This window comes from Vidua chalybeata, chromosome 5, assembly GCF_026979565.1.
Source record: "Vidua chalybeata isolate OUT-0048 chromosome 5, bVidCha1 merged haplotype, whole genome shotgun sequence".
Lineage (NCBI taxonomy): Eukaryota > Metazoa > Chordata > Aves > Passeriformes > Viduidae > Vidua > Vidua chalybeata.
Window position 1 is genome coordinate 11,681,696 of NC_071534.1, and position 144,179 is coordinate 11,825,874.

A 144,179-nucleotide genomic window follows, 5' to 3' on the forward strand; every position below is an offset into this window, starting at 1 on the left:
AAGTACAGAAATGCAATCAATCTTTAAAGCTTTACGGCATGAAATGCTGAATATTCTCAGTTTTATTTGGCTCCTCTCTGGGGCTTTAATGACAGAGAAAACCAGGCAAGATTAAAAAATATAACAGGGAAAGTGTCTGTGATCTGGAAAACAAACTGGTGTTTTTATTATTTTAGAGAATCTTAGTGTCCTTGAAGCTGTGAAAGGGAAATCTTAATTAAGGATTTGATCACACAAAGCACTTGATCCCTTAATGTGCCTCGATTTCTATCAAGAGCAGCTAACACCTCACAGGAACTGCAAATATCTTGTTGAGCCATATATTTAATGTGCAATGCTGAGATATTTTTTGGTATCTGTGAATTCCTGGGTTGAGCAAGTGATGACTAAAAGAACCATATTTGTAATTCCTCTACAGGAAGCTCCAGTGAAAAGAGTATTGAAGCTGTAATTCCACAAAAACTGAGCATCAGTCCAGTATTACCTTCATGGCCACATCCTTTTCTTCCTGCATTTCCTTGTCTTTCCCTTGAGAAGAGCCTGACAGCCCAACCATCTGCTGGGATATTCACATCTTAAGATGCTAGAAAATAACTTCCTTTTGGCTTTGGTTTGTTGGGTTGCTTTGTCAAGGTGGGGAGGTGGGTTAAACTGTATAAGGAGGTGCCTTGTTCTTTCTGACCCCAGTCAGAAAGGTGCTCAGATTCTATAAAAAACCTCTTAAGATCCTGATTTTTTGAGACCACACTAAAAAAGAAAGTGACCCTTCAGATGCTGGGAGCTCCAAGCCAAATGGGTCCTCTGACCACAGCCCAGCACACCCTGCAGATTTCACCCATGGGAAATTTCCCTATTTTGGTCACTGGAACTTTTACAGGATTTTCCCAAAGAAGCCAGCTCTATTCCTCATTTGTACTGTCAAACAGAAAGGACATCCACCTGAGAACTTGCTGCACTGCTAAATAAAGGTGAGGCCCAGCAGAGAGTGTGATCACCAAGCAGGAGCTGCTGATTTTCTCCTGTGGTAAGAAATCTGTGTGGCACAAGTCAGCAGGCAGCACATGCAGCACCGCACAGTCTGCACTTATACATCCATATAGTAACAATATTAACCACTTGCACAAATTGAATATTGAAATCCTTTTAAACGGAATACTAAAATCAGACCAGCATAACAACATTTGCCCACGCCTATTTTTGGTCTTATCCAATTTAATACTCTAAATTGTGGAGACATTGGACAAATAGCAAACATAAGATTTATATTTCTTTTATGTGAAAAAAAAGGGAATTAAAGGCCTTTATCAAGATATTAAAAATAACTTGGTACAACAGCCCTCTGAATTGAGATTTTAAATTGCCATGGGCAGACATGTGAAATGTTGCTTGAAGGCATCATGTGCTACAATTTGAAACACCAATGGCTAATTAGAGGTGGAGGGAACATTTCCAACACACCCAGCGTTTGATTTTAAAAAGATGCTTCTTGTTTTGTACATTATTACTTAGCTAAAGCAAATCCTCTAGTTTTTTTTATTCTTCTCTCAGTTAAGAACAGTGATGCGTAACTGCATACATGCCAATAATCAGTATAGCATGTTCTAACTTAAATGATTAAAAATTAAATTTCAAAATAAAATAAAAATTACATCACTATTGAGATAATCAAGTAGGGCAGAGAAACATATGACTATATTTCTCATAGAACAATAGAATTATTTCACCTAGAAGTACCCTGGAAGGTGTCTGATCCAGCCTCATGTTATAAGCAGTCACAGAAGAAAAGGCTCCAAGGTGGCTTTCATTCTCACAGTTACAGGTACCAAGATAATTACTGGATCCTAGTGTTACAGAAAGAAGTTTGAAGGGCTCTCTACAAAAACTGATTATGTTCTAAGAATGACCAAAGGTCAAGTAAATGCAAAAAAACTGAAAAAACATCTGAGAAAAAGACATGAAGTCATGTATACCTCAGTAAGAGGTTTGTTTCCCCAGAAAGCAATATTAAAGTATCCTTATCAGTCATTCTCTCAGTCTTTACACAACTCTTCATATTTTAGTTTGAAACACATTTAAATACATATCTCAGTTAATTCTGAGTTTTCTTGTGAATTTCATTTAGTTCATAACACAGCTGTGAACTGCTGCTCTGCTAAAATTGCAAAATCTCAAGATCAAACTCAGAGTCCCCAAACATCTGGCAAAACAGCTAAACCATGTAGGAATCTGGCTTTTGTACCAACAAACCACATTCTAGAATGCATTACACTATTGCTGTTTACATTAAAAGTCCTCTGAAACTGCTAAGTATAACTAATAGCATTTATTCATATTAGGAATTATGCCTTAAAACATCTATCAAATAGAATAGGAGAAGACTCTGCTTAGGGATTTTTTTTTTCTCTATGAACTATCAGTCTATGGTGTGGAGCCGTAGTCTGTAAAAATAACTTCAACTGCCAAAATTTTATAGTAGATTAAACATAGTGGATATAGATCTTTATATGTCACCATGCAGAGCATACTTTTAAGAATTTTTAACCAGTTTTGAAACACTATAGTGTGCTTCCTTCCTGCACCTTCTTTTTGGAATTTGCAGTTTCTTCATCTTTGGATATTCCAGTTGATAATTGCCTTATTTCCTTTTAGATGTTTCTTTTTCTCCTTTTTTATTCATTTCCATGTCTTCTTTACTCTGCTGTCAAAACAGATATACACAAAATTCTGTGCATAATTTCTTAGAGTAAAACTACGTGCTCCATCAGAAACATTTCTAAGAAGTAAAATTTCAACATGAAACACGAGATAGAGGTTCTAATCTCAGCTTTCAAGGCAGCTGTAAAATGTATGAATGGTCTTTAGGGTATCTTGTAAACATTTTGTAGCCTGAGTCCTTTCATGGCTTCAGACCTCAGCTGGTTATTGTTCAGCCATTGCTGAAGCTTCATGAACAATCCAGCAAAGAAACAGATCAAATTTATATGGTCTCTACTGTGTTTGTCTGGTGCTAGAATCCAAAGCTTGCCTTTTGTAGCACTTTACTTTAGAGTACACACTTTTCTTTCATGTAAGCACTATCGTTAAAAAAAAACCAGAAATCACAGGCTAGTTATTCAGGCAAAGGTACATGACTGAAAACAAATAAAACCATTAACTACTCTTTCAGCATTGATCAGCATTTCAACATTGATCAGAATCTTGCAGGTTTTGAATGAGGAAGTTTTACAAGCACTTTTACATTTTCTAGGTGGGCAGAGACATGCCAGTTCTCCTAAAAAGGCTAAATTGTAACCATTTCTATCAGTTACCTGAGTGGTTGTTTTAAATTTAGAGAATGGTTTTGCTTGTGGATTTCTTTTCCTCCAAGCTGGTGAATTAGAAGATCCTGAAGTATATTTGCCTGTAGGAAAAACATACACATTGTTTCCTAACTTCAGCCACAATTTTAGGAAAGAGTCTCTTAGTCTGATATGTGAATTAAACACTGCATTAGCTGAAGTTTCAATGAATGTATCAGATGAGTCAGACATCACCTCTGAAATACAAGCTAGTTTTAAAGGCAGACTCTCTCTGGAACTTTAAAGATAGTTTGCAATATTGTAGCATTTCCATGAGGCTCATATGATATTCGAAAAGAGGAGATTCTGCTACGAACATCCTTGGTATTAATGAAGGGAATATTCCTGGGCAGAAGACCTTCCTAAAGACATCAATAGCTTCTGTTTTATCCCTCCTTGTGAAAGCCCTATATGTAAGGCTATATTATGGTTTTTTTGCTAGACAGTTGATTGTGCCTCAGAATATGTTGCCTAACCACAAACTATTTTCTTAAAAAATTGATTAAAAATTAATATTATTAATATTCTTCTTTTAATTCCATCTTAATGTTATTAATTAAAATTACTAATTTTGTAATAATCTTGCAATTTTCAGTTTATACACAATGTGTAAATGTTACCATAGTTTTCTGTTTGTGTCCAAAATCGATTGGTGTCAGGCTGATTCTTTTGTTTGGAGCCTTTCTGACCGTAGGACTCAGGTACTGCTGGAAAGAAAGGCAGCAAAGATGTTAATGATTGTTCTTACAACATAAATGCTGATTCACACTTTTTCAAAAATATTCTATCCTTTATTAACCTGAAAATTTAATAAAATTCATTCTTCACATAAAGAATGTTCTCTCTATAATCTCTATACCACCTTGTCCACATTTAATGAAAGCAAACATTCAAAGAAAAAAGAAAAAAGACATAACTATTTGTCCTCAAGACAAAGCACCAATGTTGGAATTTGTTTCTCTTTACTTTATTCACCTTAAAATAGGCATTACTCTGTCTGAAGGAGGTCCCTCTTGTTAGAAATTAAGACAGGAAGGCATCTCAAAAGGGAGAATGAACCCAGCTTGAGAGAGATGACTGAAACTGGCAAGATGAAATCACTTTTTTGATTTCTGATTATTTAAATTATTTAACACTAAATCTGTTGACAAAATGACAAATGAAAAAAACAAATTATCCAGAGAAACCATGAACACAGAAACTGAAAATTCAAATAAAGCCCAAATGATGTACTAGATTGGATGAGGCTAAATATATTAGCAGGATAAAAATAAAGCAAATGGTGTAGTAAATCTGAAGCAGATTGCCAGAAAGAAAGATGCAAGACTCAGAATCCCACCTGTAGGTTTCTGGTCAAAGTAATGATATAGCATGTACCATCAAGAAGACAGTAGAGTAAGTTGAAGGAAAGTACCATCCTTTATGAGCAGCAGAAAGAATAGATGTCCAACATAATTAATGTGAAAAAAATAATACTAATGTTAAACACAAAGATTTACACTGCATTTAAATTGATAACAGAAGTGTGAATAAGATACAAACCCTTGTTTATTCAAGACAAAAAAATCCTGAATAATGAAAATAAACACAAATTCATAATCATGAAAACTCCAATGAAATCCCAGTTATGGAAATATATACTGCAAAGCAAGCAGCATATTTTTCGTACTGGGAAAAATAAGGTTGAACAAGAAATATTTCTCAAGACACAACTGAAATTCTACTGCAAAACATACTTGTACTATAAGTAGTTAGAATGAAATAAGAGCTTAAAGGTGGAGTTTTCAAGGTTTATTAAACATTTCAAAAGAATGAGTACATAAGACATGCTGTAAAAAGTGGGGATCACTATATTTGTGCACATAACTACTTCATTGCATCCATGAATTCCTGCTGTAAAGATGGCTCAAACATTGTTAATGATTATTCTGTCTGACAAACTGTAAAGCTTTATAAATTTACTCATGCCTGTATTTAAGCATAAATAACTTATTATTGAGCTGAAGGGACCCAATTGAGTGCAGCTCAATATAGACAGGCATTTTAAGAATTCTGTGCACACAGGAACCCACCTGTAGATCCACTGAATTTCGGTTTTTGAGGGACAGTCCGGTAGACTACATACGCTGACCGTCGAGGTTCCGGAGAATTTAAATGAGTGTATCTTCCAGTGTCTCTCCCATATGGACTGGAAGAAGCAGTTTCATCCTCCTTACTTTGACCCCTTTGTTGATAACTTGATTTTACTTTGGGGTCTGGAGTGTGAATTCCTAAAATGAAAATACAACCAAAAAGGTTGTCCTATTATTCAAAATTTCACATAGTGCATGCAACTGGAGACCAAACAAGATTTAAAAAGTGTTCTTTGTAGATAGACCAATTCAAGTAGGGCTGTCCATATTTGACAGTAAGAACAGAAATTTATTAGATAGTGCTAAATCATCTCACAGTTTAGTAAATAGAAATTAATAAGATGATTATTTTTTCAAAATACCTTTGCCAGTTCCTGCATTAGCTGAATTTCTTCGTTTCTCAGAAATCCTTTTATTTTCCTTTACTTCCTTAAAGTGGTGGTTCTTTACTAGTTCAGTGTAGTTTGTTTCTGAGGGATTAAAATAACATGTATTCACTTTTTAGAAAGCACAAAAAATGTTCACAGCCAAAAATACTGTGGTATTTTTATTTTATAATCTCCTAATTCATAAATAGGTCCCTTTGGGTAGAACATGGTCTCACACGTTAATTATTCTAAAAGTGTCATTCCCCAGAAGGAAAGCAAAAGTGTCTGTATTTCCTCTAGCAGAAGAAATCTTGAAGACCAACTCAAAAATTAACTCTAAATACAAAAATCAGATCATCCTTTCTCTACAACACCCATGGCTGAGCCCATGGAGACCAATCCATGCACTTCAAAGGATGCCTGGCTGTACTGCGAATGACTTCTGCCTGTAGCATCTGGATGCACCCTGAACATGTGCAGTGGAAGAATATAACAAAATACTACAAATGAAGGAGATAAATTTGCAACAGCACTGGTTGCATAGGTAAGCCCACTTCAAACCACAAACTGAACTTCACAGGGAAAGTTGCATTTTAAAGTAACCACAGTACTCTTCTCCTGGCCCTGCTATTTGGGAAGATGGGGATTTGTTCACCCTTTTTTCCTGCTAACATAAATAAACACTTTTCGTTCCTCTCATTTCAGGCCAAAATGCAGTCGAAATGCTCTATTTCTGCTTCAGTTTATGGGATAGTTTAAAGACTAAAATCTGTCCTTTTTCTCCCTTTTATTTTAAAACTGCAAAGAAATAACTGGATAACAGTCTACTCCTGATAACATTTTGTAAATTGACAAATATATTCTGGAACTCTCCTGTGAAAAGGATGAAACTTATCATTAAGGTATTTTAGTGTAGGTATTTTAATTTGCTGCATGTGACTATTTTTTGATAAATATACTCTATCACAAGTGTTATGCTCTTTCCTTAATTATATTTTTACTGTTTTTATGAAGTCGTCTGTTCTGTGAGATACTACCTAGCATCAAATCTGTTTCACTTGTCTGAAGTGGAAAGTGCATAGCATTCCCCATGATGTAATGTGAGCATCAAAGACGTTAGTAACTCAGGGACTCATAATTGAATCTATCAGAAGATGAAAACTGGCTGAAAGAAGCAGAATTAAGTCATAACATACAACAACTGCCATCATCTTGCAGTGAAAGAACGTTAATGGAAATTTCCACTGTTAATGGAAATTTCACTTCGGATTGGTTTTACACAAAATATATAATGTTCAACACACTTGCAGAGGAACAAAAGTAATCTAATCTAAAAATTTGCAAATATGTAATAATGAAGTACCTTTCACATTGGAATACTTTGATGTAATTGGTTCTTTTTCCCGAGGGAGTGCCTCAAATCTGTTCCCATCAACAAATGTGTTCCTCTGCACCACAAAACCACCACCTCCTGTAGGAAAGGAGTCTCACAGTTACCTACCTATACTTGAGAGCACCCTGAGAAAGGTGAACAATGCAAAGAGTCTGTTTTTTAAATCGCATGTTTTTAGCTGAAGTGAGTAGAAACCAAATAGCTGATTTAATAAGGCCCACAAAAATTAGAGAAAACAGTCTGTTAAGCAGAGCTGTTAAATAGTCTGTTAAAAGCTTTAAATACATATTATTTTGAACAGAGATTCAATTATTGAATTGTGGCTCAGTGGTAACTGTTTACACAGACATAAAGAATATCTAAAAAGAAAGATACTTTTGTACATAAAGGTCACAGGAAAAGATGTAGAACGTAAGATTAATTTCTACTGTACAATAGTTCTGGAGCTAGCAGACACACTTTGCTGCAAGCTAGAGCCAGCAGCCCTAGCATGGTATTGCACTATTTTTCATTGACAAACTAAGGGAGAAAAAAAGAGTACTACAGTTATTACTATTTTTATCATTAATAAATCTTTATGAAAAAAAGGGATTGAATACTACAAAGTATTAAGCAAATTCAAGGAGAATGGGGCATTCTTCAACTTTAATGACATGATTCAACACTGAACTCAATTGGTCAAAGCAGTGTGTCTTCATTAAGGTGAACCAAGTTTCTGCAGAGGGATCAGATCCTGTTACAAAAGTTGCAGGATTGCAGCTTTGCAATTTTTCTGTAGGATAACTGAAAAATACAAAGCTCATTCATCTTAAATATGGATAGTCTCACAAAAATAACAGTTTTTGAAAGCATTTTGACTTCAGACTCACAGTCACAGACTCACAATCACAGAATATTCTGAGCTGGAAGGGACTCATGAAGATCATCAAGTCCAGCTCTTAAATGAATGGCCCATACAGGGATCAAACCCATGTCCTTGGTGTGACTAGCGCCAGGCTCTAACCAATTTGTCTGCATCTCTACACCTGCTTTTTCATAACTCCACAGAACCCTTTCTTTCCCAAAATCAATTGTAATCGGCATAAAGTATTTTTTTCAGTGCAATCCTAAAATAAGCATAGAATATAATCATAAACAATGTTAATGATTTATTGTTATAATTAATGGTTCAGCATGAGAAAGAGTGTCTAGAACATAAAGAACATATAACTCAAATGCAAAATAAGGAAGTTTAATGCATGCATATTTAGTTATTTTATTTACCACATGACATTCAGCAATGAGAAGCTGATACTACAGTATATTACCTCCATTGTCAAAAGATTTACGATCTGTTCTGGGAGTACTCTCTATTGATACCCTCCTTTCTGAACTCTCCTTTTCTTTTCTTGTATTATTAAATCTTGTAGGAATTGTGTTACCATCACCTGGAAAGGCAACAGAAAGCATGTTTAGCTGTATGTAAGCACAGGTAATGGCACTGACATTCTCTTCCTCCCACCCCTATGAACCATTGATTAGTTTACTGCAATTTCTCTTAACCTCTCATTTCATAACCTTCTTTCTCTTTTATTAATTATTTGAATACTGTCTAGTGTAACAGATGTCAATCTTTCATGCTATGTAAGAAAATATCGTAATTCATAGACTAAAGAAGACTATGGCTCCACAGTAAAGACCCAGCTATAAATTACCTGCTTGTTCATGAGCTTCTCACTACTATAATTCCCATTAATTATATTAATTAATCCTATCTAATTGAATTTATGGCATTTTCAGGATACATGTCATCATAGTACCTGAAGCCTCAGAGAACTCAACTGAAAAACTGTTTTAGAGAAACATATCAATCTTTTTCTCTTAATGTATTTAATGATAAATAAAGATACTTCTTAAAAGGTATGTTCATGCATTTGTCACTGAGTCTCTCATCTATAGCCTAATATATCTATGTATTTGTTAGAAAGAATTTATCAAAATTATTTTAATAACAAACATTTCAAATTTAGAAATTAGAATAGAATAGTAAATGAAAAACCAAAAGAACTGGGGTAAATGTTTATAAATTTGTATTCCTTCAACATTAATTATGTTGGATAGTCCAGAATTAAAAAAAAAGTAGTGGTTTTGTTCTTCTCTTTTACAAGACAGTTGAAGGAGGTATTTAATCTAAATTTAGTTATAGAAAAGTTTGATTTAACACTACATTTTGACATCAAGACACCCAAGATAGCCAGCAGAGATCATGGAGCACCTCTGAAAAAGTGGTTCATCTCACCCTTTGGCACTGCCTGGTGATTCAATAAAAAGGAGATTCATTGGAGTTCCTGTCTCGCATTTTCACCAGAGAGCCTAGATGAGAAATTTAAACTACATTCCTAACCTTAGGATGGTTAAAATGTATATCACAAAATTACATGAAATACCTATGTTGTGTATATCAGAAAAGATTGGGTTAATAGCCCATTTCTACCTTTTCCATACACAATTGATGCAGGTCATCAGTACAAGTGTGACTATATATATGGCAAAAAAGAATGAAGTTTTTTTGTAATTTGCTGACAAATACAAATATGTTTCTGCAATATTTTATTTTCACTAAATTCAAAAAGCAGGAAGGAAGTAAGAACTATGTAATACTTTCTCCCTGTTACAGCCGTTTTAGAGAAGTTGTAAATACAATCCAAAGAAATCAAAATACTTGCCTTTCTGCAAGTTTTGTTCAGTAGTTTCCAAGGGTAATAACTCATCTTGCCATGGTGAAGACACAGTTTTTGTTGATTGGTGTTTGTAAGGGTTCTGAATCCCATAATACTCTCCTACACTTTCCCCAAGAGGGAAAAAAAAAAAAAAGCCCTGAAGTTTACTGTATTGGAAGCATTGCTTTTAAGGAAAGAATGATTGATTTCATATTTACCAGATTTATAGCATATATCCCTTATTGCTCTTTCCTCTTCAATATCTATAACAGTCTTAGACATCCAGTTAGAAACATCTGCAGGAAATATTTGTAAAAGATTAGAAGATAACTACACAAAGACCTTCAATAATTCTTAATAATAAAATATGATAGTGACTTTAATTTTTGTCATTGGTTATTTTTGGTTTTGAATGCAACTGTGCTTCTGGACTGAAAAATTATTACTTAATATTAGGTATTTTCAAGTGCAATGGGATTGCAGTTAAAACACAGTTTAAGAAGCAAATGTTTGTTAATTCAAAAGGATTCAAAAATATCTCCAATATTCATTTTCAAAATAATCTTTCATTTATATCCACAAGGAAATTGGAATCAAGGTGTCACCAGAGAGTGCTTGTCTCAAAACCTCTGCCCAAAGTTACTACCCTGTAATGCCTGTTGGTAGAGCTGGTGAAGTGGGTGCTCAGATCACTCAGTTAAAGCTATGAAGATTAGCAAAGCCCTACTTTCTATACTGGTTAAGTGGCATACTTAGGCTGAAACCAAGTTAGGAAGCACTAACAGGCTGGTCTACCAGCCAAGCTGATGGGCAGTGGGAAAGTGAAAAGTGGGTTGGGGTGGCACAGTAATTTGCTGAATGCACGCCTGAAAGTAGTCATTCTTTCACTTTTCACTCTCCAGGAATGTGTCATTTGTTCCATCCCTATGAGTCTCTTATCTTTAAGTGAGATACAGTCAATGGTTTAACTGTATTAACATATGTATATATATGTAAGAACATTCAGTTCAACTAGCGGAGAGTTTTGCATCAATTCTCTTTGCTAGATTTAAGAGTAACTGCCTCTAAAAAATGACTGCCTACAGAGTTTGGTAAATCAGCTGAAAAAAATTACTTATGTTAAAGTCACACAACTATCTTTTGTAAAAAATTTGTGACTTCACCTTCACTGATGAGTGCATATAGCTCTTGTTCAAAAATGTGCTTCCCAGAAACAAAGTATCTCCGAAACTTGTAATTTCATCCCAAAATTTTGAAGAGTTTTTGATGGCCATTTGAATTGGATTGCAGGCATTAGAAAATACTTCATTGTTCACAACTAGTGACTACCAGTTCCAACATTTTAAATATTAGCTGAAAACTATTTCAAAAAAACTTTTCAACAACTCTTTTCTAAAAATGTCATGGTTATAACAAATCAGTTGTGAGGTACATTGCAAGAGCTGACAAAACCCATTCAACTTGCTTATAAAAGAAAAAAAAAAACTGTTTACAGTTGTCTTCCTCATCATCATCCTCTTCATCTTCCTCTTCATCATCCTCTTCATCACTGAGGCTTATAATCAGTGGAGGATGAATTGGTACTAAAACATTGTCTTGATTTCTGAGTGAATCCTGGCGATGGGCTGGATGCAGAATGCCTCCTTGGACATCCTGTTTCAATAGGACATCTGTAGACAAGAACATTGAATTTCTTTTAGAAATTCTTAGAAAGAAACTAAAGTATCACATCCAGGTTGACAGTAGCAGGGACACTTCTGAAAACATTATCAAGATTAGATATTATCTTGTGCAGAGGTTGGCAAGAGAGCACCTTCCTACTCCAGAAAGTACGAAAAACACAGGTGCCAGCTCCTCTGAATGGACACAGGCACTGCTGAATACAGACTTTTGAAAAGAGGAACATTATCATCACTGCACTATTTTAAAAAGTTGCAAACATGCTGTATCAATCCAGCAACCACTTTGAACAATTTAGCAATGCTAAGCACAGGATTGCTCATTTTAAATTTGAAAACATTTTTCTATTCAACTAAATCTCAACTCTCATTACTAGGTACAAAATGTAGATTTTGTGAAGGAATGTGAAGATGAAAATAATTTACACTTAATCAGAAAAAAAATCAGAAAATAGATTATTTTCCTAAGGAATTTATCTCCACACATAATATTTTCAGGAAAATGGCTTTAGTACTGGGATAACACATTCCAGGAGCCAGGAAATACAATGGACTAAAAAGAAAAAATATGAAAGATGGTGAGTTTATAAGTATTGTTCAAGCTGACTGATTTTAGACCACAGTATTCTGCACATTATATTAAAAATACTGAAGTAAGATATATTTTCCAGTCTAAAAGAACATGTGTGCATTTTTCTATTATTCCAGTTGTTTTTATTCTTGTGCATTTCTTGCTTGCCTATGAGCAGCATGTATATCATGTTAAACCTCTTCTCATAACATGATTGCAAATTAGATTTGTTGTATCTCATGTAAGAGATGTGTAAGATACAACACTAACTTGATGGAGCCTTTTTCAGTGTATTTTTAGCTACAGGTAGAATAAACCAAATTAAACTTAAATTAGTTTAACAAGATTTTTAAGTATAAGAACAAAAAAAAAATTGCAGCCTTAGTATCTGCAATGCTATTGTGGCACACACAGGCTTTGAACTTGTACATATTTCAGTAAAAAGTAATTGGTCTGTTTTCTAGCTGTGATTGTTGGACATTGCTCTTGCACAGGATACCCTTGCCCAGAGTGTCTTTTAGGTACAGTCTCTGACTTGCACCACAGCCAAAAGCATGCTGTGTAAGTGGGAGCTGTGCTGAAGGCAGTATGAGCACTTGGAAAAACAGCACTCCAGGTCTTGCCTTGATCCTGTGCACTTAGTTAGGCTCCACATGCCCAGATATGACAGCCTACATTTTCCTGGGGTAATTTCAGGAACATCAGGTTTCATGGTGACTTGCTCTCCTCACTCCTGCTTCTGACAGTTGTCTTTGTTCTTTGCCCTGGACTTTTACCCTGTTCCAGGTTCCAGCTGTCTACCAGAATTTCTGGTAGTCAAGAGCTCCTCTTAAAAACGGATGAGGGAAAAAACTCAACTTGTTTCCACAAATAGAGTGCTGCCTTACACACTATTACTGTACTTCAGTAATATTTAACCAATGTTCAAGCCCTAAATTTTTATTCAAAACAACAAACTGGAAATATATCTGCACAAACAGCTCTGTAATCTGATGTTATCTCTACAAGGGGCATCTCGTCCATACATGTTGTGCTCTATCAACAGATATTGGTGTCCCTATCAACTTCCTACTCCCACCACACACACTACTTTTGATTTCTCTTACATTATTACCTGTATACTAACCATTTGAACTACTAGAGAGATTTAATCTATTAGAAATTCAAGTTAAGCAACATTTTTATTTCATGGATCTCAGCAACCTAAATTTGACTTCATCTTTTATATCACTAATAGGTTTGAAGATTCATAATATGACAGCTAAAATAATTCATGCGGCAATCTTATTCAAATTCCTTTCTTTCCCTTAAACTTGCTGGGCTAGATCATACCTGATTGATTCATCATGGTGCATTTCTTGACCTTAAGTCAATGCTTTCTTATGCTTTCTTATATAAGCACTAGAAGGACATTTTTGTCTATTTCGTTACTCTAATGAACAAATTGTTGAGAAAATATTTTTACTCACTGTTACTAGGTGGCAAATAAAGTCCATTTATATTACGGGGTTTTCTGTGAAAGAAGTCACAGCTTATCCTCCTACAGCCTACGGGCTCTGTCTCCCAGAAACAGGAGAACTTGCTGTAGTTTTGCTGCAGGAGAAAACAGTTTTCAGGTGTTGTAAATATAACAATCAAAATGGAATAAATTAATTAGTACATGCTGTGAGAACATAGGATTGAATATATGACAGTTCACACTGCTATAAACATATGACCAAGATTTTGTGGGACTATATTCTTATAGTTTACAACATTTCAAATTATCTTTTATGACTTTTGTCATAAACTGTAAATAGCTCTAAAGTTACTGAGTTAAGTCAATGGTGTTTGGTGATGTAAAATTGTTTCTAGATTAGAATAGGGGTAAGACAGTCTGCTTCATTTACTGCAGACTTTTCATGAGCCGGTGGGAAGGAAAAAAAAAATTTTAAGTCATTTAACTGACATATGGCTGAGTTTACTTTTCTGGACAATGGAAAAATCAGATCAATCTTCAATGAAATGTGCTGTACAATTGCAAATCTTGTGCTTGTACTGCCTTACTATTAAAGGGCATGAATCTATGGGAAAACATGTTGTAAGAAACAAAACCCAGAAAGATTCCCAACAAAAACTAAAAAAATTTGGGATTTGATGTTGGCACTGCTGCTATTACACTGTTCACACCATCTTTCAGCTTCAGCTGTTTTTTTTAAAGATTACAAACAAAAACCTAATGGGACTAACAGACCGTCTACATGGATTTTTTAAATTATTGCTTCTTTACTCATACTCATACTACTGCTGTCCCTCTATTGATCAATGTGGCACCACCTAAAAAGTCTGCACAATATTGCAGAGATCGTACTTTCACAACATGAGTCACTTCTGTCAGTCATGCATAAAATTGTTGTTCTGCATCTCTGTCTTACCAGAGTTCGCAGTTTTTAGCACCATCTCTGATGATACAATTCACTTATCCTTATAACCTGAGGTATCTTTCTCAAACATATGATAAACTTGTAATTCCAAAGAGGCAAATCATGAGATTTACCCTGAATATGTAAAATCAGGCTTATATCCTGGATGTGAATGGCATCCCACCTGAGAACTGTAAATGCCAGGTTGGGGGTTATTTCTGAATGAGTTTCTGAGTAATTTTTTAAATGAAGACAAGGCCATACTTGAAAATATTGGAATATTTGGAAGCAGGTTTCTCCCAGTTCCAGACATTAACAGCTATGTCTAAACATAACATAAACATTAACAGCTATCTCTAAAAACTTTTGGATTGTAGACAGTACAATTGGGCCACCCCCTGAGACACAAAGCCTATCTTCCAGGCATTAACACCTAACTCCCTGACCCTTAGAAATTGATGGAATAACCAAAACCCCTAGAACCATCCCTGGATTTTTACTAGGTGGAATGTAAGTACTTCTTTGAATTAAAGCTATCAGCAGTCAGGCAAATCATCTTATCCTGAAAGCAGTTTTCTTCCAAATGCCAAACCTTCAGATGACATAAAACTCAGTGGATAGTGTAGCTAAAATAAAAAATAGTTGAAGGAAGCATGTGGTACCTTCTCCATGAGGCTGAACTGTTGAACTGAACTGAGAGCAGTTGTTAGCCAGGATGGAATGTTACATTTTAACAGTTGCCAACTGCTCTTCCACCTTGGGACATCCGCAAGATGCTGCTACATGACCTGTCCAGGCTGAACACCTTCCTTTCTCTCTATTGCATCCGAGTAAAATATAGAATATCACATCATTTCAAAGTGTCGCCCATTCTGGTGCTTTTTTAATGTGAAATGGAACAAATCAATTTAGCGAAGCTTAAATAATACCCAATTTCTTGCTGATGCAACTGTGGTCTTAAAAACAAATCTCTGATAACACACAGATACCACAGCTTGCTGGGCAACAACAGTCAGATGGAGGAGTGAGAATATGTGTGAGAGAAAGAACTCTCGGCCACCAAGGTCATGGAAGAAGGGGGAAAAGGTGCTCCAGACGCCAGGGCAGAGAGTGTCTCCTGCAGCCCATGGTGAAGGCCATGGCGAGGCAGCTGTGCCCCTGCAGCCCGTGAAGATCCACGGTGCAGCAGAGATGGACCTGCAGCCTGTGGAGGGCCCCAGGCCAGGGCAGGTTGGTGCACCCAAAGGAGGCTGTGACCCCATGAGAAGCCGGCGCTGGATCAAGTTCCTGGCATAACCTATAGACTCAGGAGTCCATAGGAGTCTGCTATTATAGGGGCCGGCGTTGGAGAAAGCGCAGCTGCCCCGGGTCGGGTCGGGTCGGGTTGGGCCCGGCGAGCGGAGCCACCGCGGCGCTGGGCCTGATGTGAGACGGGAGGCGGCTCCGCCCCGCGCAGCAGCAGCGCCCCCGGCGGCGGCCGCGGCGGACTCCATTTCCCGTGGCGCAGCGCGGGCGGGCGGGCGCAGGCACGGCGGCGGCGGCGGCGGCGGCGGCGGCGGCCGAGGCCGAGGCCGAGGCGGCGGCGGGCGGCCGGGACGGACCATGAGGCGACGGGGTGCGGTGCAGCGCAAGGTGCCGTGTCTGTTCGTCACCGAGGTGAAGGACGAGCCCTCGGCCAAGCGGGAGCGACAGGTGGCTGGGGCAGCACCGGGACGGGAGGATGGGGGCCGGGCAGGTGGGGCTGGGCCCGTGCCCGAGCCCAGGGGAAATCGTTGGGCCGCGGCTTGCTACAGCACGGACTGTGTCAGAGCCCCCAGCCACGGCCGAGCGGCGAGAAGGTCGGCTGTAGATTTAAGAGAACCTCACGGGAGAGGCTTGCATAGGGTTCTCCCGCTGAAATGCGGGGAAGAAGGCCCGTCGGAGTGCCGTGTCAGCTCAGCCCCACGCTTTTCCTGGCGTACAGGTGTTCACCCTGATGCTGTGTTTGCTTTTTCTAAGTGAAGGCCACTCCAGCATGACCGCACGGGGAGCCTGCGTGAAACCGTCTCGCCATTGCCGCCTGTGAGCCTCCTAGGAAGAAAAACGAGCTTGTATCCCTTTTGGTTTTGGTTTTTTACTTTGTTGTTGTTTTCTTTTTGGAATATCAGGCTTATGACAGAAGAAGAACGAGGCTGTGAGATGTGGACAGATTGGGGTGGCACACCCACCTGCCTAGCTGCAGACCTCCAGCTTGTGTTCCCTGATTTTAGTAGCAGCTGTGTAGTGAGATTGAATGCAACTGTGGGTGACCTTCTCCCATTGGTGATTGGCTTCAGGTGAAAGAGCTGAAATGGTTGCCAAAACAACAGTAGCATAATTGTTCAACTCAGAGTTAAACCATCTCAATAATGGTAATACAAGGGTACCTCCCTACACTGGTGATTCTTCACACAGAAGAACATAACAGGGTAATAGATCTGGAACTGGCACATGCTATTTTTGTTTGGTTGGTTTTGGTTTAGGTTTTTTGTATTTTTTTGTTGTTGCTTTGATTTGGTTTTTGCTTTGGATTTTAAAGTTCAGGCAAGGATAAAACATGATTATGACTGGTAGGGAAGAAAGGGGGTGGTAAAACCAATGAGAATGTTTTGTCACCACCCTGAAATTTTTAATGTAATCTTCATATATGCTGTTTGTTATGGTTACACATCTTATAATATGAAACAGTCATGTCACGTAGCACACAGGTTCTCATTTTATGAATTCCGCATTCTGTTTCAAGACTTCTGCAAGACAAGGACTTGCTTTGTTTTGCTAGCACAAAGAGTCCAGATTAAAAGACAAAGTTGACTGGGGAGAGATGAGGGAGGTATGATGATTATAGAGAAAAAGATTTCAATCCAATCACAACTGATTGCATGTTTGCAGTGAAACTGTTAGAGAAGCTGTACTGAAGTCCTAGAAGTTTGTACTAGTTGGCTGTTTGTTTGAGATCCACGGATCATGTATTTCTTTGCTTTTTGGAAGCGCAGAAGTGTTTAACTGACATTGGTGATACTAAGCGTTTAATACCAGGATGCTTTTGCTACCTTGCAAAAGCACACCTGCTCTGTATATTGCACTAACATGGTGCTGTTGACTTCCATTTCCAAACTGAAGGCTGGCGAGATCTAGTCAGGAGGAATTTCTATTGCCACCCTAATGCAAGAAGGTGGATCTCAAAATGTTGCTGTGTTTGACTGGAACCATTCTAGTTTATATGCCCTGTTTAAAGTGGAAAGCAAAATGATCTCTAAATAATAATCAAGGATGGGAAAGAGGGAGAAACTTTACAAACAGATTGTCCTAGTTCTTCTGTCTTAGAGTACTTTGCAAACTATCAAGTTTTGAAGAAACTATTAGAAATCAGCCCTATAATGTGTAATACTTAAAGAGCTGGATATATAGAGGCCAGTTGTAAAAGGAGCAAGAATCTCTATGAGAGCAAGGAAGTAACATAGCCACTTGTCTTCTTTTCAGCCATTTAAAGTTTTGGCAACTGACACTATAACTGGAAAGGCGTTGGAGGCAGATGTACACAATGCAGTTCCTACTGAAAAAGTGGATGGAACCTGCTGTTATGTAACAACCTATAAAGGTAATAAAGGAAGATCCATTTGCAAATTTCTCATGCTGACTAGAGCTCGTTTTACTTAGGTTTTCACCTGTTTTTGGTACGATTTATCTACAGCTGTTATGAATTCAAGTGTTATTAAGCATCTTCACCACAAAGTAAGAGTTACCATAGACTTAAAAGGTGTTTCTATAGTTGTTCTAGCACTTACCTTCTAAAACATATGAAATATGATTTAAGTGAATATGAACATCCAGGAACTATTCCAGTTTTTAAACTTCCTATTAGTAAGTCTTCCTTGCAAACTGGGTCATGTATAATAGAGTGTCTAATTTCCTTGGGGTAGATTTATAGAAGTACAGAGGTCGGGAGGAAGTGAGAAGACTGTGCTTCATTGACTCACTGGGGCTCATGCCTTCCCCTTCAGTTGTAAGGAAACTCTGTATTCTGCTAGGCAGGACTGTACATAGAGTCTAAAATAGATTTGGAAATTCACATAGTGTACTTTGAATTTAAATAGTGGATGGCTTTGCTTATAAAATTTCTCTAGTGGCAAATGGGAATTCCTATCTTGCCTGTTATGTAGTTGATTTCAGTACTCTGCAGGGTATGGTCACCTCAGTAAAGTGCTGGTTTTGTCTTTGGAAACTCCTAGGACAACCCTATCTATGGGCCAGGTTGGATCGAAAACCCACCAAACAAGGTGAAAAAAGGTTTAAACAATTCTTGTATTCATTGGGAGATTGCAAAGGTTAGTGAAGATATCTTTCCTTCTTTTTTGCAATGTAAGTTAACCAGTTAGAAAAACAACTAAGCTAACACGGGAAATAATCAGTTATCGTGCTCCAGTTTTTTTAACATCGCCCTTTACATTGAAGAGCTTTGAACTGGAATACGTAGCTAAATTTTTAATGCTAATCTTTGAACCTTTAAACTTCTTAAAGGCTAAATGCATCTTTAACCTATCCTAATGGTAAACCACTTGAGTGTGACAGATGTTGGTGGTTGTACAAAGTAACTGGGACTACTGTCTCTAAAACAAGGTTTAGATCAATTGTATTTTAATAATTGCATTGAAAGACAACTAAAACAAAGTTGGTTAACAGTTTACCAAAACCAAAGTGTTGCATTTATGTCTAGAATTTGTTTGGAATATTGAAGAGGATTTCAAGCCTGTTCCAGATACCTGGATTCCAGCAAAGGACATAGAGTTCTCTAATGGCAATCCTTTGCCCGATGAAAATGGACATATGCCAGGTACCTATGATGCAGCACAGGTAAAACTGGGGAAAGGTGTGTGTGAATTTCTGAATTGAATTACAATTAATTCCAGAGTTAAAAATAGTAGTTAACATATTCAGAAAAAATAAAATTGTAATGTCATTAATTCACTATCCAGAAAGGCTTTGTTCTTCTGACACATGGAAATAATTGCAGTTTGCTGTACAAACTTTGAGGCCTTCAGCTGAAGGCATAATTATCGCATTTGCATTCTTCTGAGATACAACAGTTTTTACTCCTTCTGTTTAGTTAACTGTAGGGTTTTTTTAATGCATGTAACAGCTTCTAGTATGCATTTAATTAACATCAGATATGTACTTTGGTAAAATGTAGTGTTTTCTCATAGGTTGGGTGCCTGTGGAGAAGAATAGTAAGCAGTACTGCTGGCACTCATCTGTTGTAAATTATGAGGCTGGAATAGCACTGGTATTGAAACACCATGCTGAGCCAGGGCTTCTGGAAATCAGTCCCATGCCATTATCAGAAATTTTAGAACAAACATTGGAGCTTATTGGAACTAATATCAATGCAAATCCATATGGTAAGTTTATATAGTCTGTTCTTAAATACTTTTTTTCCTAAGTGGTATTTTTGAGGGAAATCAGTGCATTTTCTTTGTGTAAGTTTTTTAAAAGAGTTTTCCAGTAGCAACCTTCTTAGAAAGGAGAGAAGGGGCTGGCTGAAGAAACTCTCACCCAGAAATACTCACCTTAGAAAGCTGAATTGTCATGGGACTAGTTATGTCTATTAAACCTCAGTTACTATAAAAATGCATTGCTTTTTGTCTTTCAAAAAATATTTTGGCTGGGAAAACTGTTGTAAATATTACTATTAAAATACTGGTAGAATTTTTTTAAGTTTGTTTCTTGGAGCCTTCACTTTTTTTGCATGCTCTTTTGATGAATTGAAGTAGAAAACGTTATTTAGCCATTTTTTGCAGCCCCTAAAGTTAGTCACAAGTTGCAATTTTTAAATTGTGAAATAGGAATTTTTTTAAGAAATGTAATTTAGGCTAAATTTTGGTTGTGGCTTCTTCCTTTAAAGGCCTTATAATGAGAAACCACTTACATATGAGCACAAGTGAGTTCTAACTTCCGTGCTTTGCTGTTAGGATAACTTGCAAGGATGGATAGGAAAAATAGTCCTACCTGGTCCTAAGCATTTCCTCAGTATGTACAAGAATTGCAACAAAAAGTTCTAATAGCTGTGTCCTTAAATGAAGATTTATGTTAACATGAAAAGGCAATGCAATAGTTAACAGCCCGGTTTTAAGTATTTATGAGATGATATACCAGATTTTCAGGAACTAAGGTGTTTGTGCCATTGATTGTGATCTGAAGCATGAAGGATTTAGCTGGTAGCTTTATGGTGACTGGGGAGGTGACCACAACGGGAAAAACAGACAACTGTATAAATCTGTGTTGTTTATTTTATACAAAGGGGGAGGAGGTTTTAAAAAACATAAATTAAAATATGAGGAGAGACAGCTGCATTTGATACTTAAAAATGTAATTACTATTCTGTTAAAGGCAGGGACAATATTGTGGTATCTAATAGAAGTTTACAGAGTGCTTTAAAGATGTGTGCAGTAACAAAAGAGAGAGGACACAGTAACTAGGAGAAAGGTATTTGTTTCTTTAAACGTAGGATTGGGAAGCAAGAAGCACCCTGTACATCTTCTGGTCCCACATGGAGCATTTGAAATAAAGAATCCACCTGCCTTGAAGCAAAATGACATACTGTCTTGGTTTGAAAGCTGTATGGAGGGTAAAGTTGAAGGAATTGTGTGGCACTGCTATGATGGGTGTTTAATCAAGGTAAGTATGTGGATGGACATGTGGAAAGCACTGTAAGAATTCATAAAATGTGAAGTACTGTATTTTTTGTCTTTTTTTTTCCAAATTCTTTAACAGTAAATGTTCTCCAACAGATGAGATGACAGTACAATTAGTAAAGCCACTGAATCACTACAATAACAACATAACATATTGAACTTCTTCATTCCCAATACACTTATAAAGTAATTGAGAACATATTTTTGTGCCCTTCTGTATAGAAATCATTCATTTTAAAGCTTAATTCCTCTATTTAAAAATTAAGTTCTCCTAATGTTGACTAATAGAACAAGTATTATTAATAAGAATGTGATTTCTGGTTAATTAGCAGGTTTGTATTATTTCTGAAACTGTGGAGGACACCTTGGTTCTGGTTTGCCTTTTGTGCTTTGTTGTTGTTCATGTTATAGAGGTAACTAATTAATGGTTTTAAGTGCCCTGATGCAGAGGATCCCAGAATCCACAGACACCCACACACTTCCAAGCTGGGAATTGCTGCGCTACTCTATCAAAATGGCCGAAGTGACCTTCTTTCCTTTTCTTTTAGCTTCATCGCCACCATCTTGGTTTACCCTGGCCACTTGCAGAGACGTACCTGAATTCTCAGCCTGTTGCAATTTCTTTTAATAGAACTAAATATGACTATGACTTTGAACCAAAGAGTTTGTTTCACTATTTTTCAATGTTGGATGGACAAAGATTTGACAGACTCAAAGATATCAAATTTGATATGGATATTCTCAGTTCAGTCAGAGAGAAAAAGAGAGGGTTTTCTAGCCAGGCAAGAGCCTGGGAAACAGTTGGGAAAGAATGTAAATAACTCACTATCTCTCTATTGTTGTTCACATTGTTTACAAGATAGGTTCTGCTACCGTGCGTCATTCACTGCACACCAATGGTGTGAGATGTTTTTACTTTAAGACAAATGAAATTAGTCCGCATGGTGTTCTCTATATACAGAGCAGTGCATTTGAAATAAATCAGTTCATTCCTTGCCTTCTGACTTGGAGTCAATCTGTTCCCATCCTGCCTCAACAGCGACAGTTTGATGCTTGAAATTATTTTTTTCTTTTAAGTTAATTGTTGTATGTCCTGCATTCCTCTTACTTGTGTCTATCACAGAATTCTTTATGATGAATACTCTTCAAGCTTCGGCAACAGTCCAGGTAATACTGTATCATTTTAAGTTTATCCTAAATGACTAATTTTAAATAACAGAGATATGACAGCCAGAGCAGAGATCTAGCTTCCAGCATGTTATTTTATGAAAAATCCTTAACTTTTGAACATATTCCTGGAAACGTTTAGCATTAAGTGTAGGAAGTATGTTTTCTACCACTGGCTGGTCCTAAAAGCTTCACTAATGCGTGCGATCAACTGGAAAAGTTACATAGGTTGTGCTTCTACAGATGTAATTATTATGACACTGTTGTATGTTGGTTTGAGACTTAGCATCAAGCTTCTTAACAGTAAAAAGACATATTTCAGTTGGGACCAGAATTAGTCCTAAAATTTGACAATGTTTTTTAAAGTTGTAACAGTTTCTTACGGGGGAAAACTTCCTGTTATCATTTAACTGTACATCTGCAGCATTATGCTATTATTTAAAAACCCAGTTAACCTGTATCCTACAGGCATTTGCACTGTTTTAGGACAAAAAAGAGTAAATAATAGAAAATCCGCTAGTTTTATTTTGGAGAGCCTAGTAAGTGGAAAGAAACATGACTTGGCTTAGTAATTCCCATTTACAACTGTTCCTCAATTTGGAAACTTCATCACAGGCATATTAAGTAAGATAAGGTATATAAATAATAAAGGTGAGACTGAATGATCATTTGAGTTGGCTTTATTTCATCTCTGCTACAAAAGTATACATCCAGCAATATAAAATAAACAAAATGAAAAATAAGTTACGTACAAAAATACCAGTGGTTTGGCTGAAATATTATAGCCTCATTTTCAGTTTTTTGTTCTTGGATTTTTTAACATTGAGGTAAAAATAACCAGCATACTCATCTACTCATCCTGAGTTCAAAATACCAGTGGTTTGGCTGAAATATTATAGCCTCATTTTCAGTTCTTTGTTCTTGGATTTTTTTAACATTCAGGTAAAAATAACCAGCACACTCATCCTGGTGTTCAGAGTTAAACATTATGGTTGCACAAGGCAACAAGAGCAAATTATGATCTGGGATTTAGCATACTTAGTATGCTGACAGTTTAAAGGTTTATTAACTTTTAAGAGAAGCCCAAAGTTTCAATTTCACCTGACACCTTATTACCCAAATTAACTGTTCTGAATTAAAAGATAGTATTGCACAGGAGCTGGGAGAGGTAAAACTCACCCTTGTTTTGACTGTTGTATATAAATACTGACAATGAACTGTTGAATAATCCAATTCTGCACTCTTAGGTGTGTGCAAATTAATATAACTTTAAGAGACTTGTATAATTCCAAGATAAACACAGACTATTTTATTTTTTGTATCAATGATGAGGAGGATACTGAACACGACCCTAATCAACAGAAATGTTGCTTGGACTATCCTGAATGCCAGACTCTTCACAAAGCTGCTTCAGTCTCTCTTCCAAGATAATATTTTTTTTTACTTCTTCATTGTAGTTATATTTTAGATCCTCAAGTTCTTCAAAAAAGGAAGTATTATAGGTTTCTAGTTCTCTTCTCAGCTCTTTTGTCTCTTCCTGTTGAAAAGAATGAAGGAGTACCACCTTTATCCAGAACTTTGTTAATACCACACAACACCTTTTTTTGCCTTTTTCTTGAGCGATTATATGATAAGAGAATAATGATCTTGTCTAGAAGCAAAAAGGTCTACCTATAAACAGTACCTTCATAAAGACAAAATAGGCTTTGTAAACAGTGTTTAAAAATAGACTTTGTCATTAAATATTAATTCAGCTATTAAACAGCTCTTTTTAGCTAACCATAGTTTTGCTTATTATCTTGCCTAGGATGATCCTTGCAGCTCACCTTTAGTTTCTGTTTTTCGAGCTCTGAAACCTCCAGTTGTGACTGGAGGTCATCTATTTCTGTCAGCAGTTTGTCAGTTTTATCCTCTACAGTTTCATTATGTCCTGCAAAAATAATGATTTTTTTAAATGAAATTTTTAAGTAGTGAAAACCCATGGCACAAATAATCTTGTTTTAATAATTCTGCATCTCCTGAAAGCTGAAACAGTTAAATAAAACCAATTGGGATCACCAAACATTAAAGTCACCTGGGCTTTTCCTTAGTTCTTGTACCAGTTAGGCAGTGGTGTCTAGTTCCTGTGATTGAATGCAGTAGCCCAGTGGCCAGTCTGTTAGCAAACCTTTGAGAAATACAACTTGAGAAATCCTCTGAATTAAATGCAGGAAATTTGTAAATACTGTAAGGATCTTGTTGCATATATTCATAATTTCAATAGGGTCAGTTTTCGTTTTTTTTCCCTCCAGTCATATGACACTGTGCTGCTCCATAGTGCTCTGCTGATGCCTGCTAGGTCTTAAATCCTTCACAGAGCTGGTAACTGGAAATAAACAGTCATTTGGAACCCAAAGTCAGAGGTGTAAGAAAGAGGATTTCAGTGAATGAACGACATCTTACAATCTTTTGAGTTTAATAAAGCAAGTAGAGGCAGGAACTACACACCTTCTTGTGAGGTGAAAAGCATACAAAGTTTATAGCCTGTTGCTCAAAATAATTGATTATTGAGATTTTTACTGAAAATTCTCTTCAAAAAGCTTGTATATGTACTCAAAAATTCAAGACCTTAATCTGCTTCGGTTTACACTCCTTCAGCATTAATCTACTTCAAATAATTCTGTAGATTTATTATCACTTTGCACACAAATATTAAGTAGTTTTGACCCTAAATACAAGAATACCATTATTTTAAGGTATTGAAAATTATTACCAGCTGCAGGACCTTCACTTGTAGAGGTGTGTCTTTCATGCTTACAAGCCTTCATCAGGTGCACTAGTTCTGCTTTTTCTTTCTCTAATTGATCATTAGTTAATCTAGAATATAAAAAAAAAAATTAGATTTTTTTTAACTATTAACATATTTTAAAACATAAAATATTTAACTGAAAATTGCAGTGGCCGTTTCCTGATCTTCTTATTTCATGTATATTTGCTGAGGTGTTTAGTTAGTTTAGAAGTACATTACCTTAAAAGCTGAAGCTCCTTGATGATGTTTTGCTCTGTCCCTGCACCTTCAGGATGATGTTTAAGATGCTCAATCTTAAAAGAAAAATTAAGGAAGTTTTATTCTTGAGAACAATATCCATGGCAATGCAGTTCAGATAGAGTTCTCTTGAACACAAGATTAAAAAAAGAATGAAAATAATACAAAGGATGTAACCAAACATTAAGCTATCAGGAAAAAAAAATATTGTTCCTGTACAGTTTTTACACACAAAGCTCATTCTTGATAGCCTTTCCAAAGTTAGTAAAGATCATTGCTATGTATTTCATGAAGGGTTAAGAAATAAGTATTTAGACAAAGACAGCTGGATACATAGCTACACCAACATAGAGTATACATATGCATAAGGAATTGATATGCCTAAATAATTTAAATGCTTTAAAAATATTATTGATGTGCTTATTTGCATACCTGGTTGTCCCAGTTCATTTTGAAAGACTGCATGAAAACCCTGTGATTTTGCAATGACAACCCCAATGAGGGTACACTGCCTAGAGGTGACCTGCAGTTAAGTTAGAAGAGGTCCCTGACCAGAGAGGGAGGGAGCCTCTGAAAGAGACACCTGGTTAAGATGCAGGAGCACAATAGTGGTTTAAATAAGTGATTATATACAGTTAATAAATGCAGTGACAGTTCATGAACTTGCATGAGGCTACTGGCAATGATATGTTTTTGTTCTGTTACTACCAAACACGGTAAGGATTTGGATTTCTTTGTTTTACACAATCAGGCTCTGTTTTTTGAAATGTAGTTAACTTTGATCTCGTCCCTTCATCAGTACTTGAGACATGAAAAACTGGAAAGTGTATTGCTCCCAGAGAAATATCACAAAATAAAAGACTTCTATCTCTGTGTTAAATTTGCTGCTGGTATATACTTCATGCTACTAACACTGATGTTAGAAAAGGAAAAACAGGGAAAAACTACCAGAGTAATTGTTTTACAGGAATCAATTCCAAGTTCTATTTACTGAACACATCTACTTCCTTACATAATATATATATGACTTCCCAAATTGGAAGTTTTGTATTTGATACCTTTCACTGAAAAGAGTCAGTACAAGGTGCTTGGGGAAGAAAATCATCTGCATATAAATAAATGAGAAGATGAAAGCTGATGTGGGTGCAATGCTAGGACTGCACCTCTGTACTCTAAAAGTGAAAATGTGATACACCTGTTCAAAGGTAACCTGAGTTCAAAATTCATTAACTCTTCCACATGTACAGTAGTACTTGTAGGACTACTGGAGTCTGCATGTAAGAGGCCAGACTGGAAACAGAAATGAGGATCCTGTTCAGGATAGCGAACTGAATACTCTCCTGCCCCCCCCCCCGCAAAAAAAAAAAACAACTGACTGGAGGGAATAGGGAAGTCTCTGCAGCAACCTCACTGCAGTATAAGCTAGAAAGATTGTAAGACCTTTTGAAGTATCTTTCTACAGGGTTTCATGTCATCACTGAAACTATAAGAAAAAAACCCTATAGAAGAACACAGTAGAAAAATAATAGTTTTCCTCAGACTGCAAGTCAAGAATATATATTGATAATGTGTGGTAAACCTCATTAATTGGCTAAAATATGTAATATAGCAACTATGACTGAAATAAAAACCTATAAAATAAAGGTTTGGAGAAAAACCAAGTATTCTGCCACTACAGACATTACAAAGACAAATTAAGCATTCTATTTTCAGAGTTATCTAGCTAAATTTTACTCACTTGTTCTTTTAGATCTTGTAAATTTTTATCAGCATTGTGTTCACGTTCTGTTGCTTCCTGAAGTAGCCTTTTAAGGTTAGAAATGCTTTGGTTTTTTTTAGCAATATCTATTTCCATTTCCTTCAACTTAGTTTCGTGCATTCTGGCAGTATTTTTATTTAGAAAAAATAAGAGCAAAAGTTAACATTTATGCAGAAACAGAGATTAAAATATCTTTAGGAGAATAAATGCTGTAAAATACACCCTAAAATATGTTTGGGGCATTGGCCTTGAAAGAACCAGTGACCTTATTTTGCTGAAAGATACATAATAAGAAACACATCTGTAATCCTAGAATAAATAAATACTTTTCTAGATATTACACTTCTGTGGTTCTCTTTTTGTGTCTACATTTTATTAAAAGGGGACAGGAATGTTTTTATGCTAGTGCACATAAACCCCAAACACCTGCTGCTAAAAGGATCCATATTACTGATGCAATATGTACGCTAGTTGGACCTTACTTCAGTGTTATACCTTTGAAAGTATTTTTTAATGATTTAGTAATTTATGGAAAATGTACTGAGAAAAGGACTAATACAGATGAAGAAGATGAAGACTCCAAGGCCAAAACTATTCTGCAGTAAATTGTTTACCCTGGAGGAAGAGCAGTCTGAGGAAGATTCCATTTTGCTTTGAGGCTACAAAAAGGTTTGTGTAGAATTTGAAATGTTGTAAGGTACCTCCAGAGGTCACGTAGCCCAGTTTCCCATCTGAATCCATCTGGATTTTCTGATAGCAATGCAGTGTCCAACACCTTGCTACCTGACAGAGTCTTCTGAAGGGTCACTGGGATGACACCCCTTTGTCTGCCCTATGAAACGCTTACTGTTGTTACCATGTATATGCATTGGTAGATGTGCTGGTGAGGTGGATTGTATGTTAAAGTTCCCCAAGCAGCTTCTCTAGGTTAGTAAGGTTGTTATGTTATTAACTTACTTTAAATGAATGTTAAAGTAAATGCAAATAGAAGGTTTTATTCACATGAGTTGAAACGGGCAAATACAATTACACATGACCGTGTATTTTGTACCTATACACAACTATGTATCTTTCAACTAAATAGAACCAAGTAGAAATGTTTCTCAAAAGAGATGAACAAAAAGAATAAATGTATGAATACTGCTGAGCTGATATGCCAGCTGTTAAGGGCCTACCATCTTCACTGCACGCTCATATTCTCTCTCTGCTGTGGCCATTAGCTACCTCCGTCCTGTCCTGCAGTCGGTTTTCCCCTCCTTCCTTAGACAAATTATGGCAGCCGTTGGGCCTTGCATAGAGACATTTTACCTCACTGGATAGTCCAGGGGAAGGTTAAAAAAAAACAAATGGCTTTCTGAAGTCTCAATGAAGAAACAGCTCAGCAATATGTCAGAGTAGCACTAGACTCCCCAAGGGGTCCTGTGGGAGTGCAAGACCGGGAAGGGAGTAAAATCTTGGACATCAACAGACTCAAGATGAAATTAAACAAGTCTCTCTTCTGTCCAGCTGATTTTATGCCCTAATAAGTTTACTGCCAGATTTTGTAGATACCTTCCATTTCTGTTTATTAAAGGGTACTTTAAAGTATTTATTTATTTATTCATTTAAATAATATTTATTTAAATTATATATTTATTTGTTTAAAGTATATATTAAAGAGTAAAGATCAGTACATCAACTTATTTCACCCTGAAGTCATCCAGGAGTCCAGACTAAGTATTTCTTAGCAAAAATTTGCTCTCTGCTGTCCTTACGCAGGACACAGGTTGTTTATTTATCTTAATAGCATGAGCATTGTATCATTTTTCTGTCCTCTTATTACATTCTCAATTCCTACCTTGTTACAATGGACTTCCAGTTTCTGCTATCAGCTCCATCAAATTGGCTCTCAGCCAAATTTAGCTTCTTAATGGTTTCCTCCAGCTGTACATTTAACTTCCCATTTAATATCTCCAAATTATTCTTCTCTATCCGTAGCTTCTCTCCATTGCCAGCTTCCTATTATTCATTAAAAGCAAAGCTTTATGGAATACTTAACCTCACATCAAGCATGGTATTATATCAAATGACAGTGAGATAGGGTCAGTGCTAATCTAGAGGAACACTGCATCCAAGACTACTAGCGCTACAACTTCCAGATTTGATCTTGGGCTGGTCCTTGGATATCTCCTCTCCACATACAGTGAAATAAATCTGTCATGGCAATATCAGTGTTATATCAACCATTAAGAAAAATAAAAACCACATACTTACCATAACTAGTGCCTACTGGAAATAAAGGGATGCATTAAAATGATCATACCTTTTTCAGTTCTTTACGTAGTCTCTCATTTTCAGTAATGAGTTTTTCCATTCCTTTGGTTTTAGATTCATAACGCACATTCAGCTGGCCCTCCAGATCAAGTTTTGTTTTTTCCATTTCAGACTAAAGATCAAACAGTTTGTTAAAACACATTTACATTACTTAGAAGAAAATTTCAGATTTCCATTTTTAAAGCACAGCATAGTTACAGCTACTTAGAACAGTGAACATTTTATCACATAATTAAATATATCCTTAAGATACAAAGTACCTTAAACTGTGCAGTATGTTATGCTAAAATGAAGTCTTGCCTTTCTGTTCTACATATTTCATATCTGGCATTTTCAAAACAGGTTTGTGCTAATCATCATCAACAGGCTTACTACTCCATTTTGTTACTAACTTGCATATAAACTGTTACTGAAATATAGTTACTAGAGATAAATCTATACCTTTAGCCTCTCATTTTCCTGCTCAAGACCAAGTAATTTCTCATTAGAAACCACAGCTGGAGCTTTTTTCAGTTCTTCATTTTCTCTTTGGACTCTCTCTACAACCTTTTTCATCAAGCCAATTGTTTTTTCCAGTTCTGAGACTGTCTTTCCACTTCTACCAGCCTTCAGAAGGGGGAATGAAAAAAGTAAAAGTGAGCAAATAGTTCATCTTAACATTCTGAGACACTCCAAATCTTACTTTATTCTTATTTTCCCATTGCAATTCATATTTATAGGAAAAAAGATGCTTTATTTTGATATGACTTGAACCCTAGAATTTCTAGCATACTTACCTCTCCAAAACATCTAATGTTTTAATGTTATTAATTCCCCAAGTCAACAAATCAACTTCTTCATTTTCTACGTTACCCTAAAGAGCTGCAGTTAAGTCTCAAAATCTGCTATACTCGTCAACCAAACTGAAACAGTAGGAAAATAAATCAAAGAACTACTTAATTTATTTAGCTTTTCTTGTAGAAAAATTCCCCAATCCAACAGACCATGCAATTACTGTTGGGGAAAAATGCTGGGCTGGGAGCTTGAGGGAAGAAAAGAGGGCCCTTTTTTAGCAACCCTTCTTCTCCTGAACTTAAAGTGACAGAAGAACTATATATTAAAGCATAAGTAGATCTCCCTTTCCAAAGGAATATATTCTTCTTGCAAAATGATAAATAAATAAATGTGGGGGAAAATCTTGTAATTTCTCTATTTTTCTTCTTTCACTACATTAATTAATGAGTTAGAAAATCTGTTGATTTTCTAATGAAAAGATGCTGCTGATTCTAGTTCTCAGGCCATAAGGTACCTCATAAGGAAAATGGGGAGGATTTTACTCTCTGGACTTCAACATAAATGTATATAGTGACCAAATTTAAGGAGTAAAACTATTTATTTTTCTTCTCTAAAATAACTGGAGGGATTAGGAGGTATGTGTTGGTACACAGTAGAGTTAAAGAAAAACCTGCCACATCTTGCTTCCTGTGAATGGAGAAAGATGCAGAATTTGCTTTCTCCTCAGAACTTTTGCGTGAATCAGTTGTATAAACTGAATTTTCTTGTCCAAGAATACCACTGCATAAGAGAGACAGGTACACAAGCAGTCCATGCAAAGCATGAGTAAAAGAATGAAAAATATCTGATCTTTTCCAGGTATGCAGAAGCAGAACTCAATTCTCCTTGTATACTGAGCTACAAAGAGCTACAAAGTCACTTAGGAGCTTTTTATTAGTTCAGCTTTCTCTAGAAGGTCACACAAATAGTTTGATAAGTGAACAGCAGGAGACACACTGCTGAGTACTTTTTTCCCTTTAACTTTGGAAATATTGTTCTATTCAGCTAGGGTAAAATTTAAATGTGTCCATAGTACAACAAACAAAAACCTTCACTATCAGTACTTAGCCTTTCTACATCTGCATCAAATAATTTACATAAATACATAAATATTATTTTCATTATTATGGCTGTAACTGCAATTTATTGTACAAATATGCTTCTGAAGGTAACTAATCCAAATGACAAAATAAGGCCATGATAGTGCAAATATTTAATAGTTTAGCTCTAGTCATTCTAACGGTCCTGTTAACTTAATGTCATTAATTAATTATAGCATTTTGTCAATAAAATAAACAAGACCAATTCATGTTTGGTTTTGGTTGATTCCAAATTATTTTGCTCCAATAATACTTAGCTTTTTTTTGGTATTTTTTTTCATTTACTTATGATGAAAGTGCTGTTATAATACTCACCCCTCTAATGATGCTCAGCTTTCGTTCAGCTTCTGCTTTCTCTTTTTTGAGAAGTTCACACATTTCTTTTAAGTCATCTACTTGGTCCTACAAACAACAAAAAAAAAAAAAGAGTAATCAGCAACTTACATCTCAAATTGAAATGAAAAACTAGTGAATAAAATTACAATGGTTTTACTTTGAAAAATTTAAGAGAAAGCCATTTCTTATCTCAATGACATTTTCCACTATTTCCACCAGCTATTCCACCTTCTCATTGTCTGTAAAAACATGGAAAATTTACAGTATGTACAGAAAAAATATCCATTTCTTCTTAAGCAATTCCCTGGCCAGTGTGAGAGTAAAAGGGACTAAAGTAAGAAGATGTTACCTTTAGTCTTGGCAAATCTTTATTGGCCTGCTCTAGCTGAAATCTTAGCTCAATGTTTTCAGATGACAATCTTAAATTTTCCTTTTCTTGTTCTCTTCGATACTGATCACTTGATCCTATTCCTGATGTCTTGAGAAAAGAGGGGGAAAAATTATTATTAAGTGGTAATGTACTAATTCAATACAACTATCAGTTGTAGTTGATTAAGAGCAACAGGAAACTAGTATTTTTCACAGAAATTAAAAGAGAAAGTATTATTACCAGTTTTAATCTAATCTGCTTTGATTTTACCACCTTCTCCTCCATTTTTTAAACTTACTTAACCTTTAAGGAAAGTTTACAAATCAGTATAAATCAGTGAAAATTTTGTCAAACCAAAATTACTTCTCAAATTATTCTGTAGAAGTAAATCTCAAAGACTAAAAGATAAAGAAGTTACTGAATGGGTGTGACACTGTACCTGGGAACAGCACCTCATTTTAAGGGCATACTCTGGTAGTTTTTTAAGTAGTACATATGTCATAACAAATTTCAATTATGTCAAACAGATCAGAGAGCAAGCCAGGAATAGTAGTATGTATCTCTCATTGAATCTGTTAGTTCCCAAAATCTTAAGTCTTTATCCATGGAGGATAGTGATTTCAACTACACAAAGACAGCTCTGCATAGTTAATAGTGCCAACTGAAAGCAAAGTGATACAGTAAATTATTATACCTGACTAGTAAAGAGTAAAACCTTTTAATAATTTAATAATCAATGTTTTTTACTTATGTAATTTGAGAATGAACTGTATGATTCATTACTTTATCACTAATTAGAGCAATCAAGTATCTGTTTCATTAAAGCTTTTATTTTTTTTTTTAGTGTAAATAATAATATATCAGTCTCTTAAAGAATGAAGGATATCAATTAGCTCCATGTATCTTTAGGGTTATTTGTAAACTCTCCGGATCAAAATTTTAGAATTGACAGTAGCTTACTTGCAAGCTGACATGCATGCTATTATGAAAGTATAAGGTTTGCTTTATGGACCACTTGGTAAGTACTTCAATACACCTGCAGACCATACATAGAAAGCACTGCTTTATCAAGATAAAACTATTCTATTTCTACATCATTTGTACTAAAGAAATGCTAGAGGGCCACTACAGTATCAAACCTCAGGCATTTCACCAAATTCTGGGGTAGTTTCAACCCCTTCTGCACAGCTCTGGTCATTTTCCTGTTTATTCTCTGCAGTGTGTTGATTCATTTCATTATTCATATTTATTTTCTCTGCTTCACAGTCATTAGCTTGATTAGGAGGTTCCCCTGAATCAGACTGATTGCAGCTCATTTTTTCAGTATCAGGCTCCTCTACACATTCTTCTTCATCCACATTTGATTGCTTGAAGATTTCTTGCTTTCTCTCTTCTTCTTCACATTTCTCATTAACTCTTCCATTTTCAGCCTGTGTTATATTTTCTTCTTTTTCACCACAGTTCTCTTTACCAGCTTCAGCTATAATTTTGGTTTTCAGTCCTTCCCTAGAAATCTCTGTGTCCTTGCATTTCTCACTATCTTCAGGGTGGTCTTCAGGAGACACTTCTCTGCTTACATCTGCAGCAGCCTCCTGGCCTTCATTAGACACAATGCATGTTTGCATGTTTGTGTCCTCATCTACTTCACTGCCATCAGTAACTGCATTATTTGTCTGATGTTTGATTTCAGCCCTATTTGAGATAGATTTCTTGTGAAGGAAATTCAGATACTTTTGTTTACTGACAGTGATAGGAACAGACTTGGTCAGTTCAGTTTGGTCACATGTATTCTGAGTCAAGTTGAAGACAGAGTGAAGCGTGAAAGAAAAGCAGAACACAGTAAAAGAAAACAGGAAATAAAGGAAACAAGAATGTACTGTTAAGTCTATTCTTGAAAGATTAAGAAAACTTAATAATGCAACATTTGCATTGTAAGCAGCCTTGTAAAAATCAAAGTGGGACAAAAACACCTAATGCAACTGAAATGAAACTCAGTATTTCCCCAAACTCTGTGCATCCTTAATTTTTAATCACTATATAATATAAAAGCAGTCTCTCAGTTGCAGACTCATATTTAAAAAGATATTTTCCTTGTTTCTCCAAATATGCTAGGATGCTGAATATTCCAGCTTCTACCTGTAGGACACAGAAACTAAGTTTGGGGATTTGGAGGTTTTTTGTGGTTTTTGGTTTGTTGGGTTTTTTTAAAACCACTAAAAGCTGAGTTTATCATACCCTGCTGTAGGATACTGTCATTTAAATAAAACCAGCTAAATGACATAGAATACCAAATAGAAAACAAATACTTTTCATAAGTAGTATTCTATGTAATATGGTTACATAATTAACTTACCGAGGGTTTCAAAAACGTCTCTCTTGAACATTGTCTCTGCAATGCATGAAGCTTTTCCTGGAGGTATTGATTTTTGAAGTGTAAATCTTCTACAACAGTGTCTCGTGGGATTGCTTGCAGTGTTCTACATCAAAAAATGAGTCAAGCCAAAACAAACAAATGGCTATTAATGCAGACAAACATCCCTTAATGTAAAAGCCCAGTGAAATTCTGGATTTTTCCACTGGATTTTCCAAGTGTTTCTAAGCTAGTTATTCTGAATCAACGTTGGCCATATTTCAACTAGTCCCAATGAATGGAAGATATCTGCTTTGGCAAAAGGAATCTGCTCTTTTCAGATGTATACAGTCTCTATTACTCAGGTACATCATCCACTGTGATAGTGGACACACTGGTTAAGCACTTCTCAACTGCACTTAGCAATTCCAGTAACTTTCACCAACTCTAAACTGTAGTTAAATTTTTTCACAATAGAAGCCATATGTTTTTCATATTATTTAGCTTTTTAGAATAATGAACCAATGCTTTATATTCTCTGAACATGTACAACTGCTCCCAAATACTTTTAAGTTTGCTTATCATGGACTCTAAGAAGAAATTTTAAAATTCCTGTTTCTTTTTTTCCTTCTTGAATTACAGTTTGCTTATTAGAGACTATCTCATTCCACATATTTTTTTACTAGTTTAGGTTTCTCACTTTTTATAATCTTTTAAAAAGTCTCTCACCTCAAGTGTGCAACTTCATTTTCTAACTCTAGATTCCGTTTTCTTAGTTCTTCCACTTCTTTTTCAGTTTCTGTGGCTCTTACTCCAACAACACGGTCAACGGTGACACCAGTAGTTTTCAGTTTCTTCTGCAGAGTAATTTTCTCTTTTTCACTCCTGCAACATCCAGTAAATTTACATTTTAAAGCTTATTTGCTAAGCTGCTTTCTTGAGGAGAAAATATTTTCTGTCTTGAAGAATCACATTTGCATTTTATCTGCTCACTGAACCACACTCCCTTTTCCATTTAATAAGGTTACTCTACAGACACTAAAGCCTTACCAAAATCTCAACTCAAAACCCAAAAAAAACCCAATGGACATTAAGTCAGTATCATGCATGTCATAAGCCACTTGTTGGTCTTGCATTGTTCTATGTGAAATTCAGGCAAGGCTTGCTAAGAATAAGAGCTATTTTGAAGCTGTTTCAAATCACAGTTTAATAACATCTACAATCACCACCACATCTTTTATCAGTAAAATTTTGCCACTGCTTCACTGAAGTAAACATCTGCAGAGCGTATGGACATATGGTTGTGTCCTGAAAAGGCTTCCAACTCATAATCCTAGAACTGTCATTACTGCAGTAACACTACAGTCCTAGCAACCTGGTTAAATAACACCACTGTGAGAAATAGCCTGTCTTCATAAAGGTGTTATTTGTTTTATGGGAATCATAGAATACTAAACCAGGAAGCATAATAAAGAACTTAAATTAATTTTATCTCGAGACATTTTCTTCTAATAAAGGTAGCTGGCTTCCAGAAGGGAAAGGATACTAGAAGAGTTAGTAGCCTGCTGCTTGAAAATTAACTAATCCTTTTAGTCTCAACAGCAATGTCAAATTCTCTCCATCAGTCTTATAAATGTAACAAACTGCAATAATTACTGTATGTCAAACATATCTGGATTTCCCTTATGTCATAATTTTTTAGCTGAAGCAATTAAAACCAACTCACTTTGTATAAATTTCCTTCAATGTATTCAACTGTTTGGATAAAGCATCTGCTTCTTTTTCCTTTTCCCTTAGTTTGTTCCGCAATCCTTCCATTTTGATTTGCCATTTTTTACCTTCATCCCATCTAATTATCTCTTCTCTGGAGGTCTGTGAAGAACATAAATAGATTCTGTATTTCCCTTTGATTTCTTCTCTTACAGAAAAACATGCAAACACATTAGAAAACTAAGAATTATATATTCTTCATTTATCAGTTTAAATCAGGAAGCCAGAGCAGGCATATATTATTTGCCATAGCTAAGTAGCAGGTTCAGCTGGATACATTGCTGTGTGATTGGTGGATAAAGCTAATGCAGTTGATTGGTCCCACCAAATTCTTCCTTAGATTTTAATATTCATTTTACAAAAAAAGGGGTGAAGCATTTCATGAAATTAGAAGTGCTAGTGCAATGTGTCCTTTTACTTCAAATTACACATTAGATTTAAGACAAAGTAGGTTTTTTGCATGGCAATTTACAACAGATCTGTCTTCCACAACTCACCAGGGGCTTGCATGCCCCTGCTGCACAGCTTCTTTTCCTACAAGAAATGGAATCTCTACTTAGAGTTAATAACTCAGTAACTATAAATTATACATTGGTTGAAACCTGTACCTATAGAATCACAAATGGCTACTGAAAAATCACAGTCAGTATTCCTGTAAGAAATGTTTGGCTTGGTTTGGGGTTTTCTTTATTTTTAGTCAGAATGTTTCCCTGTACTTCATTTTCTATTTTTGTTCTAAACAGTTACTGCTATGAAGCAATGGAATGAAAGAAAAATCTTGGAAAACAGGAAAAAATGCATGCCAAGTGTGAGAAAAACACCTCTAGACACAAAGCAATAGGTATTTAAAACATTTCAAATTAATTGAAAGCATTCGTGCAGTTCTAGAATAATATTTCACATCATACATAAATAGTCTGACTCTCATTGCACAAGTATGCTATAACATTCCAGCCTACTTTATAATTAATATAAGAAGCCACTAATTAGTTACTGACATAGTAACAAGCAAGAAAACAGCAAAAATCTTATAAATTAACACAACTCTAAATCACTCAGAACTTCTTGTACGCAGAGATCACAATTGTCAAGAATAATCACTTATAGAGACATCATCCCTTTTTAGATTCATTCTTTTGCTCCTCAGTATTTTATGCTTTTACTATTGCATTGATTTCACAAAAGCACATTTGGCAGATCAATTTCACCACTACCTAAAAAATCTTAGTTTTCTAAGATTTTGTAGAATTAAGCATCCATTAGAAAAAAGCAAGAAATAATTAAGATACTAAGTAACAAGAGCGGTAACGAAGAGCATGGCAAACATGAGAAGTTGCAGCCATGAAACTGCTTTTTTTCTGATCAAGTTTGGCTGGTAGGTTTTAGAAGAAATAGGGAGAGGTGAACAACCTTGACCTCAGCTGATGAGCTCTTTCAAAGCCATGATATAAATATCACATACCTTGTCTTCTCTTAGACCCTTTTTTTCTGTTTCTTCACACTTTTTCTCAAGTTCATTTTCCAACTTTTTAATTTTTTTCTGAAGCATATCTATCAGATTTTGTTCATCAACTTTGCTCTGAAAAATTACAAACTTCACGTTTAGTGACTACTGATTTTTTTTTCTCTAGTCAGAAAATACGGATTTTAATTCCAAATTGGTAAAATTAGTTTAAAACCTAAATGATCTTTTAAAAATTATCTTTAAATTATTAAAATATTGGAATGTAACTTTTCCCTCTGAATAATCAGCAGCAAGTAGCTGAATTTTAAAAAATAGATAGATGATTCTTCTGTAAATCCCTTACTTTTCTTCTAACAGGGGAAATAAGGAGAGCCAGGAAGAAGACAAAATACTATTTTTCCAAGAAGCTATGAAAGTGGTTATTCAACTCCTCAGACTCTTTCAAACTTATTTCAAGAAGTACATAATTCCTTTTTTTTTCAGTTGAGGCAAAGAAACAAGCTAATAGCTTACATGCAACCCAGCTGATGAGGAAAAAATAAATTTTTTAATCAAATGTAATATACTTAAATCTTTCATCCCCCCCAAACCAGCTCATCTCCACAGAAACTTGACCAAGATCAAACATAGTTTGAAAAGTCACTTCTACCTGAATGCTACTGCTTAGCCTCCTAATCCGGTTCTTCAGCTCTTCATTTTCTTTTTCTATTTCATTTTTTTCCCTCAATATTTTAGCGAGTGCTTTTTCTTTCTTCTGAAGCTCTTGGTTTGACTCATCCTTTTCATCAGACAACAAAGCTTCCTTGTTTTTACTTATTTTAAGGTTCTCTTTAAGTTTTGTAATCTGATTATTCAATTCCTCTACCTGTGTCTAGAAAAAAACAAACAAGTTAGCAAAGGCTCCAGTTCAGGCTGAAGTCTTTTTCCCTAACTCCTGTAAAACACAACAAAGCAGTACAATGACATTACCTAGTACTCACCGTAAGCTCCTTGGTTTGTCTGTCAACAATCTCCTGGACATTCATATTTGCCTCTTTTTGTGATGCAGCAGAAATAATTTCCTGTTCAGCATTGGCAGTCATTTCTGCTCGGAGTTCCAGAAGTGCTTTACTCAAAGCCTGAAAATAATTAATTCAATTTTTTTTGTAAGTGAAGATGCTGCTACAGAACAAGAAAAGGCAGTTATATTTTACTTTGGCATGTTATGCAGTTATATTGTATCTCCTGCTCAGCTATACAAAGAATTCTTAAACATTATGAAAGATTTACTCTTTAAGTGACATAGAGATTAATTTCTGTTGACTAACCTTGTGCTGGTTCACTTTTATGGCTAACTGGCTCTTCAGCTGTTTCACTAGGTTTTTCAGAGATGCTGTGGGTGCTCTATTATTTGCTTCTTTTTGGAATTCTAGTTCAACTTTAACATTTGCTAATTCCTTCTCCTTCTGAGATAATATGTTCCTCAGTTCATTTGCTTCTTCTTTCATTTGTTCCACATCATCTGTGTACTTTTCTTGAAGCCTAATAAAAAATAAGCATTAATAGGTACAGTGTAATAATTAGCAAACTCTAAATACATCACAAAGGACACAATATTTTATTTTTATTATTATTAAAGAAAAAGACACTTATATTTGGAAACAGCAAAGAATGACTGACTCAACTAAGGCAACCCTCATTTAATAGAAGAATTACTCATGAAGGTCAGCAAAATGACATTACAGCATTGTTCATTTTCATTCCTGGCCCTTACATGTAAAGAAAGCATCATATTTTTTCCTTTTAAACATGCGTTAAACTTTCATGAGTTTAAACTTGTTCAAACCCAAATGGATGTGCCGTGGGGAGAAAAATGACAGAACACAAGCCAGCAAATAATATAGTAACTTAAAAACAACTTGCATTTTTTCACTAAATGGCACAAAGCTAACAACTAAACAGCATTTTTCCAAGCCACAGTATTAGCCCCAGTGAAGGACTAAAGATTAAAAATAACTTTCAATTGCCAACTATAGTAATGCTTTTGAGATTTTTTTTTTTTAGCTAAATCTTAAAGTCAGCAAAAACATGTTCAATTTGATAGATCAGTCTTGTAGCAGCAATATATAATTGACTTGAACCACTCCAATTGCGACTTATGTTAATAGTTTAAAAACTTACTGGGCTCTGATTGTCTCAAACTCATTGGTTTTCAATATAGTAATTTGTTTTTGTTTCTCCAGATCAGATGATATTTTCTTTAATTTTCCAACAAGTGAAGCAAGAGAATTATCCTGTTCTGCTACAGTTTGCTCTAAGTGATGAAAATATTTACTGTTGGATAGGGACGTAGAAGTCTTTTTCCCTAACTCCTGTAAAACACAACAAATGCAAGTGATAAATATTTTAAGCAAAAAATAAGCATTACTGATGCATTTTTAACTCATTCCTAATCATAATCAAGCATTAATAGCTATCATTTATTTACTGATGCGATTCTTAGTTTACAGAGAAATGGGTCAGCCTCGTTTGAAAAGAGCTTTGTACATCTATTGATCAACAGAATAAAGCAAAATACAGGTTTCACCTTATCATAAAGTGCAGAGATGAATTTTGAATTGAAATGGATTAGCTTAATATAACCATACATTTAATAAGAAAAACAAAAAGCAATACATAACTCTCTCCCCTAGAATTCTCCATAAATTAGGATGATATGCAAAATGCCCATAATCCAGAGGTGGTAACTCTGGCTTTTTACACTTGACTTCTAATGCCTCTCATGTGAAATTTCTCAAAAACAATACAACAATTATAAATCAATCACCCTTTTATTTTTCCTGTCATCAGTTATTACTCACTTTTGACTGCAAAACTGTTCTTTCCAGCAACAAAGTAAAAAATATAGGAACAACTTCACAAATTCTACAAATACATGACTCACCAAAGCAGTCTCTTTGAAGTTATTAAGGGAATTGTCAGTGTACAAATCTAACTTCTGGTGTAGAATTCTTATGTCTTCCTCATGCTTCTTTGCTATTTCCTCTTGTTCCTGTTAGTTCACAATAAAACTCTAGTGATGTACACGATCACAGAAAATCATGAAACTGCAGTGCCTTCAAGTTTTTTGTTCACTCATTGCTCAATAATGCTCCCCAGATTTTCCTCTAATTCTGTAAGTTTCTAAAATTCTTTTCTTCTAGCTATAATCAATGATTTTCTTTTTTCCTTTTTACACTATTGGGGAAAAAATAAATTCTTGCATTTTTAAGCTATGTAACAAGTAGTATGGTGTAACAGCACAGAAGCTGGAGAAAAAACAGTTGGTGTTGGTCTTCAACTGTGACTATCAGTATGGACAGTAATATCCACACCAGGTACATTTCAAGTGTATGCACTTTGAATTACAGTGTGATCCAATGGATGGAATGCTACCACACAGAGCACAACAGGCTCATTTTAAGACTGCATGTTCTGGGTGTTTTCCAAACAAAACCCCTTAATTTCTCCCAAAAGAAATAGCTCCATGTGTTCTTCAAAGTACACTAAGTGAAGATGATAGAAAGTCTGCTTTGGAAATGTGCTTCTGATCCACACTAAAACCAATGCATGTTTGGTCTTGAAGCACCTCTTTGACAAAACATTTATGCTTTAAAATACGCTTTATGGATATAAAGAAAAAACAATATGAATTATGTTTAAATAATATAAAGTATGCTTAGACACACTGTTTATGCTTTAAAAAATGCTTTAGTTTAAAATATGCTTTAAGAGGAATGTTATCCATAAATGTCTTTCTTGTACTTCCCAAATTCACTACCAGATGCAATCCACAGATCTGCTGCAAGAAAATATATCTCCCAAAGGAATATATAAAATAAACTGAGACCACTTCAGCAGAATTTTAATTTTCTTCATGTCACACTACTTTAATTCCTAGACAGACATTATATACATAACCTCTTGACTAAGCAAACCTACTATTCTAAAAAGCTAAAAAATTCTATATGAACTTTCCACATATAAAGTAATTGTCTCTGTTCTGTGTGAGATCAGAATTTTTTATTTTTAGATTTCATTAGCAAGGAGAAAACAAAGAATCAATTAAAACAACTTGAAAATGGAAGAAATTTCAGAAAAAAGGTTTAACTACCTCTCTTGCTTTAGCAAGCATATATTGGTATCTTTTTAACACTTCCTCCTTTTGATTTAATCTTGCTTGCATATTTCCAATGGTTTGATGAGCAATTTTAATGGCATGATGGTACTCTGAGTCATCTTCTTGTTTGCTTAAGTCAGCCATTATTTTCTCTCCTGATGTTGCAGGTAATCGAAGTCTTAATTCATTAATAACTTTGTCTCTTGATATAACATTTTGTTCAGCTTTCCACAGAGCGGTCTCCTTTTCTTCTAATTTCTACAACAAAAGGCAATTTCTGCATTTCCAGAATTCAAACACTGCAAAAAGACCTTACTTTTCAAGAAATGTCCAGAAAGATTTGTCTAAATGTACTTAAAAACACAAAACACTGTATTGGGTTCCATCTGTATGGGGTTACTATTAGATAAAAATGTCCCAGAATATCATTACTATGTCTTTATGTATTAGTTGCTTGGCACATGACACTTAAACAACTCATTTTGTCCTATGAAATGAAGAAGCTGGTGTTTTACAAATAATTTAAGAACCACAAAGTATCTTCTGTAGCAGAGTAGCAATTTAGCAATCCACGATAAAAGTATTTTGTAGTACTTACTGAATTTAACTAGGCATAGTCAACTGAATTTTGTACAGCAAGAGACATCTTAACCTACTAAATGGATGAATAAAAACATTAGAAAATTCTCCTCTATGTTTTTTTCCAATGGAAAAAAATATTTCATTTTATTCATGGTGTGATTGTATTATTTACATTTTCTGAGTGTCAAACATGTCTAAATGACATTTTAAAAAGGATATTTTCATTGGGGGAAAAAAAAAAGGAGAATAGTCACTTTAAATTATAATTTATACATTAAATTACCTCCTCCAGTGATCTGCAGGTTGCCCTAATTTCCACAATTGTTTGAATTTGTTCCTGAATCTTTCTTAAAGCCAACTCAAGTTGTTGTGGGATTGGCAAACTAGGGTCTGGAACTGAGCCTGTAGCCTCTTCAAACTGCACAGAAAGATTGATATTCATGTAATCTGACAGCTCTGAAAAACATGCTTATGTGTCTACTTTTAGTGCATGTACCTTTAAAGCTGTGCAAAGTATTTCAGTTTGTTGATGATCATACTGGTCTAACTGGCGCTGCAGCTCTACTTCTCTCTGGTCCCAAGCCATTTGCCTTTCTTCATGAAACTGTAACAAATGTTTGATAGAAGTAGTTTATTTATTGAAGGCAATGGGAATTTTATAGACAACTTCAACTGAAAAAATAGTTACCAAAAAGTAAAACACACAAACCAGCTCTTAAAAAGGATTATGAAACCAAGATATAAACACCTGCGTTAAAAAGTTATTAGAAAATCACTTAGTAAAATTAGGAATAGTGTATTTTTTTCAATAGCATGCAGGAATACATACCTTGTTCTGCTGTACAATTTCTTCTTCCAGGTTACTGATTGTACATTCATATTCAGAAATTATATTACGTAAATACTTCACCTCTTCCTTCTGCTTGACTAATTCTCGACTAAGTTTAAGTTCCTGCAGATGGAGTTCCTCCATTTTCATGTGCCACACAATTACCTTGCAATGGATAACACACAGTATATTAGAATTTACCACAGGCCAACTAGATGCAGCTTCACTCTGGCTTTGAGGCAGGATGGAACTTCTCAAACTAACTGGAAGACACATCACATGTTCTGCCTTTTTAAGCTTCTTCACTTTTCTTGAGAGAGGAAGCATGACAAGAGTATGAAACTGCAAGGGGAATGACTGGTAAGTGCAGCAGCCAACTGGAGAGTCAACAGGTTTTCCTTACACTGACAAAAGTGCATTGCAAACAATTTTCAAATTATTCAAATTATAGCTTATGTATCTGTTCAGACTGAACAAAAAAAAGTATGCAAGAAATTTGGTTTGTATTTTCTAAAAGAGCAAGAGATTTCAAAACTATTAAAAACTGTATATATTCAAAAAAATACATATGTACTAAGGATAACAGACATACTTATGTCAAAATGCTCTAGAAAAATATTCAAAAACTGACTTAAAACTAAAACATGCCCAGAACATTACAAGCATTGCTTACATGCAGACAACTTTAGTCACAATGGATACAATCATATTATCTAACATAGAGTGATCTAAAAGAGAAGTGAGAAAGCATTCTTAAGATTTCAGGGAGACATTGCTTATGGTTGCAAAATATGCTTAAGCAGAATTACATGAGCATAGTAACATTTCTAACTATGCTGTCTAATTACTGCCCCAGGACTTTTTTTTAAAAAAGACATGAATCTGGAGTGAAGATTTCACTGCAAGCTCATGGAACAAAACTTCAGAATGCTACTCTGTATTTAATTTAATTTATTTCACTATTTAATTAGATTCATAATTTAATTCAATTTAATATAACTGCATTTATAGTTAGCATCTAGTTCCTATGTGCCTTACTGGGAACAAAAGAAGATAATTAGTACACATAACTGCACTGCCTTTTACAGAAAACAAAATATGATAGCTGTCATATTCTAACAGTATATTTTCAAATCAGTAAATTTTATATTAAAACATATATTTAGAAAACAAGCTGAACTGAAACTTAATTTGAATGCAGATCAGATAAGCAAAGCTATTCAAAGCTATAAAATCACAAACCTTTTGAGCTCCTCTTGTATCCTTCAATGCACTTAATAATTCTTCTAAACCTTTCAGTTTCAGCTCCAGCTCTAATGCTCTGTTTTCTGCATTTCTACGCTCCTGCTGGGCATGCTGAACTTCTTCCAAGATCTTCAGTTTGTCATTCTGTAGCTGAATCATTGTTTTAGAGAATTTTTCTTGCTGTGCTAAAGGCAGAGCACCACTAAACTGCCGCCGCAAAGACTGAACCGTCTGTTGTAGATGTTTGGCTCTATTTCTTCCTTCAAGTCTGGCAAAATATAAGGCTTGATCTCTCTCATCAAGCTTCTGCTCCAAACGTTGATTATGGATCTCCATCTTCTGTAGTTTCAACTTAAACTTTTCCAATTTATCTACGGCAACAGATTCACTACCTTGAAGGGCTACGATATCTTGATGCAGTTTTGCAATAATTGCTTTTTCATCTGACTGTGCCTAAGAACCAAATTGATAGAACAAATTTATTTTTCATTTTAACACAGAATATGTTAACACAGTTTATATGTAAATATAAACAAGCTATTTTTAAATATATATGTATTATATATTGCATGTATTTTATTCCACAGAGAAGAGTAAGAATCAGCCTCTAAAAGGCTTTTAATTTTTCCACTGTTGTTTCTACAGCCATGTTGTATTCCTCTGGGAAATGTTTTTTTTCCCCCTCCAGTGTAAGAGCCCGTCTGAAGCCCCTCATTTTCCATTCTGCCTTCCGATTGCCATGAGAAAGAATCCCTTCCCCCACTGCAGTTCCGGCTTAGAACAGGACACAGCGCAGGTGGAACCACTGAACCGTCATGCTGGCTGTTCCGAACAAGGGCTGGCAAGAACTTGGCAAGGAGTTGGCAAGGACTTGGCAAAGACCTGACACGGACCCAACACGGGACAGCCTGATGCACGGCCTGCTTCTAATCTCCGTTCTTAAGCCAAATGAACTTTTGGGGGTGACTCCCGTGGTCCTTCATTGAAGACCCCTCATCTGCCTCGTTACCAATGTGACAAACAAAGAATGAGAACCCTCCTCCCAAGGACTGAGACTGAGACCCCTACTATAGGGAGGAGGGGAAATTGGTGGTCTGACCACTAATGACATGACCTGTTTCCCTTCAGTAATTTCAATGGACTTATTCTTCATTGTATTCGTCTTGCTTTGGTGGTTTCTGTGGACTCACCTGTTCCCTCGTGGCAATTACAATGGACTTTCATTGTTACACTTGTTCCCCCCTCTTTCCTCTGTGGAATATAACTGGACCCCCGAGTTGACCAGAACTTCGAAGACTTCCCCGACACGACAGACGGATCCCCATTGTCCGGACCACTGAGGATCTCGCCTGTGTTGGTAGCTATTCCCATACCCCTCTCTCTCTCTCTCTCTCTCTCTCTCTATCCTTTTATCTCCTTTCCGATCCCCACTATCGCATTTACTGTTTTGGCCCCTAATAAAGGTGCATTTGTTGTGATTAACTGATAGTCCCTTGTTGTTTGCCTTTTTTGCACTTTTGAGATCAGTGAAAAGAACCATCACGACACCCCGCAATAAGCGGATCATGACACCCAGAGACCCCTGTAGCTGTAACCATGTTAGTTAAATTCTTCCTTCCTTTCTTGACCTAATTGGCTGAGAGCCAATCTTTTCCTGAGCAGGAGTCCAGATAAGGCCCTGTTCTTCCTTGTTCGCCCTCTTTCCCTCTTTCTCCCCTGGAATAAACGTCGGGGGTTAGAGCCTCTTTTGGAATCTTTTGCCTTGGCCTTGAAATATTCCCCCCAAAGCCCTCTCAGATCTGGTCTAGTCTAGTAACTCTGCGGGGCTGCGGGGGTAATTATTTCACAGCCACATTATAGAAGTACACCTTTTCAGATACTGATCTTAAAAATAAATGGTTTCTTTCCAAAATGCCAGAAACTGAGGAAGAAATATGTACCTAAACTTAAATAATATGGTAATGTAAAAGCTGACATAAGTGTTAGATTTAAGGTTTCAAACCTTTCTATGATGTGAAACCAAATTCCAATGAATTGTTTTAGCTAATAAGAAAACAAAATAGTAAACCTATCACAAATATTCAATATTTACAAGTAATTTCTCACTTTGTAAAAAACGATCAGACTTTCCTCACCACGAGTCTTTTCCTTGACCATGAACTATTAATGATACAGGAATTAATATAATGTAAACAACATGAAAAAAGGTCAGGATCTTTAACAGTTGCACAGCTAGAAATGGAATAAACGGAGAAGGGAATAATTTATGTAACGCAGAACTTTTGAAAGGGTATGGGCACTATAAGGACTAGCTTGCTAAGATTCTTCTGAAATACTTTTGCAGTTTTCTAATTCATTTCAAAATTACTTCATTTCTTCTCACTCCAGGGAAAAAAGAATCCAAACTGAAGTTTTAATAAAGGCTGAATTTTACCTGATAATCTAAAATTTGCCTTCTAAGATATTCCACTTCTTTATCTCTGTATCGCTGGCGTGCCTCCAGAGCTTCAACTTGTATTTGTGCTACATCAGAGAGTTCTCTTAACCTTGCAGGGAAAACAAGAGTATTGTGTCACTTGAAACCAGTGAATAACCTATTAAGTTTTTCTACATAGAAGATACTAAGAAAAGATACTTAGTATGTTTCCTCATATCAAAACATTTGGATTTCATTCTTCTCAACACACTCTTCTCTACTACTTAGAGTTCTGTTTAAGAAAATTCTTCTGTATTGCCTCTCAACTTTTTCACAGGACATTTTCCTATACATTATACAAAAGTTTGCTAGCAGTAACCTACTCTAGGAAAATAATGCCATGGATGTTTTAACTGACCTAAGCATCTCTGTCCTCTATTTCTCTCTTACTTCAGGATATAAATATTCAACATTTTCTAAATGCTCAAAACATTTCATTCTCAATTCCCTTCTCTGCTTCCCCAAATCTAATAACTTATTTGCAGTGCCAAAAACCTCTGCAAATATCCCTATAGATTTTGCTGGTTTAGGCATATAACAGGATTACATTAATTACTCAAAGACAAATGTTCATACCAACATATCTAAAAAGCTCAGTTTTCCTATTTCTGCAAAGGTAATCTCTTCTAAGTAAATGGAAAAACTCCCTCCTACTGTACCTTAATGTTTGAGATATCAGTCTGTCAAAGAAAGAACTGTTTTCCAATTAGTTCTATGAGATTTTCATACACAGAATGGGGATTGTGACACAGAAACAAAATCAACCTTAATTAGTGTAAAAATACTATTATAAGTATCTAATTACACACTTACCCTATCTATCCCAGCCAGCACTTAATTCTTTGTTCAAATTAAAATGAAACAAATTGCATTCTTTATAGTCAGGAATTGAATGCTTCATTTTCAATGCCAAACTTGGCATGTATATATGCCCAAAAATCAGGCATTGAAAATTGGATGTTAGTGATACACAAGTAGTGCATTATATAAGACTAGCATGCCTGAATTTTTACATATTTCTCAACATACTGAATTCAAAATTTGTAACTTCAAGACTTACTTTGATACTTCAATCTTGAGCTCCATCTCACGCTTCTCTAGGTCCATAATTTGTCGTCTATCTGCATCACTTACTGCCTTACTTACACTCTTTGACAGTTCATCCCTTAATTCCTGTTCCACTTTCTGAGCCTCAAGATTGATTTTGGTGAGCTTAAAAAAAATCAAACCAGAAACAAACAAACAAAATGGTATCCTAAGCACATAACTGCTCAAACTCTGCAATGAAATAGCAGCATCAAAAGTATTTTTTCTTTTTCAGTCATTACAAAACAATTTTTTCTTTTTCAGTCATTACAAAACACAGTTGAGCTGCGATGAGGTTGTGTTCAAAAACCAGTTTCCCTTACTGTCTGCTTAAACATCTTTTTGCTTGCAGGATTCCATGCACATAGGAATGGATACACAGTTTGGCACAGAAAAGGATTCTAAACTAAACACAATTTTTATTAGTGAATTTTCTTAAAACCATTACTGGAATAACTTGCTCCTAAACCAAAATGAAAAATAAAAACAAATTTAAAAAACAGACTTTAAACACTTAGAGAAATGAACATATTTATATACTACCTTTTATATTGGCATTCGTAACATAAATAGAGGTTATAAATTCCAAGACTGCCAATAATATTATTCTTTTATTCCTTCTTAAAAAAAACTTTCTTAATTAAATTATAGTCTTTCAAGCAGCCTGATTTTTCAAGTTGATTATCAAATACTAAGTAACCAATATTTCAAGTCAAACCAAAAAGCATTAAAATAAATAATCTATCTAAATCCTAACACAGAGAAGCCCCAGGACTCCATTAGTACATACAGTCATGGCCCATTATTCTGATACCACTTCTTTTTAATAATATAACTGATTTCCTAAAGAACAAAAAGAAGTGCAGGGTATCCTCATGTATCTAGAAAACTAAAAGTAGAATGCTGAAGTTGATTTATGACTTAAAAAGATGTCTAGTAGACTTGCAGTTATCAGTTCTTAAACTGGTATTACTTACAGCTTTCATTAATTACATCCGCACAATCTTGTCATCTCTTTCTCAAACAAAAAAAGCAAGTGCACCGGATGAGGAGGTACTGACAATAGAAGTATATGAAACAGAAAATGTATGTCCTAGAACTACAGAAATGGGGCAAAAAAGGGATACAGAGGTACTAGTAAGAAAGAATGGCATGAGGAGTTCATCAACTCAGAAGGAAGACCATCAGACCTAAAGTATAAAGGTACCACAAGACAAATAATATATGCAAAAGAATATGAAAAATGTGATCTAGGGTGCACCACCTAAAGCATTTCTTAGAGAATAAAAGAACCCATCCCAATTTCTTATAGAAATAAAAGAACCCATCCCATCAGAAAAGGCTTTCGCAATCCTGTGCTGAAAATCTTTATTCACTCTCAGTTACTCCATCTCCCAGATTAAATCAAATCAAAACTATGTAACAAACATTACTAAAACAACAGAGAAACAGGGAGTCACACAAGAGCAATCTAAAATAGACTACACTCTAGCAAAGGACAAGGAGTGGAAATGAATACAATCATCAGCATTCCTACCAGTTACTCTCTTTCTGCCCTTGTGCTTAAATTATAGACCAGTAATGTCACAAGAACAAATCTGTACAATTCCTATAAATAAATTTATTGTAGAAACTACAACAAAGTCTCCTGCTAGTAAAAAATAAGTATATATAAAAAGTTAAAAAATTAATAGTGCTGCCAAAAAAAAAACCTAACAAGTTTAAGAGTGATAGGACAGGAATATCAAGGTTCATCAGCTTCAATGGCACATGACTTCCATTTCTGTACTATAAACAATGTGTGGCATAGGACATAGCCAGTCCGTAACCGAATCACAACACTATGATTTGCACAAGGGATGTGGAGTCCTAACCTTTTTTTGCATAATTGGTAATTATAAGGAAAAAATTATAATAAAAAGAGATCATATGGATTAGACAAAAGAAATAACAGGTTTGGAACATAATTTTTTTCTTGCAGTCTGCTGACAAAACTAGGAAACTATCTGTAAAGATCCTCATCATGCGTTTTACTAACTTTTAAAATAAACTACTAATAAATTAATTAGTTCTATTTTTACCAATATCTTCCCTATGCAAAATTGCAGCTCTTAAAGGCTGCAAAACTATTTTTTGCATCATAAGCTTATTTATACACTTATTTATTGACACAAATTGATATTATTGATATACATAATTTTTGAAAAGCTCAAAAATATGTTTTTAAGATGTATCAAATTAAGTTGTTAAATCTCAGCACATTTACCTCAGCAAATTTTGTTTCCAATTCAAAATTACGTTCTTCTATTTGCTTTACAGCGCTCCTTAAGTGCTCATACATTTGTTGCGAATGCTCTGCTCTTTGTCTTTCATTTAGCTCCTTCATTTCCAACATTGTGATTTTCTTAGAAATGGACAAAATCTCAGTGTTGGTTATTGCTTTTGTGGCTTTGTCCATGGCATTGTCATCCCCTACATGAAAAAACATTTAAATTAAGGAATACACAAACTGATTCCAGCATGAAAATTATTTCCACCACAAAACCAAACGTGAGTTTTGCTTTATCTGTGTCAAGTAAACTTTATCATAATATCTGTGCATCTGGATGCACGGTTTTCTTGCCTTACTACATGTTTGAAAAGTATGCAACTCGACTAAAATACTACTATCAATTACAAATGCATGTATTTGCAACCATGGTTATTGAGACTGATAGCTATTTTCAATGTAGCCTTTCACCTTATGCTTAATACAAATGGCAAACCTTCAGGAAACTTAACTTAAAATTTGTAAAAGAAACAGGGCTGAATAATGGGAATGAAATCTATACAAAGGAACCCCACCTATTAAGAAATAATACTTTGTTACAATGCATGAAACTGGCAAAATGAAATTACTTTCTTGACAACCTCTGCAACACTATGACTGACAAACAAGTTAAAACATATTAAGAAAAGAAAATTCAGGTGATGTTCCATTAAAAGCTTTTAAACCCTTGACCCAGTAACCCAAGAAAGTCAAAGTGGAAGAGTTCCATGAGAAAAATACTGAACTTGCTTCTAGTCAAATGAAAATTACAAACAAAAAAAAATCAGCACAAAAATGGACATCATTACTGAAAGACATAAAATAGTTATGGGGTTTTTTTTTCATTCTTTTAAGACACATCAATTTTAAAATATTTTAAAGTATTACTTTTATACAGGATATACCATTTGGTAGTTAATGTTGCAATATAACTTTCATACTTGCCCAGTTTAGTCATCTGTTCCCAAGCTTGTTCTACAGTGTGAAGTTTTTCTTTTGTGATCTCCAATTCCTTATTCAATGAAGCTATCTGTTCTTTCAAGGATTCATTCTCACGCTATATGACAGAAAAGTTGCAACATAACAGCAAACTATTTCATTGTAACAGATTTCATGTTTAGAATCTACAAAATCTTTCAGAGTAACAGACTTTACCTGTGTGTGACCCATAACCTACATATATGGCAACAGAAGAGTGTATGTTTGTAAAGTGTAAATGATTGTGAAGTGTAACAGTGTTAGTCTTCCTCCTCTGTATCTTACTGTCACAGCTAGTAATACTGTGAATATTTATTACCAGCAACTGTGATTCCTACAGCAGCTGGAATTAGATGAGAAAATCTTTGCTTGCATACTGAGCAATTCATTAACAGTGGGAAAGAAGAATCTCTGGAGGATTACTTCATCCCACAAAGAATATTTCATCTTGCACATAAATACCTCTTTGAGACAGATCACATTTCTTTTAGTTCTTTTAGGCATCTAATATGATGCCAAATGTTACTTTTGTAAATGTTCTTTCACTCCTCCAAATAGAAATACAAATTTCCACATTAACCAATAAAACTAACTAAATACTTCATAGTAATTTTCAATTTTAGTTTTCTAGACACGTTTTTAGTTGATACATTATTCTCTAGCTCTATGAAGTTGCTGAGATAGGGAATACAAGTTTCCATACACACAAAATTCCATAAAATAGACATAGGAGTCCTTCATTCTTTACCACTCATGAGAAGTGGGAGGTAGCAACATATCTTTGAAGCCAACTTCACAGTTCTTGAGAAGAAACTCCCTTCTACTTCAGAATAAAAGTTTAATGGGAAGAGTTAAATATTTGCAGTACCTACAATATTTTGCAAGCACATTGCGAACAATCTTTGGCTTCTCTTATGGAAGTAAAATTCCAAAGCTTTACTCTTTTTGGAACTAAACATTTCATTCCTGTGAAAGCTGGGAATTAGTAAGACCACATACTTTGAGAGAAAGCTTTGAAAGTGTTTACATTCATTCTACTTTCCTTATGACCTCCAAAACTGAAGATGATAGCAAATATTCCTTCTGCCAGCCTTGTTTTAGTAATCAAAGAACTAAAAATAATTCCTGAGAGAATATGTCCAAAGCTTAGTTTAAAGAGCAAACAAACAAAAAAACAAAGAACCAAAACGAAATGCTTTTCTGTCTGCCCATTTCTTCCCTTAGAGTTAAAATGTATCACAAACATTACCTGCATGTGTTCCATGTTTGTTGTCCGTTGCACAAGCAAATTATCTTTTTGTAACATCTCTCTATATTTAGCAGTTAATGCATTGTACTGCTTATTGGCCACTTCTAGCTCAGACAATGGCACACTACCATCCAGCATTTTTTGCAAAGCTGCAATCTTAAAGCAAGCCATTTCCTATGAAAATAATCAACAAAATAGGTTAATATAGTCACCTAGAATTTTAAATATAAAATTACTCCACTTAAAAAAAAAAATAATACAGTGCTTATATTTTTCTAAATAACTGTTCATCTTTGAAAATCACCTGCAATAAACATTAACAAAACTTCTCTGATATTCCAACTCTCTGGGTAATTTTATCAATAGTTGCCTCTCAAGGCACAGTCAAAACATATCTTATAAAATTAATACAGGGCCTAGCAACCTGCAAGACCAAAACATAAGATTTGGTTTCATATGATGATCACAGAATCACAGAATGGTTTGGTTTGGAAGGGCACCTTGAAGATCATCTAGTTCCAAACCACCTTGCCATGGACAGGGATACCTTCCACAGGACTAGGTTGTTCAGAGTCCCATCCAACCTGGCCCCATCCAACGTGCCCCAGGGATGAGGCATTCACAAATTCTCTGGGCAACCTTGCCAGTGCCTCACCACCCTTGACCTGTCACCATATACCATTGTCAAAAGTCTCTTCTATATATCTCTTGCAGGCTCCCTCCAGATACTGGAAGGCCAGATTTAGGTCACCACAGAGGCTTGCTCATTTCCAGTCTGAATTCTCTCAGCCTTTCCTCATAGTAGTCTCAGTGCTTTGGATGCAGCCCAGGACACGTTTGGCTTTCTGAGCTGTGAGTGCCATGGCTGGGTCATGTCCAGCCTCTCACCCACCTGCAGCCCCAAGTCCTTCTCAGCAGGGCTGCTCTCCATCTGTTCATTCCCCAGCCTGGATTGGTACCAGGGGTTGCCCTGACCCAGGTGCAGCACCTTGCCCTTGGTCTTGTTAAACCATATGAGATTGCCATGGGCCCACTTACTGAGCTTGTCCAGGTCGCAATACTTACATAAATACAAAGAATATTTCTACAAGATTTGTAACAACAATTAGAAAGCTTTTGTAAAATCCATTCAAGAAACTAGTAATAACTCCATTTAAAAACAACGGTATTTCTTTCCCTGTAAAAATAAAAATGTGTGCTATTACTGCTGTAAACTATACCTTGAATCGTTGCAAGTTTCCAATTTTCCCTGTAACTGCAGTCTCCATATGTGTTATTTCACCCTTTAGTTTATCATTTTCTTTTCTGAGATGCTGCCCCATTTCAAGTAGAGTGGTACACTGCCTTGTTAGTGATTTTTCATTAACTCGTAAAACAGTTATTTTTCTATTATTTTCTGCAAGTACTTTCTTTGTTTCATCAGGATCCATCTGAAGCGCATCGAGTAAATTCTGTAAAACATTTTTTTAACAAGACCCTTGTATATAAACATGGTAAAGCACAACTACATACACAAGATTTCTTGTTTATTTTTTAATCTAGGTGGAAAAATTCCATTAATTTGTCTGAAATAATTTCTTTTTGCTAATAAAATATATACACACACTCAACATATGCTCAAACATACAGTATTCTAAGAAAAAGATGAATCTTCAAAACCAGTAGCTAAGTACATATGACCGACTAACTGGAATTTTAATTAATGCTGACACTTCCAAAATTTAGTACAAGAATGGCTCTCTGGAACAAGAATGGTACTCACTGTCATCAGTCTTCCCATTTATACTAGAATAAAAAAAAATGCATTGGAACAATTTTCTAAACAAAATAGAAGTGCTGTGGTTCCAAACAAACTCTAATAACCTCCTACTTTGAAGACCAAACCCATACTTGTAAAGTAACCACAGGATCCCTTGTATATATTCATATACATTAACAGTAATATATAATAAGATGCAACTGAAAGCAATAATTCTTAGTGTAAACTAATGTGTTTTCCAAGGGTTTGTTTGCGTGCTCCTCCTCCCAGTCAAACAGCCTGGGTAACAACTGCTGTTCAGAGAGCAGTGTGAGTGTAAATAGTGTGTGTGAACAGAATACCCAAGACTGCCTTAGAAGGCATTTGCTCAAAACTGATAATGTTGAAGAGAAAGGTCACCATTAACCAGATTGAAGAGTAACCATAAAATTACAGACTTCAAATAAAGAAGTTGTCAGCTTGAAAACTGGCATAAAAAAAGCATAAAAACTTCTAACAGCAGGGGCAGAAAGGGTTATAATGCAGCACTCATAACCTAGTTCAGCTTCAGAAGCCTCTTCACTGTCCCTGAGTCTTCTACACATTTGTGAGCGACTCTTTCCTGCTGGACACCAGACCACAGCACTCCAGATAATGGTCTGAGGGTACTAAGTGCAACAATTAGGGACCCACACCTCATCAGGTGTGTGATGTGACCTCTTGGGGTGGTTTCTCCCCAGATCAGCAGACTGCAGGAAGGCCAACAGGCACACAACACTGAAGCACCTCCACGCATACACAGCACCCTGGGACATACACAAGAGGTGTGTGTACACATTTTCCCTATCTAACAAACTAGAGTAGTCTATTAAAACCTCTGTTCTATGTCCTAAAATCTTTTTGAAAAATGAAAGTAACAAAATTACTTACAGAATATGCCTTTATTTTTGTAGCATCCTCTTCCTTTTGCTCTTCAAGTTTTTTCATTTCCTTTTTAATATTTTCTGATTCTTTTTGCCAGCTTTCCTTTTGACTAAAACAGTAACAAATATTTATTAATTATAATGAAAGACCTGATGATTTTTAAAATTGCAACTTCAACAGCAATTCTGCAATATTGCAAACCAAGGTACTTACTTTTAACAGTAATATAATTTGAAAAGCACATGATAAATTGCAGATGGATTACTGAAAACAATATCCTCTGTTTAGCCTACAGCTGGTTAAATGATGAAAATAATTATTTTGTGTCTTATTTGTTCTTCAAATGTATATTACAGATGCTTAAAGGACATAACTTCCCACCCTTGTTTTGTTATTTCGGTGAAAACCACACCCCAAACATAAAAAGATTCAGCTTATTCAGCTTCACTTTGGCCTGAACTACTCTCCTCTATTGATTTTTGTTTATTTATTTCGAAAAAAAACCTATGATCTTTCATACAGGTCTAATAAGGAAGTTCCTATAGATTATATGGCATAGTTTAGGATAATTTAAAAAATGGTTCATCAAGGGTATTTTAGAAGTGGTATTTTCTCTTCAATGAAGTATCCAAGTTTCTTAAATAATGGAGTAAAATGGAGGAGAATTAAAGAAAATTCTTTGAAAGTGATTTTAATGGGATGCCAAGTCAAAGAATCTCTTCCTGTAACTTCAATCTGTACCAGGTTTAGAGAAGGAATCTGGAATCATCATTTTATCCAAGTCATTGGAGATATCTCACCTAGTAGTAAATGAGGCAGTATATTACAGCCTTCAATAAAAAAGATGTCTCTTTAATGCCTAAAAAAGAGATAACATTGTCTGGGAATCTTAATTGATCTGAAGAACAAACTGAAGTTTCTGAAACGTTAAATCCTTATTCCAGAAGCCATCCAGGTGGCTGTTCATTCCAATCCAGAGAGTATTCAACTAATAATTTGTTAACTGAAAAATCTAAATTACCATATTCATCCCTATCTTCCCAACAGATGAAAACACTTTTAAAATTTTTTGACCATAAGAATAATTTTATGGAATTTAGGTTCACTGAAGCATCTAAAAGAACTAGGAGTCTATAAGAAAACCAACCACAAAATCCCAACCACCTGAAATTTTCAGAGATCTCTGACTGTATTTAGACAGCAGTTTGCTTTTTTCCCCTCCCCTCCTTTCTGCTCCCAAAAACCTATTAGAACCCATACTTGAAAGCAAGAGAAAATGAGGCTAAAGAGTCCACATACCAGGTTCTAGTAAAATGGAAGTTATCAGATGCAGAAAGCACAATAAAATTCTCATGATAAAACATGCAAAATGAGAAGAGTCCAGCAGAAGACAGTTTTGTAGGAGTTTTCTGAATCTTGACAGGACTAAAGAAAATGTATGGAGTCCATATCCAAACATGACAGCACTTATGACATTAACCAAAGAACTACTTCAACAAAACGGCAAATCTTGTTTCAAGACTGTTAAATATTTAGATAATTGAAGTTTCATAATTCAGAAAAGAGTGCAGTACCTTTGATATTCTTTATACAGCAAGCCTTGTTGATGACGAATTACTGCAAATTTTCGCTTGTAGTCCTCCACTGCATCTTCTAATTGTTTAAGTAACTTTTCTTTGTTTTCCAGTTCCTAATTATTATTTTCCAAATAAAAATACAGAATTAATGTAGGTTTTAAACATGAAATTAGCAATTTAATCAAAATGGCAGTCCTTTGTGTTTTCATGATAGATGCTTCTATGTGAACTATGAATATGAAGTATGCATTTTCTTTAGAAGCAACAGATGAAAAAAATCCAATGAGCTTCAGCATTCACATTAATCAGTGTGAAAGAGAGCACAATTGCACTGCAGGTTTCAGCCCTCAAAGTTCAAAACACTATGACCAGTAGCTATCTCACAAAGAATACTAACCGAATGTCTAACTGGCAAGTGGCATTTTCTTCTCATTTTCTCAAACACTCTTCTACTTTATAAGCACACAGAGTTGAATTTTTTTTCATTAGAAAATATCAAAGACAGAAAAAGATAAATTAACAATAATAAAAAGGTAACTTTTTTTTTTACTCTAATTCTGAAATAGTTCTTCCTTACTATATGCCAGTTTGCTATGCTTCCCATGGGAATCATTGGAATTGGTTTCAATGTATTTATGCCTTTATTTACAACTGTTGATGTATTTTTGACAAATAACAGAATGAAAAGTCATATAGTAAATTAATAGAGACCTTGGCTCTATAGGGAAAAACTGTTCAAATAGGATTTGCACATGCAGACTCAGGTGTGGACTCCAGAGAGCAGTAAGAGAGAAGTTCTCATAGAAAAAGTGTAACCGTACAAGTAGAGGGAAGAGTGGGCAAATATTTAGATTAAAATTCAGATTTAAAACAAAAAAATCTGAATTGCTGTCCAAAATTTAGTTAGCTATTACCTTTCAGGCTTACAGCACAGCAAAATACTTAATAGCTTTAAATTACAGACTATCCCAAAGAGTTCAGTAGATATTAGAACACCAAAATAATTTGAGACATCTCTCATGTCCATATATGGCATTCTACTGAACTTGAAAGGAATTAGATACATGCTGCAAATACTCTTGATTTCAAGGAATATGTGAGTTACCTGTGTAAGATGTATTAAATATTCGTTCAGAGAATTAATTGTATTAACACTTGAAGGAGCCATTCCTTCTGGAAGATTCACTGTTTGGAAGACAATATTGGCACCTTCTGACTGATGTAGTAAGCAAATTTCATTTTTCATTTGTTCTATCTAAAGACAGGATACAAAACTCTCATAAAGAAGTAGCTCTTGCTATTAGATTAAAAAAAAGATGAAAAATATATTGCTACATCAGTTGTTATTAACAACCTAATAATTTTCACTTATATTCTAAAATACTCTAATACTCCTTAAAATATCCTTTTAAAAATGCTATGATTTCATAAATCAATAAATGCATAATAAATTCATCTAAATTTATTAAATTACCCCAGCAATCAGAGCAACTGCACGTATCATCCCAGTTTTATTCCCAATTGTTTAAAACAAAGTGCATTCCTACTCCTTTAGTAAGATTAAGTTTTGGTAAGAATTATTGCAGTGGTTATTTGACAGGTTTTTTTAAACAAATCTTTGTCTTTTCATTTAATTTAAATTCTCTCTGGTTCTCTAACAGTACTTAAACCACTATTTTAGAGTATTATGTTTATCACCAAAGCTGTGATAAAAGGCAAATTTAAACTTAGCTTCTTGTAAGATAATATTTCATTCATCATTCCTTCCCTGGAAGAACCATTCTATAGAATAAATTGTACAACCTAAAACAACATAAAGGACTTTAAAGAACGACTCATCATTTCAAACACTTAATTTCTGTTACATATTTATAAATAAAAAATGTAAGACTCCTGGCTTTTTTGAAGACATAGATCTGTAAGCTTTTTTGGACACAATTCTCCCCAGAAAACAGGCATGCTTGGTGTTTAATATGATGGAATATTGCAAGGATAAAGTAACATTAAGAAGAGTAAGATCTGAAGATAAAAAGAACAAATTAGTAGGTCCATTACATACATTTCAGTACGATTTGTACAATGACACTGTTCACATAAGCTGAATTCAGATCATGTGGATTGCTCTAAATGATCAGAACAGCCACTTTTGAAGTAGAAGAAAAATTATATTAAATAAATTATATACCTTTTCATTGGCACTTGCCAGCTGATTAGACAAACTTGTTGCCTCCTTCTGAGTCTCTTTTAGCTCCTGTCTCAGTTCTTCATTTCGTCCTGTAAGCTGGTCAACCTGGGCTTTCAAGTGCACACTAGCATCAAAGATCCCCTCTGAATTCTTTGACTCCATTGCCTAATGCAGTAAACAGTTAATTAACATAACAAAGAAAAAATGTAGAAAAGCTTTAATTTTTTCAGAGTAAACTGGAGCCCTCAAGTTTAGACTACATGAAACTAGCAAAAAGCATGACATTTTATCCCTGTAAATCCTACAAAGATAAATAATAATTTAGAAGGCAAGCTTACATGAACTAAGCGATCCAGACTAGGGATTATTAAGGCTGTTTCTCCTCCCTTGTTACTGGAATCCTTCTGCATTTCCTTGATGGCTTGCAATATTTCTTTCATTCCTTGTTCAAGTTGTTTATTCTCTTCTGATAACTCTTTTACTGTAATAAAAGTTGTAAATCTGTTAAAAAGCACTGAAAAAATGATTTAAGGCTTCCTAGGACATTTCATCATGATACTTGTTGATTTGACAAATTCAAAAAATGTTCATGTTACATATACATAGGCATAAGCAATTACAAAATTAAAATCAAGAGCTGCTAGGAATATCTGGAGATGTATCTTAGTGATTAAATATAAAAAAAAAAAAAAAAAATTAAACACTTCATGGGACAAAACTGACTTCACCGAACCTTCCAGTCTTCAATGTGTACTTCACTTTAAACTTCTTTAGTAGTCTGTCTGACTTTTACCAGCTCAGAAACACGGCTGTGTTGGAAATGTCTGGGTGTAACAATGAGGTATCTAGGAATTGCCTGAATTCCTTCTCCAGAATGAGAAAAAAGGAGCATTTAAATTATGTGGCTGTCAAGGACCCTCAAGACTCCTACCACCTGCAGTTTCTCAATGAAATTCCAATTTCCAGCACAAAATGAGAAGTCTGAAAACTAAAAACAACGCAACAAACCTGTCAGGACATTCTCTGCATTCAAACAATGTGGCTAATCATCCTAAACACCCAGGAGTGAACTGCAAAAACCTGAGTAGTTTCACCAGGTCTATTTAGAAAATTCAAAAAGAATTTTAAGAATTCACATTTTCTGAGGAAAAAAATTAAGCTTCCTATCCAGAGAAATTAGAATTACTTTTATTTCTGAGCTTTCAAACAGTGCACTTCAGCTAAAATAGATATATATGTAAGCAGCAAGTGGCTCTAATTCCCCAATAGTTCCTTTCAGCCAGAAAAGTCCTACAACTACACAAGCTGTATATTGTTACAAGTGGGATTACTCACACACGTAAAGCCCTTACTAGGTCTGAATCAAGAAGGAAAAACATGAGAGATAATATTTTAATCTATTTAGTGTGAATAATGTATGTTTCATGTACTATCACTGGTTTGGTAACAGCATATATGTATATTTACACATAGATACAAGGATATACACTAATATAAACACAAGATTTTTTTTACAAGTCAGATATTTATGATCACAATTATAGAAACAGAACAATTAAATAAGCAAACTATCTACAGGTACTTGATAATGTTCCCTAGTTTTAAAACAGGTTGCAACTTACATTTAGATTGAAATTTGGCCATTACTGTCCTGTTCTTCTCCAAATCTCTCTCTCTCTCACGTAATTCAGTTGCAAGATATTCATTCTGAAGAAAAAAACAAAGTTTCTCCCAGACAAAAAAATACACAGAATCTAATTTTAGCAGTTTAATATTTTAGTCCCAGACTTTTTCAAATTTGAAATAGGCATTCATGACAATTTCCTTGTCCACATACTGATTACTTGCCTGAAGAGGAACAGAAATGGATTCACTGGAATAGTTACATGAGGTGTATCCCACATAACACTGTCTGTAGCAAAATATGTACTCTTGGGTCATGCAGCCGCTGGAATAGTGGTCTGGTACAAACCAGAAGTCTGTGGGGCTTTAGAAGTTGTAGCTCTAGTGATATGAAAACACACTTGTGTTTAACTAGTTGCTGCTCTATCACATAGGCTTACAACCTAAATGAACCAAAAAAGTATTTGTTTTTTTCCAAGTGATCTGAATTCTCATGCATGCCACATGTTTTTCTAAGAAGATTTCCCACAGCCTTTCTGTTTTCAGCTATATTTTTCTTTGTCTTCAGAATTTCAGCTGGTGCTAGTCTATCTGCAAGTGTGTTTCTCCATTCCACATTACATGAGCTGCTAGGATGTACTTACAAAAAATATCGACTATTCACTTGTCAAAATAGGTGCATTTTAATTTCTGAAAGAGAAATACAAGAAATGTTCATAAACTTGCTTTATGAACCTACCTTTGCTTCTACTTCAGCAATGTCATGTCTGTTCAAGAAATCCAACTTCCTCGTATTCTTTTCCTTCTCTTCAGTAAAGCTATCAGTCATCTGCATATTATCAGCATCCAATCCTAAGTGCAAGTAGGTGTAAAATCAATAAATTATTAGGCAATTTTAACTGGTCTTCAATCAAAAGAATACACTCCATTTATCATACCTGAGTTCTGGTTTTCTACCTTTCCATCTGAGCATTATGGTACCATGAGTGGTATGGAATTGAAATTTTAAAAAATTTGAAACACATGAATTAAGTATTTTAACTGGAAATTTTGGGGACATCATCCTACACCTATTGCAAGGCAATGACAGAAGGATCACTGATGCATTACAACTCATCACAATTCAAGAAGATACTGGGCTACAAGATCAGGAAATCCAAAACCACTCACCTCTTCCTACAGATTCGATGCAATGTATTAAGCCTTTTAATTTAAACAAATGAGTAAATATAGCATATCTATATTAACTATAAACAGAATTTTTATGCTTAAGTAAAAACAGAATGTTTTTGAAAGGACAGTTTATATTAAAAACATCCTACCTATCGTTGCAACTCTTCTTCCTTTCTCCTGAGTCAACTTACGAATGTGTTTTTTCAATTCAATTCTTTCTTCTTCTAGTCTTTCAATCTGGATATTATTATTCACAGATCAGTATTCCATTTTGTTCAAATACATTTTTATTATGTAGCTCTTACACAAAAATAGGATTTATCACTTACCTCTTGCAAAAGGATCTGGTTTTCAGCTCTATATTGCTGCTGCTTCAATGCTTTGCTGTTTCTGAATTCATTTAAATCAATCATTGTCTTTGGCTCAAGACCTAAAACAAAATATATCACAGTCATTTATTAAGGAGGAACATTAATGTTAGTTAATGCAGTTAATTTACGTAAGAACATAACTAGAGAAGTAGAGTTTAAAAAATAATTTGTTGATAGTTGATTGTATTTCAAATAACTATAAAAATATGTAACTACCTATATAACATAAACACACATCTTATACTTAAATCTCAGTATACTTCGTATACCTCAGTTACTCAAAACCCAAAATGAAATAAAGTGGCACCTAAAATTAAATTTATTTACATTTGAATTATTTTATTTAAAAATAAGTCTATCTGAAGTTTTCTCTGTGTGTTTCATCTACCATTACAAGTTCAGAATAATATGGTTTCCAAATATCATATTATGAAGTTTCTTAGGCAGTGCATGATTGAAGAGGAATCAAAAACAAAAAAGAGTAGAGAACCTATTCTTCTACTTTCTTCGGTGAAAGGAACCTGTAAGTCAAGTTCATTCATGCAGTTTGTCTAAACTAATTAAAACTACTTGGAAATATTAGCAGAATAAACAAATTATTTCCAGTGATTTGGTGTAGTAAAAAATTTCCATTACAGAATCCTATTTCAATTTTTATACAACACATACTTGAACTTGTACTAGATACAGCATACCTAAGCGTGCTCTGAGTTCTTCATTTTCATCAAGAAAGTCATTTATTTTAAGTTCAAGTTTATTGACTTCTTTAATTAATGACTCAATCTCATGTTCTCGTATTTTGACTTGCTTTCTTAAATCTTTGATTTCAGCAACAGCTTCTTCCAAACCATATATTCCCTGTAAAAACCCCACACAGGAAGTAAGAACAAAACAACCAATAGAAGACTTACTAAAATAGATCATGAATCTATCTTTCATCGTTACACAGACAAGAACAAATGTTTTTCATCCTCTATCACTCTTCTGCACTATGCTTAGCGAAAAAAGTTACTGAATAAAAAGCAGATCCTATAAACCTGTCCTTGACCACAGAGGAGCGTGCATATTTCAAAAGTGAGTCCTCCAACTACACGATCCTTTGAAGAATTGTATCTTGAGCACTCAATTACTGTTCAATAGGGAAGGGAAGAAGGAAGGGGAAGGGCATCAAAGTAATTTATTTAGTTTTTAATCAGAACAATTAAATAAATATGGGAAGACAAAACAAGCTCCTAAAAATATGATTAATACCCTCTCCACTCTGACAAACTGTTTACCAGTTCATAGTCTCTCATTCTTTTCAAAGTCTCAACAAGCTCTTTGTCTTTGTCTCTAGCATGTGCTTCTGCCAATTCTGCTGATTTCTCAGCTTCCATAGTTCTCTCTTCTAGCATTTTTAACTTTTCTTGCATATCCCCAATTTGGTTCTGCTGAGCAAGAGATGAGTGACCTGGAAAGAAAAACCTTGATGTTTACAATTCAACTAGGAATTCTTAGTATCTGCCATCAGTCAAGACAGAAACACCACAGAAAACATTATAAAGGAGATGTTCATTTCATGCTGTTTTTAATTAGGAAATTACAAGTCACTACATATAAGAGGCTGGCTTTTCTTCCCCCTAACATTTCCTTCAAACAATATTTATCATAAGTGAGCGCACAGAAGGAACATCAGAATTTATCTGGAATTGCAAGCTATTACTCCTTTTCAATTCTTCATGGAGCTGAGACCTTATATTTTATGCTCTAACTTTTACAGATCAGGTGTAATTCTATTACCCATAAAACCCACTGAGGTAATCTGGATAAATTTAAACACTTCATGAATGTTTAATAAAAGAAAATTAAGAAAAAATTTTAGAGACTAAAATGACTCAAATACTGCATTTTTTTTCCTGTACTTCTAAAAAATTAAAGAATGCAAAGTAAATTTGTCATTTCTGATTTTCCTGATTTTGACATTAATACAAAACAGTCATGTTACCTTTATCTTTTTGGAGATCATCTTTTAATTTCTCAATAATGAATGCATTTTTCTCCATTTCTTTGGTGCACTGTTCAACTTGCTCAGTGAGCAATCTTATCTGAGCATCTCGCTCTTGCACACCCTATGCATGCAAAAAAAAAAAAGAAATTCCATTAAAGGATCCTTCTTTACTGACAGGCAAACTACCAATACAGAACACCACGTGGGAAATGAAGAAATTACATGTAGCTAATACAAAACAATTTATAGAACATCAAATATACTATACTTACAACAGAGAGTTCAGATATTATCTAGAAGTTTGGTATATAAATGCAAAGCAGGAAAAATAAAAGAGAAAGTAAAAATCAACCACTCAAACACAGAAAAATAAGCAGCATTTCAGAATAATGACTTTAAATGGAAACAGTATTCTCAGAGTTTGCCAGCGTTAGATGAAAAGTTTCGGATAATACAGGTTTCTTGGCAGCTTCCTTATAAACAATTGCCATTGGGAACTGAGAGATACAAGTTCAAGATAGCAAAGACAAACAATCCATCATACATGACACATGAATTGCAGACAGCCTTTCAGCAAGCCATCTAACTTTTCAAAATTTGTGTCGTATCTTGTTTTGGATGCATATACATTCATAGATACACTCAGACTGTGGAGGTGACTTCTGTGTATACTATTATATTTCTGTACTCGTAGATAAACGTCAGAAATAACATAGAAAGCTTAGCATTATTTTTTCTGTGATTTATAAAAAAGTGGTAAAAGACAAAAAGGGACTTAAAAAAAGTTACAGGCATTAATAATAAAACAGAATGTAATAATAAAAATATAAAAATCTCAAGGTCCTTACTTTATACCAATGTTCTGAAAAACAACTTACAGGATTTCTTAAAAATATAACCATATTTGAAACCTAAAAGTACAGAGCTTAAAGTTGCAAAAACCTAGATACAATCCTTTAGAATATAAGCATACATTGAAGGATAGCAAGCTCAGTCCATTTTGAGTGAAAACCTGAGAAGTAACTTGATTAATTTTTAAATGTCTACTTAAAATACATGCTTATTTACACAAAACATTTCAAAATGCCATGTTAATAACGCCCCTTCCTTCGCCCAGCCCCCCCAAAAAAGCAACCTATATAGTCATCTAATCAGCTAAAACCAAACAACTGCTTAAAAAAGTTACTTTCAGCTGCTTTCCTCTTCTGATACCTAAGGCTGATTTGTAATTTCAGGTGCTTTTCTCTTGAGAAGCTATCTATCACTAGGTTTGGAAGACTGCATAAATACATCTCACCATACTGCTCAGTTTATAAGAACCCAAAATTAACATAAACTTCATTACACGTTTGCCTAAAAAACTTGAAGCAAGGTAGGAAATAATCCTGGAATCAGAGAGTATGCTTTCCATAGAGACTACTTCAGGATTCCTAATGGGGCACATTATTTTGGGGGAATGGGGAGGGGGTTATGTCTTTTAAGAAAGTGGAGACATTCAAAATCATGAAGAACTATGTAATTTTGCCTGAATATGAGAGGTACAGAAATTCAGCTAGCTCTATCATACTCATGCGATGAACCACAGAGTTAACAAGATGAGACAGATGAACACAAAAAATATGTACTAGGTAAGACCATTCCTTAACTAACAAATTTAGTGGAAGCTAAAGCCATATTTTAGAAACACTACATAATAGTTAGAAAAGATAAATATGAAAGTAACAGAGCCAGTTACCAAGAGTTCAGGTCATACACACACATACAAAGAAATTTCCTTTGTACATTGTCTATTAAGCTAACTTTGTAGTGGAATGAATTGACCTGTCTCATAATTCTCAAAATTAAGTATTTCATATTTGCAAACTATGAAAAACTAAATATATATTTGGTCAATAGTATATTTAGTTAATGGTGATTTCTATGTGTGCAATGTCTCACATGAACTATACCTGCTGAAGGGACAGTATACTGTTTCTGTCTACATCAAGTTGGACCATTTTCATTTTCTCTTCCAAGTTAAATAACATTTGCTGATATTCTAGGAGTTCATCATCTTTTGAAGCTAAGATTTTCTGAAAAGAAGATAAAACACCATCAGAACACTTGAAGTAATTCCTAAAAAGGATTTTAAAAGCACTAAAAAATACCTTCCATTCTTCAACTTTTGCATTTACAGCTGCCATGAGTGGATCATCTTCCTCATTCTTTGCTTTCAGCTGATCTGAAAGGTCCTGAACCTAGACACACCATTTGGATGAACATCATATTACAAAAAGGTTTGGACCTAACCAGTATATATGAACAAACACACTACATCAAGTACATAATATTTAACAGATTAGAATATATATAGTTCTACAACAGCAAGGAAATGACTTCTGAGAACAATGCATAACTAAATTTTTGTGAACTGCAGTGAAATTTTAAAATCTGTACCACATTCAAAGATCACACTACTTTTAAAGAGCATTACGTTAGAGGAGTATGTGGTTTTAACTGCATAGATAGAAAGTTTTTTAACTTAAGCAAAAATATGAAAACAGTAGAAACCTAAAAAAGAACTATACTAAATAATGAGTCATTTCTTACTTGAAATTTGTACCGATCTTTCTCTTTTCTTAATTCATCCATAATAATATCAGACTGTTGCACAATTAGTTTCATTTTGCTATATTCATCAGTCATCTTCTCCATTTCTTGCACTGATTCCTCAAGGTTTTTCCTCATTTCTTGGTTTTGAATCTCTAACTTCTCATTAGCTTCAGTCAAATTCTGCAAAAATAAAGAAAAAACTGCTTTTAAAAGTGCTCATCTAATACCTCAGTAAGAACTTGTAAGTCTTATACAAAATTAGCACAGAATAGAGTATTTCCCCTCTAAGTTATCAATTTCAACAAATTCACACAGCAAATAAGATGTATCTCTCTCCCTGTCAGTAACTTCATTACCTCTACCAAATTCATAGATGCAGACTGTATGTATGACTGAACCCTTATGAACCCTTAGTATGAATTCCCTTATTCCACATGACTTCATCTGTAAATTGACATAGTGTCATGAAAGACACTATGGTCAGTAAAACTCCAATAGCTGCTCAATAGAATGCATAGATTTTTACCTGAATTTCATCCAAATACTGGACAAGCTCAGAGCTTCTTTTGGACAGCTGTGATGTGTAATCAGATACCTCTCCTCTTCGTAATGGAATTGCTTCTTTTTGAGAATCTATTTGCCTCTGATAGTCAACCACATCCTGACGCAATTGTTCATTCTGCACAAAATGCAACCCAAACTTAAATCCACTTCTAAGAGTTGAAGACAAAGTTGTTGCATTTCTAGAGAGCTAATACAAAGAGCTAAGACACACAAAACCCATCCAAATTCCTACAGTCTGCTTTAGAAGTCTTAGAAGCCTCACCTTTTTCTTTATGCGTTTTTTCTTCACATTATAAAGGAGAAAACAAGACCAAGAGAACAAAGCATGAAAAATATTAGATATTAGCTTTGCTTTTGGAAGACTAAATATTAATCAATATTAATCAATACAGAAACAAAATAAAATAGCTTTTGTTATACCTCTGCATGCATATACATACATACACACACATATATTGAAGGGTATTTTGACAAATGATTATCAAGGTTTTACTCCAGGCCAATAATTAATCAAATTTACTTGGAAATAACATTTAACAAAAATGTTAAAATTTTAAAACCCAAAATCCGTGCCAAGCTAATGCACAGTAGGACTATTCAGACTGAAATGTAGAGACTTCCTGACCTCAATTACCTACATTTCATTGGAGCACATGTACCACATATTTATTTTGCACTACTACACAGGAAATGTTCCAAAATTAAACATTACACCAAAAATTACAAATACAGAAAAATAGTAGCATATTTATAAAAAAAGTTGAAAATACAGTAAATCAGCAATCATTTTTGCTAACCTCTCTCCTGAATCTGATGTTTTCATTTTCAGCATCTTCAATTCGAAGAGCAAGCTACAAGACAGAAAACCTTTATATGCATCACTGACACCACAAAGAACTCCAGAAACAAAAAAAAAAGAAAACAAATGCACAGCAATCCTATTTCATTAATGGTTTCTTTTTTTTTTTTAATTTCAAATGCCTTTTTCAGAACATCAACTTTTCAAAATATTTGACAGAACAGCTTCTAGAGATGTCAAGCTCAAGTCCTTCATACCTGTTCATTCACTTTCTTCTCCTTTTCCAGCTCTTTTTCAGTATCTGTTAACTGTCTCTCTTTTTGTTCCAATTGTTTTTCCAGTTGGCGGATCTCATCACGCAAAAAACGAGTATCACGACCACCAGCAGATTTTTGTGCCATCTTATGAGCATTAAAATAACATTATAAATATAGCAGATAGTCAAAGTAGAAAGAACTAAAAAACCAAAGCAGATACTAAGACTAAAATAAATGGGATTTCTCAAGTGTAAAAAACTCAAGTCATTACTCATCCAAGACTGGTGCATATTCAAAAACCAATAAAAAGCATTTGCTAAAATGTAGGGCTATTTCATTACTTTACAAGACTAAATACTAGTCTAAAATAAAATAATTAGAAGATCCCACCAAAGCACTTTATACACTAACAAAATTTTAAAACATACCTCTAATTCATTTTGAAGTTTCATCAGCTTGGTTTTAAAATTATTTTCTGTTAAAACAGAACAATACAATGAATTACCCAATAAGGTAAAAACCACAAAAAACAGTATATTAAAGCAACTGACTTCAGAGCAGATGGTATTTTGTCCAGCTCTCTAGACCTTAAAAAAAAGCCAAAAAACATCAAGAACAAAAACCTAAAAACACATTTAAAAAAATCTTTTAGGAACAGCATAAAAAAGCTTGCTTACCACATTTGGCTTGCTCCTCCCCAGCTTTTTCAACTTCTTCTACTGCCAGTTCTACCTCTTGAGCTTTCATCTGAGAAAAGAAGCGTAGCAAGCAAAGAAGAAATATTTATTACTACCATAAATTAAAAGATTTTTCCATAAACCTTATGTTTAGAACATATTTATTTTGAGAAATTTATCTGCATTTTGCATCTATATAACTATGTTATTCCAACTCACTTCACTTCCCACTACTAAATTCCAACAGCTACACAAGAAGGTACTCTGGTGCAAGCACATATTTGGCATATAAATTACCTTAGGAGTAAGCAGTATTTTCAGGAACAGGAGAAAAAAAGATGCTTCCATTTAAACAAAAATACAAAAAAAAAAAACCAAACAAAAACCCCCAAACCAAAACAAAACACAAAAAACAAACAAACAAAAATCCAAACAAAAACCCACAAAATAAAACAAATGCATCTACAGAATTGAAGAAAGTAAGCCTTAATAAAAACCTTCAGTAGTGATTGAGTAATTTTAAAAAGGTGTATCATTTTTTCTGGAGTTTCAGTTTTTAAGTCTTTCCCATCAACCTAAAAAAAAAGACAAAAGTGGTTTTACACTAATAGCAATGAAATACATAGGGAAGAAGGTACAATAAAACCCTCAAGTTCCCTTCTTCTCAAGCACCTTGATCATGATATCCAGCAATCTGTCTACTAGCTCCTCTTGATGAGGCAGAGTATCTGGATCAACTTTCATGAGCTTCTTCCAATCTAAAACAGGTGCCATATTGAAGGTATGACTTTTTTTTTCCTGGAACAAAGATTAAAACAACAGTTATCAGGTATTATCAGTGCAAACCAATTTTAGGTCAAATGATTTAATAGAGGCTGGCCACTGAACACACCAGATGACTTCTAATAACTGTAACACTGATCAACATTCTGTTCACATTTTGATCTATTACAAACTAGGAGGCTATAATAAAAACATTTTTTCTTTATGTTAATGAAGATCAGGACACACATGAAACCTGTATTTTAACTTCAATATCCTTGTTTTCTTCCCCATGTCTTAATGTGGTATTTTTATGCCAATGAACAAACACAAAAATCATTATTTTTAATACTTAAAACAACCAACACTTTGATACTGTGAGCACCAACTTCTTGACATTGTATTAAACATCATTTCTTTTTGATTAGACTACTTGAATTGACAAAGAACATTAATCAACCTGGAAACTGAGAAAAATCTCATCAGAAAGTGGTGTAAAGTTTTTTCTACTGCTTACCTACTGGTTGTTGTGGGCCACTGTGATTTCTCACACACCTGAGAGTCGATACAGTATCTGAAAAAGGCCAAAGGGATGGGAAATCTTGGATTATTCTGTTCTTTGGAGCTGTCTCTAGACTTTCTGATCAATATTTCAAAAAATAAATTCTGCCAAGTTTAGAACAGAACATTTTTAATCTACTTATTGCCCTAAATTATGAATATAGCACAAATGGTTAAGAAAAATTAAGAAAGAAATAAAGCTAACTAGAATAGTAAATGCAGTATTATTAAAAAAAACTAATGACACAGCAGGGATACATAATTTATAGGAAAAAAATCAAGCTCTGTATTTCCTATATTTTATAGGAAAAAATCAGTAACTTCAGCAATGCTGTATGCTGAGCACAGCATTTTGAGATCTGACTCATCACGCACCCTGTTCCTCAGTCAGCAGTTTAAAGACTCAACAACTGAAACCTCCTATGTTAACAAAAGGCTGAAACTGGTATTACTTTCCAAAATGAATATGTCTAAGCATTCTGAAAGAAGAGCTGTCAGACTCAGAAATACAACTGTATGCTTAAGGGAGGATAAAAACGACTTCATCCTTTCTAAATATGTGAACTGCTTGAAAGGTCCCCTATATTTACTATATTTCTTCAATGTTTGCTAAGCATATAACATGCATTACATTCAATCCATGACTTCACAAGGACAACACCTTATATACATTATTGCTTTTCTGTTTTATTGTAATGGCAAAGGATAATACAAGGAGAATACTGGCACTTTGACTTATTCAGTTAACTGAATACTACTTGATTTCAGCAACATACTTGTCTAAGGATCAGAGTTCTTAAACACATTTATTTATTTTTTCTTAAGTAATGAGATGTAAAACTTAGGAGTTTTAAATGCTCAACAATCAAAACTATTCTGAAAGCAAATACACAAACTTAGTATTGTCAATCCTTTTCCTACCTTCCATCTCTCATATATCTTTTCCCCTTAGCTTACAAAATAATCTAAGAAAATAACAGTCCTAAAATTTTATCCAGAAGGATAAAATATAATTGGATTGTACATAAACAACTGAATCCAACTTGGTGGGAGAGCAGCTACAGTAACGTAGGGGGGCACAACCTATGCACAGAGTATGTTCCACAGTATATACAAACTGCGATAGAATTTATTTAATTGAAAAGTTTTTCATCATTTTGCTCATCTGTTGTCATCAACTAAAACCCGTGGTTTTAGTAAACAGATGATCCATGTGATGAGATGCTGAGCTCATGGGTCTACAAAATGTGTGAAATAGACGGGGATTTGGTATTAGTTACCACAAGATTTTCTGGACTTACCCAGGGAATTAAGCACACATAAAATGGCCAAATGTTGTAAAGTTCAGCAGACTCAGACGGAAAAGGAAGTCTAGAGGGTATGCTCAAGTACTACCAGAACAACAGTGCCCTGGTCTGACTATAGGAAACCACGAAGAGACAGCTAAGCTCACGTGGTGATACTTTACCATTGCAGTGAGATCAAGCAGCACTGGGAAGAGCTGATCTTTTCCCACCAAGGTGTGTGTAATGGGCAGCAGAGAGTCAGATGCACACGAGGGAAACTGAACATCAAGAAGCACCACAGTGATGTGGGAAATGTGCTCTGCTGATTCCGCATTTGTTTACATGGGGTAATGCAGTTTAAGCTACTTTCGACTTTCAAATTGCATTTACCCGGAGTAGCTCTGCGAAGCACAAGATCTTAATTATAAAACCCCAATCAAGAGAGGATCTTCGCAGGTTCCCATTCTCTCCTGTTTGGCATACCCCAGACACAGGATACAGTGACAGCCCAGGATCCCTCCAGGATGCTGCTAAGACAACTTTGTCCCCGTTTCATTCCAGCTCTACTGAACGAACAATTTGCCTTATTCTGCAGCCGCCTTCCCAACGAGGCGCAGCAGAGGCAGCAGACGCGGCGGGACGCTCCATCCCCGGGCTCAGCCTGCGCCGCCGCCCCCGCCCGGGACCCGCGGCCGGCCCGCAGCAGTAGAACGGCCCCGCCGCCGCCCCCAGCCCGGCTGCTCCCGGGGGAGCGCGGGCCGCTCAGGCTGGGGGCAGCTTTTGGTCTCCTTGCCCGGAGCACCCCCCGCCCCGTGGCCTCACCGCTCCCGGAGGATGACGGTGGCCGCTGCCAGGCGACGCCATCGGACTCTCCCGCAGACCCGGATACTCGTGGGCGCAGGGAAAGTCAGCGCTTCCGTGGCACCCGCAGACAAGCCCCACGGTGCCAAGCGGGCTCTCCCAGTCCCGAGGGGCAGCCAGGCGGGCAGGGCGCGATCCCGCCCGAAAGCGCCGCTTCGCCGGGGCAACGGCCCCGAGCACCACCCCCGCCACCGGGCGGGCTCTACGGGACTACAGCTCCCGGCTTGCGTCGGGGCCGGCCGCACCGCTGTCGGCTTTTTCCCGACAGCCTCTACGGGGCGGAGCGCGGGGCGGCGCGCGTGCGCTGTGCGCGGCGGCGGCGGCGCGCGGGGTGGGTGGCGGCTCCGGTGGCGGGGCCGCGGCCCCAGTCGCAGTCGCAGTCGCAGTGTTTGTGCCGGCCTCAGGTAGGGCGGGCACGGCGCGCTGCGGCCGCGCCCCGCGGCAGGCCTTGCCGGGAGCGGGGGGAAGGGAGGGAGGGAGGAAGGAGGGGGTCCGGTGTAGCTGCTGCCCGCGGTAGTTTCGGTCCGCTGGCCGTGCCTGCCCCGCCGCGTCGGTGAGCACCCGCGCCTGCCGGGCTGCGGTGCGGCCTCGGCCGCTGACTAGGGCGCTTGAGCGGCGTACGGGACCGCACCCTGGCTCCTCCGCCGCCCAGCCTGCCCTTACCTTCCCTGGCTCGCCCCAGGGCTGCGGGCAGCGTGCTGGTTCCTGCCCGGCCGGCGGGAGGGCTGCGGGACTGCCCGGGTACGCGTGTGCTTTGGGGGTAGGTAGGGATTAGTGGGAGCCAGAAGGCACGGGAAAAATCATACCTATAAACTACTTGAATTCATTGGGTGCTGTTAGCCAGCAAGTCTGAGTTTTGGTAGTGGTCTGATAGCCGAGGAAGTTTGGGATCCTGTGTTTTAGTTAAATGGGCCTGAAGACATCTTTTCAAATAAAAAAAGAGAAAACTAGTAACCATTCCAGGCGTGTTTATCTCTTAGTATTTGTTTATGCAACAGCTGTGGACAGCCGAAGTGGATTTGTTTGTTTGTTTTTTTTTTTGCTTGTTTTTAATGGTAAGAGAAATGTGATTATAACATTATGTTTGTACTTTTGTCCTTTTTTTCTGATTAATAATTGTTTTCAGTTTTTTTGCTATCTCTCGATAATTATTGATATTTAATGGAGACTGACAAGATGCAAGATGCCTTGCGCTCCTTATGCAATTGTTCCAGTCACAGCACAACTCCGAAACTTCTATATCTCAGCCGGGGTTTGGTTAATTATAGTTCTGTATTAGGTGCAAAAAGCAAACTCTGTAGTTAGGGAAGGGAAGGAGACTGGGCTATATTTAATGAATGGGTAATGTTACTAAAAATAAATAAATTATGCAATTAATTATGGTTAAGTGTAAAACAATGATTTCTTGGTAGCAGGGACTTTTATAGGTATAGGAAGTGCCACAGAAAATAATGGCACCTTAGCCACAAACACAGCCTTCAGGAGAGGAATCTTTCTGTGACAGAGAAAATAATCTATTGATGCTGGAATGCTTTGTATAGGAGCTTTTTTTTTTAATCATGTTCATCATCTTAGCCAGCTGTTAATGCCAGTATAGCTATTTAATGTGCTTTATTTAATATGCATCAGCATTTTTGAGTGTCCTGTTGCAGAATCAGCAGAGAACACGTTATTACATTTACTGGCAGTGAAACCATATCTGGGTTGTAATTGTGTAGTGCAGCTAGTAAAGACCATTGGTGCAGAAGTAAAAGGTATTTGGATTTGAGGTGGGCGTGGAAGCTCCAAAAGTGAAAAAAGAGTAAAAGGAATTGAAGTATTAACCCCACACAAAATGGGAAAACATTTAAAATACAGTGTGGCTTGGACCAAGTAAATTAGTTTTTCTTATGTTTTGTACCACCTCATGTGATGAACTTTGTGTAAGTGAATCTTTTAGTGGGATTAGATACTTACAGTTCTGGAGCCAAGAAATCAATTCAGGCATACATGTTAAATCACAGCTTTGATAACAGTGTGCCCTTGCAAAGACCTAATAGAAAAACCACACTATGAAAAGCCTAATGGAACGTGATTTAAAGTACACAAGAAATCGTACACAGACCCAACATACTAAATAAGGACAGAGTAGCAGAGTCTAAAGGCTGTGTTTTCACCTTATACCTCACATGTAGCTTCTGTTAATTTATTCTTTGGAGTAAACAAGCATGCAGTTTCTGCTGTTGCATTTCTGGAACACAGAGAGTGGTGATAAGTGTTATTTTAAAGACACTTTTTGCATCAGTAAGGCCACAAAAGATGTTTTATGTAGTTGCTCTAAATAGAATGGGTATTATTTTGCTACTGTTTGAATGTGGCAAAACCCCTAAAGGTTTGACATTGAAAAATGAGATTCTGTTACTGATTTAAGTTTCTAAGTTATAAAGTACAAGCTAGACCTGTGTGGTTTGTATTTAAACTGGCGTGTACCAGTTGCATTGAACAAATTGAAGCTAAACCACCAGCTAAACCAGTATCTTCATCTCACCCATTTTAAATTGTGTTACATTTTGGTCTTTGTTTGTATCAGACTAACCTAAGATCTCACAAGTGTTAGTCCAGCTGCCTGGTTGCCAGCAAGTTCTTTTCCCGTGGGAGATCTTTCACCTGTGTTCTCACTTTGTATCAGAACTGCCAGTGCTCTTCTAGTTAATCCTTTCGAACCACGTGAAGAGAAAGCTGTAGGCCATTACCTTCCTATGTAGTGAAGGGTTATTTCCTAGTAGTCCCACGCCTCTTGATCTGGTAGTGAAAACCTTGCAGAAGGTTTTCACAATAAAACTTTTCTTGTTATATTTATCCTGGTTTAGGATTTCAGCAAGATGAAAGGGAAATTCAGGCTTGTTTTGTATTATTTCTCCTCTCATCTTTCCAAATACTTCTTGCTTTCTAGATCAGATTCAAGCCCAGTCATTTAAATCTCAGCTGTGATTTGATGATTTGAAGGTTTTCTGTGTGAACTGTAGGTAATGTTCTAAACAGTTCAGAACCTTCAGTGATTAATAAAGTTTGTGTCTCTAGTAAATAAATCTCCAGTATTGCTGATTATTGTTTAGTAAATTGACATAACATGTTGTTATTAATGCCTTTAAATCCATCCAAGTGCCATTACTCTGTAGAAAAAAAAAATTAATGTATGTTTAAGTTTCTAAAGTTTGATAGTCAGATGTGTCTAACAGACAAAAACATATTTGTTCCTGCAAGGGTCTTTTAATGTAAGGTGGCAGATAGCTAATTATGGAATGCTAAATAGCTTTTGCATGTTTTCAGGATTACAGCTGTATTCTTGCCAAGATACACACTTGCCAATTTTTTTAAAATTCTGATGGACAGAAAATGGCTTCTGCACTCCCAAATTTCCCAACTGAGGATAGTCTTAGACCATCATCATGCATTATTTGTGCCAGAGGTTTTCTTATGCAGACTACTGCATCTTGGACCATGTAGTGTCATGGATTTAGAAGCAATCATTGAGAAATATTGTGTTTTCTTACCTTCTAAAAGTGCTTTGTCTCTTTTGGTGGTTGTTACTTGGGTTTTTGTCAGTGCATTTTTTCAGTTTTGTGAGACTTTAAGTTTTACTCTTATTATTATTGAAGACTGGATGAACTATTAGAGTGATCTCAAGAAGCTGGAACAGGAAAACTATGTACTTTATGCGCCAAATGGACTTGAGAGTTCTGGTTCTCTTCTGTCCTTTCCATTTAATGTCTCTGTACAAATATGAACACGGTGCAGTGCAAAGTGCAGATTTCTGTGCCAAACAGCCTCAGAAATTTAGTCCAGTGATAGGCTGTTTTGCATTCTTTTTTTTACAGTTGGCTCTGTTGACTACTGTGCATTTTCTGACTCTCAAGGTTTACCTTGCTGTTCATTGTTTTCAGCTGTATATTCTTCATGATGGTCAGATATTATTGTAAATTAAAGTGTTGGAGTCCAGAACATCCCTCTGGCTGCTCTGGCTGTCTCGAGACTCTGGCAGGGGTCTCAGAGACCCTGGCAAGAAGTCAAAAACATCTGTAGCTTCGATTTTAGCCTGTGGAAAACTGCCAACTCTGGATGAGAAATTACAAGCCAAAAGGGTTTGAGTAGTGTAATAGGTGAACTAACACAGGGTGGAAAAGTAGAATTTTGGGGTTTTTAAGATAAGGGGTTCAGGGGACAAGATGGAGGGATTTGGGCATGTCCTGACCTTCTTGTTCTTCTTGTCCTCCATGTCTCGGTGTGATAGTGACACTTTTCTATTGGTTTAGGATAAGGACACACTGTCCAACATAGATCTTAGGTATTGGTACAGGGCCTGTAAACACGGTACACGTAGTTTTGAGTATATAATGTGGGAGCCGCCCAGGCGCGAGGGGAGACTGCTATGGCTTCTGTACTAGGCAGACCTTGGCAGGTCAGAGAGAAACTGTTATAGATAAGAAGAAATAACCTTGAAAACACAGTCAGAAGCATTCCAGACCTCTTCTTCAGCTGTGTTCAGGCTAGGGAAGCAAAGACTCTTTTTGGATCTCTCTTGGGGTCACCCTGACCTATAGGAACCCTGAGAGAGAGAAGAAATCGACATTAAAGTATCCAACAGAAGTCTTTGTAATAAAGTATGTCTGTCCTGATTTCATCCAGGCAAATGGTAGCTCTGTGGCTGTGCACTAGACCACAAGCTGGCAGTCATACCCAAGGGGTGGTTAAGGTATCTGAGGGGCAGTCTTAGAAGCTGTCAAAGTAGCAGGTAGGTGAGATGAAAAAAATAACCTGAGGAATGTTCAGCCTATTTGCATGTTTAGGACTAGGCAGTGATGTTCTTCCTTGCAGCAAGTCTGTTTTAACAAAGAAGTTGTTAGGCAGCATTTTGCAAGTGTTTATCAAATACATCCATCACTGGAAGTAAAGTACTGGCACTTGCAAGACCATACTTGGGTTGATCAACATGTCAGGTGGGTAAGAAGGAGAATATTTCCACTCACATGAGCAGCCCAGTCATATCAAGGCTTCAGCAGCCTCTTGCACGTCTGTGATTTGCAAGGTTCTCAGTCTTATATACTCCTTACATGGCTTCTTACTTTCCAACATCAAACTGATAATAGATTAGTTGGTGTGAAAGTTATTTTGGTTGCCAAGAAGCAGTTGCTGTTTTCCACTGAGTTTAATGGCAGGCATACTTTCGCCTGGCTTACCAAGTACAGATGATCTTTTATAAACCTCTGCTTTAGTTTTCCATTCTCAACATGTTGATGTTCATTGTGGGTTTGGAGCTTGGAGTGTGAGGGTGGACCCAGCTGCAGTAGCAGATAGGAAGTAGTAGTTCTGATGGCAAGACTTGCTCAAAATCTGCATTGTTATGCTAACATAAAGGACTGCATTTTTTTTATTCCATATTTATACTTTAAGTCAGCAAGAACATTAAAAGTGCCCTGTAATCAAAGCAGGTGGAAAAAAAGTAATTTTCCTAACTCTCTGTATCTTTATAGTACATTTCAGGAAAATAAGACCTTAGAATGCCAGAATGCAAGTCAGAAGTAGTAAAGTACCTGTGCTGCAGTTTTGTGCAGTCTACAAGTTCTACGTGGCCTTACATTTCCCATTTTTCTCTTTGTGCTTAGCCTGGAAGCAGAGTGCTTGAATATGGGGACTTTACCAGATTTCCATTATGCCTCTCTCTTTTCAAGACCTAGTGTTTTAGCACACAAAATTTGAGAGGGGTGTGGTGTGATGCTTTAGAGGTTACCAAGTTTGTTACAATTCAAACAGAATGTTGGGTGACTTGCTGCTAAAACCAGAACAGTGCATTTTGTTGCATATATTCATTGCTTACAGTAAATTTAGTAAAACTCTTCAGGATTGCCTGGAGTGTCTGTGACTCAAATACTTGTCTTGAAAGACCAAAGTATAGCCATGTATTTGCATGCAGTTGTAATTGTATCTGAGATTGAAATGTGCATGCAAAGGAGAAGGTGAATTGCAATAAAAACTTACAATGTTAAATGTGGGTATTTTATGGAGTTCTCTAATGGTGGGCTAGCCACTAAAACATGAACTTTGGTTTTATCTAATACCTGAATTTATTTATGCTTAAGAGTTTCCTTTCATTCAAATGACAACAGCATTTTCCTACAGCTGGCATGTAGGTGTGTGGAGCTCTGTCAGGGAGGAGCATGGTCAATTATGGTGTATAGTGTGGAGTTCTGAGTGGAAGGAGTACTAGAAATTCAGAGCAAAATGAAAGGCTTGTGAAAGCATCAGAATCACCTGGGATTAAGGGATAAGTATTGTAGATGTTTTGACATACTTTTTCACATGTGCAAAAGTGAAAACCTACTTGCAAAAGTTGAAAGAGTTAATAAATAAGGCTGGTTAAGCTTTTCATTCTGATAAGACACAATACTTAGGAATCAATTTTGGTCCTTTGCTAGTTGGGTAACAGTAGCTGTTTCTGAATAAGTGTAGTTAAAGAATTAGAAGTCAGCAAAACCCTACTCATCCAACAAAGCCTTTTCTTAAAGGTTGAATTTAAATAAATCTTAGAGTTGGTTCTGTGTAGTAATATTACTATGTCACAGTATTTAAAATAATAAAGGCTTGTAATTTGGAAAATCCTGACATGTTTATTGTAGGTCCTTTTCAGATATCACTGCTTCTCAGTAGTAAACTTCAAGAAGTAGGAAGTGGACTCTTCAGAAGCTGTTGCAAAAAAAGGAATTTCAAATTATGGCAGGGTAGAAGCATATGTTTCATATCCACCTTCTTTGAAGGGGCGACTAAAAAAGTGCTGAGCTCAAGTTCAAAAGTGTATTCCTGTAGCATGCTTTGTTTTCTTTTTTTATAAGATTTCTCTGGCTGCCGAGAAGACCAAAGATATGTTCAGTTGTAAACTTTGTGTTTTAAAGTACTCGGATCAAGCTCATGGCAGGGGGATTGGAACTAGATGATCTTTAAGGTCCCTTTCAACCCAAACCACTGTATGATTCTATGAAAAAGGTGTAGCACCATCCTTCAACATTGTGGTGTTTTTTTTACTTACTTTTGTTAATTACAAAAGTGGTGGCAGCTTTAAAAAACAGGCTTTCTTTGTTGAAGTAATATCAATAGTCAGTGCTCCAAGTACTACAAAAGTCCTTAATTGCCATTATGTGAGGAACACCAAATGGTTTGGTTTGATTTCTTTAAAATGATATGTGTCCTGGTTTTCAGTTTAGCTGCACCTGCATCTTGTTGCACATGTATTCCTTCCTGTACCTACTGCTCCTTTGCCACTAGGTGGTGGTGAATGGTTATGAGCTCTCAGGTCCACACTGCAAACTACAAACAAGATCACCTACCTAGATCTCTGTGGCCTGTGTTAAGAGTTCAAGAAGCATTTGGACAACGCTCTCAGGCACATTGTGTGATTCTTGGGGTTGTCCTGCTCAGGGCCAGAAGTTGGACTCAGTGGTCCTTGTGACTCCCTTCCAGCTCAGCATGTTTTATGAAATCTGAACACAATTTTTAAAACGCCCAGTAGACTAAAGAAAAAAAAAATCACCAGGATTTCAGGGTTTAGGACAATAAAGCAGACTGTAGCTTTCAAATAGCTCATCAGCTTTGATGTTTAAACTGTGATAAACATAAGGCTGCAGTCATTATGTATTCATGGATCCACATTATCTGGCTAATATTAGCTGCTTTGTGTCCCTACAGATGCTCCCCCTCTACAGTCTGGGGGGAAAATACTCTTGTTCAGGCATGTCCATTTTTTCAAAATGAAGTTAGTGTTCAACTGTCTGTAGCCTTTCAGTATCTTCGGTCCCAACAGGTGGCAGTGGTCTATGCAGAGTCAACCAGTGGTCAGAAGAAATGCCTTTGACCTGTAGTTACCTTCTCATTCTTCCAAGGCAGAACAGTATTTTCAAACAACCCAATACACAGTAATTTCACCTTTTGATCAGTTCATATCATATTATGTAATTAATCATAAAACTGCTGATTAATAATTTCTTGGGCTTAGGAAGTTAGCAAGATGAGAGAAAATAATATAAGATAAAGTTAATTTTGGTTTTTTGCATGCTATTTTTTTGACAGTAGTCTCATGAACAGTCAGCGACATCAGAGCAACTGGCAGAGTTGAGGAAAAAATATGACCATTTTGTGAACTTCTACAAAGAATGCAAGTAAGCCTAGTGTGACCTTCAATGGTAAGTTTACCTTTTTATTACTATTATTAATGTCCTTTACCTGTCCTTGAACCTCCTGTATGAAGTTCTACAAGTTTCCTGTTTGTTCATTAGAATGTTTAAAGTTTGTTTTAGTTTTAATTGATTTTGAAATATTTTGAGAAACACCTTTAAACCTAAACCCCACAAATAATTGACACAGTATCTGCCTCTTTGCTAACTTAGAATTTTGTGTATGTTAAATTTCTCAGGATTCCAGAGAACTTATTTTTCATAGTTTATCAGTTTGCAGCACTCTCTTGAACTGCATAGCTGTCTGCTGAAAACTACATCACAATTTATTATCGATGTTTTTTTCCTTTTTCCCCAAATAAAACATGAAAAGTAGCAGTGCATCTACCTTCTTAAGGGTAAGATATTTTAATGTGAGTATTTAATTTAAACACTAAACCATGTTACATGCATGACTTGAAGAAACCTTCCTATCTTACTGACTGTTAGGTATGGAGTGTCATTAACTTCTAAAGTATTTGATGTCTTAATTTGACTTATTAAACTTGATAAAGAAAGTAAAACTTCTCAAGTTTCTCTATGTATATTTCAGTTTTTGTCTATGAAACCTCCTTGAGAAGATGGCTGACGTAAGCCTGAAGGAAGCAGCACTAATAGTTGGTGTGGTGGCAGCCTGCTACTGGAACAGTCTCTTTTGTGGGTTTGTTTTTGATGATGTTTCAGCGATTTTGGACAATAAAGATTTGCATCCTTCTACTCCGTTAAGAAATCTGTTTCAGAATGACTTCTGGGGCACTCCAATGTCTGAGGTAAATGGTTTGTGAAACACATTGAAACTTTTAGGAAATTGAAAAAAAAACTCGCAGAGTGTTTTTACACTTCTTTTTCCTAGTGTGGTTTTAACAGAATAGCTTGGATTTGATGGAATTTGATGGTGTTAGTGTTTTTTACAAGAATAGCAGGAAGACACAGCTTATATTCATTCCCTTTGCTCAATGAAATAACTTCATTTTCATAAATGAAAATGAATAATAAGAAAATGAAGTTATTTCATTGAGCAAAGGGAATGAATAAGAACTTCATAAGAAAATGAAGTTGAATAAGAACTTCATAAGAAAATGAAGTTGTACTGACAGCTGCATGATGTTATTTCCTATGTAATCACAATATCAAAATTGAACAACTCTCACCAATTTATTTTCTCCGGCAAAAGTTAGATATTGACATACAAGGGCATTTATTTCCAAATGCAACCTGGAAGGAAAGATAACAGTTAAACAACAAAGCTTGGAATTAGGATATTGAATCCTTTAAATGTATTTAATTTTTTATATATATATAGGGAGAGAGAGATATATTAATTTCAGAGTTTATGATTTGTAGCCCATATAGAATGGCTATATATTATCTGAAAAGCAGAATTGGCATTGAAGGTCTTTATAAACACTGTTAAATGGCAGTAGCTAAAGGATTTTGATACAGTTTTAAAAGTCACACATGGTGTTTTTGCTGAGGAAGTGAACAAAAATTCACTCCCATTCATACATTTTCTGCTTATCAAGGCATTCCACTTTCTAATCTTATGTTCATAACCTATGGGGTTAGTTCCATGTGACATACTACTTGCTAGCTCTGCAAATAGACACTGATACATAATTTTTACATAACCGTGTAACCAAAGCTTCCAGATGCCATTTATTTCTGTATTCATTGAGGGTTAAGTAGGTTCCTAAATTCCCTCAGTGAAGTTTCAAATAGTACTTTTTAACATTTTTTTACTGAAAAAAAATCCTTAACCATGTCCAGTGGAAAAAAGCCATTATTTTTTTTGTTGTTGTTGGGCTACTGATTTTCATATCTTTGTTTTGAAGGTAGATGCATGACAGTAGAAGGGAATTCAGGTATGGATAGGTGTTTAGAAAGGTATTTTGGAGTGAAAGTCATTTTGTAAGTTAGTGGTGACTGATTTATTTGTTTTCTTTCAGGAGAGGAGTCATAAATCTTATCGTCCCCTTACAGTTCTAACGTTTCGCTTAAACTACTTGTTCAGCGAGTTAAATGCAGTTTCTTACCACTTTCTAAATCTGGTCTTTCATGTGGTGGTTTGCATTGTCTTCCTCAAAGTCTGTAAGCTCTTCCTGGACAACAGGAGCAGTGTCATTGCATCCTTGCTCTTTGCAGTGCACCCAATACATACTGAAGCGGTAGGTACAGCTGTGATGTGCCTAATTTGTTTGAGCTGTGTTAATTAAACTTAAATTTCATGGTGTTTATGTCTGCTTTTATATATATAACTCCAGAAATTATGATTTTATTTATACTTACTCTTCCCTTTGCAGTGAGTGGTGGAAGTGACAAATTTCCATGCTCAAGAGTTGTTTTATATTACATGCAGCTAGTGGAAAATAATTAAAGAAACATGAATTTAGGGACTAAATAATTCAGGCCTCTGCTATATACGTTGGCTTTTATGACTTTGGTTTACGTAGACATTTGTGTTCTGTGATGATTCATACAGTATCCTATTTTGCAAGTGCTATGAATGCCTCCTAATGCATTTCCAGAATCCCTTGTGGCTAATCACCAAGTCTGTTCTGTCTACTTTCTTTTATGTCAATGTGTCTGTCCTAGTGGGATGTTCTCTAGGATTGTCATTGCTGTGCTATAGCCAGCTTAGGCCCAATTCTGTTTGAACCTTCCACTTTTTTAACATATAGCATATGAGGAAGAAAAAATACATTTCTCTCGTCTTTGCTTCTGAAGGAATTCTTCACTGCTATTTAAAAAAAAATCAAGAAGCTTTATTTGTACATATTTTCTGATTATATACTTTTTAATGGCCAACCAGGCTTGCAATGTTGTGGAGGAAATGAAGTCTGGTGATCACCACTCATAAGATTTCTTTTTGCCAGAAAATATGATAAAGCAAATTTGTGGCATTTTCTGCTGTTATGTCTGCTCCCCTTCAATTTGCTTTCCTGGATTTCAATACACAGGTGTTGCAAAGCCCTGTCTCTTTTTTTTTTTTTTTTTTTTTTTTTTAATAGTATTAGCTTTTTTTTAGAAAACTGAAAGTGTTTGAAACTTTACTGCTTTGGAGGTGATACCACTTTATTGAGTGGAGAGAGTTTTTTAGGGTGGAGAAAGGGGGAGTAGAGTGTTTTGATTTTAATAAAATGAGAGGGGTCTGCTCTTAGTTTATGTTGTAATTTTTTTGGTCCTGATATTTTGGGTGAAGAGTTTCCATCTATCTCTTATATACAAATAGTACAGATCCCTTTAAGCAATAATTAAGAAGCCTGCATCCATGTATTTTGAGCAAATTTTACAGGAATTGAGTTGATAAAGTTGGCTTTTATTTAAGCTACAAATACATGGTTGCTAGAAGTTAAGGGAATGTTTAAAATGAAGAAGTTAAGTATCTAAAAATTTCTGCGTACTCCAAAGCAGAAACCCCTATAAAAACTTGGGCAAAATTTTTTACTTCATTTGGTTTTCTGGTTCTGTGAAAAAACATGCTTTAAATTGCAAATTTGGCTTTGCCTCTTGTAGTAAATGTGACAGGATCTTTGCAGCAGTGTTAGCAAGTTGCCAGTGACTTACGTTAGTGGCTCACAGGTTAGATCAACCATTGTAATTGTATCACTTTCATTCCAAATTTCAGTGATTCTTTATTATGCCTGAACGTTGAGATTCTGCCCGAAATAGCGTGTAGCACAGATGCTTTTAGTACTGTGCATCAGAGTTGGCAAAAAGTAGCGTGCAACTCCTAGAGCGCATTGTGTAACAGAAGCTAATTGTGTACGGCAATGTTGCGTAGTTCCGGAGCCATTGGGCAGAGGGTGTGTAAGGCCTGCCTGGTGTGGGCCACGGGAGGGCGCTGTAACACAGGGATCGCTACAGCTTGGTGCTGGCCTGGAAACTGCGAAACTGCGATTCTAGTTGACTCCTCCTGCTGTTGTACTCAGTGAAGAGTCAGATAAGGGCTCGTTTTCTTCTTGCCCTCACCTTTTTCAGTGTGTAAGAAGAAGAACAAGTGGAGGTTTCCTTACACAGAAAAGAGGAGGTAATAATTAGATGCATGTTGGGACTAGGGATTTTTATATCTTTTATAATTATAATTGAAAGGTATCTGGTCTTAATTCCTTACAAGTTAGTCTCCTACTTATTCGTCACTTGCACAAGAGTTTGAAACAGCAGATACAATGCATAAATATTTCAACCCTTTACCTATCTTACAACAAACAGATTTTTCCTGGAAAAGTTATCAAAACAGGATAAGTAGATCATTTTCTGCTGGAGTTCAGAAAGAAGCTAGGCTCTTGCAGTGATGATATCTCTTCTTCTGAGGAAGAAGTTTTTAGGAAATTAGTTGAATTACAGCATCATAGTTTCATTTGTCCTTGTCTTTACAATTTCAGTTCAGTCTTCCTAGTTACTTTGCTACTGTTCTGGCCAGAAGTATGTAAACCACATTTATAACTACAGGATGTCAACTTACCTCGTGAATGCTGAAATTTTCTCTCATAAGTCATGTTTGTATCCAGAAATAGAACCTCTCCTTTGGTGGCAGTCAAATGTGGAGGCACACCAACATGCTTTATTAACATTCTATTTCAACTGATCTACAGATAAAGTTCTCTTTAATGTCTTAATGCTAGACAGCTTTGGAATCCAGACCAGGAATCTTTGAAACATCTTAAGATATTTTGGAAACAAATACTTAGATGCTCTTCAAAATATTAACACAAACTGTGGTGTCTTACCAACTGTGAAACACACTTTGTGCATGATTCAGTGAATCCTTTGGTAAACATACAGTAGTCCCAAGCTAAATACCAGAGTATGATTTCAGATTTAGATTAGAATACTTTTCTTTACACTGTGACCTTGGATACTGAGTTACTTTCTCATTTTATGCTGTGCTGGATCAATCGTGCTTGACCAAGAATGTACTAGCAATAAAACTTTCTAGCTGGGCCCAGATGGCAAAAAGTCAGTTTTCAGCATCGTCATAGTTAAATATGAGCTATGCAGTTTCCTTAGTTAAATACAACCATCTGCCTCAGGACAGCATGCTATTTTTCAGCCATGTTACTTGTAAAAATTTGGAAGCAATCAGAGGCACTAGAGAAGAGGACAAGTAATGAAGAATGGTAGTCCTGGAAGGTACTGTAGGCAACACAGTGGCTACTGCAATAACCATGAGCATAATGACCTGTCTTCCATGTCAGATTGTTAGTTTCACTTTAGCGTTTTTTGAAAACAGTTCTTGAAATGGGAATGAATCTGTATTTCTTTGGGGATTCTGAAACAACCCTCTGCCACATGCGTTTTAACACTTCTCTGAATTTCATAAAATCCACTCCTCTCTGTCTCATCAAAGGAAGAGAGGTTGCCGTTAAACACTGAGGCAGAAATGTTGTTGAGTACCTCAGCCTTCTCCTTGTTACCAGTTTTTTTCAGGTTTTTTTTCTTGTTATTCTTTATGTCCCTTGCCATGTTTTGTTCCAGCTTTGCCTTGGCCTTCCACACCCCATCTCTGTACAACTGAGCTTTGTCCCAGGTTATTCTTCCCAGGTCACCAGTCCTTGTTTCTGCTGCCTGGGCATTTGCTTCTTTCAGTTTAGTTTGACCAACAGTTTTCTACTCAGCAGTGCTGACCTCTTGCTTTCCTTACCCAATTTCTTGCTCCAGGGGATTGGTAACTCCTGTGCTCTATAGAATACTTCCTTAGAGATCTGATATATTTATATAATAATAAATATCTAGTAACATATAAATAGCATACCTAGATTCCTAATAAAAGCTCAGCAAATACTATCTAAAAATATCAAATAATAATAAATACTGAATAATAATTATTTTTTTCTTCTTTTATTTTTCAGGTAACTGGAGTTGTGGGCAGAGCAGAGCTTTTATCATCTATTTTTTTCCTAGCTGCTTTTTTGTCATACACAAAGTCTAAAGGGCCAGATAATACCATAGGTAATTGATTGACAAATAGAGATATGATTTAATTTGTTTATCACTGATAAAATCATTCTTAAAACCATAATAGAGGTGAACTGTTTATTCAGGAAGTGTGTACCAAGACTCCTTCAGAGCCAAGATACCCACTTAATACTACTTTCCATTATAAATTGCATTTTTCCCCGAGACTTAGGCTCATCTTTAATTAGTTTTGTGACACCTACCCTAGGAGATGCTCACACTGACTTTTATTATTGCAATTTAAGTGGAAGTGTGCTGAGGTGCCTCAGATGGTCAGTCACAAGTATATTCCAAAGTTTCAGTGCAGATAAAGGAGGCTTCCATCTTTGCCAGAGTCAGATTGACATAGGGAGAAATCATTATTCCCTATAAAATGTTCCATTTGAGGAAGTGCTCTGGTGATTTAGGAAATACTGAGATACTTCGTTTAACTTACTATAAATTAGTCTTTTACCCTTAATTTATTTCTTTCAATTTAAGAGAGGCAATTTAAAAATAGGTGCATGTGTATTATTTTCTGTAGAGTAAAATTGGTCATCTTTCATAAGACATTACATATACTAAAGAACATTACAGAACATGGCATATTCATAGTGAGAAGCCAAAGCCTTCACTTTTTAAAGTAATTTACTTTATTAAATGTGGTTTTTGTAAGATGGAACATTTTCAATAATGTCTTCTTTACTTGCAGTGTGGACTCCAATTGCAGTGACTGTATTTCTAGTAGCTGTTGCAACACTGTGTAAAGAACAAGGAATAACCGTGGTGGGGATATGCTGTGTGTATGAAGTCTTTATTGCTCAAGGGGTAAGCTGTTGAAAAATAAAGTGGATTTCTGTTACGAGACATTAAGTACTTTGAAGCATCATATTTTGGCACCAATCTTTCTCATTTAAGGTTAACTCAATAGTTCTATTACATTTTTCAGATTTTTTTGAGTCATTTCATGTTTGACAGTTAGGGAATCAAGTAACTTCTGAGTTGTCCTTTATGTGCCATGCAGAGATGTTAGCAAATATACTCAGTAAAGACTTAACAGGTCTTAATGGAAGCCTATGGTTTTAGCTGACTGAGATTTGCAAATCCTAGCATGTAACAGTCTTGATTAAAGTTTGAGGTGCATAAAGGTGGAGGATTATTTGTTTTTAATCCCTGTAGTAAAAATAGAGAACATATTATATACAAATTCGTTTCATAATTTTCTGTTGAGTAGCCAAATGTTTTAGAGTAGTCCTATTTGAATAAGCAATATTCTTAAGAAATTTGTTGTTCTAAGAAGACAGTTATCTGATATATTTCATTTTAAGCGTTGATAAGCCTTTAAATTAATAGTAACTTTTCCATAAAGAAACAAGATTTTCCTGCAATTAAATAATTCTAGACTTTTTAATAACCAAAATAAATTTAAAATTAAAATGTAGTAATTAAAAATGTAGCATTCCATTTTTTAAGAAAATGTTGTGGTTATTATTCCTTTATTGCTTGCAGGAAAATTTTGCAAAAAAATAAAAGCCAAAAGATTGTCTATCCTGGGGACACATAATCAAGGCTGAAATACCAAAATCATATAGATGTCTTTGTAACTATTGCCTTTGCAGGTCTACTGAATTAAAATACAGTTTTCTAGCTGGATTTTTAAGAAAATCACCAGTACGTGACTGGTTTTCAGCCCACTCTTCCTTCCTTTTAGTAACTTTTGATCTGATCTTCAATTTCACTGAAGTTTAAAAAGATTGTGTAAGTCAGTTGAATAGGAAAGAGAAAATGTAAACTGAGGCTTCTTCTGAAAGCACAGGTGTCACATGAACCAGTCCTCAAAAACATTTCAGTTTCTGTAGTTTAGCCAGCCGGTATATGTAAAGTGATAAATCATCACTAGCAGAAGTCATGAAGACAAAAGGAAAGAGGTACAGTAGAAGAAAATAGCTTATGTAATGGGAAACTGCAAGATTATGATGTTCATGAGGCAAGGAGTGATGACCTACTGCAGTAGAGGCATAAAATAGAAAGCCAGGGCTAATCAGGAAGCGAATAGTATTTCTATCATTCGTAAGGAATTTTGTTTATAGGGCAAGTTTTCAGAGGGGCTGAGGATTCTGAAAATAGTAATTTTTCTTCTTGAGAATTCCTTTAATGGTTTTAATTCATTTGTTCAAGCCTCTGAAGATGGTACAATTTTTTGATCCGTAGCACAAAATAGCTACGGGTGTACAGGTTCAGCTGTGATAGTGTTAGCAAGAATCCTTGACTAGTTTATTAGAATGGAGACCTTATTTTGGGGACTTGTCATGAAGGCACTAAGAAGCTGAATTAATTAACTATTGGGTGCAGACGTTTACAGAAAACCAAGGAAAAAAGTATTAGGTAGCTCATATTTATGTAAGGAACTGATGAGTACCCTGTCTGATTATAAACCATTTTTTAATTTACAGTACACCTTGCCAGCATTATTGGACACAGCTGTACAGATTCTTCGAGGGAAGGGCAGTATTCCTTTCTCTATGCTCCAAACACTGTTGAAGCTCATAGTCCTAATGTTCAGTACACTCCTGCTTGTAGTTGTCAGAGTCCAGGTTATCCAGTCTCAGCTTCCAGTGTTTACAAGGTAAGAGTAAAGTGTTTCTTATTTACAGTTGTTTATAAATAAGATGTGACTTAATGAAGTTGGAATGAAATGGTCAAAAATATATGAACATAAGTGTTATTCAACTATTTTAATATTATTATTCAGTGTCTGTACAATATTCCATTTTTTGTTGAGAAGAAAATTTTTGAGAAGAAATTGCTAAATGATATACTTCAACAGTTGTTGAATAAAATGTCCAAAATATTGAGGTATCTGAGCAGGCAGCCATTTTAAAAAGTTTACAGTTGATAGTTCATCTTAGTAATTCAGAAATTAAATGTCTTATTGCTTAAGTATTTTTTATTGTCTCTTTATTTGAACCTTGTCTAAATTCTCCAAACCTCTTAAATTTTTCCTCTTCTACATACAGGTTATATTTTACATTTACTAAGCAGAAAACATGGTTGTCTTCAGATAGACTACTTGAAGACGTATATGAATGTCATTAGAACTGAAAAACTAATTTATCTTAAGTTTGAGCAATGTAGAAATACAAGAATCTAAAACTGTCCCTGAAAAAATGAGACGAACTATTAAAAACATGAACAAGCACCATTGAATTCAACTTGAAGTACAAATCATTCTGTTTCTTCAAACTTATGTTGATTATATCCCAAAACAGTTTCATAAACATGGAGGAGGTTCTGTCCCTCTCTTCAATGAATCACTGTGCATGGTTTCACACCTGACAAATGCAGGAAGATTAGGATATTTTACATGTCTGTAATTAGTAGTTCTAACTATGACTCTAAAGTTTGCCACAAAGTGAATCAAGATCATATCTTTCTTCATTAAAAGCTCCTTTTTCTCCTTTCTTTTGCTTTAGGTTTGATAACCCAGCTGCTGTTAGTCCATCCCCAGCAAGACAGCTGACTTTCAACTACCTCCTCCCCGTAAATGCTTGGCTTCTTCTCAATCCCTCAGAATTATGCTGTGACTGGACAATGGGAACTATTCCTCTTGTGGAGTCTTTGTTAGATATTAGAAATATTGCCACACTTACCTTCTTTTGCTTTCTGGGATCTTTGATGGTCTTCAGTCTCCGATACCCTGGAGATTCCTCCAAGACAGTGTTGATGGTATGAATGATGCACTGTTTTTGTCCTTTTGTCAAAAGTGGCTCAGGTTGTATGGTCACACGTGTAATCTGCTGTGACCCAGAGATATTATGTGCCTCTCCTTTTAGGCTGGAATGAACACATAAGAGGAAAATTGTCTGGCAAGAAAACTGCTAAATTGGAATTAAGTATGTGATTCTGTTAGAGGTGAGAATAAATATGCCCCTTGTTATGTATTTGTAAACTGTTTTGCAGCCTTTCTCAGAAATTCAGAGCTCAACTGGCACATGGGGGCTTTCAATAGAATTTAAATGTGTTTCAAGGACCAGAATGCATTTTAATCCTGCAAGCTGTCTACTTTATTTAAATGTCAGTAGTCGTGATGTGTATTTAGCAAGAGATTTTATTTTCTTTCTTATAGGTGTAAAAGAAAGGACATATTTTTGCATTTAGGAATAAGGTTTCTACTTTCGTTATTGTTGTTTTGTTTTTCTTCTCTAAGTTGTTTTCATGTTATGAAAAACTAATTTTGTCAAGCTGTAAGATGAGTTTCTGTGTCTGTTCATTATTATATATGATCTTAAAACTGAGATGGATTAACAGAAAAGAATATTTTGGAAGCAATGGGAAGGATCAAAGGAGCTGGTATTTTTTGAAAAAAAGACAGTCATCAATTATTGATTCCATTGCAAATTTTTACAAGGTGAATGATAACCTGATACTGTACTCTTTATTAGTTTAGTGGTGAAGTTATGTGTATAACAAAACCTGCATGTATTTATCTTAGTCTCCTTCAGAAATAATGCATTTTCTCGTATGTTAATCAGTGAACAAAAGTTTCAGATGGGTGGAAATATTTATGCATAACCTAAGATTTAATTAGTTCTTTGCTAAGCAGCTGACAAATTTTGATGTACTTCTAAAAGATCTAGCATTATAGTTCTGACTCATATGTTTTTTCTTGTCTTGTCACTGGAGAGAGGCAATATACTTCCCTAGCAGACCAGTGAAAATGATATCTAGTATTGCTGATGAAATTTCTTGTCCTGAATTTGGAAATGGTGTATGAAGAGAAGAAATTATTGATACCATAAATGTGCAAGGTGACATGCTTAGCAAATAAGCTTCACAGCACTTCAAATATGCAGAGTAGTTGCATTTTGCTCCTTATATAAGCTGAGGCACAAGTTTTTCTCCACTGCACTGTTAGGAGGAAAAATGTGTGTGGAGTGTGGTTCACTTTTTTTGTAGGACAGCTCCTGAATTTTAAGGCTGTTTATTACCTACCTGGTGATGTTCACAAGAGGAAAGGGTTAATGTTTTTGTTAGCATATGTTGGCGTAAGTCAGTTTTTGTTTGAGGGTGGTATTTTTACATGTGTTTTTATTATTCCAAGTGCCTTTTATAGGAAGGATTTTCTGAGATCATTCACTCCAGCATGCAAGCCTCAGTGTCACCGGACATAGTATAGTCCTGGTTTAATGCAAGTTGTTTTCCTTTAATCTATACCTATATTGTGTATATAACTTTCAACAGTATGCTGATTTTCTTCAGCATTGAAGTGCCTGGAAGCTAATTTCATAGGAAATGGGAATGCAATATTTTATATTAAATATTGTTATGTGCTACAAAATGAAACAATACAATAGGCCAAAGCCTATTGCTGCATTCCAGTGAGTCATTAATATCCCCAAGTAATCAATGTATTCTGTATGGTGTGAGGCTCAGTTGTGGTTTTGTTTTCATGGAGCTTAATGAAATGCTGTGCATCAGCAGCTGAGCTGTGTCAATGATCCATTTGCATATTCTTGAAATATCCTTGAAATACAAGATAAAATCTTACTTAAAGTTTTAAATCAGTGTTGTATTTCTATATATGTACTCCTGGGTTGATTTTCACACTGGATTATTTAACTGTTTTAGCATGGAAGAGGCAGTTAATGTCATGCTTAACTCTAGGTACCCAGTTGTACTGAAAGTTTCTAGAAAATTTCTCTTTCTTCAAAGAAAAATTCCATTTCTGTAGGTTTGTTTTTGTGGGGTTTTTTCTGTAACTTGGAGGCCAGATATTTTGAAATAATTATTCATGTCTTTTCTGGAACCAGAGATTGGAAATCTGCTACTTAACAGTCATCCTGGACATAAAGCTACTGGTCATGTCCATTTTCTTTGCAACAGATGGATTTCTTTGCCTCTTAATAAACTACAATTTTTGATAAGAAGTCAGTCCCCAACCTAAGAACTACAATTGTGCAGTTCTTTAGTTCATTGTAATTTCAGGTTTTTTGGGGTGCTCTTAGCACTCTGTCCAAAAACTGATGTTTATTTGGCAACTGATTCTGATTTTGTTATTCACATTTCTTACAGAAACACAAAACATACTCTATTGTACTGCAAAAATAGCTGCTTTATGCCTCAAATAGGCGGAAACAAATTTTTAGTTGTCAGATAATGTCCAAAGTTCTTATGCTGTCTTGTTTCTGTATCTGGAACTCTTACTAAAACGTTGTTTTGAATTTAATCTGTTGATCCTATTTATTTGTCCTCTTTTTGTAGTATAGTAAAGCAAATCGACTTCCAAGCCCTTAAGTAAGGAATAGAATAATTTGCAGGTTACTACTTGCCATATTCAAAGTGATCTCAATGTGAAACAGATCTGAATATTAAAAACAAAAAAAAAAACCTGAATATCTACAATTTATTTCTGTAATTTTAATTTGTTTCTTGGGTACAGTTTGTCACTGCCAATTTCTTGATTACTAATGTTATTTGTATTTCCTTTCTAGGCTCTCTGCTTAATAGTGCTACCATTCATTCCTGCATCAAACCTCTTTTTCCCTGTTGGATTCGTAGTAGCAGAGCGAGTGTTATATGTTCCTAGCATGGGATTCTGCATTTTAGTAGCACATGGATGGAAGAAATTATCAAATAAAAGGTAAATAAATTCATACTGATAAAAGCCCTAATGGGAAAGCTTGCATAGCCATCTTTGGTTATCTTCTATGAAAATAATAGATGAATATAAATCAAAACCGGTTTAACTTTATTCAAAGTTGATTACTGACTGAAGTTTGTACAATGCATGTGAGTCAGCCAATTAAAGTTGCTGAAAATATAATCAGTAAAAGATTAAATTTTCAGAAAGAGCATACTAGGAATGGATATTAGAGCCATTCAGTATTTGTTAAGCAAAACAATTCTTTGGTTAACAATTTCTCCTTTAAAATTCTCTCTAAAAGCATGTTTTGCACACACTTTTGTGTTTTCTGATATCTTCTGCATTGATTTGGACATACCTCCCACTGATGTGGATGCTTAGCCCAGTGGTATCCTAATGCCAGTTCAGACAAATGGAAAGGCAGCAATTTGCAGTCTATGTTGGCTACTATTGTTAGAGATGAGGCCTTGCAGTAAAATTTACACTAACTGGTGCTGCTGAAGCTGACAGCACTGGATAATGAGAAATTAGTGATATATTGTGGGAGTGTGGATTTCTCACAAATCCCACTATGAGGCAGTAAAAATAGAAGTGATGTGAAAGAAAGCAAGGAACCAGGAGAAGATAGCTGGGGAGAAAAATTAGGCAACTAGTGTCATTTACTACAAAAATATTGGAAACTAGTTCTCTAAAATGAGAAAGAAAAGGTTCCTTGCTTTAGGAATATGTGGAAAGAAGAAAACTTCCTTGTCAGCCTGATGGGTTTGCAGATTACTGTATATGCCAGTTCTTATTGATCACTTTGGTAGTGTTTTAGAATTACTGTCCTAATTTTACAGTTCCACTTTTTTAGTGTTTTTAAAACCAAACATGGTAGACAAAATATGCATTTTGTATCTCTTAGAAGTGGATGGGGAAAGAACCTTGCAGTTTTTAGTAAACCCTTTTGAAGTAGGTAGCAGAGTGAACAACTGTTCCATAAATTAAATGTGAGAAACAGCGGTTAAGGGTGAACACCTGTATGTCCACTCAAGAATAAGATTTTATTTTAAAACAAATTGTATTCATAATTGTGGAAAGGCTATTGAATGTTGATCTTTTTCATAATTGAATTAGAATCCAGAAACCAAATGATCAGCATGTTAATGTGTATGTTTTATATCTGTCATGTTTAAATTCCAGAAAAATAAACTGCACAAAATGAAGATTATTCCTGACAAACTTGTCACAGAGAGTGACCCTAGCTTGCTTCTTTAAAAATAAAATTGCTAGAAAGACACTAAACCTTTCTCCTACTTAGATTTTACAGTAGCACTAGGATTACATTTGCTTATGGAAGATTGAGTAGTCTCCACAGACCTCTCCATTAAGGTGTGTTCTGCAGTGTGGGAAAGATTGGCAATATGTGCAGTAAAGAATGTGTGGAAGTGTCTGATGTGAAACAAAAGTATGAAATGATTTTTTAGGGATTTTTTTCATTCTTTAACATTTTGTATAGTGTTTTGGAGAACCTCACTTTTTGGCATGATATTTATTGTCCTACATTACAGATAAGTTTTAAGAGACATATAATTTCTGTAAACATTCTACACAAATTCTGTTGTGTTGTGCGAATTGGGCTTGTTCTTATTAAGGGACTTGCATGGGCATAACAACAAAAGCAGGTAAAATTAAATTGAAATTGAGCATTATTTCCTTTCAAACTCTGGAGTGTGCTAATCACAAATGTGGTCCTTTGTTTGCCTTTTAGCATATGAGATACTTATTCTAATAAAAATTAGAATTGTTGGTGTGCTTACAACAAGTCTTTGTTTGTTTTATTTAATAGTGTGCTAAGAAAAATTTCTTGGGTTTGTTTGGCGGCGGTGCTATTCACTCATGCCTTAAAAACACTGCACAGAAACTGGGATTGGGAGTCGGAGTACACTTTGTTTATGTCTGCTTTAAAGGTACTGTATTCTGTTTGGAAAGGATAATGGGAAGTTCTTATTGCTGTTCTTAAGAAGCTGCAGTGGAATGTGCTAAAAACGGACAAAAATTGTTTGTTTCAGCACATTAATTTCTATATTGAAAGTATTGGCATCTAATTAGTTGTTTTTGGGAATGCTTTAAAAACAGTGTGATGCACACATAGAAATTCATATGCAGAAAATAGATGATAATTTTTCTTGTGTCAAAGCAGTTGGATTTATTCTCTCGCCTGGATGAAAGCCAGATATGTTTCAGTGCAAAAATCTACAAAAAGTTTGAGGCATAGAATTATTTCTCCTAATTCCATATGGCATGATAAGGCAGTTAGCAATATATACTATAAGAGTTAAAATAAATTTTAAGATGTTTAGTATTTCTAGGAGCAAATAACTAAAATAAATTGATATTGCACAGCAAGATCAATGTAATCATTCTGTATGTAGTGTTCTGTTATCCTTTGCATATAGAAGCTTGATGAATTCTGTCATTTGCAATACATTTTTATGTCTTGATATTGTTAAGAGAAACTCAATTGTTAAGTAATTTCAACTTAAAACCTTATGCTTTGGTATCTTTTTAGGTAAATAAGAACAATGCAAAACTATGGAACAATGTGGGGCATGCATTAGAAAATGAAAAAAATTTTGAAAGAGCACTGCAGTTTTTCATACAGGCCACACAAGTGCAACCAGGTAAAGCTTTGATTAGTTGCCATCTCTTCACTCCTGATATTTCAGTATATTTAGCTTAACAACTGCTCAGTGGACTGTTTGCTTCAACTGAACATCAAACAAAGTCATATAGTAAGTTAATTATCTGGGGTTTTTTGAAATAAACTAAAAAAGTCCTCCATAAAATGTTTCTATCTCTAAAAAGCTGCAAATACTTTGAAAACTATTATTTGCATGACATTTTTCATGTATTAACTTAGATTGTGATTTCTTATGGAGTATAAATATTGCTTTATTTTTTAATTCAAAACTAAAGATGTAAGAAAATTTTTAAAAATCTAGATAATATGAAAATGCACATTTAATCCATTTTACATATTGTTACAAAAGAAGTACTGGTAGTACTGGATAATCTTTACTTTAAGAAGATTAATAAATAACCTTCAATTTATATGCCTCTATTATAGCAAGAAATTAGTTACAGGGAAGTATGATAGGGCCTTAAACTTTTTACAGTTTCCCACATAATTTTATAATCCCTCTTTAACCAGTTCCTGGTTAAATTATTAGCTTTATAATTAAGAGGAAAAATGATAGAATTGCTTTCTTCTTTTGGTGATGGACATGTTTCATCAGAGAACCTGTACTTCATGCTACCTAAATGTAGAAGTGTTTAATTTCTTGATACTCAGTGCATGGAAATATATTAAATTTCATTATTTTCTTATTAAGATGATATTGGTGCCCACATGAATGTAGGAAGAACTTACAAGAACCTAAACAAAACAAAAGAAGCTGAAGAATCATATATGATTGCTAAATCATTGATGCCACAGGTAATTAGGAACTTTACCACTGCAGCATGGAACCTCTATTCGTGATACAATTTTTGTTTTTTCCTGTTGCTTTGTGTCATGGTATACTTTACCAGTGTTCTTTTAAAAGCTATCTATGAAAAAAATAGGCTATATACTCATGGCTGTTAAAAAATGCTAACTTGGAACTCTGCTACAACTGTTTTAATTTACTTTTTATACTGCTGTATTATGTTTTAAGGGTTTTTTTTGTTGTTTTTTTTTTCCTGAAATTGAGGTTATAAAAGAAAGCAGCAGCCAAAACCTACAGTTTCTAGTCACAATTGATTTATTTTCACTTACAGCTAATACATTGATGGTGACTGAGTTTCTGAGCCCTTCAGAGAAGGCTTAAATACAGCATTGGAGGTTGGAGAAGGTAGCCACAGCAGCAACAAAAAAAATTTGCCTGAACGTGCTTTTATAAATATGTGTTTTGATACCTTTTCTAGTTGTTAAATTATATTTATACCTACGAAATTTTACTTATTCTAGCTTATTTACACTTTCCTTAGGCTGGAGGGTCATAAAAAGGAATTAAAATGTCAGTTTCGGCTTCAGGAAATATTTTTGTCTGACTTGGGAAAGTTTTGCAAGGTCTGTTTGGTTTCAAATGGCTATCTACATGAACCAAATTAAGTAGTAGCAGAGCTTAAATATTGTAAAAGTTTTTTATTCTTTATTTCTGTGAAAACCACAGATCATATTCTATTTATTTTTCAGTATGATTTTTCTGGAAAAGAATTACTGCTCTTTGTCAATATCAAGAGCTTACACAATAATGTCCAGTAGTACTCTAAAACAAATGTGGAAGAGTGAAAAGAAGTTCTATCCTGATCACCTTTCGTATTTTTGCTCATCTGTGTTTGGTGTATATATTGTCTTTGACAGATTATTCCAGGGAAAAAGTATGCAGCAAGAGTTGCTCCTAACCATCTAAATGTTTATATCAATCTTGCAAACTTAATTCGAGCGAATGAATCTCGCCTCGAAGAAGCGGATCAGTTATATCGACAAGCAATTAGTATGAGGCCAGATTTCAAGCAGGCTTACATCAGCAGGTATATTTTCTAATTTTAGAGATACAAAAAAGTTTGTTCAAAAATATGTATTTGTAGTACTATGAACAGTATTTAGTTTGTACAGTTCAATTAGCTGCTGAAATTGTTTCATTTCCAAGTGAGAAGATGAAGATTTGGGACAAAAATCAATTATTCATTACAAGTCCTGTTCTTTTAAATTCCTGCTTCAAATGGCATATTTCCATGTAGGTTCTGTATTCAAACATTGTATAGAAAGACACTTCCATTAGATTTCTTTATGAATCTCTAATTTCTAACCTCATAGTTTAGTTTTGATCTAAAAAGCCTTTGGTTAGTGTGAATCATGGGGCTTTCTTTATACTTTTTTGTTAAAGATGGTCCAGAAAATGCAAGTCTAACTATTTAGTTGACATTATTGCATTTTAGTTAAGAGTAACGTGGATGTGGGTATTGAGGCTTCTGTCCACTACTCTGTTGTGATTCCCACTGGGACTTAGGGATGTTCAAAGATGCCTGACCTATGCTTTGCAGTGTAATTATAGAGCCAAATCAGGCGCCATTGATCACTTCCTTTTTTGTTCTTGTCCTGCTTATGCATTTGTTGTATACAGGTTTTTGACAACTGAAAGCTTTAGGAATAGAATGTGGAAAGGAAGGTGGAAAGGAAAAGTGGATGTTGTATTGTTTTGTGCTTAAAACTAAATAAAAAAATCACTGTTATCTAACATCTACTGTCTGTAGGAAGACAAACTTTAAAAAAAACCTGTCAATTTTCATATGGGTAATGAGTATGGTTCTTCAACAGGGGAGAATTACTTTTAAAAATGAACAAACCTCTGAAAGCTAAGGAAGCTTACCTTAGAGCTCTAGAACTAGACAGAACCAATGCAGACCTGTGGTACAACTTGGCAATTGTTTACATTGAACTGAAAGATCCAACAGAAGCCTTGAATAATTTCAACCGAGCTCTAGAACTCAACCCAACACATAAACTGGCGTTATTCAACTCAGCACTGCTAATGCAGGAATCTGGTACGTTAATTGTCCCTTCTATGCATATTGCATGTTTGCATTTATAGGATCCATACTATTTAATTTTTTTTTAACTCTTTTGTTTTTGGAAAGGAGAAGTACATAGCATTATCAAAAAAGAAATTCTTTATTATAGCTTTGTAATTTGTAGCGTATGGAATTTGTGCAAAGTGTATGTACACCTTAGCTGATCAGCATCTTTTATACAAGTGCTATTTTACAGTATATCTTACACATATAAAGAATAGTGTTACTCAAACATCTTCAAAATAATGCCTGTGTAATCTTTAAAGATAGTATTTAGTAAAATATGTTTAATATGTGGTTCACATTTATAGTACTTGATTTAATTATTGACTCAGAAATCTAGCTTACGTCTCTGGGCTTGAATCCAGCTCAAGAAATACGGATGTTTTCATAGGTTTTTCTGTGATACTGCTAATTAGGATGAATTTGGATGGATGGATGGATTTTCATGCATTTGTTTTTCATATGTATAGCTGTGTGGATAAGGGTGGACCCTTAGTGAATTAAGGCTGTTGCAAAGAGTATTTGGCAGGTGAGCTGCTAAGATTTGTTTCCCTTTTGTTGAGATGGTAAACTGCCCCTAAGAAAGATAAAACAGAGTTGATTGAAGCTGAAGACACTTGATAATTTTCCATCTCTTCTCACATTGTAAATTAGGTAGTTCAAGACATGCCTTGTTCCTTATCTGTAGAAGTACAAGCAGCTTCAAACAAGCAGAAGTATTAACTGTTTAGTACTCACTTATTCATACTAGAAGGTGCAGTATTGTTTCAGGGGGTGAAAGAGGGCAGATGAACGCAGCTCCCCTATCCTTCAATAAGTCTATGTCTGGAATTTATTACTAAAATATGTTCACTGTATTATTCAGTAAAATAGTACAGACCACAAGTGTGTCTAGCTAATCCTGGTATTGTCAGATAAAATTGTTTTACTAAATCTTTTTTAAACTTTCATGCAAATTAAAATATAGGGGTTACAGGTTTTATTGTTTTGGTATTAGAAGATATCTTGGCCTGGCTACATTAGAAGTCATCCTATGTGCTCTCTGTCTAAACTCTTTAAATCTGTCTTTACTAAAATGAGATCTTCCATTCAAAGTTTGCCTCTGTAGGAGCTGGTTTGTCAGAACTGATGTCTGCTCTGCATTCCATTTGCTCAACTGTTCATGAAAACAATTTCTCTTAAGCTTGTAGAGACACCTCTTGTATCTGTAATACCAAACCTAACTATCATTCAACAGCTAATAGAATAATGATGCTGACTTTGGCTAGAAGTCAACTGTATATAGTTTCATTCTATAAAGAAGGTAGATAATATTTGGTTTTGCTGTTACACAGCTATGATGAAAAGTAGCATTTTAAACCCTTTCCCTTTTACAGTTGCATTTTAATTTGTATAAAGATTACAATTTTTCAAAAATACTTCAAATAAATGTTTCAGGAAATATCTTGAGAATTAAATGCATTTTCTGTTACTTAGGTGATGCTCGACTTAGACCTGAAGCTAAACAAAGACTGCTACATTATGTGAAAGAAGAACCGCAGGATTCAAATGGATACTTCAATTTGGGTATGCTAGCAATGGATGACAAAAAAGACACAGAAGCAGAGGCATGGATGAAGAAAGCCATAAGGTTACAACCAAACTTCCGAAGTGCTTTGTTCAATTTGGCCCTGCTTTATTCTCAGACAGGAAAAGAATTGATGGCTTTGCCTGTCTTGGAAGACCTACTGAGATACTACCCTGATCATACCAAAGGTCTGATTTTGAAAGGAGATATCCTTATGAACCAAAAGAAGGATATTGTTGGAGCAAAAATGTGTTTTGAAAAAATTTTGGAACTGGATCCCAACAATGTACAAGGAAAACATAATCTTTGTGTGGTTTATTTTGAAGAAAAAGATTTAATAAAGGCGGAAAAATGTCTGGTTGAAACACTAGCACTGGCACCTCATGAAGAGTATATTCAGCGTCATCTAAACATAGTTAGAAGTAAAATTGCATCACTTGGTGCTATGGAACAGTCATCACTTCCATCAGATGGGACTGCAGCTACAGAAACAAAAAAAAATTCATTTCAGAATTTGAAAGAAGCAAAAAGTGAAAAGAGAACCACCCAATCAACAGCTGATAATAAAGAGCACTCAAAAAATAAGAAACCAACAGAGAAAAGCAGTGTGGACAAAGAGACTCCCAAAAAATCTACAAAAGAAATCAAAGACATTGAGAAAAAGAGAGTTGCTGCACTGAAAAGACTAGAAGAAATTGAACGTATATTAAATGGTGAATAGTCTTTACCATGTCACAAAAGAATAAGGGGAAAATACTATTTTTAATTATTGTTTAATTTGTGAGCCAACTGGAAAGAGTTCTCAGTGCTTTGAAAATAGAAATAATGTTGACTGCATATATCACTTACCAAGCAGCATAAGGCATTACAATGTTCTATGTGAGAAAACCACAACTTTTAAATATGATGGAGGGATGGGTGGGAATTGAAGGATAAAGGGTTGAGAAAAATCTTCAATGCAGAATCCTTAATAATGAGAAAATAGCGCTCATAAAAGTCATTGGGAGTCAGGGATATTAAGTAATGCTACTTTCAAAGATTCAGTGGAAAAATTGAATGGTGAATTAGTGGGATAAGCCAGGCACTCCTTCTTTCCCCTAACAAATCTGTTTGTATTCTCATTATCTACATTTCAGTTTAAACATCAGCTGAAATTTTTCTAGACCTCTGCTGTGCAAGAAAAACAGTTTTTCTTTGCATTGTTTCCAGAACTTAAGGAAGTCATCAAAATGCCACTGGATGTAGTATAGGAAGATGCAACAACACACTAAAATTTTCAGTTGCATTCTAAATATGGAATGATATATTAATTATTAGATGTTCTTTATTTACAATGCTAATGGTTCGTACTCTTTTACCTGGTAAGAAGTCTTATGGTGCTCTTAAAATCTTTAGACTATTTTTTTATTTTAAAGGAAATGTGTGGGGTTTCTTCAACTGTCAATCTGATTGTTTTTAAAAATTATATTATAAAGGGTGGTTTCTTCCCCAGTTCATTGAATGCTGATAAATGCACTTTGGTACAGTAACCAGTATGCTATGCAGTAGTCCATTTTGCTGACTTTGTATCAATGGCTGTGGATTGACTCCTTGGTGTAGTAAATTCTTCCTTGTTTATAGCAATCTGGTTTTACTATTTCTGTCATTGCAACACTATTTCTATTCTCATGACTTTTTGCAACACTAATATAAACAATGTTTGCTCAAGGCAGTGCGATAATAATTAAACCACTGAATTTAGTCATGTTTAACACAAGACAATGTAGGCAGTGTCCTTTCAAACACTAAGTTCTATTGTTTTGATACTTTGTCTTGGGTGTGTGGTTTTTATTAAATATTTATTTTGACTACTAAAATATTCCCATTTACACTTTTTCACTAGTGCATCATTTTAATTTCTTACACTAAATGAAAATCTTTGCAATTTCAGTATTGCTTTTGTCCTTATGCAATGCATATATTTTTGTTTAAATATACTACCGATTACCTAAACCTGATGTTTTCCTTAATTCTCAGAAAGAAAAGAAGTTTAAGAGCTGAGTTCACTCGTAATTTTCACTGATCATTAAATCTCTTACTTTCATGTTTTGTCTTATTTCATGATGTAGAAGTATTCCTTAACAATTCTGCTATTCAAACTTAATTCTTTCCATACCTGCTCAACTTTCTGCCTCAGGCAGTAATCCAGCTGTAAGATGTAATAATTATTTCTGTGGGAGAGATCTTATTTAGGTAAAGGGCTTCCCTGCACAGACCTTTTATTTATTACATATCATTCTTAATGTTAGCACAACAATTGCTTGCATGGTAATAACTGGGGCGGTGGGGCTGGGGGGGGAGTATGTTTTAAAAAACATTATTTACAAGCAGCTGACAGGATGGTATGCAGCTGTTCATCAGACAAAAGAATATTTAAGTGCTGCTTTTAAAGAAGTGCTCACAGGAATCTGTTGACCACACCTTGAAAATCACTTGTCTGTGAATAACTCAGATACTTGCACCTAAAATAGCGAGTATGTTGACTTTTATAGAAACTTTAACTTGCATATTAAGTCTTCCTCCAAATCTTTGTTTTACAAAAGGATTAGCCATTGTTCTGGCCAAGATGAAGGAACATTCATTTGAAAATGGCAGGAACTACATGGTATGAAAAGGTATTCTGATAGAGAAGGTCAGGATTCTCCTCTCTTCTATATCAAGACCTCCTATTATTGCCATTGCCACACCATTTTTATATGATGTGTAAAGTGAAGAGGGGAGTCAAGACACAGTCTCAATCTCTGCATCTGAGCCTCTGTTATGTCTCATCTTGACCATCCAAGTAGCTCCTTAGGTACTAGCAAGAAGTGTTAGATTTATTGATGCTAAGAAGTGCCATCAGGTAATCATCAGACGGATGTAAACTGAATGTCAGTGGATGTTTTTCAGTCTGTTCTCAAGTTCTATTCCCCCTTTGCCTCTCTCAAAGAAATGTTAGTAGAAGCAAGTATTTTGACTAACAAGTTGTATTTATCCTGTTAGGATGGGTCAGCCATTTAAAAATTAGGCTTTCACAAGAAAAGTGGTTCAGTAAATTGAAGTGACATAGCTTGTGAAAAGCTATCAAAATAGCATTTACACATAGGAAAACTATCAAAAAGAGAGTAATTTTGGCTTTTTCTGCTTGCAGGTAGAACAGAATAATCGACAGATATTTTTTCCCCCTTCCAGTTCAACCTATGTTTTCTCTTCCTGCCATCATCATGTACAAAACACCATAAATATCATCCCTTTTCAGAATTCCCTAATTTCACTGAAAATGCAAGAAGTAGGAATTTCTAAGAATGGGACAGGCATACTAAAATCATTTGTATATCTCCATTCATACAATGCAATTACTGTGGTTGCTGAAAAAAATTGAATGGATGTCTTATATCATCTTTGCATCCATATGCAAAATTTTTCCCACTTACACATACAGCTGCCGAGTAAGCATTTTAAGTGTTACACATATTTGTGCATGTGATTTGAGTACAGACGCATGCATTTGTCAGATTATTTTTTTGATCTTTTGCAGGTGAGTATATGCATAGATAGACTCATAAGCATATGGATTAATTGCATATGAACGTATATAGTTGGGACACTCAGATACCTAGAGGTTTTGCAGATGCAGAAGAGCATCAAAAAAGTACTTTTGTTACACAAGAACTTTTTCCTTCACTTCCCTGAATTCCTCCCACGTCAAACTATGACAGCCTTGTAGCTCCCATGCCTTCTTCAGGGGTGTGGACCTTTGAGCTAAGAATGCAGGCATCTGTGCCTTCCTGAAGTTTCTTACGGAACGACTCAGTGAAGATCAAAACAATTCTGGGAAGTTTTCAGCCCATCCCAGTCTTTTGCAAACTTTGCATTGCACAAAAGCTCCAGGAAAGTTCCTTGTTTGGGTGAATGTACATGGCTAGGCTTTTCCTTGCAAGTTCTATAATTCACTTCTGCCTGGCACAATGTCTGGAACTGCAGCAGAACCTGCTGTTCCAGGAAAGTCCTGCTTCACCTGCTGCTATGTAACCAAAACTATGCTTGGACTTTGAGCCTAGGAATCCTGCTTTGCTTAGACAGAAACCTTGAGAACAGAAAGGCTGTAAGACACCTTCCATGCTTTACCTCAATTCCTTTCAATACAAAAATACAACATTCTGTGCAGTGTTTCAACTACAGGAAGAACCTGTCCCCCAAACCTACAACAGAGCTAATAAAAACATAAGACATTCCTTCTTGAAATCAAAATAAAATAGCTTAGTATGTTACAAATATTGCAATACTATATTTTATTTTAAATAATCTTAGATAGATATGACATTTTTATAGCTCTGAGTGGTAGTGCAGTTAATATTCTTAGAAAAACTTTAAAACTGCTTTCTACAATCTAGTGCCTGTCTACAAACTAGTGGTTCAGCATGTGGATTATATGTCCCTTGCAAACAGCAGGGGAAATCACATACAGATATCAGCTAACAAAAAGCAATAATAACAAAATCAAACCAGGAAAAGGGAGAAAAAAAAACAAACAAATCAGAGAACTTTATGCATAATTATCCTGGTTTGGAAACAACATAATAAACTGCATAATTTTCCTGGGCTGGGAAATCATCCCAGAAAAACACATCTAACCTTCTCTGGCATGGTCAAAATTTAAAAGATTTCTGGAAGGAGAATTGGAATTTATGGATACCATCTACTGTCAACTAAGGAATTCTGTTTAGAATAAAATTAATTTCATGTTATTACTCCAGCATAATGCAAACAACTGTTAGCTGCTACATCTTTACCTGTATAAGAAAGACACTACCAAAAAAAAGGGGAGTAAAAAATCCTTGTTCGGCTTGTGTCTTCACCAGTGCTTACAGAATTGTAAATGTCTTTCGCTAAATACTCATACTGAGGCAACAATAACATTACAGCAAATTTAGGGGTTACCTGCTTGCATGGGTGAGTTCAGTCTTTTGTGGTTATGGACAGAAACAAAGAAATTAACAGCTTGGCTTGAGGTGTTGCATACAAGACTACACCTCGGCATTGAGGAAAAATGTATATGTACTTTCCAAAATTTTAGTTACTCATAGATCACTGTAGCAGGCAATTTGGTATATTTGATTCAGTTTTGGAGTGTGATACAATTTAGAAGATTTATATGAGGCTATGAATTCTGTAACTGTAGTGAATGTGAAGCCTTGAAGGACTCCACATAGTACTCTATGCATTGGAATAAAGCATGTTGTTCAGATATCTCACCCCTGTTTAGCATATATGTTTGTTCCTTGCATGTAATCATCAGGGTATTGTCTTTTTAAATAGGCATGGCAAGGTATTTTTAATTGCACGAGTATTCATCTGCTCACAATAAGAGTAGGTGGAGGAGGAAAATACAACAATTACAGGATGTCTTACCAAAAGTAGAAGTCATAAATCTTGGTTTCTAAAATACCATCTAGAACATGCACTCACCTTGATTTCATTTGCAGTTGTTAACCCAGCCCTACACGTTAGTTGTACGTGAGCATCACTGGAGCACGATCTGTAGCACTGACTTCCCAGTACCGAGAGCTGGCAGGAGATTGTGACAACGGGAGCTGACAGGTTGGGGGATTAGTTGTTACCACTCCTCAGCCTCCAGCTGAATAATCAAGGTTTGCTTGTTTGTTTGGGTGCACTGCTCATTTCATCTACAGGAATATCAGACATTTTGGATTATTATCTCAGTTTGCAAGATACAGTAATTTTTATGTTGATAAAAGAGGCTTAAAGGGTGCTTCTGAACCTCCTTTCAACCCCTTTAACAAATTTTAAACAGGTCTGGAATACTGGGTTTTCTTCAACTCTATGCATATGCTTTTATCAATTTTCCAGTATAAATATCTGCAAACAAATAAATAAAAGGAATGGAAAGGAATGTGACAGCTTAAATCTCATGAAATTCAAATATGGGACAAAAGCATAAAAGAAGCTGATTTCTGTACTGCTTCTTTAGATGTATTTCTATGAGAGGGTTTTAATGAAGTTACAGTATGATCTGTAACACTGACTACTATTTGTATAATTCACACTGTATTTCTGCCTCTTGGATGAATATAGTCGAAGTTTAAGTACAAATATTTAGTAGGTTTAAATTTACCATTCCAAGGATAATCCTTCAGATGGTTTAATAGATATTGCAAAGGAGCTAATTTGCATGTTCAGAAAAGCAAAAATAAGTATAATTGAGTTTAGGGAGTTTTTTCCTTCTGATCAGTATGCATGAAAAATTATGTATTTGACCAAAAAATAGATGTATTGCATGAAGATAAAAGCACCACTGAAATTACAAAGATGCATAAAGTTTTTTTTAAAGATTTTCCAATTATCTGCAGTGGTTTATCTTGTACTAAAAAGGATCCTTCTTTCCATTGACTTCCTTTATATTTTGATTATTTTACTGACTGTAAGACCTCTTCCCCTAAGTAACAGCTTTTTTAAAAATTCTGAGTATAAAATTGACTGATGATCCTTCAGCTTACAAACACAAGACATACTGTGACTAGAAAAAAGAAAACCACATAAAACAGAAAGCAACTGAAATGCAAGAAAGCAAATGGGGGAGTTCAGTTTAAAAATTAATAACAAAAAAACAAACACTGTTATCTTAGGCTGTTTTGTGTCTGGTTGTCTTAAGATCCTTCTGGCTTATGAGGAAATAAAGCAAACTTTTAACTCATCAATTACTGACAATCTCAGCTTCGGAGTCTAAAAGCTGTGCCATCTGGCTGTTTTTAGTATTTATGCTACTACTTCTTCAGCTCTAGATGAACCAACACAAAGGGATTGGAGGTGAGATTGAATTTCAGCAGCACGGTCTCTGTATTGTTTTTGATGTCTTTATGTTCTCTTTCCTTTGTTCTCTTGTCTTTTTTTTTTTGTTTCTGTGGCAGTGATACTTTCTCACACTGCCAGTGTTCCAGGACAGAGGGCTGAAAAGAGGAGGTAACTGGAGAATTAAAGTCTTTCTATATAACTAATAAGCGTCTTCAGTGTTCTGTTCTTTGCTTTTGGTTAAATACATATGAATATATTTATTTATATATGTATATAAATTGCATATGTAAGTCTTTGCTAAAAACGTGGAACACAATTATTTCAACATTCACTATGAAAAGTGCTAATTTTGCTTTATTATTCAAAACTTTCATTATTGTCCTTGGAACAGCAATGTAGAAAAATACCTACAGGGACTGATGACCAAGTTAACTGCTTCAGGTTATTGCCCATTGTGAGGCAGCTACAAAAATCACACAAATGATCTAGTTGTATAATACATAGAGCATAACACCGTGTGGCTGATTTTTGCTGTTGTGTATTGTGATTGGATTTCTTTTGCTCATGATCTGGCAGGGTTTTGAGAAGGTGAGAGTTTCTGCTTCCAAGGGCAGCAGCTGTTCAAACTTGTTATCTGCTGTTCATTACCACTTCAGAGGTGAAGGCTGCTATCTCCGTACTTCTTGGCAAGTACCTTGTTAAAATGTGAAACAGAGGGTTCATTCAACAGGCTAAACTAGAACACGATTTGCAGAAGATCGTGATTGTATCACTCTACAGATGAGGACAAAATTAGACACAATTGTTCTGTATTTCTGTCCTGAATTCACCTATTTACTGAATGTTTTCTTCATAGTCCTGGTAGCTGATATATATACCTTAGACAAGTCAGTATAAATCTTAAGCAACAATCCAACCCATGTTCTCCATGTGACAGGATAAATTGCAGTGCTCTAAATAACACCACTGATAACACTGAAATAACACCACTCTCTGACCTGAGAAACTTATCATCATGGAAGAATGTGATGATCTAAACCAGGAAATAAATAAAAATGGCATTTTCATTATATATTTGGGACTAGCAAAAAAACATCTAGAGTCTTACAAAGGTTCTTAATTCTACTGAAATATAACAGTCTTCATGCTATCTTTTGTTAACTTTCCTCCAAGTCTGTGATTTTCTTCTGAAGAATTTATTGCTTTTCTTCAACTGCATAATTAAAGAGAAAATACTAATTTGCTTTTAAATGTTACAGTCAATTTCCATATCAATTTTTTTAGTTGTAATTCAAGATGATTATGCATAGATCCTGAAGCTCATGTACATACAATGGCACCAAATAGTGAGACTGCTGTGAAGACCATGTTTGGAATATTGCAGGTACAACATGACTGGAAAGGCTTAAGTGGAATAATAAAAAATTAATAAGAGTTTTGCACACAAAAGTACCACCAGTGAGTCAAGACATGTATACTCCACAGATTACTGGATGCTTGAGTAAACCCTAGATTAATATCACTTCCAACTCGCTTTACACTTTTTCTAAGCATTTGCTTTCAGATACTGAAAGTGGGTTACATAGACTGGTTTCATTTGGTGTGGCTGTCTGAGAAGGAACGTATCCAAGGGGGCCAGGGGCTGTGGCATGTGATGTGTAAAGAGAGGCTGAAGCAGCTGATTCATTTTTGCCTCGAGACAGAATTTACAGGGGCTTCTTGCTGCCATCGTCCACTCTTGGCAGTATTTGCACAGAAGCAAATAATTTGCAAGGTAATGAACACAAGCTGCAGCAAGGGTAGTTCTAAATAAATGCAAGAAAATAATTGTTCTTAGCATTCCCATTTGCAGATAATCCTGCTATTCAGAGGCTCGTCACCACCATGGCATATTGCCTTCTTCAGGCTCCTCAGCAGTCGTGCCCTGGTGAGGACAGCAATGTGCTGGCCAACCACTTCAGCAGAGCCAGAGTAAGACATTTTGCACGACAAATACCACTAGAGCTAACTCCTGGTATCTGTGTTCGAATTCAAAAATGTACAGAGAAAGATAACAGCAACTCAATTAATGCAGAGGCATTGCGATGTCAAGCATTACTTATGTGAGAATTTTCCAGAGAAGAATCATGCACCATACAAGTGAACAGGAAGTGACTCACTATTTCTCTTAATAGCAAGCTGAATGACTTAAATGGATGAAAATTTTGTTGGTAAAAATAATAACTTTACAGAACACAATTAAATTTTGTTGTTCGTTGCAAGATGTTAGGGTTGGTGAGGTATTAAAGATGACAAGAACCAAATAGCTACATTCATGAAAGTGAAGATCTGTAAAATGCCATGCAACTTTTGATTTAGGAAGGTACCTGTGAACAAACTCACAAAACCTCATAGGACGTACAAAGAGAAGAATCCACCATGCACAGTTACAAGATGTGTTCCTAAATTCTTCCCCTAACCATTTGGCAGTAGAAACAGTCAGGAATTCCATAAAGCTAAATGGACTTTAGGTCTGACTTGTGCCATAAGAACTACTATTCTTCAAAATCATTAGAGAAAAAAAGTAGGAATGTTTCGCTTGGAGTAACATAGAATGAACAATTATCTATTGTAACCCAGCTTTGGCTATATCAATTTGAATGAAGGTCTTGCCTGTAATGTTTTTGACCAGAGAAATGTTTGGGTACTTTGATTTTGCAGGTACAGACTGGGGAAAAATGCTGAGGATAAGATGAGACCTGGATATTTGTATGCATACTGACCAGCCATTTTTTAGTTAGGTTATGAACCTGCAGGAAGCAGCATTATTTAAAATTATTTTTGATAAGGAGTAGAGTATTTACAAGATTATGACTGTAAAAAAATCCCAGCATATCAAAACTGGGCTTTCATGAAAAAAATACAAAACCCAAAAGGATTTATTTAAAATTAAATGGAATTAAATGGCTGTAATCCATGTCTGGATCTGCAAAAGGCAGATTTTATGTACAGATATACTGAAACAATTCAACAGACACAGAAAAAGTGGAAGTAAAATGCTGTAAAGTTCTCAATCTTTGTAAATTGAAATGCTATTTTTTGGTTGATTTAACAGATGAATAAAACATCTGATACAATCTTCCTGAAAATGAGCTCAGGAGAAACTAATAGTTAAGCTACAAATGTCAAGAATTAATGGAATTATTAGAAGATGGATAAAAGCTTTCCAACAGGGAAAGACAGTTCTGCAATATCTGGTAGCACAGTAGTTACTAGAGATGTTCCAAAAATATCTTGTCACTGAACTTCTTTAATAATGTCAGTCATGACTGTGGTGGAAATACAGTAAAAATACTGATTGTGTTTCTTGATGACGCAAACATGTAAGCATTGTCAATATACGGTATGGTATTGTAGAAAAATCGTTTATTTCAACTGGATTATTAGAAATCAGATTAAATTCAGTAATAGATGATATAAAGTGATGCACCCTTCCTCTGAAGCATGGGTCATCACAACCCTGCTACTGGTATCCCATTTTTGTTGAAAGCTAGAATTTAGCAAAGAAATAAAGTGGAAATGTACTTGGCTGTCCTACATAGCAGCAAGGTTAAAACTTAGTGAATTAATTTAGCCCAAGAATAATATGACTGTGTTGGAAAGGCAACTCCAGTAGAAATAAAGACACTGGTGATGCTTATCTGGAATACTTTCTTAGTTTTCATTGTCTCTGTCCAAGATCAATAAATTAAAACTAAAATAATTACACAAAATCTCTGCTGGATGGATAAGTAAAGCAGGAGGAATGTCTTCTGCGAAGAGCCAGAGCTTGTTATCTGAGGCTAAACAAGTCAAAAGGGCAGGTCTTTGTTAAGATATTCAGTAGGAGGGTTAAAACTGAAAGAAATATTGCCATTTAGGCTAAAAGCCAATGTTTGTACAAGAACAAAAAGGGAGAAAACAATTATAAATACACTCAAGCTGGAAATGAGGCAAAAGGCCCAGGCTACTGGAACAATATATTTTGGGACTATCTTTGAAGGAGAATGGTGGGGGGAGGAAAAAAAGTTATTTTAAGCTAAGGCTATGAACAGTTTTGAAAGTGAATTCATCAAATGCTACCTGTAATAATAAAGAAGTAAATTTTGTGATCCAGGAAGTTTATTCTGATTTTGTGCTTCCTTAAAGCACTCTAAGCTAAGAAATGATAGGAATTTGCATCCTACCCTCTGTTTATTTTAAAGCATATGTTTAAATTGGAGGTACTCTTGTGAAAGCAACAATGTCTATTGCAAACTGATGTATTTGACATGTGAAATCATTCTGCACAGAACAATACAAAAATAGATCACATTAAAATATCTTGTTTTCAGTGGCTATAATTTTACTGAAATCTTAATGTAGCAGTGAAAAGTTGTCTAAACTTGCATGTTTATTGTCTTCTGGAATTATTTTGCCATCTTATTCCTTTGTACTGAGATGCTCTCTCTACAGGTTAAATAAATGACCTTTTAAAGAGCCAAGTCAATGATGTTAAGACAAATTGATGTACAAGTTCCACAGCTGTGTCTGCCAAATTACTGGTGCAATTCATGAGGTAGTACATGAGGTTAACTGAATATTTGCAGTAGAATTCATTTTTTTCTGAAGATGCAAATAATTGCCTTTTTATATGTATTGGAGATGGTAGTGAAAGCCTTACAAAATATTAGAGTGAATCAGTATTGTGAAGTTAGAGAAGAACATGCAGTTCTCTGCCTTCCTTTTTTTGCCTCCATGCCCTCTACCTGGCAGGCCAGTTTGCTACAAACATTTATATTATGAAAATTATTTTTTCTAAATAATAATAATAACAATAATAATATAATTATGATTGTGATGAAAAACTGGTTGTAAATTTAAAAAATTGAAAATATATTATTAGTACTGGATGATATTCTTGGTTTCTACTATAATATACAATTCTGACTTTATATGAAAAGTAAATTATAGGCACAGAATTGTTTCCCAGAAACATTTTAACTAGTTAAGGTAAAAAATAATTACAATACATTAGTAGAACTTACTGTATTCTGTTAATCAAGAAATAAGGGAAAAATGGTTGCTGAAGTAATTTGTTAAATTTCAATTCAAAAAAAAAAAACCAAAAACAGAAGAAGAAAAAGAGCAGTGAAAAAATCTAAGTTCAGAAGTCAGGAATGATAATCCCAAAGAACATAGAGAATGTATCCTTAAATATAAAATGTTGTGCCTTATTTAAAATAATCTTTGTGAGCAGCAGAGGTTTAATCCAAAACCTAGGAAGGTGTCCCAGTATTCATCCCTCAGTGTCTTCTTGGTGTATTAAAACCTCTTTTCCAGAGCTTACTTCCCTCCGGGCGCAGGTCCCTCTGTGTCTCTATCTACTGTGCTAGAGTCAAATCTTTGTGTGTCTGTATTCTAAAAAAAAAAAAAAAGGATACAGGCACTTTGCCATCCATCCCTATTCAACAAATTCTAAAAAGTAGATATAGCTTTAGTTCAGATTTTTATTACACAAAACCAGTTAGCTACACAGTTAATTTAACAATCCAAAGAGGCTTTTTTTGTGTTCACTCTCATATTGTAGCTTTTCCCACTTTTTTCCTCCCTTAAGGATCATATTCTACTCTTACCTGCAATCTTTCCAGCAGCTCTTGGCTGCCTTCAAAACTTTTATTTCCTGGAAGATGTATGGTTTCGTCTGTTTCTGAACAATTCTACGCATTCATGTGCTAGACCTGTGAGGTGCTTAAATGGCTGGCATGAGGGATACAAGGCTGACGTGCCAGTCCTCAGTAACCCTGCTCTGCTGCCCTGCAGAGGTTTCCTCATGCACACACCTCAAGAGCACCTTCAGCTCCTACTTGTCGAGATCTTTTGGGGTGACCTTTCTGTCACTACATGCTTGTGCGTTCTCAAGTCATTAAAGGAACCAGGTGCTCAGTTCTCAGCCTTTAGGAGGTGGAAACATGTGAGCTCATGTTCCTATGGACACTTACTCCCTTGGCTGTTCTTAAAATGCATTGGGAAGATTCAGCTTTGCCCAAAACATAAGTCAAGAAAAATACATTTAATTTTTTTACATTTATTTTTTTAAATGTTTGTTTCTTTCTTTCTTTCTTTGGTTGGGTTTGGGGTTTTTTTTGTTGTTTTGTGGGGGGTTGTGGTTGGTCTTTTTGCTTCTAGCAATTGTTAGTACAGGTTTGCTTTGTATGCAAAGACTGAGACTGGCCTCAGTCTGCAGAGGGGCTTCATTCTAAGGCAAGCTTCTCATCCTCTCTGCCTGAGAATACTCCATTGAGAGCAATAGGGATTTAGTTTAGTTCGTCATTAGGACACAAGCTGTTAGGAGTCAGGAATTCCCTGGACACTGGACCTATTCACATTACATCTGAGTTCTTGCATCATCTTTCATACTGCTTTATCTCATCTTTATTGAAAATGACAGTTTTGGGGCTTTTTAAATTTAATTCTCTCCTGTATTCACAGAGAAGATCTTGTTTGTGCAGATTTTTTTTTCTAGCTAGAATGATCTATTTTGTGAAGGAAAAAAAATTTAAATTATCTAATGGAAAACTATAAGGATTTTGCTTTTAAATATCTCTGAGTTCTGACCTACAACAACTAAGTGCTTAATTATTCTGCTTTGAACTCAGACCCCAGATATGTCTCATACATGAAAAGAATCTTGATTAGATTTTTCCCCAGTCTGGGATAAATGAGACTAGTTATGGAAAAAATGTTTCCTCCTCCTCCTGTCACTTCCATTCCAGAGTAGGTTTTTTTGTTTCTTTGTTCTGTACTATGAATCTGGTGAAGAAAAAGTGTTTTGCTTTAATTTTCTTTTTGGGAAAAATGTCTGTTTAAATCAATGCTTGTAAGTTATTTCATAATGTAGAAGACATAATTAATCCAGAAAAAAATTGATTCAGTTTGTGAAGATGATCTTGCATTCTTCTATAATTATAGAAAAACATATGAAGTAGAGAGAGACATAGTTAGCATCAATGGCAAATGTTAAAGGTAATACAAGGATAATGATAATAGGGCAAATAAGCCTCAGGTAAAAGCAACTCTCATTTATCTATTGAGCCAATTTTACTTCCAAAATATACTTGGAGTGTAATTCGAAAGGAATATGTTTAAAAAAAACCCATGGGAGTAAGAAAGGGGAAATTATACCTCTATATTATATATGTATATGCAAGATTTCTATTCACCTACATATACTATTACATATTGGTATATAATATTGTCTACTAAAGATTATATATTATATAATGTATATGTCCTTAAAAGTTTTCTGGCTGTTTTACCACATTGTTATTCATACATTTTAATGAGTTTCTTAGGAGAGTCTTTGCCTGTATGTTATTTTTCATAGCTCTGTATCCTTTTCTGTATCCTTTCCTTTTAAGGCAGAAAGCACATTTGATCAGATCCTGTGGGGGGTTGAAATTTTCAGAAAGATTCGTATTGGCCACATGGATAAGCTATTGTATGACTGAAGCGGGAAATCTACTGTGACCGAATAAATTTTTGCAGTCTACTCACCCCATCCTAATTGATTGTGCCCATGTCTTCATTCCACAATAAATGAAAGGAATGTAACACTAGGCTGAAGGTGGCAGCTTCCAATCAACCAATGCATTATAGATTCATAGCCTGCCTTTTTCTCACAATAAGGGAATGAGAGCCAATAACAATATTGGTTACAATGATGTCTTGAGTTTTGGTTTTCATATTTTCCGGATTCAGTACTGCATATAGTATATAACTCTGAACTTCATATAGACTGTTAGCAAGTTCTCTTTAGACAAAACAATCCTTTTCCAGCCCGAGAACCAAGGACAGCATTGCAGCTTCAGACCCAAAAAGTATAAACAGCAGTGAATTGAGGAGAGCAATCCAGGAGGATGGGACTTCAACAGTATTGTCAGCCTGCCATATCACTCAAATTAATAAGTAAATAAACTACAAAAAATGTTGTCCTAATATTTCAGTAGATGTGTTGTGCAAGATATTACTTTGATTAAGTGGAATTTTGTATAATGAATGTGGAGTTGTCACTGTATTCCCTATTCAAATAGTATTTCCAGAAAGATTTCTTAAGTCATTATCACAGCTATTCTCACAGATGTTTTTTACTATGTAAACACATTAAAAACATTCAAAATGGAAGCTGTGCTTCTACTTACACTTTGGTTGCTCTTTTATTCCTCTTGAGTAATTGCATTTGGAAATAATGCTATCCAAATAGAAGAACTCTTTTAATAATAGAAATTTTTACATACATTTTCAGGTAACCTGTGTAAGTACATCACACAGAGAGATAAGTGAAATTGAATGTGGAAGAAAACTATGTGGGATCTAGAGCAAGAGGACTTGAAAGAAAAGGAGGTCCTGGGGTTAAGTCTCCTCTTTCATAACTCTCACATGCTTACAAACTGTTCTGCTATTAAATCACAGTGTTTGTTTGGATTTTTTAATCTGTAATGAATTCAACACATGAAATGACACATTAACTCCAAAGAAATTCATGTGGGTTTAATACACTCTGACTATGCAGGTACCTGCATAGAGTCAGGAATGAATTCATTTAGCTTTGATGTAAAATCCTGATTAAAGATTAAATTTGTCATGAGATTTTAAAAACATTGGTAATGTGGTGGAGGGAATATAATTTTGATAACACTAATTATAAATTCTGTACTTCAGGATGTGGGATCTTTGATGACAGCAACATTTTAAAAGGAGAATATTTGTAAAGCCTTTTCTGTGTATTAGAATGTACGTATCAGAAATCCAACCTAACAGACTGAGAATCTGAGGAATAATTTTCAAAGCAACCTGAAAGATGAATCCTGAAAATCTGTTGGTTAATAGTTTGTTGCAGTTAGCCTGTTAATAATTAATGCTACTAATAGTAGATATTTAACAGTATGCAAAATATTGAATGCCTCAGAGTATCTCAATAGTCCCGATTTTTATTTGACCTTACTGGAGATTCAGCTTTTCATTTGCATTTGTAGAGGTCAGCATTTCTGATTGCATGCCAGACCAGTTTTCTAGTAGGTCTCTAAGATTTCATGTTGTTAGAATAAACTCTAGGCTTTTTTTTTGAATGATCAGAAGAAAACACTGTATGTGATCTTTGTTTTTCTTTATTTTTGCATTTTTATATGACTAAAGTAAAAATTCTTATCTTTTAAGGTCAAAAATATATTGAAAGATTAGTATGAAACACTGCCCTCCATGAAAATTTTGTTGGAATCTATTCCAGTACACTTCTCCTTGAAATGCTGGCTAGTGAACAGAATGAAGTGCAAATTATCTACATATTCTGAGCAGAAATGAATTCTATGTACATATTGTGTATGTAACTTGCATTGAACATTTCAAAACTTGTACAAAAAATGAAGTTGTTGTGACTTTTGCTTCAATGAATTTTCAGAGATAGAATTTTCGATTCACAATGGAACTAAGAATGAAATAATTAAATTCCAAAGAAATCTTTGTGGTGTCAATAACCACTGGTCTTTCTTTCTTGGTGGTAGTGATGTATGTTTCTATCTCACAAAACAGATACTATGCATGTATTCTAAAGGCAGGTTTTAAAATACTCTGTTTTGAACCCAAGGCACCACCATTATTACTGGAACACTGCCATCATGCAAGAGCTGGCAGATAAACTTAGGAAAGAATAATTTAGGAAAATCAGTAAATAAAAATAAATAATCTCAATTGTAACAAATATTCCCATTTAAAAGAGATATTTGTATATAAATTGTTTAGTAATTACTCCCATGGTTCAGAAAATTTATTATTAAAATGGGAGTTAATTATATCAAGGGTCATAGGAAAATCGTTTATGCTATTCCTAAGAGTCATATTTGAGCGATTCAACAATATATTGGATAATAAATATTCTTAAATAAAGCATTGTTAAAAAATCAAATTTATAGAGCTTTATTGTGTATTGTTCAAATGAACTTTTGAAGATTCAATAAATTCTGGGCAATATCAAGACAGCAGTCTCTTTGGGATAGGGAAAATCTGTCAGGATGTTTGGTGGATGAGCAGCAGGTTGAGAAAAGCTGCATTGCTGGAAGCAGCATGGCCACCAATCTTGTAATGACCTGGTAATTGACCTTGTGAGTAATCTTGTAAATGACCTTGTGAATTAGGTCTTCTTAGGAGATTTGCTAATTCTCTTAGCAGTGAGGTAGCCAAGAACATAGGAGGAGAGTCAGGGCCAAAATCTTCCAATTTACTGGAAAGTACTTTCAAAAAGTAAACAAACTCTGTCAAAGCAGAATCATAGTCTTCAGGGGCGTTGTATGTTTATTAGAGGTACCATGTGTGAATATTTTTTGCCTTCACTGAGAGATAGCCTTTAGTTATAAATCTGAATTCTAAAGGTGCTTTGACTGAAGTGTAGTTTAAAGGCACACATGCTTCTCAGTGCGCACAGGTTCTTGGAGAAGGCACACAGGTTCTCACTGCTGTGCAGTAAAACATTCATGACTGAAGCATTTTACATGGTATCTTGGTAATGTCCAGCCCACCTTCTGATTGCAGATGAAAATACTTACTGTCTTTGCAAAATGTTCATTAGTTTGGGTTACATTCTACCTTCTTCTTCTAAAGCCTGTTAGTCTGAAAAATCCCAAAAGCAGTAAGTTGAGTTACACTGGTAAGGTTTACCTAGTAATCAGTATCAAGTATGCTATGAATATATATGTAAAAGTACAGTAATTCATTGTGACCCAGATCTGGAAAAAATATTAAAAAATAAAAGAAGAAGAAGAAAAAAAAAACATCAATTGTGTAGCTACTAAGGATTAAGAAATATTTGGGAAATATTTCTATTTCAGAAACTAGAGTTAAATGGACAAACAAATTCCTGCCTGTGAATGCAGTTAACAAACTGGTGCATCAGTTCTCTTGCTCTGTTTATGATGTTTTGATTTTAGTAATCACAAGAAATTATGGCCCAGTTTCTTCTGAAATAAACCCATAGTACCCTGCAATACTATTTAAGTACTGAGTCAAAGATCCTGGCATTTACCAGTATTTGATTATCTCTCTCTTCAAATCGATGTTATGATATTTATTTACAAGTATTTAAATGTAAAACTTTGTGTAATGCAAGCCTGATTGCTCTTTTATGTGAAAATTAGTGGTTGATGTGCAAATACAGGAAGATACTTAGGTACTCTAATTAATTATCATTAAGAAAGAGATAAACAAAAGAAGACTTTTACATTTCTTGACATTAAAATATATTTATTTTTTGGTCCAAAGGAAGTTCTCATTAGCATTATCTCCCAACAGAATTACAAGAACACCAATGAAACAAATATAGCTAGAACATTAACATTAAGGATAATTTATTAATTCCCACTGCAAAACAGACAAACAAAAAAGCCCCAAACAAACAAACAACAACAAAAAAGAGCAACGAAGTAGAGGATTTTCTATTAAGAAAACTGAAGTCAAGAATGCACTAAAGCTTATTCTGATTACAGTTTTGAAAACTGAAAAACATTGAAGGCTATTAGCTGTGTACATCTAAGTTGACAAACCTCTTCCATCTTTGGTGAGACCTTGGAGAAAGATGAATAATTAATCTGGTTTTGCTTCCTGATTTCCAGTTTTCTCTGCTGCACAATTTTTTTTCTCGTGCTCTTTCAGTACTGAAATCAGCCTCGTTAGAAAGCTATGAGCAGCAGCAAAGCAATAGAAAGGAAGAAAGAAGCCATGGTACAGTACCAAAAATCAACATTTAGTTTAATGGAGCATCTGGAGGCTTACTTATTAGTGATAAAATGTTCAGCTTAGTGCTGTTACAGAGATACTAATTTTAATTTTTCTGTCAATAATTGTTAAACAAGCCTGAAGTTAGCTTTTTATGCTCCAATCTTTTAATTCCTGCACTTAGGTAAGACCTGCTATAGGTTATGGAGAAATAAACTTTGATCTTCTCTTTTTTGTAGGAGATTAGATTAATTCTTGTTCTAATATTCTGAAACTGTAATGTCTGTTGGAAGATCTCTGTGAATTGGAAAATCAGAAAATATCATAGAAGTGAAAACTAAGAATTTGGGAAATTTTTTTCAATGTTCCAATTTTACTGCATTTATTTCAATTATTTCCTTTTAAAAATTATTTTTATTAGTAATGTAGCTGTTTTTAAGAGGTGTGTGTAGCTTACTTGTCTTTGTGCTGCATCTCTTAAATTGGTGTAGGTGAGGAGTGAAAACTCCCTACCTGCTCCCAGTAGCTCCAACTCCCAAACTATTTTCAGGAAATATTTGGATGGCCTGCCTTTTCTTTTCCTGTAGGCTATGTATTAGTACTAATTTGGGGGACAAAATTAGCCAGTGCTTATCCCAAAATGTCTCTTTCTACAGCACTTTCTGATAAGTGACTGATGAGGCAGACCTGAGAGGAAGCTGTAGCCATGCATAGCACCCAGTGATGATATTTGTAAGAGAGAACCTGGCTCATACTGCACTTTTACAGGAAACACTCAGAGCATGACAGGATTTGTTTTGGTTCATCTCCCAACAGATGTGAAATCACAAGTTTTGCAGATGACGCTCTTTTCTTTTTTTGATAAATGTTTATCTTTTGAGTCCCTTTAGGCCATGTATTTCTATCCTCTTTCAGTAAAAATTCAGAAATTATAGAACTTCAGTTTTATTCTTCAAAATATTTTGTTATATGAATTTGAGAAATATCCATTTCTTTGGCTGTTCTTATCCTGTCTCAGCTTCTGGATGGAGCAACCTTTCTTTTAACTAACTATAATTTAATACTTTTTTTTTTGTGTGTAAGAATTCTATGTCTTAGTTGAGCAAGTACTTGATTTTGTTTCAGTTCTTGCTTTTTCTACCAATTCTGCATGTGGTATATTTAATTTAATTCTGCTTCTGTCTTAAATGTTCTGTTAAATGTCTGTTTTAATTTCCAGAAGTACTTTTCAATATCTTTGAACTTTTACTTATTTTAATGTATTTGGGTTTTGGGCAATGAACAAACTAAGTATACCAAACATCAGAAGTCATCCATCTGGATTTATATTCTGTTCTCTGTGTTCTGTACAGTTTTAATTCCATGCAGTTTTTAAACTTTTGCAACATATATTAAGCCTATTGATTATTATTTACTGAAGCTAATAATTTCTACTTCAAATAGACAGTGAGTCTGATAGACTTTTGAGATAAGGTGACCTTCCTGCACAGCCCATTAAATCAAGCTGTGTAATTTATATTGAAGCTAAACAGAATCAGAATATAGTATTTACATTTATTACATAGCATTTCCCAATGTTCTGTTAACAGTTTGTGCTCTGACTGAAATCTGGATCAGAAGTTGTAATTGAAAACCCTTAAGTTCATACCAATAGCAGTAATTATGCATTTCATCCACTTACTTTTTTGTGGTTTGTATGTATGTCAGATCTGTCTTATTGATCTAAAAAGTGCAGATAGAGTTTAGACAACTTTCTCAATGCCATGTACTATATACCTAGTCTTGTTAGAAATCGAAATTGCCTGATTTTTCTTGGCAGCATTTCATTGTGCTTTTAACCATGACAAGTATTTTTTGCAAGATGATTATTTTTCTAGGGAAACAAAGTACTTTCTCTGTAAAATCTGAATTTATGATGTGAGTCCAGAAGACATAATTTTCTAGTATCAGAAGATAATGTTCAAAATAAAAAAAAAGTAGAAATAAGTTGATGAGTTCAATGTTCCACGCTCATCTGGTATGAAGGACGCAAACAGGAATTCTCAGTCAAGAACCAAACAATATTAAATATTGTGCAGATATTTGTTTAAGATCCTCACTTTGAGGTCGTGTTCCAAGGAGTGTATCTGTGTACAGGGGATAAAGAGGAGCAAATATCTAATTTCCTCCAGTCCTACAGCCAGTACAGAGACAGGTTTTTTGATGGCTTGCTCTGCTCTAGTGCTATGGCCAACATGTGGACATCCTCACTTCAGCTAGACTTTAACCTGTCATGGCCTTTTCCCCTTTCACCAATAAACCTAAATTTCAGCCCTGGCAGATTTAAAACACTAAGGCCTGCAAACTGAGGGAATAGATGGAATAGGAAAAGAATGTCTATATTTCTTGCATTGCATGTCCTGTGTGAAAGTATTAGTTGAATCGTGGTGATTCAGCTGATCAGTACATTCACTTACCATAAACCAGACCAACGCTTCCTTCTAAGGTATGCTTCAGTATTTCATCATAAGCAATCAGTGGAAAAGGGATTAGAAATCACCTTTCACAGTCAACTGTCAATAAGAAGTCCGTTAATGCAGTACATTATTACCAAATTTTGTTAAGACTGTTAACATAAGTTAGTTTCTAGGAAATTGTTAAGAAAGGCAGTATTGCAATACTACCCAATCCCTCTGAATTTTATATTCTAAAGGAATCAGAAATATATCTGATTCTTAGAGAGGCCATTGAAGAGTGTGTATTTTACTGAATTATTAATTAGGCCTGAATTAAAAAAAAAAAAAAAAAAAAAAAAAAAAAAAAAAAAAAGTAATCTGCTATATAGTTCAAATGAAAGCTACTTCCTGAAGGCCACAATCACTAACTAAGCATAAACTGGACCAAAGGCTGGCACTGCAGCTGCATAACGAACAACACTTCAGATTTATCACTTTGTTCACTAAGAAAATGTGGGAACGTCAGTACTTCCAGTTTATTGAGACTAAATTCTTACAGCAGACTGTAGTGGGCTTGCACACAATGACCTTCCAGAGATGAGCAGATTGACAACAGAGCTGAGGCTGCTTTGAATTACATGTTAATTATGCAGTTGATGGTCGTTCCTTGTTTTTAGAAAATGAAAGATAAATTTTGCTTTACCATGCTTTGAAATAAAAATGGGGCTTATATTTCTGGTCTTAAACACTGTACTTTATTAAATACAGTGACACAATTTTTTATTTTAGGGTCCTGCATTTTATTTTTCCTTTTATTTTCTATGTATTTTACCTTATTCTTGCCTGCTGCTCCTCTCTGAAAACATTGATGACTTGATGTGTTGGAAAAAGAAGTAATCACATGAAATAGAATGGATTTAATCAAAATTGTATCTGATGATCTTGTTAAAAAATCTTATGCTGTAAATTAATAATACATTTTAAAACCAGAATATATGTTTTTCTGAACAGTATTCTGAATTAATTTAAAATGCTAGGACTGCTTATCACATAGGCTCCATTCTCCTGAATACAGAGAAGATAAATGACTTTTTCAGAAAAACTGTACTCTGACACACTCATTTGTTGACAAAAGAAAAATCATAGGTAGCTGTGCAGATGAGAGGAAGCACAAGACTTTAAATTACCTTTTTACATTCAAGTGCTGGCTTAATGAATATTATGAGAACAGAATGAATGGGAATAAGATGGAAGAGATGTGAGAAAAAATTATTTTCATGATTTTCACTAATTAGTACCAAAATAATTTGAAAATCCTTTAAAAACCCATACCTGCTTTACTTATTATTGATTAATTTTTTAAGGAAGGACATTAATTACTGTTTCTGACACTGCTAAATTCTTATGTCTTGCACTCAGAGGCGCTTATTAAGCTTTTTAACAAAACATGCACTGTCTTTTATAATAACAAATGTTATTGTTAAATGTTTCTGCATGAAGACACATTACAGTTCTTCTGTTTGTTTGTTTTCCAGGAAAAGAAAAATTAAGACTCTGTTTTAAAAAAACAAGACTTAAGAATTATTGAAGCAATATGATTCTATTAAATGAAGAATTTGTAAACTTAAAGATTCATCACTGTTTTTCATGTAAGTGTTCCTGTGAAAGATTTTAGAGGATTAGATGGATGAAGATGCACTGCCATGACTGAGTCAAAGGCAGAGTACGTTAGCCCTGCTAATGAAAGCTTTATCTTTTCTCCTTCAAAATATTTGATTTTTAAATGACCTTTGCCTAAGAATTACAATTTGATCCTCTTCTTATAAAACCTTAATTAAATTAAATTAATATTTAATGATATAAGTGACAATTTAATACTTGTATTAACCTGTAGTTATTTGCTGTACTGGTTTTTAATTTGGTTACTGCGTCAGTCTTTAAATGAAATTAAGGTTCAGTTTCACTCAGAAAAACACAAACAAATAAAACAAAACTTAATATGACAGCCAGGTTTTTAGAAAAGTGTTAGTAGTAACTAGTAGAACCATTAGTGATCAGTAGGTCAAGGCAGGTAATTCTCCTCTCCTTCTCTGCTCTTGTGAGTCCCTGCCTGGATTAGTGTGTCCAGGTCTCGGGCTTGCAGCATGAGAAGGACATGGACCTGCTTGAGCAGGTGCAGAGGAGGGCCATGAAACTGATCAGAGGGCTGGAGCAAGTCTCCTATGCAGACAGGCTGAGAGTTGGGGTTCTTCAGTCTGGAGAAGCCATGGGTGCCCCATTCTTCACAGTGTTCAAGGCCAGGTTGGATGGAGCTTTGAGTAACCTGGTCTAGTGCCCCATGGTAGAGGGGCTGGAAATAGATTATATTTAAGGTCTTTTTCAATCCAAGCCATTCTAGGATTCTGTGAACCTCTGTGTGTTACTGATGTGTGGGTTTTTTAATGGGAAGCTGGTATGAGAAGTGGATGGTAGATCTGATATGTTTTGAACATAAGAAGCAAATGTGCAGGTGAGATATGTCAAAGCAATTAAATCTTCTATTCTAAAGTATATCAGACAGGTGTAATTTGAGAAGTGATCAAAGCTTGCAGTTCACCTGAATGAGGCAAAATTTGGTGGCTAAACTTTATTGTCCACTATCTCTGTTTGAGTTTTAGAGTCAACAGTTGTCTAAATTTCACTTCAAGAAAAGTAATTTTTCCCTCAGTGTTCTGTGCTAAGAAAGGACATACAACTACAAGCTGCCATGCTTGTAACCTGTCAAGTTATCAAGTCACACAGACCATTCTATGATTCATCATTCTTTGATTACATCAAATATAACACTAATTTTCTTTCACAAATTTGTCTAGAAGCTGTGTTAGCGTGATCCCATTACTGTCAACAGGAAAGGACATCTTTTTAGAGAATGGAGAAGAGACTAATTGCAGAAATTGAAGCATTTCTAATGGTTTCCCCTTTAAAGAACAAATTTCTACTTATGGGACAACTGAAAAGCAAGTATAGCTCTCATGTGAAAATTAATCCAAATAATTGAGATGGTAGGACTTCTGTTTTGAAATTACATGCAGATATTCCATGGCTACATTACTGATGCAGAAGCAGTTACACAGGCAAGTGTATATATGTGAATATATTTGTTAGGTGTAATAGCAGACCAACAAGCAAATTAAAAATATCTGAATTAAATGCAGCTTTTGTTATTTCCAGAAGTTAATTAAAATCTTGGCAAGATTTTTTTCTTTGATGTTCTATATATTATTGTTCTTTAAAAATGGATACTTTTGATAAACTTCCTAGAATTGTCTGGCATCTTTAAAGACGTAGTTAGTGTAGTCAGTACCTTGTCCTCTGTTCTAAAACTTAACATTGTCTTTATTCTTTAAGCACAAAACATGTCCCTATTTTCACCTCCAATTTCAATTTAAGCTGGTCAGAGAATTAAAAGATTTTGAATTCTGGGACAAGTAGGTCTTTCATGTTTAACTGCATTAAAGAGTCATCTTTATATTTCATCCACCTAAATGCAGCTCTGTTCATATATCATCATTAGGTTGCAAAGGGTTGCTCTTAAAATTTAGGAAACACTGGAAATAAATTTGCCTTTGCAATACTGTGTCAGTTCCCCCTTTTGTACCTTGCAGTTTTAATTCTATCTTTAGCCTTTAAGATGTGCTTACAATTAGCTTTACAAATACATCTTTACCTTTTCCATAATCATTCACTCAGGCATAAAAAGATGGAGCTAAAACAGAAGGTGCAATAGAAGATAATTATTAGAGTTAGAATTTGTCTGGGGTGTTTGAGTTAATTCACACACTTATTTCATTCTTTAACCATATACTTAACTCTTATTTTAAAATGTGTTCAATTTCTAAAGAGCTTAAGGCTAAGCAAGAACTAATTCAGCATGTGTATATATATATATATTATAATTCTCTTGAGTAAAAGCTTTTCTCCTAGTGAAGCATAATCTGATTATAGAAAAATATATATGGGTATATATTTGTGTGTGTGTATGAATGTTTGCAAACTGTGAAAATAGATACAGAAACTTTTTTAAGAATAAAGAAGGAGTAATTTATATTAATCATGGCATACTGAGACTTAAACATCAACACTAATTTTATTGGAAGTTGTAAGAGATGTTCAACAAATCATGGCTGGCCAGCTGAAAGAGGCAGCTTTATTTTTGACTGTTATGTAACACTGACTAAGTTCACAAAGTTTTAGTTAACTGAGTTGAAGACACTAATGACTTGAAGTATGATAGATTTGGCAAAACTAAGGAGCACTCACCAAGGCTTATGGAAGACAAAATTATGACTTGGATCTGACCAAGTACAAATACTTTCAAGGTAGGACCCTCTGTTTATGAATTAACAGGACATACCCTAGCTGAGATCTGAAGTGACTAGACATTCAGGTGCAGGATTGTGCCAAAATATATTGGGTTTATGTGACACGGTTTTGATGCTGATGGAGCTGCAAGGGTGGCATCTGTGAGAAGATGTCAGACGCTGCTCCCACATTGGACAGAGCCAGATGCAGCCAGCTGTCCGAAGCTGATCCTGCCAGTGATGCAGGGAGCATCTTCGTGATAGTGTTCCAAGGAGGGAGTAAAAACACACTGCACAACAGCAGATGAGAGAAAGAAATGAAAATATTTCAGAGAAGCAGCCCTGCAGATAGCAAGATCACTGCAGATGGAGGAGGAGGATATGCTTCGGGTGCCAGAGCAGATTCCCTGCAGCCTGTGGTCAATGCCATGGTGAGGCAGCTGTGCCCCTGCAGCCCATGGAGATCCACTGTGGAGTAGATATTCACCCACCACACCTTTATATAGCCAATCTCTCCCAGAGGGTCTTAGTTTCTCCTGTTTTTGTTTTTCTTGGCATCTGGCACTGTAGACAAATTTAGAGAGGGAAGGATTGCTGCAAGACTTGGAACTAATTCCTAAAATACAAAAATAAAGTTTTCAAACTGTGAAAATCATGAGTGAATGAATACAACAGCTTGAGTTATTGGCATATTTAAAGATTAAAACAATAGAAGCTGAAATATGCACATTCCTCCTAAAGGAAGGAGGATGTGAAACATGTACATTGGTGAATAACACATTTAAAGATATACAGTGCAAAGGAAAAGAGCTGCTGTTATTGGACTAGCCAAGCACCAAGGTCTATGCTATTGTCAGAAGAATAGCCTCACGGTAGGTTTAGAGGTTCAGGACAATTAAGTAGTTTAAAAATGTCTCCCAGAGAACAGAAAAATCCTTAATAAAGACAAAAGGGATCTGAAAGAAATTAAGACAGGACATGTATACATAGATCACAGTACAGCTGAGATAACCACCAGTGTGTCTGCCTTTACTGGTGAGAAAAGTGTCCATGAGACAGATTATTCTTGATTTGTTACTTAACCTGGTGTCTTGCAAATGCTGTTGAGCAATGTTTCTCCACAGATAAGCAGTAAAGATAAAAGACTGAAAAAATGAAAACTTACAATGGTTCAAATTCCCAGTCAGAGAGAACTATGAAATTTAGTTCCCCACAGGTACTTCCATGGAGAGATATAGTTCTCTTCTAAAGAATTAGGAGCAAATGTAGAGATTTAGGAATTTTGAGTACTAATGACAATTGAAAGTATAATTCATCCTAAGATATTTATTACTGTACTTTGAAACCTCCACTGAAATGCTTCTATCTGTGTTGAACAAGATGGCCTTTGAAAAATGGAAAAGAACAGGTATGATTATTCTTCTTTATTTATTATTTATTAGGATTTGGTCATATTGCACCTACTTTAAGTACCTCCAAATATATATATATATATATATATATATATATATACACACACAAAATTGGTTTGAACAGATAATGTATATGAGAGTTTCATGTCTTTAACTAAGTCTGTTGAATCAGATTATAAACTAATGCTGCTGTTGTTTAAAACTGGGTAGAAAATAAATGCATGTGTTATAGTTTAACATGGGAGGAATTCAAGAAAGTGACCTGTGCTCCAACTGCTACGGACTGTCGCAGACACAATCTCTAAAAAACTTGCAAGAAATCTAATTAAACAAAGTACGAAGGTAATTTTTACAGCAGCATGTTGTAAAATGGAGGTGGACACTCCACAGCCTTGTGGGAATGGGGCCTACAGCCATGTGATATGCTGTGAGATATGTGGTGATAGGATTCCCATGGACATGGTGGCATGTTGGTGGCCTGAGAGGTTGCCAGATGGAGACTGGACAACCTGTGCAATGCAATCAGCCAGCTGGAAGAGGCAGTGATACTAAGATGTCACAGTTCTGTTCCATCCTTGCACAAGACCCACAGCTTTTGTAATCTTTCTTTTTCTAATCTTTCCAACACTGATGATGGCAGAAACAGAATATTTGACTACAGTATCACCTTCACTCTCCCAAAAGTATAAATTGGAATTTGAAATCCTCAGGGGCAGAGGATGAGACTATGACCACCTACGGGCAAGTTGGTGGGCTTTCTCATCTCTCCTCCCCAAATCAAAGACACCTCTTTAGTATTATTTGCATCTCCAATCACAAAAGACTATACTCAGGAACACTTGTACACAGCACTATACATTTATATTTTGCAAGTCTAGTGAATTTATGACCATCAGTGTAGAAGAATCTGTTGCTCCTACTAGTTGTGTATCTGTGCTCATGAAAGTTCCTGTTGAGTTCAACCAGACTTAAAGTGTTGAATTGGTAAACCACACTATATGTGAACCTGTGGTCATGAATGAGAACAGACATTTATAGTATAACCCACGCTATTGGGTGCATGTGGGATCTTACTGAATGTGATTGGATTTATAGCGTTGAATGGGTCATAATGTGCATCCCACCAGGCTCAAGGGACTTAAGGATGTGCTGTTTGTTTAAGCACCCCCTAAAACTGTTGTTACTCCACCAAGGATAGGTGGTCTTTGTTCCTGATTTTCTCACTTGTCTCAGGAAATTTGGATTACTGAAGGTTGGTCTAACTGGTAAAGACAAGCCAAAGAAAACATTGCATACCTTAGCCCATTCCATGTTCTTTGTCACCGGGTGTCCCACCCATGTCAGCTGTAGGTCTGTTTTCCCTTGTCTTACTCTACTGCTTACCTGTCTGTAGAAGCTTTTCATTCTGCCCTTCATGCCCCTTACCAGATTCAGCTCCTGCTGAGCATTTTCTAACACCATCTCTGCACAACTGGACAGTGGTTTTGTATTCTTTTTGTGTGATGGGATCCTTCTTCCATTTCTTGTGTGTCTGCTTTTCAAGCTGGAATTTTTAAAGGTTACTTGGGTATCTATGAAGGCCTCCTGCCACCCTTGCCTGATTTCTTACTCGTCAACATCCGTCTTTCTTGGTCCTGTAGGAGATGATCCCTGAAAATCACCAGCTCTCCTGGAACTCTCTTCTCTACAGGACAGTTTTCCAAAAGAGCCTTCCAAACAGACCACTATGCAGGCCAGAAGAAGGCAAAAGTTCACTGGAGTGGTTTGCTTGATAGCTTCAAGATCACAACTCTTTAGTTATTAGAAAATCTGACTTTCCCTGCACACGTGTTAATATACAGTACTAAACATTCTTGGTTGGTGGTGAAGAGAGGTTGCAAGTTTTATAGTCTCTTTGCATGCCATGTTCTTTTTTTTATCCCGTTTTTCAGTAGTGTATTCATCCCTAAAACCAGAAATGTTGAGGGAACTTTGTCTTTTATATATACACCAAACTGTGAGTAAATAAAGTAAATATGTATAAACAGGTTTAAATTCACTAAATTAGTAATTTTTTTTTAATTATTTTACTTCTATTAGATAAGTAGTAAATAATATGTTTCATTTTTTTGTTTTTTTTTCAGTCATGCTATATTCACTGGGGTCTATTTGTTGAGAGATGTGGGCATGATTTAGGCAGTTTACAAAGAAATATGGATTTAGATATGTAACTGCTAGTGCTTATAACCCAGTGTCAAAGGCTGACAGAAAGAAAATGCTCAGACTAATAAAATGCGTACTAAAAAAGAATGCAGTCAGACACAGATCCATATTTAGCATGGTTGCCATGGAAGAGCACAGATTAACATGCTATTAGACACTGACAAACTCAATAACTGGGAATTAAGGAAAAAAAAAAAAAGAAATGGACAGATAAGACTTCAATATTACTTATATAATATTGTGTTTCAGAAGAAAAGTGCAGGTGCTCGAGATGGTAGGAGTCAATGATTGCCAGACATTGAAACATTAAGGATGCTGTTATACAGCCACCCTAGTTAGATTCATAATGGAAAGGATTTACTGCCATGTTTCCTATGTACAGTTGGTGAGGAATAAGAACATTTATTCTGCACTTTTTCCTGGAAAGAAACATCAATTTAAGACACGTAAATAGCAGGACATGGTACTGTTATAAGAAATTACTTTTTCCATGTCTCAGCAATACGTAGAACAAGAAGTTTTCCAAGTCCAAAAGGCAGAATAAGGTATGTCAGAGACTAACTGAACAATTTTAGAAGGCCTTGAAGCTCTGTATTACATAACAGCTATTGTTGGTGCTTTGCTGGTCTGGCAAGTGAAGATGTGCTGTTACAATCTTTATAGCAACTTCACTTTGAAGACAGGATGTCTGGGACAGACAGTATTGCAGACATTGGTGTTTTATTAAAACAGCTCTCAGGAGATAAATCAAACAGAACTGTGTCATATTTAATTAAGCTGCTTCCCTTATGCTAGATCTTTGGGTTTGACTATAGGCGTGCTACAGTGGGCTAGCCCTGCCATTCAGACAGCAATTGCTGGTACAGGTACTGGGAGACTTTCTCAGCAATGTGTTTTTGTCAATAAACATGCACTTCTGTATTGTCCATGGTAAAACTGAATTCCTGGTATAGAAAAAATAAAAACATAAGTTATTTTATTCATTAGGAAAAAGATTTATCTGATAATTGTTTTTAAGTAGATGATCCATAATGTGAAGAAAATATCATAAGAATGTGGTGACTGCATAATCTGAGCATATATTGTTGTTTTCTTGGTCCTATTGGTTGTTTTTGTTCACATATTGCCTATTACTTGCAAAATTCAGATAAGCTGTATTTCAATTGATTACTTGGAGAGAAGAGGCCAGCTTTATACCATTAGATCTTTGTATGATATCCTTTTCTCTTTTGCCTTAAATTATGGGTATACATAATGCATAAACTAGAAACACTGAAACTCCTTGGACATCTTAGATGCATCACTAGACCTTACACATTAGGAGTGTCATGTGACATTGCCCTCCTCATTGCCCCAAACTGTAACATGGCCACCTGAACTTGTCACTCATTAATGTGTAGGAAAAATAATTATAGAAAAACAGACTGCAATTATGCAATTTTTCAAAGTATACTAAAGAGGAATGATTTTATACATGTTCATTCAAACTGGTTTTGGTATGATGCTGCTCTTCTTATCTCTTCCCTTACAGAGAAGCAGGAAGAGACTCCTGTTGCATTCATGTCAGGAAACAATGAATAGAGGAAGTCTTCAACAACAGAGGTTTATTTTAGTTCAGAAAATCAGCCACAACAGTGAGATATGTATGATATGACACTTCAGAACATATTTCTTACTACATAATACTTTTCTTTCAGTGTACACCCTCAGGGATCATCTGTTAGAGTGACTGCTCACTTTGGCTTACTTTTTAGTTAGAACTAGCTATTTTCAATTCCCATAATAACATCTTATGTCCACATGAGCTTTTCTCCTGCTTTGTAAGAAGTCTTAGGGATAAATTGTATGCTGTGAACCTGAATGATCAGTATGACCAAGTAGCTACTTTGAAACGAAGAGTGCTGCAATTTAGTTAGCAGTATTTGCAATAAATATCTCTAAGTAGTTAATAAAAAAAATTCCAAAGACAGAGGAGATATTAACCATGATACCTGAAACATTTCATTGCTTCTGTCTTATATCTATGGGTTTGGTATTCCCTTTGAATCTGTTTGGATTTCTTAGAAATATTTGTAATTTTTGTTGGGTAAAAAAACAGTCTTTTTTACAGATTATGTAAGGATAAATGTACTGACAACACAATTTTCAGTCAATCTACATCATCTGAGTGGTACCTGGGTGATCTCTTGTCAAAGATGGTATCTCAGAATGGTTTCAAAGGACTTTAATAACGTAAGGTTTAGATAACATTAGCAGTAATGAACTTTTCCATACTAATTCTAGTTTACAAAAGGAGTTTACTGCCTTCCTAAGTTGTTTTGGAATCAAACTAACAAATCTGAAAGTTATAAACATTCATTTCTGGCAGGAAAACATGTCTGTGCTAAATAAGTGCTACTAGTCATTTAGCTTCAATTTTGGAGATCAGCTAGATCTTCAGCTAGAAATTCTACTACTTTTTAAAAAACCAGGGGAGCAGAAAATTTTGATAATTTCATTTGCGAGATTCCTGTCAAAGTACAAAAGGGAAAAGTCAACAAACTAAAGAATATATATGTATCTAATATGTATACAGTATTATTCCACACACATATATATATCTATATATATGCTCACACAAACATTTATATGCAATGCCCATAATACATTGCCTGTTTTGACTATGTATTTGCACACATATATTTAAAAATATTATATATATAATATATATATCACATACACATACACATAATACACACACACACATACACACATATATATATATATAATGACTAATGGTTTCTTTGAAAATAAATAAATGCAAGGCATGAACTGCAATCTTGCTTTAATTAAACTTGTTAATTTCTCCTTTTGGCTAAAAATGAAGGTGTAATTTAAAACAATTGGATGTGTGCAGAGCCCCAGATATTCAATAAGCTGTAGTTCATTAGGAGGCCTGGATGGTAAGGGAAATGAAAGCAATGGGTGCTTCCCCAGTGCAGCAGTTACACAAGTAATGCCAGATTATGGGTTTCCTTCCTCTCCCTGTCTTAGGCCATTTATTTCTGCTCCTGCAAGACAGTTCAATTCCTCTGTCACCTCCTAAGACACTAATCTGTTTTGTATTAACTGAGGGAAAGCCATTCTACAAGCTATGAGGCAAACCATGAATGTCAATTCTCTACTTGTGCCTGGTTGCCTTTTCCTATATGTTAGGGGGATCTACTGTCTCCAGAAATCCTGTAGTTTTGTATCACCACAGATTCCAGGCCATTCTTGCTTAATATAAGCAAGATTAAAGATTCATGGGAATACAGCTATTGTCTCTCAGACTACTGGAAAATCGGGCTGTTATTCACAGCAATATTTCTTGCAATGGGCAGATCAGTACTCTGCATTTCAGCATATCTCTGTGTGTAAATGACAGGAGCTCGGTGCTGTGCACAGCCTGTGGCAGTGTGTTTGGTTCTGTGCTGTGCCGGCACTTACTTGACAGAATACTTTTGGTGTTTTTTTGTAATACTTTTTTGTTTTTTGTTTATTTGTTTGGTTTTTTTCTGTAAATCTTTCCTCTCTTGTCCATATTCTGGAAAGGAGTATCTTTGGAAGGGAGTAACAGAAGCATGTCTAACTGTCCCAGAATACTGAATGCTTCTTTACCCTGGAGACTGTAAATAAGAGAAAGGCAAGATAATATATTTAAAGGGGTATCAGATTACTTTATAGACCCGACTGAAGAGTATGGAAAACATACTGACAAACTGTTTTAACTGCCAGGGTTACTCTCTTGTGAGTGAGAGGAGTCAGATCCCTTGGAGATTCCAAAACAATAAACAAAAGTGAAGAACTTCTTCAAAAACTATTTATTTTATGTCTGCATGTAATTAGTGGTTATAGATAGTCATTGTTTTGTTTCATCAAAGCCCTGAACCATGGCAGCACATCAGATGTAGAAAGAAGAATTTAAATCCAGAGCTCTTATTAGACAAGTGCAATATCTGTGATCCCACCAAATGCTATTGATGATGTGCTCAACAGAGATGAGGTAGAGCACGTGAAGTTGAAAGGCTGATGTGCTACAGGGCTTTACAGCAGGTGTTGGAGGTGTTGAATCGAAAGCTAAGGATTAGTGTCTTTAGAGCCAGTAACAGATTATAGGGAAGAGAAACTGAGGGTCATAACTGGCAGTGCATCTTTATTACACTACATATGATACCTTCTATTTGTTATTTGAGGAACAGTATTTGCCTTTGATTATGAGACATTGGATTCACATTCAAAACTTGGACACACCAAGCTAGCATAATTCAAGTGAACATAAAAAAGCCCTGATTGCAGCACTTAGACATGGTAACTGATCACTATTGTTTTCTGATATGTTTGATTTTAGATTGTCACACTTTCTTCCACTGAATTTTTACTTTTTTCCCAGTCTATCTGATTAATCAGGTCAACTACTGACAGGAGATAGACATTTTAGATATAATACTCATAGGCCTACATATTTGTTAAAGAATTAAAAATTTGTAAAAATGTAGATGTAAAAATAATTGATGTAAATTTTCACAGTTGCACCTGAGTGCATGCATGATACTTTAGCAATGGAAAAGTTTGATGAGCTTATACAACAAGAAAGCACTGCAAAATAACAGACCTCATGGGATCTGGAAGATACAACCCTGGGACTTGTCTCCCAAACCACCAGTAGCACTTGGCTGTGCCAGTGCTCTGAGAGCATCAACAGAAGCATGTCAGGAGTCTGATGAATATGGCAGGGCTGAAGAAGCCAAGTGTCATTCTTAAAAGCTAGTTTCTGCCTGAAACCTCTTGAGCTTTATCTCTGCCAGTGCAATTCTACCTGTCGGGTGCTTTTGCAATTAGAGATGTCCATGTCCTCCCACAGTAGTGGGCATTATGAATCCTTTTAACCAGGTGTTAATTCTTCATTCATGGGGATAAATAGGGTTGGGAATTCTACTGTGGTTATAGGAAACATAAACTACTTTCTATTTTTTTTAATGCTTTTTCTTTCCCGAGGTACTTCTTTTTTTTTTTGTAAAAAGTTAGTAATCTGGGAGGTCAGCCCAGTGGTGCTTTCTTGCTTCTTTTCCTCTTCTTTGTAGATACACATCAGCACAACCCCATCCAACCATACCTTATGTCCACAGCAGTCACATGCCTATGATTCTAGAGTTCCTTTCTTTGAAAGAACATGTGACAGGGATTTCTATTCAAGTTAGGAATTATCAACTTACAGCATACGCATAGAACACAGCAAAAACTTGAACACTTCTGTTTCTCCTGTGGTATTTACCCAACACAGAAAGAATTATCTCTTCAAATATGTTTTAAAATGGTGTTTTGAGTCCACAGCTTGTAGTCAGCTCTGTTAGGGACAGCAACCCATATAAAAATCTAGTGATTTTGAGGGATTGACATACAGTTTCTGCAAACCAAAAATAAACCCATTTTCACTGACTATTCAATATTACAACTGTTTTCATTTCATTTTAGGAAAATTCAGAAGAAAACCAGAAAACCCTACTGAGTTTTGACAGCACACTAAGCTCATATAAATCTCAGAACTTGCTGTTGTTCAGAACTTGGAATGGCCTCTGTATTTCATCTTGAGTAGTTAATTACACATCTTATAAAGAAAGAAAATTACTAATAGAGGAAGAAGCACTTTGAGTGATGAGTGGAAAGCAATTATTTATAATGTAGTAATTTGATACATCTTGTTCAGGTTGTAGGTGAAAGATATTTTAATGTGAGAAAGATAAGATAATATTTACCAGCAGTTACTCATATGACTGCTCCTCCCTTTACTGAAAGCAGAGCGCAAGCTGTAATGAATCTTCCCTATACTTCCTTTCTTGGTGGATCTGCAAAAAAACCCTGTGAAAATCACTATAATGCATGAATTGTAGACATGGCCCATGACATTTAAGGCAGTAATTTAATTTTGAAAAGCATATCAAGAAATAAAACTCAAAGAAAGTTTTGGCTTTTCTGTCTGTAATGCCATCAGTATTCAGAATTTCTCAGAGAAATTCAGATGGTCAGAGAGCGGGAAAGGATATTATCATTTCTAACAGGGTGGCATCCCAGGGACATCCAAGAACAGAACTCTATTGTGTTAAGCAGTACAAAAATGCAGTAGCTGACATCACGTGCCTGACAAGGATGCCAGGAATTCCTGATCAGACCTAAATGTTGCTCAAAGTTGTAGGGTGTGTCCTCCTGAAAAGGGAAGCAGTAGGCAGAACTACTAGCTTAAGTCCCAGAAGTAATAGTGCATCTATGGATAGCTGGATTACCCGCAAGGAAAAATCTGAACCTTGATCTATGTCTTATTAAATATTTAAATCCATTGTTGGAGTAGGGCACAGGGCCAAAAATGGTACCAAGTTGTATGGTTTTGAGAACAGAATACGAAGTATACAATCTTGATTCATGAAATAACATGAAGTATTTAAAAGAAGATTCAGGGAAAACTACTAAAACACTATGAAAAGGTTTTCTCATCAAAGAGCATGGGAACAAAGTCAGTCCATGACAAAAAACTTCCCTAAGCTAAGGAGACAATTCAATTTTCTCAGGTGCCTTTCTATGATGTCCAATTCTTAACAATCACAATACCATATTCTTGTCAAGTTTTCCCCCTTGTACTCTTTGTTTCTAGGATACAGTTAACAGCCATTTCAGCTATGTTAGAGTAAGAAACATCTGCTCTAACAGTGTGCCAGTGATACCAGGGTTGGCTCTCCAATGGAATTTTTATTAGGCATTACCTTAGCAAACATACTGTGCTTGTCAGCATTATGTGAAAAGGGAATCATCTCAGGTTTTTCTGTAATAGATCAATCCTTTGGTTTGAGAAAATTTAAAAAAAATTTCCTAAGTGAATATCCTTGCAAAAGCAACCCTAGACTATTTACATTTTCAATAATAGGGAGTAAATAGAAAAGGGTGTGCTGCCTATTGTTTTATAAGAAACCTACTTGATCTTTTATCTCTCCTTTTAAATCATGCTAAAATTGATTAATCAATTATGTTTTCTGCTACAATTTTTTTAAACTGATTTAATTTTTATTTTTCCTAATATAGCCTATTTTTTCCCAGTGCATTTGATTTGGCAGATATAATTTCAGTTATATGATGGAGATGGCATATTTATCTCTTGCTGATACTTTCTCAATACCTTTTGAACTTACTGTGTAATTGCAACCAAATTTATCAGAGCAGTAGAGCTATCAAAATTACACCAGACTGTCTAAGCTTTGTAAAAAAATTGAAGTTGGGCAGAGGAGAGATTTATTTTTCTTTCCTTTTTAGGAAAGGTTTCTGAAGAAGAGCCAAAGAAGGGTTTTACTGTACTCTGATGTGCTCTGGCACACAAGAAAAAAAGAAATCAGTGCAGCACGCCACCATCCTTACAGTAACAGTCAAATGGGATGTGTGTGGCCAGTGGTCACATCTCATAATCCAAAGCTAACAGGGAAACATACTGGAGGAGCTGGGGCTCCTGCAGAATGGCTCATGTGCAGAGCTGGCTACCTCTACCCAATAGTCACAAATCACAGAGTAGGTCATTAACCCACTGGAGCGGGGTTCAGTTTACAAATCCTTGTCTCCTACTGCAGTACCTCATTTCTATATTTGCTAAAGTATGACATTTACTGCAATTGCTACTACTTCTACTGCAAAAATAAGTGAGCAAATAAATAAAACTCACAGACTTTCCACTGGAAGCAGCATGACCAATCTACCACCACTTTATTCCTGAGTGGTAATAACAGTTAACTGCAATGTGATCTAAAGCTCTGCTGTTCCTCTAACAAGTGGATCCCAGTTGTTGAATTACTGCACTTGCTTTGCTGCTAGTCATTAAAAGTGCAGGATCAATCCATACTGGAGCTAACAGGGAGTGATCATCTATAGCTGTCAAATCCTTATGCTTAAAGAAGAAATCTTACATATCAATGATATCCATATTACTTTTTTTAATTTAAGTCATAATCAGTACCTTGTAACAATTACAGCAAGAGAAAAAAATCTAGTAACTTTGTGTCCAGGATAAGAATTTACCCTTAACTTTTATATTTTAATTGGCTTTGGTTTTGGCTGCATAGGACTGAACAAAAAATGTTATGATCTCAGTTGTTTTTAACCAAGGGGTTTTATGCAGAAATTTATTTAAATTATGTATCTATTTTTACTAGCAAGCAATTTTAAATAATTTTTTTATCTTCAAATTTCTCATTATGTGTTTCCTATCTGTACTGTAAAAATATTTGCTGCAAGTTAAAAGATGCAGTTTTTTCAGATGATCATTGTTGTTTCCATGGAGTTTTAAAACTCACTCATCCCATGAAAGATGAGAAAGCTATAACCAAGCAAACACAGTTTTATTTAGATAAATAAAAGAAAAAATCCCTTGAAGTCTCTGAGGGAAAAAAGAAAAAAAAAGAAAAAAAAGGCTGAATTTAGAGCAGGAGAGCAGGGTCAGAAATCAGTACTGCTCTACTGCTCTTATTTTTTTTTCCAAGATCAGGTAGGAGAAACCCTATTCTTTAATATAAAGGCAGTGTCTGTAAGCATTGATAACAATATTTTCAAAAATAATTTATATGCAGAGCCCATTTTGTAAAAAATCTCTGCTGATCTCAGCCACAATAAGATTTGCACAAAATAAATGGAAATTGTATCCCAGATTTTCCTTTTTCTTACAATGACTGTTGTTTGTGCATTTTCAGTTGCTACTTTATATGGGGCTTTCCTTATGATATTATAGGGTTTGAATTATTAGTTACAGTCAGCATTTCTCAACAGTAGCTTTTTGCAAACAGGCTTATATGTATCACAGGCACTTTTCTTTCTAATTAAAGCATATTGTAGTTCTTCAAACTCAAAGATAATATTTAGATTTAATTTCTATTATATAATGATCTAATGATTATATAATGATCATTATATTATATAATGATAATTTGCATTCACCTGGAGGATGATGAAGAAGTGATGGCTTTCATAAATGTTGCACTTGAGATGGAACAATTTAACTACATGGAGTCTCCTTCCGTGACATTTGCATAAATTGATGGCATTAAGGGCCCAGTGGTGTTCTTCCCATCATACACAAGATCAAAGAGCTATTATGCTCTGAGTCTGTCTGCAGCTGTTAAATGCTTTCAAGGACTGTTTTCAGTCTCTCTGTTTTTCAAGAATATTTGCCATAGGGAAGTATGATCATTTCCACTGTACTCAAGCTGTAATTTTCCCAAAACAGTGTTGTTCGGGCGACTGCTACGTTCCATTTTTTAGGATTCAGCTGTGGAGTCCTGTAACACATAGCATACCATGGTGGTCTCTTTTTCTCAGGAACCAGAGCTCTCTTGGGAGCTGCCTCCTGCTGTATGGCTGCTAGCACCTCCTCAATGAGCTGCATGTGGAAATAATGACTTAGGCAGCCACAACAGTGAGGAAACAGGATGCAAAAATGTGCATGTGTGCATGTGAATGTAAGGGAGAGGGACTAAGATGAGGAAGAGGCACATGGATGAGACTAAAATTTAAATGTTTTTTGCTCTTTTTGTTATGGTGTCAGAAACTTAACTCTCAGTGCGAGGGTAGTTGTGCTTTAAAACATTGTAACTAGCATTTATGTTGTAATAAACTGTTTTTTTTCTTATCATCCCGTTTCTTGTAAAGACAATTGTTCATCTTACAGGCACCAGATACTACGTTCAGAATTTTCATAACTCACCACACAACATTAGGCTGCTTAAATTCACAAATTACAATCTCCCATAAAATCAATCACTTTGCAAATAGCTGATAACACAGAAGACTTACAGATGAATTATCAAAGAAGCAATTCACTTTTGAATAATGAAAATAGTTAATAGAAGAAAGTACCTTAAGTGATACAAAATCTTCCTTGGTATTTTACGATGTTTTTAATACTGGAACCTTTAATGTAATTACCAAGAATTCTCAGAGGGCTTGTTATGGACCATTCTTGAAGCAGATGCCTATTATACAAAGAAAAGCTTTCTTTGGGCAGATCTGCAAATGATGCATGATAGGATTATATAAGTTAGCATTGCTTGTTCATTCCAACATTTGCATTTTAAGTTTATTTTTTACCCATCTCTCAGGCAAACAAACTTATGCTTCTTACAGACCTGCAACAGAAACACTGAGCATAAAAATCACCTGTTAAAAGTTTTAGTCAAACATAGTGGCAGTGGCTGAGAACATATGCTCATATGCATGGCAAGCTCTAGATGATGCCTCTATACTAGAGTGTTTCTTCCCACTCTCCTCCTTGTACTTATGTCACAGAAGTATTTTCTTAAATACGACTACAAGACCACAGCAGGTGTACCAGCCCCTTGCAGCACTGAGAGTCAAAACCAGCCTGCTAGGGGAAGACTGGATGTCAAACCTTGACATTGGCCAGATCCATCAGAAATGTCATGAGCTCCTTTTTAAAATCAGAACAGATTGACAAAAGTCCTCACAAAACCTCTGTGTCAAAAAAAACCCAAAACAAACAAACCCAAATCAAACCCAAGACACAGAAACCAGCTTTGAAACTTTTCTCAAAGTACTGCTAGCACAGAACCTGGAATAAACTGGTGTCCCTAACTGGTTTGATGGCACTGACAGAGGGACTGCCGAAGGGTCCCTCCTTGGAGAATGCTTCCTTGAAGAACTGCTCTGAGCACCAGCGCTGGAGCTGGGGGGCTGACAGCCTGTCAGCACAGGCACTGTGTATCTAAATTCATACTGGCAAATAAAATATGCCTGGGCCACCAGGCCAGCTTCTCCCTTTGGGATGAGGGGTGGAGACAGCAGGGATACACATATAGCAGCCAGGGAGCATATCTGAACATGAATGGCAGCCAGGACTGACCTCCAGTCCAGATCAGTAGTACAGTGAGGAAGTAGGTCTGAAGTCAAGCCTGGAATTCAATCTGTGGATCGGGATCAGGTCCAGAAAACACCTGGTGGGTACACAGTTATGAGGCAAAGCTCAGTAAAACCAGGGAGTCAGCCTGCAAGTTGGTACTGGGTCAACATGGTCCCCCACCAGCTATGACCTGCCTAAACCACCCACCAGTGCTCCTCTAGCTTAGGCCCAGGTCTCTTCTGGGCCCATGGCTGTGGGTGTTGTTCCAGGTGAGGCAGCTTCAGCATTCTGGATTGTCTGAGCACAACAAAGGCCAGAAAGAGAAAGCACCAGAAAGAGAAAACCAGCTTGCTGGGGATAGTGAGGAGAACCATGGGACAGGCATCACTTAGACTAAAACCTCATAAAGTTCAGGCTATCTAAAAGTTGGTTTGTTTTCTACCCAGTTATGCCATCACATGTTGTTTTATTCTGTTCTTGCTGCAGACCAACAAGTTCCCTTATGCCTTGGCACCGGCTGAACTCATGGCAAGTTTATAGAAATGTGCATGTCAAGGGTATCTGGTATTTCTAGTTCCCCCAACAGTGTCTGGCAGGGTGAGAGACAAGAGCTGTTAGGAGGAGCCCCTTGCATCAGCAGAGAGTATGCATCCACCATGAGGCCCACAGTGCAGGCAGTCCTCATAAACCTGCGGGCCGAGAACACTCTTTGTACTCTGGGCAAACAGCCTACCTCCACAGAACACTCTTTGCCTTGTTGGTGCATAGCATTCTGTAAGACAACAGAATAGTTTAAAATATCACCTGTCCTTCACAGTTTGGGTGACCAAATGCAAATGCATCAGTGTGCCTGGACGCTGTAGTCAGTGTCTTTGCCTCATCTTGTAATTTCTCCCTGTGATTGCAAGTAATTATGGTCATAGCATCCTTTCCCTTATGGGCTGTTGTCCCCCAAAGATCAGTATGGCCTCTGAGAGAAGGAAGACTTCTGATCTGAATCATTCCTATATGGGGTGTTTGTGTTAGGCCGTCTGCTTTCCTTTAAAGGATACTAGAAATACACTTTTCACACCTCCACTTTTAGAATACATCTGTTGCATGAAGCAGTTTGTAGGGACTTTGGCTGTTGAAAGATTTAGTGCTTTTTCCCAGCTCCATCTCATCTAACTGCTTTTCAGGACAAGAATTAGTCTTTTTATTTAGTTGTATTATATTTAAACCCTGAAGTCCAGTGTACTTCTGTGTAGCCTACCTGTGAGAATGCCCAGAAAAAATATTGCATTTGCCAAACTCCTAGTAATTAGGTCAATTTTATATAAACTGGACATTTTTTTCCTTTTTTTTCTTCTTTTTTTGGTGTGTGAAGGAACTTCTGAGAGCTACTGTTAGATGCTAATGTAAGATGCTAATGTTAGATGCATCTGTTCACAGACAAGCACAACAAAAGGTACCCACAGATGGAGTTTGCAATAGATATTATGTGCCTGAGGATCACTATAAAATCTAATAAACAGTTCTCTACATTGGATACATTTCCAAAAAATAGATTCTAAATTACTACTGGCATTGAAAATATTTTTTTAACTGAGCAGAACAAGTTTAGTTCTACATGAATGCGAAGAAGTTACCCAGTTTTACAAAGAGAATTGTAATTGAACCCTCAAGCTAGTCAAGTATAATGATAACTGCCTTATTCCTCCTTACTTTATAGTTAAAATGTGAAAAATTAAAGAGATTATCATTGTTAATCTCTTTTAACATATATTTCCCTTTTGTTCTGTCTTTATCAGAAGCAAAAATCTTGGATCAGTCCAATTTACTTTTCATATGAGCTGAAGTATTTTTCTCCTAAAGCCCTAGTCTTGCTTTTTCATATTTCAGTATATTTTAATGGACTCCATTGTTATTTGAGAAGTTCAATCTCTAGAGAGAAGTTTTGGTCACAAAATACTAAACTAGTATTTGATTCCTTGACACCACAAATTCTTTTAACCTCCTAGAATCCACCCAAAATTCTAGCCTTTCAGTGCCAGTTTGTAAAATACTGTGTTTAATTCTCATGTAGATGATAACTTTGGGCAATTTGCAGGTAGAGCTGGCACATGAAAGCAGAACTGTTACAAATTATGGTATACATTGTGCAGTTTCTATTTCTGAAGAACTGCTATTAAATATTTTTATACCCTTCCTTTAGAGTACAGAATAATGCAATATATTTTGAAATCTCAGTGCCTTTCTACCACTGTTGCTACTAAAAATGCTCTTCAAGAAAAACAAAATTTCCTCTCCCTTCTCTGTTACTCTGCTGTGTCTGAATTCAGTATTGTTTCTGGAGATTTCTCAAGTCATGTGAACATTTTTTTTTTGTAGTCAGGCCGCTCTTACACTCTGATCTTATTTTTCTCTGATTAATTCATGTTCTTAGAGTATTAAATTGCCAACTATGAAAAAAGCATATTAATCATTTTTTTCTTTGGATTAGCACTGAAAAGTATAAAATTCTAGACCAAAACCAGACTATCAATAGAAGTCTGGTATTTCAGTGTACTTCCTTATCATATCTCAAGCAATTTAATTTCTGTTGCCTAAGTTTAAGAATTACAGATTAGGGGGAAAGTCATCCCAAGTTTGTATAAGGTTTTAAAAATTTCTTTTGATATTATATATAAAAACCAGAATTTTAATAGTTAAAATTATAGAGTAGTTCATTGGAGGTGTCATATTAGCCAATGTCTGATTAAGACAATGTGCAGTTGACTTAGCACTTGTACAGAGCAATAATAATACACTGATGTTCCTAAATCAGGAACAAAATAGTTTTTACAAAATCATAGGCAAGTTCAGGTTGGAAGACACCTCAAGAGGTCCTTCTTAAAGCAAGGTCAGATCACATTGTTGAGGGCTTTAACCAGTCTAAGTTGAAAAGAATGAGGCTACACAAGCTACTCTGAGAAACCTGTTCCTATGCTTGACCGTCCTTGTGGTGAAAATGTTTGGCATTATATCTGTTTGGAGCCTTTTTTTGTTTCAAGACTTGATCAAAAACTGATTTGAGCCTTTGGATAGATGGCAGCATTAGACATAAACTACCACACTGTTATTTAATCATATGAAAGGAATTAAGTTGCTACCTCAATATAAGTAATCAAGCTGTGACAGATGTCATCAAGTTTTATTATAAAATGTGGGTTTCCACTTCTTAACTGAATAACTTAGCAGAAACAGCAGTTTCCAAAAATCTGTAATGAGTTATGAGCATACCCTACAGTTCCACTGAGCACATCTGCCATAACAAACCTGCCAAAAATTCAAGAAATCAATGGATCTGTCAAGAATGGAGAACTGCTTTTTCAATCCGTTATTTATAACCAAGTAAAACATTTGACTAAAGCCTCCTGTCTGCTGGGATCTTCTTCTGTCGCTAGAAAAAACCTGCAGCAGACCTTTAAGCCTCTGTCTGATGAAAAGGCTGTATTATGCCTTACTGATATGCTAACAGATCAGCCCAGTGAAAAATGCTTGAGCTGAAGAACATCTCTGATTTTTGAGAGCTATCACAAAGCAAAATGAGGAATTTTCATCTGAGATACAGATTTGTTATACCATTCAATCAAACATTTCTTCTCACTTAACAATATGGATAGATAATGTCAAATACAGGATATTTTGCAGAACTATTGAATATAACTTCCCTAAATCATTATGCAGCCAGAATGAAACACAAAAACA

General features: G+C 35.5%; 4 protein-coding genes across 15 annotated transcripts; 2 read left to right on the forward strand and 2 right to left on the reverse strand.

Annotated features, from left to right (window-relative positions):
- Positions 1 to 2,308: 2,308 nt before the first annotated feature.
- C5H12orf50 (chromosome 5 C12orf50 homolog) lies at positions 2,309 to 16,007 on the reverse strand. 3 transcript variants are annotated; one of them, XM_053943061.1, is made up of 12 exons: positions 15,245 to 16,007; positions 13,650 to 13,773; positions 11,424 to 11,600; positions 10,149 to 10,226; positions 9,937 to 10,050; positions 8,539 to 8,658; positions 7,202 to 7,309; positions 5,833 to 5,940; positions 5,411 to 5,608; positions 3,959 to 4,045; positions 3,309 to 3,400; positions 2,309 to 2,695 (listed from the first exon to the last, which is right to left on the reverse strand). In XM_053943061.1, exons 1-12 carry the CDS (start codon positions 15,251 to 15,253, stop codon positions 2,636 to 2,638), a joined length of 1,275 nt encoding a protein of 424 aa, XP_053799036.1. In that variant the 5' UTR covers positions 15,254 to 16,007; the 3' UTR covers positions 2,309 to 2,635. The 3 variants fall into 3 exon arrangements, with proteins under 3 accessions (XP_053799036.1, XP_053799035.1, XP_053799034.1); XM_053943060.1 differs by having other exon boundaries at positions 2,309 to 2,698; positions 3,959 to 4,042; positions 15,245 to 16,006; XM_053943059.1 differs by having other exon boundaries at positions 2,309 to 2,698; positions 15,245 to 16,005.
- A 122-nt stretch (positions 16,008 to 16,129) lies between these two features.
- On the forward strand, positions 16,130 to 22,293 carry C5H12orf29 (chromosome 5 C12orf29 homolog). 3 transcript variants are annotated; one of them, XM_053942145.1, is made up of 7 exons: positions 16,130 to 16,274; positions 18,081 to 18,198; positions 18,830 to 18,925; positions 19,315 to 19,431; positions 19,802 to 19,996; positions 21,103 to 21,272; positions 21,838 to 22,293. In XM_053942145.1, the coding sequence occupies exons 1-7, from the start codon at positions 16,185 to 16,187 to the stop codon at positions 22,108 to 22,110; spliced, it is 1,059 nt and encodes a 352-aa protein (XP_053798120.1). In that variant the 5' UTR covers positions 16,130 to 16,184; the 3' UTR covers positions 22,111 to 22,293. The 3 variants fall into 3 exon arrangements, with proteins under 3 accessions (XP_053798120.1, XP_053798122.1, XP_053798121.1); XM_053942147.1 differs by having other exon boundaries at positions 16,132 to 16,238; XM_053942146.1 differs by lacking the exon at positions 16,130 to 16,274 and adding an exon at positions 16,909 to 17,029.
- An 825-nt stretch (positions 22,294 to 23,118) lies between these two features.
- On the reverse strand, positions 23,119 to 72,669 carry CEP290 (centrosomal protein 290). 7 transcript variants are annotated; one of them, XM_053942140.1, is made up of 55 exons: positions 72,547 to 72,669; positions 70,395 to 70,451; positions 69,788 to 69,913; positions 69,613 to 69,690; positions 69,116 to 69,185; positions 68,867 to 68,913; positions 68,439 to 68,582; positions 68,180 to 68,233; positions 67,345 to 67,497; positions 66,816 to 66,998; positions 66,374 to 66,463; positions 66,176 to 66,298; positions 64,224 to 64,347; positions 63,517 to 63,689; positions 62,935 to 63,097; positions 62,198 to 62,298; positions 62,018 to 62,105; positions 61,435 to 61,547; positions 60,695 to 60,779; positions 59,411 to 59,553; positions 59,073 to 59,237; positions 57,993 to 58,142; positions 56,885 to 57,000; positions 55,317 to 55,419; positions 53,869 to 54,099; positions 52,649 to 52,822; positions 51,367 to 51,478; positions 50,380 to 50,585; positions 48,088 to 48,239; positions 46,986 to 47,097; positions 44,549 to 45,004; positions 43,307 to 43,471; positions 42,974 to 43,081; positions 42,761 to 42,895; positions 41,890 to 42,153; positions 40,681 to 40,788; positions 39,918 to 40,108; positions 39,065 to 39,278; positions 38,738 to 38,875; positions 38,407 to 38,622; positions 37,755 to 37,871; positions 36,249 to 36,394; positions 35,252 to 35,407; positions 34,526 to 34,649; positions 33,312 to 33,962; positions 32,152 to 32,280; positions 31,782 to 31,868; positions 29,995 to 30,159; positions 29,543 to 29,665; positions 29,078 to 29,238; positions 27,220 to 27,361; positions 25,464 to 25,537; positions 25,209 to 25,312; positions 24,283 to 24,386; positions 23,119 to 23,993 (listed from the first exon to the last, which is right to left on the reverse strand). In XM_053942140.1, exons 3-55 carry the CDS (start codon positions 69,887 to 69,889, stop codon positions 23,808 to 23,810), a joined length of 8,019 nt encoding a protein of 2,672 aa, XP_053798115.1. In that variant the 5' UTR covers positions 69,890 to 69,913; positions 70,395 to 70,451; positions 72,547 to 72,669; the 3' UTR covers positions 23,119 to 23,807. The 7 variants fall into 7 exon arrangements, with proteins under 7 accessions (XP_053798115.1, XP_053798112.1, XP_053798113.1 ...); XM_053942137.1 differs by having other exon boundaries at positions 38,407 to 38,628; XM_053942138.1 differs by lacking the exon at positions 72,547 to 72,669 and adding an exon at positions 72,115 to 72,202 and having other exon boundaries at positions 38,407 to 38,628.
- Positions 72,670 to 72,918: 249 nt separating this feature from the next.
- TMTC3 (transmembrane O-mannosyltransferase targeting cadherins 3) lies at positions 72,919 to 102,653 on the forward strand. 2 transcript variants are annotated; one of them, XM_053942695.1, is made up of 15 exons: positions 72,919 to 72,989; positions 80,683 to 80,795; positions 81,379 to 81,595; positions 82,772 to 82,990; positions 86,675 to 86,774; positions 87,472 to 87,587; positions 89,213 to 89,385; positions 90,233 to 90,485; positions 93,251 to 93,399; positions 95,231 to 95,351; positions 95,954 to 96,065; positions 96,777 to 96,880; positions 97,790 to 97,959; positions 98,747 to 98,973; positions 100,480 to 102,653. In XM_053942695.1, exons 3-15 carry the CDS (start codon positions 81,407 to 81,409, stop codon positions 101,289 to 101,291), a joined length of 2,745 nt encoding a protein of 914 aa, XP_053798670.1. In that variant the 5' UTR covers positions 72,919 to 72,989; positions 80,683 to 80,795; positions 81,379 to 81,406; the 3' UTR covers positions 101,292 to 102,653. The 2 variants fall into 2 exon arrangements, with proteins under 2 accessions (XP_053798670.1, XP_053798669.1); XM_053942694.1 differs by lacking the exon at positions 72,919 to 72,989 and adding an exon at positions 73,291 to 73,326.
- Positions 102,654 to 144,179: the final 41,526 nt, after the last annotated feature.

Coding starts and splice junctions, on each gene's coding strand:
- CEP290 (XM_053942137.1), bottom strand. CDS start 69,889: ATGGCACCTGTTTTAGATTGGAAGAAGCTCATGAAAGTTGATCCAGAT. Junction 27,362..29,077: donor TGGAAGTCCATTGTAACAAG/GTAGGAATTGAG, acceptor AAATACTGCCAG/AATGCACGAAACTAAGTTGA. Junction 23,994..24,282: donor TCGAAAAACAGAAACTAAAG/GTGAGCTGCAAG, acceptor TCTTTTCAACAG/GAAGAGACAAAAGAGCTGAG.
- C5H12orf50 (XM_053943059.1), bottom strand. Junction 10,227..11,423: donor TGATGATGAGGAAGACAACT/GTAAACAGTTTT, acceptor TATTTCCTGCAG/ATGTTTCTAACTGGATGTCT. Junction 2,699..3,308: donor AATTTAAAACAACCACTCAG/GTAACTGATAGA, acceptor CTGTTTTGACAG/CAGAGTAAAGAAGACATGGA.
- C5H12orf29 (XM_053942145.1), top strand. CDS start 16,185: ATGAGGCGACGGGGTGCGGTGCAGCGCAAGGTGCCGTGTCTGTTCGTC. Junction 18,199..18,829: donor TTATGTAACAACCTATAAAG/GTAATAAAGGAA, acceptor GGAAACTCCTAG/GACAACCCTATCTATGGGCC. Junction 18,926..19,314: donor TTCATTGGGAGATTGCAAAG/GTTAGTGAAGAT, acceptor ATTTATGTCTAG/AATTTGTTTGGAATATTGAA.
- TMTC3 (XM_053942695.1), top strand. CDS start 81,407: ATGGCTGACGTAAGCCTGAAGGAAGCAGCACTAATAGTTGGTGTGGTG. Junction 87,588..89,212: donor AAGTCTTTATTGCTCAAGGG/GTAAGCTGTTGA, acceptor TTTAATTTACAG/TACACCTTGCCAGCATTATT. Junction 96,881..97,789: donor CTAAATCATTGATGCCACAG/GTAATTAGGAAC, acceptor TGTCTTTGACAG/ATTATTCCAGGGAAAAAGTA.